Source organism: Symphalangus syndactylus, chromosome 1 (genome assembly GCF_028878055.3).
Source record: "Symphalangus syndactylus isolate Jambi chromosome 1, NHGRI_mSymSyn1-v2.1_pri, whole genome shotgun sequence".
Classification (NCBI taxonomy): domain Eukaryota; kingdom Metazoa; phylum Chordata; class Mammalia; order Primates; family Hylobatidae; genus Symphalangus; species Symphalangus syndactylus.
Genome location: NC_072423.2, coordinates 78414721 through 78524732, shown reverse-complemented (window position 1 = coordinate 78524732; position 110012 = coordinate 78414721). Strand labels below are relative to the sequence as shown.

Genomic DNA, 110012 nt, shown 5'->3' with positions numbered 1-110012 from the left:
TGGTCTCAAACTCCTGGCCTCAGGCCATCCTCCCCACTTGGCTTCTCAAAGTGCCGGGATTGTATAATCCACTGCACCTGGCCCCATCCTTATCCTGAACCTTTTATATTTCAACGTTTTACACTTTCTTGCTCATAAAACTGTTATATATTTATTATAGGATATTTGGAAAATATACATAGTCATAAAATTATTTTTTCAAAAGTACTTGTAATCTCACTCAGCACTGAAAAAAATAACATTCTTTAATAGTCTTAGATTGTATTATATTTTATTTTAATAGGTAATATTCTCACATGGTTCAAAAAGGTAAACACTGTGAAAAAGCACACACTGAGAAGCTCAGACAGTCTACACCATTCTGCCTGCTGTAGGCAGCCACCTTCATTAGTCTTGAATACTCTATCAACCATCCCCCCAGCCCCTGGCAATCCCTAATCACCATCTTCTGTCTCCATGGATTTGCCTGTTCAGCATATTTCATATGTATAAATGCAGTCTTATAATATGTGGTCTTTCATGTCTGACTTCTTTGTTTCCAAGGCTTATCCATGCTATAGCATGTATCAGGTCTTCATTTTATGGCTGAATAATAATCCATTGTAATAATACACCAAATTTCATTTATCCATTCAGTTGATATATATTTAGGCTCTTTCTGGTTTTTGGCTATCATGAATAATGCTGCTATGAACACAGCATATGTACCTATGTTATGAATACATGTACAGGTTTCTGTGTGGAGATATCCTTTCAATTATCTTGGGAAGATGCCCAGGAGTGGACATGCTGAGTCATATGACTATGTTTAACCTATGAAAATTGACAGTTTTCCAAAGCATTTTATAGTCCTACTAGCATGAGGGTTCCAATTTCTCCACACTCTTGACAATACTTGTTATCTTTATTATGTATACATCTATATTATTTTGTACTATCTATAGTATTTTTTATTACAGCCCTCCTAGAGTGTGAAGTGGAATCTAGTGGTTTTGATTTGTCTTTCATTGACAGCTAATGATGTTGAGCCTCTCTCTATGTGCTGGTTGGCCATTTGTATATCTTCTTTGAGGACATGTCTATTCAAGTCCTTTGCCCATTAAAAAAAATAGCTTCAATGAGATATCATTTATATACCATATAGTTCATCTATTTAAAATGTTGACATTAATGGTTTTAGGTCATTCAAAGAGGGGTGCAACCATCACCACAATCGATCTTAGGACATTTTGATCACCTTGGAAAGAAACCTGAAACCCTTAGCTAGCACCCTTCCCAATCCCTCCCCTTCCTCCATCAACCCTATATAGCCACTATCTGCTTCCATCTCTATAGATCTGCCTATTTGGACATTTTATGTAAATTGATTCATACACCATGTGGCCTTTTTGTGTAGCATACTATATTTAAGGTTCATTCACGTTTTCTTTTCTTTTCTTTTTGTTTTTTGTTTTTTTTTTGGAGACGGAGTCTTGCTCTGTCACCCATGCTGGAGTGCAGTGGCGCGATCTCAGCTCACTGCAAGCTCCGTCTCCCGGGTTCATGCCATTCTCCTGCCTCAGCCTCCTGAGTAGCTGGGACTACAGGCGCCCGCCACTGCACCCGGCTGATTTTTTGTATTTTTAGTAGAGATGGGGTTTCACTGTGGTCTCAATCTCCTGACCTCATGATCCGCCCGCCTCGGCCTCCCAAAGTGCTGGGATCACAGGCGTTTTTTTTTGAGACAGAGTCTCACTCCGTGGCCGAGGCTGGAGTGTAGTGGTGTGATCTTGGCTCACTTCAACCTCCGTCTCCCAGGTTCAAGTGATTCTTGTGCCTCAGCCTCCCAAGTAGCTTGGACTACAGATGTCCGCCACCATGCCTAGCCAATTTTTGTATTTTTAGTAGAGCTGGAGTTTTGCCATGTTGACCAGGCTGGTCTTGAACTCCTGGCCTCAAGCAATCCACCTGCCTTGGTCTCCTAAAATGCTGGGACTACAGGCATGAGCCACCGCACCTGACCTCTTTTCTTTTTTTAAATTGAATCTTTTTTTCTTTTTTATTGTGCTAAAAATTTACAATATAAATTTGTCATTTAAACCATCTAAATACACAATTTGGTTGGGTGCAGGGGCTCATACCTATAATCCCAGCTCTTTGAGAGAATGAGGTAGGAGGGTTGTTTGAGGCCAGGAGTTTGAGACCAGTGTAAGCAACATAATGACATCCTATTTCTGCAAAAAATTTTAAAAACTAGCCAGGTATAGTGGTGTGCACCTGTAGTCCCAGCTACTTTGGAGGATGAGGTGGGAGGATCGCTTCAGCCCAAAGGTTGAGGCTGCAGTGAGCTATGGTCACACTACTACATTCCAGTCTGGGTGACAGAGTAAGACCTTGTCTCTAAATAAATAAGTAAATAAATCAATATAATTTTTATATATGGTGTGAGAGGTAGGGCTCCAACTCATTCTTTTGCATCCAGTTCTCCCACAACCATTTGTTGAAAAGACTATTCTTTCTCTATTAGATGAACTTTGCATCCTCATCAAAAATCAGTTGACATGTATGAGTTTACTTCTGGATTCTTAATTATATTCCCTACGTCTATATGTCTGTCCTTATGCCAACACCTGCAGTTTTGATTGTATGAAGTTTTGTAAATGAGAAGTATGAATCCTACAACTGTATTCTTGTTCAAGGCTGTATTTGGGGCCCTTTGCAATTCCATATGAATTTGAAGATTGGCATTTTCATGTCTGCAAAAAGAAAAAGAAAGGAAGGAAGGAAGGAGAAAGAAAGGAAGAAAGAAAGAAAGAAGGAAAGGAAGAAAGAAAGAAAGAAGGAAAGGAAGAAAGAAAGAAGGAAAGGAAGAAAGAAAGAAAGAAGGAAAGGAAGAAAGAAAGAAAGAAGGAAAGAAAGAAGGAAGGAAGGAAGGAAGGAAGGAAGGAAGGAAAGAAAGAAAAAAAGAAAGAAAGAAAGAAAGAAAGAAAGAAAGAAAAAGAAAGAAAGAAAGAAAGGAAGGAAAGAAAGAAAGAAAGAAGCAGGCAGGCACTTACAGTTGTGACTGCATTGAATCTGTAGATGGCTTTGGGCAGTTGTGCTATCTTAACAATATTGTCTTCCAATCCACTAACATGGGATATCTTTTCATTTATTTAAGTCTTCTTAAATTTCCTTTTTTGAGATGAAATCTCACTCTTGCCCAGGCTAGAGTGTGCAGTGGCATGATCTCTGCTCACCGCAACCTCCACCTCCCAGGTTCAAGAGATTCTCCTGCTTCAGACTCCCAAGTAGCTGGGACTACGGGTGTGCACCACCACGCCCAACTAATTTTTTTTTTTAGAAGAAAATATATGCTTTTATTTTTCTGTGATGACAAACACAACTGAATATCAAATGCACAAAGTAAGAATTATACGGGGAAAAAAAATCAGATACGTTCATATATATATCACCTTTTCAAGGCTATTTCCATCCAGAATAACCTTGGTTTGCCAGGGCCAATAGAAAGAAGTCACAAAATCACCTTTAGTCAAATTCGTGTGTTTGCTTTCTTCTATAATTCCAATACCTCCACCATCAACAACTTGAGATAGCTGCCAAGGTGTTACGTGATCAGTGCCAGTGTCTTCATTCACTCTACAACGAAGGCTGTCACTTCACACTCGGAAGGTTGCACAGCAGCCAGGCAGAGGCCCTCCTCACTTCCCAGACGGGGTGGTGGCCGGGCAGAGGCGCTCCTCACTTCCCAGATGGGGTGGCCGGGCAGAGGCGCTCCTCACGTCCCAGACGGGGCGGCTGACGCCCAACTAATTTTTATATTTTTTTAGTAGACACGGGGTTTCACCATATTGGCCAGGCTGGTCTCGAACTCCTGACCTCGCGATCAGCTCGCCTCAGGCTCCCAAAGTGCTGGGATTACAGTCTGAGTCAGGAGAATGGCTTGAACCCAGGAGACAGAGGTTGCAGTGAGCTGAGATTGTGCCACTGCACTCCAGCCTGGGTGACAGAGCAGCAAGATTCTGTCCCCCCCCCCAAAAAAAAAGATAAATAAAATTGACAAAATTTATTTATTTATTTATTTATTTTTTGGGACAGAGTCTCGTTCTGTCGCCCAGGCTGGAGTGCAGTGGTGCGATCTCGGCTCACTGCAAGCTCCGCCTCCCGGGTTCACGCCATTCTCCTGCCTCAGCCTCCCAGGTAGCTGGGACTACAGGTGCCCGCCACCATGCCTGGCTAATTTTTTTGTATTTTTAGTAGATACAGGGTTTCACTGTGTTAGCCAGGATGGTCTCGATTTCCTGACCTCGTGATCTGCCCACCTTGGCCTCCCAAAGTACTGGGATTACAGGCATGAGCCAACATGCCTGGCCAAAGCTGACAAACCTTTAACTAGACTGACAAAGAAAACAGGGAGAAGTTGCAAATACCTAAAATGAGAAATAAAAGTGGGGTAATTACTATTGACCTTTTACAGAAAAAGGATTAGAGCTGGGCATGGTGGCAAATGCCTGTAGTCCCAGCTACTTGGGAGGCTGAGGCAGGAGGATCACTGGAACCTGGGAATTTAAGGCTTGTGTAAGCTATGGTCATATCACTGCACTCTAGCCTAGGCAATACAGCTAGACATGATCTCTTTTTTTAGACAGAGTCTCGCTCTGTCACCCAGGCTGGAGTGCAATGGCGAGATCTCGGCTCACTGCAACCTCCACCTCCCAGGTTCAAGAGATTCTCCTGCCTCAGCCTCCTGAGTAGCTCGGATTACAGGTGCGTGCCACCATGCCTGGCTAATTTTTGTATCTTTAGTAGAGACAGGGTTTCATCATGTTGGTCAGGCTGGTCTCAAACTCCTGACCTCGTGATCTGCCTTGCCTCGGCTTCCCAAAGTGCTGGCATTACAGATGTGAGCCACCAGGTCCGGCCTATTTATCTTTTTAAGAACCAACTCTTGTTTTTGTTAATTTTCTCGATTGCTTTTCCTCTTTTCTAATTTATCTCTGCTCTAATCTTTATTATTTTTTTCCTTCATCTAGCTTTGAGTTTAGTTCATTCTTTTTCTATTCCCTCAAGGTGTAAAGTTATTGATTTGAGATATTTCTTCTTTTTAAAATGTAGCTATTTACAGCTATAAATTTCTGTTTGAGAACTGCCTTCACTGCATCCATAAGTTTCAGCATATTGTGTTTTTATTCTCCTTTGTCTCACAGTATTCTTTAATTTTCCTTGTGATTTCTTCTTTCAGTCATTGGCTATTTGAGGGTGCGTTGTTTCATAGCCATGTATTTGTGAATTTTCCAGTTTTCCTTTTGTTATTGGTTTTTAACTTCATTCCAGTGTGGTCAGAGAAGATAGTTTGCATGATTTCAGTCTTTTTAAATCTCTTAAGACTTGTTTTGTGGCCTGTCATATGGTCTATCCTGGAGAATGTTTCCTGTGCACTTGAGAAGAATGTGTACTCTGTTGTTGTTGGGAGGAGCTCTGCATATATGTCTTATAGGTCTAGTTGGTTTACAGTTTTTTTTTTTTTTTTTTTTGAGACAGGGTTTCACTCCCTTTGCTCAGGCTGGAGTGCAGTTGCATGCTCTCTGCTCACTACAATCTCTTCCTCCTGGGCTCAGGCAATCCTTCTTCCTCAGCCTCTCAAGTAACTGGGACTACAGGCATGCACCACCATGCCTGGCTAATTTTTGTATTTTTAGTAGAGACAAGGTATCACCATGTTGGCCAGGCTGGTTTTGAACTCCTGAACTCAAGTGATCCACCTGCCTCAGCCTCTGAAAGTGCTGAGATTACAGGTGTGAGCTATAGTATTGTTTAGCTCGGTGTGGTGGCTCACACCTATAATCTCAGCACTTTGGGAGGCTGAGGCAGGAGGATTACTTGAGCCCAGGAGGTCAAGGTTGCAGTGAGCTGTGATTGTGCCACTGCATTCCAGCCTGGATGACAGAGCAAGATGCTGACTTAAAAACACAACATGGCCGGTTGCAGTGGCTCATGCCTGTAATCCCAGCACTTTGGGAGGCTGAGGCAGGTGGATCGCCTGAGGTCGGGAGTTCAAGACTAGCCTGACTAACATGGAGAAACCCCGTCTCTACTAAAAATACAAAATTAGCTGGGCATGGTGGCACATGCCTGTAATCCCAGCTACTCGGGAGGCTGAGGCAGGAGAATCACTTGAACCTGGGAGGTGGAGGTTGCGGTGAGCCGAGATCACGCCATTGCACTCCAGCCTGGGCAACAAGAGCAAAACCCCATCTCAAAAAAAAAAAAAAAAAAAAAAAAAAAAACCACAACACACACACACACACGCACACAGAATATTGTTCGAGTCCTCCATTTCCCAATTGATCTTCTGTGTAAATGTTATATCCATCATTAAAAGTAGTGTATTGAAGTTTTCAGCTATTATTGTAGAACCATCTATTTCTACCTTCAATTCTATCAATATTTGCTTCATATATTTTGGGGGCTCTGTTGGATGGTGTGCATATGTTTATAATTGTTATATCTTCTTGATGAATTGATCCTTTTGTCAGTACATTATGTCCTTCCTTGTCTCTTATAAGAGTTTTTATCTTTTTTTTTTTTTCTTGAGACTGAGTCTCTCTCTGTCACCCAGGCTGGAGTGCAGTGGCGCGATCTGGGTTCACTGCAACCTGTGCCTCCTGGGTTCAAGCAATTTCCTGCCTCAGCCTCATGAGTAGCTGGGATTACAGGTGTGTGCCATCATGCCCAATTAATTTTTGTATTTTTAGTAGAGACGAGGTTTCACCACGTTGGTCAAGCTGGTCTCGAACTCCTGACCTCAGGTGATCTGCCTGCCTTGGCCTCCCAAAGTGCTGAGATTACAGGCGTGAGCCACTGCACCCAGCCAAGAGTTTTTATCTTAATGTGTTTTTATTTGATATTAGTATAGCCATCTTATCTCTCTCTGTTTTTTTGAGGAGTCTCACTCTGTCACCCAGGCTGGAGTGCAGGTGCGATCTCTGCTCACTGCAAGCTCCGCCTCCCGGGTTCACACCATTCTCCTGCCTCAGCCTCCCAAGTAGCTGGGACTACAGGTATCCACCACCACACCCAGCTAGTTTTTTGTATTTTTTAGTAGAGACAGGGTTTCACCGTGTTAGCCAAGATGGTTTTGATCTCCTGACCTTGTGATCCGCTGGCCTCGGCCTCCCAGGGATTATAGGCATGAGACACTGTGCCCCACCTCTTATCTCTCTTTTAATTACTATTTGCATAGAATATCTTTTTCCATCCTTTATTTTTAAGCCATTTGTGTCTTTGGATATAAACTGGGTCTCCTGTAGACAGCATATAGCTGAATCATGTTTTTTTTTTTTTTTAATCATTCTGCCAGTCTCTACCTTTTGAATGGAGAGTTTAATCCACTTACACTTAAAGTAATTACTTATTTATTTATTTATTTATTTATTTTGAGACAGAGTTTCACTCTGTTGTCCAGGCTGGAGTGCAATGGTGTGATCTCAGTTCACTGCAACCTTCTCATCCTGGGCTCAAATGATCCTTCTGCCTTAGTCTCCCAAGTAGCTGGGACTATAGGCATGTGCCACCATGCCTGCCTTATTTTTGTATTTTTTGTAAAGATAGAGTTTTGCCATGTTGCCCAGCCTGGTCTTTAACTCCTGGACACAAGTGATCCACCTGCCTCAGCCTCCCAAAGTGCTGGGATTATAGGCAAGAGCCATTGGGCCCAGCCCTAAAGTAATTGGAGATAAGAAGGAAGGACTTCTAACATTTGCTACTTGTTTTTTGTATGTCTTTGTATTAGTCATGGTTTTCTGGAGAACAGAAGTAATATGATGCATATATATATTTATAAACACAAATATATGTTAAATATATAAATATACAGAATATGTACAAAAATATATGTTTATACTTATAAACATATATGTACAATTTATGTTTATATTTATAAACATTATATATGTAAAATATATAAAAATGTATATGCTTATATAAAATTATTTTATATATCTATATAAACATAATATACGTAAAATATATTTATAGCTATTTACATATAAAATTATACATAAACCTACATTTTCAATAAATATATAAAAAGAAATATATAAATATATTTACATCTCTATATATTGTATACAATGTATCTTTATATATAGGCTGGGTGCTGTGGCTCATACCTGTAATTCCAGTGCTTTGGAAGGCTAAAGCAGTAGGCTGCTTGAGACCAGGAGTTTGAGACCAGCCTGGGCAACACAGTGAGACCCTGACTCTACAAAAAATTTAAAAATTAGCTGAGTGTGGTGGCATGGACCTATAGTCTTAGCTACTTGGAAGGCTCAGGGAGGAGGAGAGACCCTGTCTCTAAAAAAAAGTATATATATGTATGTGTGTGTGTGTGTATATATATATATGTATATATATATATATATAAATTTTTTTTTTTTTTTAGAGATGGAGTTTCACTCTTGTCACTTAGGCTGGAGTGCAATGGTGCAATCTTGGCTCACTGCAACCTCCGGCTCCCAGGTTCAAGTGATTCTCCTGCCTCAGCCTCCCAAGTAGCTGGGATTACAGGCATGCGCCACCATGCCCGGCTAATTTTGTATTTTTAGTAGAGATGGGGTTTCTCCATGTTGGTCAGGCTGGTCTTGAACTCCTGACCTCAGGTGATCTGCCAGCTCGGCCCCCCGAAGTGCTAGGATTACAGGCATGCTTCTACTTTCTTATCCCTAAGTATGATCTTATCTGTGGGTTTTTTGGTAAAAATTATTTATCCAGTTGAGTAAGTTCCCCTCTATTCGTTAGTTTACAGAGAGTTTTATCATGCATGGGTGTTGGATTTTGTTAAATGCTTTTTTTTTGTTGCATCTATTGATATGATGTGATTTTTCTTCTTTAGCCTATTGATTTGATGGATTACATTCATTGATTTTCTGATGTGGAACAAGCCTTTCATATCTGGGATAAATCCCACTGGTTATGGTATATAGCTCTTTTTACACATTGTTTGATTTGATTTGCTAATATTTTGTTGAGAATTGTTGCAACTATATTCATGGAAGATACAGGCTTATAGTGTTTTGCTTTGTAGTTTGTTTTTCAGTAATGTCTTTGTCTGGTTTTAATATTAGGGTAATGGCCTCATAGAAAGAATTGAGAAGTATTTCCCCACGTTAATTTTCTGGAAGAACTTCTTTAGAATTGGTATTATTTCTTCCTTAAATTTTTGGTAGAATTTCTTAGTTAAGCCATCCAGGCCTGAAGTCTCCTTCATGGAAAGGTTTTGTTTTGTTTTTGTTTTTTTGAGATGGAGTTTTGCTCTTGTTGCCCAGGCTGAGTGCAATGGTGCTAACTCCGCTCACCGCAAACCTCTGCCTCCTGGGTTCAAACGATTCTCCTGCCTCAGCCTCCCAAGTAGCTGGGATTACAGGCATGTGCCACCACGGCCGGCTAATTTTGTATTTTTAGTAGAGACGGGTTTTCTCCATGTTGGTCAGGCTGGTCTTGAACTCCCAACCTCTGGTGATTGGCCTGCCTTGGCCTTCCAAAGCACTGGGATTAGAGGCGTGAGCCACCACGCCCAACCCATGGAAACGTTTTAACTACAAATTCAATTTATTTAATAGATGTAGGATTTTTTGTATTATCTTAAAAGTGAGCTTTGGTAACTTGTATTTCACAAGGAATTTGTATAGTTCATTGTTCAAATTCATTGGCATATATTCTATTTTCATTTTAATATATGTAGAATGTGAAGTCATGTCAACTTTCTCATTCTTGGTAATTTGTCTTTTTTTTTTTTTTTTTTTTTTGAGATAGAATCTCGCTCTGTCACCCAGGCTGGAGTGCAGTGACGCAATCTTGGCTCACTGCAACCTCTGCCTCCTGGGTTCAAGCAATTCTTCTGCTTCTGCCTCAGCCTCCTGAGTACCTGGGACTACAGGTGTGCGCCACCACACACAGCTAATTTTTGTATTTTTAGTAGAGACGGGGTTTCACCATATTGGCCAGGCTGGTATCGAAATACTGAACTCGTGATCCGCCCACCTCGGCCTCCCAAAGTGCTGGGATTACAGGTGTGAGCCACCTTGCCCGGCCTCTCTCTTTCTTTCTCTCTCTTTCCTTCCTTCCTTCTTTCTCTTTCTTTTTTGGCCTGCTTGCTTGTCTGTCTGTTCTTTCTTTCTTTCTTTCTTTCTTTCTTTCTTTCTTTCTTTCGTTCTTTCTTTCTCTCTCTCTCTCTCTTTTTTGTGGAGTTTCACTCTTTTTGCCCAGTCTGGAGTGCAATGGTGCGACCTGGGCTCACTGCAACCTCTGCCTCCCAGGTTCAAGGGAATCTCCTGCCTCAGTTTCCCAAGTAGCTGGGATTACAGGTGTGCACCACCATGCCCAGCTAATTTTGTATTTTTAGTAGAGATGGGGTTTCACCATGTTGGCCAGGCTGGTCTCAAACTCCTGACCTCAGGTGATCTGCCTGCCTTGGGCTCCCAAAGCGTTGGGATTATAGGCATGAGCCACCTTGCTGGGCCAATTTGTGTCATTTTCTTTTTTCCTGATTGGTCTGACTATTGATCTTCTCAAAGAGCACCCTTTGATTTCATTCATTTCTCTCTGTCGTTTTTAATTTTATTGATTTTTACTCTTATCTTCTTTCTCTTCTTTGGTTTTACTTCATTTTCTCTGTCTAGTTTTTTTCTTTTTTGAAGCCAAGGTCTTTCTGTTCTGCCCAGGCTTGTCTGGAACTCTTGGGCTCAAGTGATCCTCTCACCTCAGCCTATTTCTGATACTGATTTCTAATTTAATTTCATTGTGGTTAGAAAATATGTTTTATATGACTTGATTCCTCTTAATATTTTTATGGCCTACAGTATGGTTTATTTTGATAAGTGCTCTGTGAAAACTTGAAAATGTGTATTCTGTTGTTATGAGTAGTTTTCTATAAATGTCTATTTGATTTAGTTGGTTGATTGTGTTTAAGTCTTCTATATACTTACTATTTTCCTGTCTAATTGTTCTGTTAATTATCAAAAGAAGGATTTGAAATCTCCAAATATAATTGGAAGTTGTGGTTCTGTCAGTCTTTGCTCCATGTATTTTAAGCTTCTGTTAATGGGAACAAAGATGATTAGGGTTGTTATGTCCTATTGATGAGCTGACCCCTTTATAATAATAACAATAATAATAAAAAACCTCTTGGCCAGATGTGGGTGGCTCACATCTGTAATCCCAGCACTTTGGGAGGTTGAGTCAGGAGGATTGCTTAAAGCCAGGAGTTTGAGACTAGCCTGGGCAACAAAGTGAGACTTCAACTCTACACAAAATTAAAAAAGTCGAGTGTGGTGGCGAGCGTGTGTGGTCCCAGCTACTTGGGAGGCTGAGGCAGGAGGATCCCTTGAGCCCAGGAGTTGGAGGCTGCAGTGAGCTACGATTGCACCATGGCATTCCAGCCTAAGTGGCAGAGTGAGACCCTGTCTCTGGAAAAGAAACCCGATCCTCTTCATCCTTAGTGATATTCTTTTCCCTGAAATTAATTTTGTTTGGAATTTCCCTGCCCTAAAATCTATTTGTCTACTCAGTTTTCTTTTGTGTGAGCATGGTATGATGGTGTATCTGGTATATCTTTTTGTTATTGTTTTACTGCCACTGGGGTAATCACAGGACTCACCTGGTTTGTCTCCTGTCTCTCAAGGATTACTGTCCTTTGCCTGAGGTCCAGCGTCGCCAGCCTGGGCGACAGAGCGAGAGCCCGTCTCAGAAAAACCCCCAAATCCCCCACCCCAGTTCAAAGGCCTCTCCTTTTTTCCTCCGCTGTCACGGTACAGGAAACGATATGTAGTTTCTATACCTGGAAGACTCGACTTGCTCTCCCAGAACCAGTTCCCCGACAGGGTTCCTAGAGCGCAGGCCGCACAGCACAGCCCCAACACTCCCTGCTGCTTGTGAATCTTCGCATCGCCCTCCCAGGGGTCAGGAATGTGTGCTTTGGTGTCTCCAGAACCTAGCACCATCCCGGTGACTCAGCTGGCGCTCGGAGGGTCCTTCTGTCTGCTGCCGCTGGGGCGTTCGCTACTTCCCCCTTGCTCCTACTGGCTGGCCTAGCCGGCTGCCCAGGCCCGGGAGCCCAGGATTCCAGTCACGCGTCTCCTCTTAGTCCCTGCCTCCAGCCACGCCCCCCACATTCCTCCATCGGCCCCGCCTCCAGCTCCTGCTCGCCCTCCTGGTCCTTTCCTCGGCCCCACCTCCAGCCACGCCCCCCACGTGCGCCATCGGCCCCGCCCCCAGCTCTCGCTCGCCCTCCACAGTCCTCCCTCGGCCCTGTTGCCGCCTCCAGCTCCCCCTTGCCCTCCAAGGTCCTTCCTCGGCCCCGCCTCCTGCCGCGCCCCCAACGCTGCTCCGTCGGCCCCCGCCTCCGGTCCCGCCCCCATGCTCCTCCCATTTGGTCCTGTCTTCTGCACTGGCAGAGGTCGCGGCCGGCCTCGGAGAGGAGACGCCGACGTCAGTGCGCCGGGGCGGGGCTGGCGGCAGCAGACGCCGCGTTGAGAGCTTGGGCTCCTCCGTGAGCCGCGGGCGCGCTACGCTGCCTGGCGGCCTCACGCCGAGCCGAGCCCGCTTCCCGAGGCCGCCAGTCGTCGCCTGCCCGCGCCTGCGCAGCGTCCCGGGCCGAGAGGGCCACGGCGGCGGCCATGGCGCACCGCTGTTTTCGGCTGTGGGGCCGGGGCAGCTGCTGGCCCCGCGGCCTAAAGCAGCTCCTCGTGCCTGGCAGCATGGGCCCGGGCGAGCAGCCCTGCCTCCGGACGGTGAGTCCTACCTGGGCGCCCGGCGCCCTCCACCCTGCCTTGGGCCCACTTCCTGTTCGGGAGAGCGGACGTCAAGGTCACCGGCCCCCGCCCTCCCGCCGCACGCGGGCCTTCCCTGCCGAGGGCCTGGGCGCCCCGCGCTGTCTCTGTGCCGCCCCGGGAGCGCCGATTCGCGCTCAGCCCTGCCTGTGGGCTTCAAGTTTTGAAAACGCGCAGCTCCAGTAGAGGCGGGTCTTCGCGCTTCACTGGGGCGGCTGAGGCCTCGAAGGTCATGTTGGCTTGGTGGCCGTCCTTGTCCCCGCCTTCGTGTCCTGGGAGCACGGAACGAAGGCGTCTGTAATTTTGAGTCAGCAGCACGAGCACGATGTAGTCGCAAGGATGGGTTTTGGAGTCGGGCTGCCTAACCTCTCCGAGTCTCCGTGTTCCCGTCTGTTGAATGGGGCCATTGCAGGCATTACAGGACTGGCAGTATTAGCTGTTATTATTAAGAATGTCACCTTTTCAGAGCAGGGACTCTGTGTTCTTTGCATATCAGGGCCTGCTCTCAGCAGGAGGCTCTTTCTCTGTTGGTAGCCATCCCTCTAGATACGCGCACAGGACCTGATACGTGTTTCTGACATAATGATAGTGTGTTGACAGAACCATGGCCGTGATCTGTCTCAAGGAAAGGTTCACGTGTCGAATAGTCGCTCTCACTGTTTAGGTGACACGGTTCCTCAGCCTTGCACTGGTGTACGGGTGGTGGTTGAGGTCCCCGGGTCGGCCACGGGAACCTGGCTTGGCCTCCTGCTATCCCAGCGCCCTTGAGGTAGTCAGCTCAACGTCTCCACTGTAAGGGGAGATAGGCCAGTGCCGGGGCTCACGCCTGCGATCCCAGCACTTAGGGAGGCCGAGGCGGGAGAATCGCTTGAGTCCAGGAGTTGGAAACCAGCTTGGGTAGGGTAGCAGACCCTCCAATCTACATTTTTTTTTAATTTTTTTTTTTTTTTCAGAGATGGGATTTTGCTTCTTCGCCCAGGCCGGAGTGCAGCGGCGCAAACATAGCTCACTGCAGCCCCAAACTCAAGCGATCCTCCCGCCTCAGCCTCCGGAGTATCTGGGATTACAGCAGCGTGGTTGATTTTTTAAAAATTTCTGGAGAGGCCGGGCGCGGTGGCTCGCGCCTGTAATCCCAGCAGGCGGGCGGATCACGAGGTCAGGAAACCGAGATCATCCTGGCTAACATGATGAAACCCCGTCTGTACTAAAAATACAAAAAATTAGCCCGGCGTGGTGGCGGGCGCCTGTAGTCCCAGCTGCTTGGGAGGCTGAGGCAGGGGAATGGCGTGAACCTGGGCGGTGGAGCTGGCAGTGTGCCGAGAGCGGGCCACTGCACTCCAGCCTGGGCGACAGAGCGAGACTCCGTCTCAAAAAAAAAAAAAAAAATTTCTGGAAAGATGGAGTTCACCAACTTGCTCAGTTGCCCAGGCTGGCCTCAAACTCCAGGACCCAGGCGATCCTCCCACCTCCTCCTCTCAAAGTGTTGGGATTTTAGGCCTGAGCCACAGCTCCTGGCCTCTACAAATTTTTTTTTTTTTTCCTTATCTGGGCTCGGTGGCTCATTACTATAGTCCCAGCAACTTGGGGGGAACAAGGCAGGTCGCTTGGCACGGGAGGTTGAGGCTCCAGTGAGTTGTGATTGCACTGCTATACTCCAGCGTGGGTGACAGACCCTGTCTCTTAAAAAAAAAAAAGGGCGGGGGTGGGGAGGGGGAATAATAGTGCCTGCATTCATGACTTTTACTCTTTGAGGCTCCCTTGCCAGTCTTAGATCAGTTTCTTCGCTGTGGTCACGCCATGCTGCCCTGTGGTAGATCCTTTTTTGGTTTCCTGTATCCATTTCTCTGTTTCACCAAGCTCTGATCCCTTTTCTTTTCTTCTTCTTCTTTTTTTTTTTTTTTTTTTTTGAGGTAGGGTCTCGCTCTGTCGCCCAGACTGTAGTGCAGTGGTGTGATCTGGGGTCACTGCAACCTCCGCCTCCAGGGTTCAAGCGATTCTCCTGCCTCGGCCTCCCGAGTAGCTGGGATTACAGGCGCCCGCCACTACGCCTGGCTAAATTTTGTATTTTTAGTAGAGATGGTGTTTCATCATGTTGGCCAGGCTGTTCTCAAACTCCTGGCCTCAAGCAATCCATCTGGCCTCCCAAAGTGCTAGGATTACAGACGTGAGCCACCCTGCCCAGCCTGACCCCTTTTTTTTTGCTGCTCATGAATATTGGACTCAGACATACAGTTCCAGGTAGGGATCTGCGTTGTGAGCTTGCAATTTTATGTCAGAAGTGTTACCCAAAGGCCTTCCTTTTAAGTGACACTATTGTCCCTGTGAATATCACTCAGATGCTGATATATAAGGAAGTCCTCTGTGCTGACAGCTGTAGCTGATTGATTTGCGGGGGGTGGGGGGCGGAGTTCGCTGTCCTGATGCATATTCTTTGGTACTCTCTGAAGATTTGCCTGGTGACACCTGGGCATTACTGTGCTGTGAGGGAGTCTGATAGGACAGGTTTTCCTTAATGTTCCTGCTACCGTTAAAGATCAGAGACAGAAGTACTGCTTTCACGGTGAGATTCCTGGGGAAGAGATTCTGATGTGTTGAGAGATGAGTTCTCAGGTGTTATGCCCAGAGGAATAAGACTGATGATAAAGCAACTGAAAAGTGCCCGTGTTGTCAAACATAAAGGCTAATTCTCGCCGGGCGCGGTGGCTCACGCTTGTAATCCCAGCACTTTGGGAGGCCGAGGCGGGCGGATCACGAGGTCAGGAGATCGAGACCAAGGTGAAACCCTGTCTCTACTAAAAATACAAAAAATTAGCCGGGCGTGGTGGCGGACGCCTGTAGTCCCAGCTACTCGGAGAGGCTGAGGCAGGAGAATGGCGTGAACCCGGGAGGCGGAGCTTGCAGTGAGCGGAGATCGCACCACTGTACTCCAGCCTGGGTGAAAGAGCGAGACTCCGTCTCAAAAAAAAAAAAAAAAAAAAAAAAAAAGGCTAATTCTCCCAAATGCGGTGCTCTCAACTTAAATTTTGTGAATTAGTATCTCTTACATTATTCTTTGAATGATAGACACGCAGATCTTGGATTAGACATGCAGAGGAGAAGAAGTTTCATTGATGATTTCTTCATAGAACACAACCTCAGTGTTAAATTCAGTCACGGATTATTGCTAGGGATATTCCATGTCAACACAATTTGAAAATAGAGCCTAAAAAGGGCTTTTCAGTCAATATTTATGGAGGGCATACAGTGCCCAGTTCTGTAGTAAACTTTATGGTGATATAAAGACTTGCTTTATATGGTAATATGGTTTGAGTTTGGCCTCACCAAAACTCACGTTGAAATTTGTTCCCCATCATGGCGGTATTGGGAGGTGGGGCCCAGTGGGAGGTGTTTGGGCCATGGGGGTGGAGCCCTCATGAGTGTCTTGGTGCCATTCTAGAGGTAGTGAGTGAGTTCTGTGAGCTGTGGTGGGACTGGCTTAGTTTCAGAGACCTTAGGTTGTTATAACGTAGAAGTTCCTGCCTCATGGCATGTGGCTGCTTTGCCATTGACCTTCTCCCACCATGTTTTGATGTAGCACCTTCTCCTGCCATAATTTGACCTAGCATGTGACCCTCACCATAAGCCCAGCACCCTGTTTCTCATACTTCCCCTCTTGCAGAACTGTGAGCTAAATAAACCTTTCTTTGTAAATTACCCAGCTTCAGGCACTCTGTTACAGCGGAACAGAACGGACTAAGACTAAGACGTGGTGATATAAAGACCCCTTCATATTACCTCTGCACCACTCCTGTTCCCCGTCCTCAGAGCTTTTGTTTGGTCACGTTGTTATGCCATAGTGTAACTGATTTGTCCCATGATTTTCTTCCCTATGTTTCTGTGCTTCTTAGGGGTGGGAACTGGTTCTGATTCCCCTTTGGACACCCCACTGCTTGACAGCACCTGGCCTGGAGTTGTTGACTTGTCTAGCCTGAATAACATTTCATTTTAATCTACACCCTTAATGGATTTGGCATTGGAAAAAAACTCTTAAGTTGCATTCTTATCTGTTATCAGTGGTTATTTCATAGGCCAAGTGTTCCGGTGGTTGGGCAAGGTGTAACACAACATAAGCTCCAAAGTCTCCCAGGCCAGTATTGCACTCAGACAAAAACAATGTTGGTGTTCCTGTCCTGTTTTGCTGTGTAGAATTGTGTGTTTATTTGAAGTTAAATCATCTCATTCTGTTTTTTTATTGACATTTTAATTTACAAACCATTCTTCATCTTAAATGTACAGTTCATTGGTTTTTAACATATTCATAAAGTTATGCAACCATCATCACTGTCTCCAATTCCAGAACATTTTCAGCACTCCAGAAAGAAGCCCTGTGACCATTAGTAATCATTTCACATTTCTCTGTCATCATTCCCCTGACTCTAGGCAACTACTAGTGTATCTCTCTAGGGATTTGCCTATTCTAGACTTTCATATAAATGGAATCATAATATGTGACCTTTTGTGTCTGCCTTCTTTCACTTAGTATGATGTTTTCAGGGTTCATCCACGTGTCAGTACTTCATTCCTTTGTTTGAGTGACTGGTATTCTCTTGTATGGGTATACCACATTTTATTTATCTGTTCATCAGGTGGTGAACGTTTGGCTTGTTCCTACTTTTTGACTGTTATGAATAAGGCTTCTGTGAACATTTGTGTGCATATTTTTTGTGGACATGTGTTTTCAGCTTTCTTGGGTAGGGGTGGTGTTGCTGGGTCATATGGTACCATTTTGGAGATCTGTCAAACTGTTTTCCAAAGTGGCTACACCATTTTACATTCTCACCAGCACAGTGTATAGGGCTCCAGTTTTTCACATTCTCACCCACACTTGTCTGTCTTTTTGATTATAGTGGGTATGAGGTGGTTTTATTTGGTTTTGTAATTTTTATAACTTTTTATTTTTTTGACATGGAGTCTCACTCCATCACCCAGGCTGGAGTGCAGTGGCACGATCTCGTCTCACTGCAACCTCTGCCGCCTGGGTTCAAGCAATGCTCCTGCCTCAGCCTCCCGAGTAGCTAGGATTACAGGCACGTGCCACTGCGCCCGGCTAATTTTTGTATTTTTAGTAGAGACGGGGTTCCACCATCTTGGCCAGGCTGGTCTTGAACTCCTGACCTTGTGATGCACCCGCCTCGGCCTCCCAATGTACTGGGATTACAGGTGTGAGCCACTGCGCCTGGCCAGGGTTTGTCTTTTGAATGCTACAAATTAAACAAACATCATCAAAGTGAATGTGTTGTCACATAACTATAATTGGACTGCAATTCAACATTATGTCTGATTTTGAAATATTCTTGTTTTCTGGATAATAATGTGTGTCTCCTGGTTGTTTTGCTGAGATCAGTGGCTTAGTGCTAGGTAACCCTAGTCCTCACTAAGGGAGTCATTCTGTGTTACTTCATAACCACCTGTGGAAGAGAGAGACCTTTCATCTACTTTATGACCAGGAAATGAAGCTCTTTTAAATTTTTTATCTTGATATAACCATGGTTTTATTTTTATGTCATGTTGCAGCTTTACCGATTTGTTACAACTGAAGCAAGGGCCAGCAGAAATTCTCTTTTGACAGATGTAATTGCTGCTTATCAAAGATTCTGTTCTCGACCCCCAAAAGGTAAATGCTTAGGTGTGACTACAGTGTTCTACATTCTTAGGTTGGGTCTTTTGTCTCATTCTGTAACCCATTCCCCTGCCTCCAACTTATGTCTGATTACAGCGATGAAGATATGTCATCTTCAAATGTAATACATTTGTAGATAATGAAATTGATATGCAAAAAGGAGGCTTTTTCCTTTAACACTTCTGGGTTGTGAACTCTATTATTTAGACTTTGATGTACTTGTACACAAGAAATGTTATGCTTTTAGCTTGTGCTTTTTTTTTTTTTTTTTTTTTTTGGAGACTGAGTTTCGCTCTTGTCACCCAGGTTGGAGTGCACTGGTGCGATCTTGGCCCACTGCAACCTCCGCCTTCCAGATTCAAGCGATTCTCCTGCCTCAGCCTCCCAAGTAGCTGGGATTACAGGCACCCACCACCACACCCAGCTAATTTTTTGTATTTTTAGTAGAGACGGAGTTTCGCCATGTTGGGCAGGCTGGTCGAACTCCTGACCTCAGGTGGTCTGCCCACCTTGGCTTCCCAAAGTGCTGGGATTACAGGCATGAGCCATCGCACCTGGCCAGCTTGTGCTTTTCAATGATGCATCAGCTGCTTTGAAAACGAAATGAACACAAAACCTGATGAATTTTAGTTTGAAGATAACTATTTTTTTCCTTTTCTAACAGGATTTGAAAAATACTTTCCTAATGGAAAAAATGGAAAAAAAGGTAGTGAACCTAAAGAAGTTATGGGAGAGAAAAAAGGTACCTTTTGACAATATATTTGAATTTTGTGTTTTCCCCTCATGTATTATGGTGATAGTTTCCTCTGAACAAAGAAAAGGGTTATTAGGCTGGTCACAGTGTCTCACACCTGTAATCCCAGCCCTTTGGGAGGCCTAGGCGGGTGGATCACTTGAGCCCAGGAGGTTGAGACCAGCCTGGGCAATGTGGTGAAACTCCGTCCCTACTAAAAATACAAAAAATTAGTTAGACATGGTGGTGCACACCTGTAGTCCCAGCTACCTGGGAGACTGAGGTGGGAGAATCACCTGAGCCCGGCAGTGAGCTGTGATTGTGCCATTGCACTCCAGCCTGGGCGACAGAGAGACCCTGTCTCAAAAAAAAAAAAAAAAAAAGAAAGTTATAGCAAGTCAGTTGTGAAGCTGTAGGTTGCAAGTACATATAAAATTCTACAGACCTTATGTTACATTTCGCCTTAATTTTCTGTTGATATTTTCCTGTCATTTTGCAAATTGAAGTAATTTAAGGCTACCTTAGAGGTATTGTCTGGTCAAACTAAGCATATTTGATAGATATATGGCACATAATTTAAAACATTGAGAAAAATCTTAGAAATCTAATACATGCAATTTATTTGATACATATTGTGTTTAGGGCAGTGTTTTAAAAATTGCACCTCAGAGCATTACCTCACCCTAGGGATTCGGAGAGACTTAATTAGAGCTCGGTGGCTGGGGGACTGAGTGGGCCTGCTGTGCCCATTTTGACTGACTTGCTTGCTTTTTTTTTTTTTTTTTGAGACAAAGTCTTGCTCTGCCGCCCAGGCTGGAGTGCAGTGGTGCGATCTCGGCTCACTGCAAGCTCCGCCTCTCGGGTTCACACCATTCTCCTGCCTCAGCCTCCCCAGTAGCTGGGACTACAGGCGCCCGCCACCAGGCCCAGCTAATTTGTTTTTTGTATTTTTAGTAGAGATGGGGTTTCACTGTGTTAGCCAGGATGGTCTCAATCTCCTGACCTCGTGATCCGCCTGCCTCGGCCTCCCAAAGCGCTGGGATTACAGGTGTGAGCCACCACGCCCGGCCCATCCTTGCTTTTTAGGAAAATGTAAAGAAAACTGTAATTCAGTTCTCTTTTTTTTTGGCGGGTGGGGGGAAGGGGTCTCACTCTGTCGCCTAGGCTGCAGTGCAGTGGCACGATCTCACTGCAACCTCTGCCTCTTGGGTTCAAGTGATTCTCCTGCCTCAGCCTCCACAGAAGCTGGGATTACAGGCATGCGCCACCATGCCTAGCTAATTTTTAAGAGATGGGGTTTCACCATGTTGGCCAGGCTGGTCTTGAACTCCTGACCTCATGTGATCCACCCGCCTCAGCCTCCCAAAGTGCCAGGATTACAGGCGTGATCACTGCACCTGGCCTGAAGGAGTCCATGTTTTTAAATGTACTTGTCATCTAGTTGGAGAGACAAATATATGCCCAAAGAATGCAAAGGAGTAAGAGCCAGGGGACATGAGGAGGGAGAAGCGCTGGTGTGGGCTGGTGACAGCCCCGGGGCTCTAGATTGGAGCAGCACCTACAGTTCTCCCAGTGCATGCTAGGTGGTCTTTGAGTCTTGGTGTGGGGGCCGAGTAATGATAACCCATACAAGCTTTTGGGTTGCTTTTGTGTGGACATTCCTTTCTCCCTGAATGGTTTGGAGTGTTGCACAGCTTTAGTGGTGTGCTTACTGCATGTTTCCCAGTCCTGGGCCTCATTAGGGGGACTGAGGCTTGTGCACATCATACCTGTCTCAGACTCCACTCGAGACAGAGGTGCAGAAGCCCCTCGTATGCAGCACAGCGGGGTGAATGTGTCATGAAGCCACATGTTACGTAGCCACTGAGGATGCTGGGTGCCTGTAGCCTCCCATCCTGCTACACTAGAGGGGTTGCTTCATGGTCACTGAAGACATTAGAAGTGTATTCGGACTGGGTGCAGTGGCTCACCTGTAATCCCAGCACTTTGGGAGGCCGAAGTGGGTGCATCACCTGAGGTCAGGAGTTGAAGACCAGCCTGGCCAACATGGTGAAACCCCATCTCTATTAAAAATAGAAAAATTAGCCGGGCGTGGTGGCGTGATCCTGTAATCCCAGCTGCTCGGGAGGCTGAGGCACGAGAATCGCTTGAACCTGGGAGGCAGAGGTTGCAGTGAGCTGAGATCACGCCATTGTACTCCAGCCTGGGAGACGGAGTGAGACACTGTCTAAAACAACAACAACAACAACAAGGACTGAATTACAGTTTTCCTTACATACATTTCCCTACAAAGCAAAGATGCCAGCTGAATATCAACTGTGGGTGTGTTTTTTTAGCCATTTGTCAAAACCATGGGCTTTCCTGCAGAAGAAAGTGTTAACCATGTATACTTTGTGGGAGTGGGAAAGGGAGTACTTACTTTTGTTTTGTTTTGTTGTTGCTGTTGCTTTTGAGATAGGGTCTTCCTGTTGCCTAGGCTGGAGTGCAGTGATACAATCACAGCTCACTACAGGCTCAAGCTCTAGAACTCAAGCAATCCTCCTGCCTCAGCCTCCTGTGTAGCTGGGACCACAGGTGCACACTACGATGCCTGGCTAATTTTTATTTTATTTTTTATTTTTTATTTTTTTGAGATGGAGTTTCACGCTTGTTGCCCAGGCTGGAGTGCAATGGTGTGATCTTGGCTCACCACAACCTCCGCCTCCCAGGTTCAAGTGATTCTCCTGCCTCAGCCTCCCTAGTAGCTGGGATTACAGGCATGCGCCACCACACCCAGGTACTTTTGTATTTTTTAGTAGAGACAGGGTTTCTCCATGTTGATCAGGCTGGTCTCAAACTCCCGACCTCAGGTGATCTGCCCACCTCAGCCTCCCAAAATGCTGGGATTACAGGCGTGAGCCACCGCGCCCGGCCAGAGGCAGAGTCTTGCTTTGTTGCCCAGTCTGGTCTTGAACTCCTGGGCTCAAGGGATTCTCCTGCTTTGGCCCACCAAAATTCTGGTATTACAGGCATGAGCCACCGTGCGTGGCCAGAACACACTTTAAACTTTGAGTGGGGACTGAGGAATTTGCATCCCAACTCTGTGACTTATTCGCTGTCCCCTAACACTGCCACCCATTATCCAACAAGTTACTTAAGCTATACTTTCTCCCTCTGTAAAGGGTATAACAGTCCTACAATTTCTTGAGTTATTGGGTTATTGTGCATATTTCATGAGATGATGCAAGTATAGCCCTTGGGAGCCTCCCTGATTGGTAAGCTTTGTATTTGTATTCTTTCTCATAGTGCTTCACTTAGTAATTGATCAGTTGCCACAGTGTATTCTGCAACGAGTCTTTTATTAAACGGTATACATGAAGACATTGCTGAGAGAGCTAAAACCTTGCCGTGCTTCTATGTGTGCTCTTTGTTTATGAACAGAATCAAAGCCAGCTGCTACCACACGCTCTTCTGGAGGAGGAAGTGGTGGCGGTGGAAAACGAGGTGGCAAGAAAGATGATTCTCACTGGTGGTCCAGGTTCCAGAAGGTTTGATGCTATACATTGTGTGAATTTCGAGGTTATGATGGTGGCCCAGAGAAGGTTGGGAGGCATTAGTGTAGTGTTGGAGGGATTTGTGTCTCACAGAGCGTAGATCGTATTGTGGAATTTCATTCTTCACAGAAGCTGTCTCCCTCTCTGCCTAGGGTGACATTCCATGGGACGACAAGGATTTCAGGATGTTCTTCCTCTGGACTGCTCTGTTCTGGGGTGGAGTCATGTTTTACTTGCTGCTCAAGAGATCTGGGAGAGAAATCACTTGGAAGGACTTTGTCAATAACTATCTTTCAAAAGGAGTAGTAAGTATTTTATGGGATTGGTGGCTGTTGTGGTTCAAAGGTGAAATTCATCAGATTAGACCAAGGAAGTGACAGTCAGCAGGTTAACCTGGCTCGTCCATTGTAAAATTATTACTTTCACTCAGATTTTTCTAACGCTGAGAAGTACTGCAACCAGAAAACCCGTGTTTTCACCTGGTGTCCTCACATTTACCCCCAAATTCTTTTATTTCACTACCTCCCAGAGCTGGGTTTTGGAACCACTGCTTCTGACCATGGTCTTTGGCAGTCCTCTGCTTGTGCCCTTTTCTCACGTGCCCTCAGCTGCCCCTGCTCTGTGCTGTTGTGTGCCAGCCTCTGCCCTTGCTCTGTGCTGTCGTGTGCCAGCCTCTTTGGGCCCTCTGTAGGTCTTTACTACCTTTAGTCACCTGTGGGCGTGGCAGCTAATCAGCGTGTGTCATCAGAGCAGTTGGGGCTCTAAGGGAGGGCCAGGTGGGCGCGTGGTCCCTGCCATTTCTCTGTCTGCAGAGCAGCCTTTGTTACTGCCTGCTGGGCTTGCCCATGTGTGACTATATTCACCACAACCAGTGGGAAATAAGTAAGACCATATTTCAGCATATTTAAGATGCTGTTGATTGTAAGACACATGGTGTTTTATAAGTTGCTAAGACAAATCTAATAAGATGCTGATGAAATTATGACATGCCATCATTTGTAAGATGGATCTCCATTTCTGATGTTAAAATATGAAAAATGTGTGTCTTAGAATTGATGCAGTGGCCGGGTGCGGTGGGTCATGCCTGTAATCTCAGCACTTTGGGAGGCCGAGGCGGGTGGATCACGAGGTCAGGAGATCGAGACCATCCTGGCTAACATGGTGAAACCCCTGTCTCTACTAAAAAATAGAAAAAATTAGCCAGGCGTGGTGGCACGTGCCTGTAGTCTCAGCTACTCCGGAGGCTGAGGCAAGAGAATGGCGTGAACCTGGGAGGCGGAGCTTGCAGTGAGCCAAGATTGCGCCACTGCACTCCAGCCTGGGAAACAGAGTGAGACTTTGTCTCAAAAAAGAAAAAAGAATTGATGCAGTATAGTGATAGACACCAGAATTAGGCCTGCTGTGTAGCCTTGGGGAAACCCCTTAACCTCTTAATACTTGGGTTTTCATCCATGAAATGGATAAAGTAAGACGACATTAATACTTACTGAGGTAGTGCAAAGAATTTAAATTCGTTCTAAAGGTTGTACAGGAAGGTAAGGATGTAAGAAACGGCTACCTACTCTAATGAGCAGCTGCTGCTGTGCTAAGAGCTGAAGTTGACTGAGATTAACTTCAGTTTATGTTTCCCCTGGAAGTTGCAAACCTTCAGTGGACTCCAGAGTTCCAAAATGCTTACATCGGACAGATCCTGCCTGTACCATTGTCCTGTGCGTAGGGAGACGGGTTCCTGGTGCCTTCTTATGCCACCATCCTCCCAGAGTCCTTTTATCTAGTTGGATTTTTGAAACATGTTGATCTCATGAAAGTGAGGATCTTACATATGTAGTTCTCAGATGTAGTGGGGACTCCCACTCAGAAGCTGCTCAGAAGCAGTGATCATCACGTGTGGACCGGGCTGCAGCCGTCCTTCCGATTGGGATGGCAGGTCCTCGAGGTGGCTTCTCCACAGCTGCAGCTCCTCCTGACCCTCTGGCTCTTTGGCATTAGTCTGCTGTCTCCCCAGCAGGTGTCTGTGGGGTGGAGCAGTGCCAGTCATTCCTCTCTGACAGAGACTGCCTTTAAGAACAGTTGCTCCCTGATTCCAGCCCCTCTGGGATTGCTCTGGGACTCCTTTGCTTTTTGTTTGTCATTCTTGCCTTCGAGACTTGCTGACAAAGCAAGCAGTTAGAAATAAGCACATCCCAGAGTGCTCGTGCTCCTAAATCAGTTACAGTCCTTGGGATGTGGTGTTTAACAATGTTATTAAGAATCCTATGTAAGCTGGCTGTGGTGGCTCACAGCTGTAATCTGTGCACTTTGGGAGGCTGAGGTGGGAGGATCACTTGAATCTAGGAGTTCGAGACCAGCCTGGGGAATGTAGAGAGACCCTATCTCTACAAAGAAATGTAAAAAAATTGGCCACTTGTGGTGACTTGCACTCTTAGTCCCAGCTACTCAGGAAGCTGAGGTGGGAGGATATCTTGTGCCCAGGGAAGTTGAGGCTGCAGTGAGCTATGATTGCACCACTGCACTCCAGCCTGAGTGAAATCCTGTCTAAAAACAAATAAAAAAAGGATCCTATATAATTAGGTGATTCAATTTTAAAAAAAGCTTAAACTATTTTATATAGACTGACAAAAATTAAAAAGTCTCATACTACCAAATGTGGGTATGTCCTATAGAGCGATAGTCTATGTCCTATAGAACAATAATAATGTTTTGCTCATGGCAGTGTGAATTGGGGAACCATTTTGGAGAGCAATTTGGCAATATCTAGTAAAGTTGAAGGTACGTATACCCTGCAACACAGCCTTAGTGTGTCTATCTACAGGTGTGTTTCCTGGAGAAATTTTTTAAGATGTGCCCACAAAGGTAGATACAGGAATGTTCATAACAGCATTGCTTGTGAGAAGTGTGTAACAGCCTAGCTGTCTATTAACAGGAGGATGGATCAGTAACTTGGGTGTGGTCATAGCATGGCATACCCTGCAGCACGGAAGTGTCAGCTTGTGTAAACCTCACAAATGCAATATTGGAGGGAAAAAGAAAGTTGTAGAAGGATACTTATATATAAAACAAGACCATTTTTAAAGTTAAAAACAGGCAGAAGGGAATGTGCATATCGTGTAGGGTTACCTTCATGTGTAATGCAAGTGCAAGGATGTGGTTTGGGCAGTGCAGCCCCTAAATGAGAGCATAGCCCCCTTTGGGAGGGGCCGTGCCTGGGAGCTTCTGCAGAATTATAGGTGGGGACATGGGGGCATCTTTATCTGATTCTTTATTCTTTCCTTGTATGGCTGAAACATCATATGCATTTTAAATGAGCTTAAAGGAGTATCTCAAGTATTTTCTGTGAATTTATGTGTGAATTTATTTTTAAAATTCTAGGTAGACAGACTGGAAGTCGTCAACAAGCGTTTTGTTCGAGTGACCTTTACGCCAGGAAAAACTCCTGTTGATGGGGTAAATCATTTTATTAACTGATGTGAATTAGTTGTAAATTAACATTTTCAGATTTAAAGCTGAAAGGAAAACCTGCCTCATACCCTAGGAGTTATACTCACCGGATATATCAGAACTGGGCAGTGTGGCAGGGGTGATCTTACTAACACCAGTGGAAATGGGAATGTTGTGTATGGATTATTGATGTAGGGATTGGGTCAGTGTTTTGTTTTGTTTCTGATAATCATTTTGACTACATTTAGAAGACAGTGAGTGAAATCCCAGTTTTCAGTATTCCAGAATAGTCTTTGACTTTTCAAGACTGAGAAGTAGTTATTTGATTAGGAAAAAATTAAAATCTCAATTGCCTATGTTTTGAGACAGCTTTTATCAAATTAGTTTAAAAGCATCCCTACCATCTCCCAACCATTTTGTGATATTATATTATTTTAATTTCTATTTGATTTCCTATTTTAAAAATAACTTGTATTTCCTCTCCAACCAGTCTGGAGTATACTTCCAGAGACCACAGAGCAAGCTGAATGCACTGAGGGAATTCTGGAGGGGAGGGGAGAGAGGTGAAGCTGAGGCTCCCAGGACTTGCCAGGCTCCCTTAGGATAATTGAGTTTAACCATTTTCTAGCCATCCCGCCTGGACAGGGCAACATTTAAGGACAACTAGAAGTGATGATGACCATATCTCTCTGTTTAATAACATGTCAGCAAATAGCAGAGTGTCTGTAAAGTCTTAGGGCTCTGGTGTTGCCCTGTGTTTAGGAAGGTATTTTAATTGTCTTGATTTCCCATTCCCTCTACCTAATGATGCAATGCCTATTAATAACCGTGCTTTATCCTCAGACTTTAGTGCTGGGAATTAAGTTGGCACTTTCTCATGAGGCCGGTAGGCAACGTGTGTTCCAGCACTGTGGGAAGCGCACACACACCCATCCCTCTGCTTCTGGGAGGGAAGCCTAGGGAGAAAGTAGGGATGCGTGTGAGATGTTTCTGCAAGGACGTCCTCTCACACATTGTCTATACGTAGCAAAAAATGAGAAACAACCCAGCGGCCCATGCCAGGCACTGGGTTAACGGGGAATCCTTGTTCCCTGTCTGAGCAGTTGTCCTTGGGGGCAGTGCCATCCCTAGGGGCGATTTTGACATTGGCGGGAAGTTGTTTTCCAGTGTTGGCATGCACAAGCATTTATGTGTTGAAATTCATACCATTGTATATAAAGTGCTTTTTTTGTATTTCTCTTTTATATTACAGTTAAGGTTTATATTGATTTCTTTTCAAAATTGTATTTCAAGATTGTAAAAGTGGTGTTATACAGTCTTGAGGGACAGGCCTGAAATGCTGATGTTGTTTGTGTCTGAATGTTGGGGTTATGGATGTCTTTGCTTTATGTATGTGCATATCCTGAGTTTTTACAGAGAATGTATATTACCTGCTTACTAAAGACTTCTTGTTTTGAGCTTTCAGAAACAGATTTTAAGTGTCCTGCTGTGAATGGAGCAGCAGTATTAATCACTGTGCAGTGCTGCACACACACAGCCTTTAGCCTTACATCAGTTCTACTCTTGACTAGTAGATGGCTTACCTTCTCTATGACAGTAGAGAAGGGCTCAATGCTTAAATGAGATAGAGTCAGTCAGTGGTGGTTTTCAAATTTTAGTGTGCATAAGAATTATCTAGATAGCTATTAAAACTTGAGTCCTGGGACCCCACCCCCGCAGAGGTTCTTATCTAGATTGTGTTCTGGGAATCTGCATTTCTAACATGCTCCTGGGTTCAAACTGCTTCTGTGATGGGAGCCAGGTGTTTGGCCCATTGCCCAGTTGATAGCAGGGGCTGAGTTAGGGAATGTTCCATTCTCTGTGGTTAATCTATTCTGAGCAGGTTTTGGGACTTTGTAACCATGTGAATTTTGTATCTTTGTCAGTGAATAATTTACCAAATACTGTTATGTTGTTGTATAATATAAAACTTACTCTTCATCTTTTATTTTTAGGTACTTGGAGAGAAATATCAAAGTAATGTTCCTCACTCAGTAACACTGGTGGGAAGGATATGCGATGACTTGTTGCTCTCTTAGGAGGTTTTGTTTTTTTGTTTTTTGAAACGGAGTCTGACTTTGTCGCCCAGGCTGCAGTGCAGTGGCACGATCTTGGCTCACTGCAACTTCAGCCTCCCAGGTTCAAGAAGTTCTCTGCCTCAGCCTCCCAAGTAGCTGGGATTACAGGTGCCTGTCACCATGCCTGGCTAATTTTTTTTGTATTTTTAGTAGAGACAGGGTTTCACCATCTTGACCAGGCTCGTCTTGAACTCCTGACCTTGTGATCCACCTGCCTTAGCCTCCCAAAGTGTTGGAATTACAGGCGTGAGCCACTGCACCCGGCCTTGTTTTTTGTTTTGAAATGGAGTCTCGCTCTGTCGCCTAGGCTGGAATGCAGTGGCACAATCTTGGCTCACTGCGACCTGTGCCTCCTGAGTTCATGCCTCCCAAGTAGCTGGGCCTATAGGCGGGTGCCACCATGCCTAGCTAATTTTTGTAGTTTTAGTAGAGACAGTTTGAGACCATGGTGGCCAGGCTGGTCTCGAACTCCTCACTTCAGGTGATCTGCCACCTGGGCTTCCCAAAGTGCTGGGATTACTGGCCACTGTGCCCTGCCTAATGAGTTTTATATCATAGACTTACTGTTTTGATTTTAAAAATACTTTTTTAAGAAAAGATGATTGCAGGTTAAAGGAGAAACAAAGTTTTTTTTGTACTATAAAATGGAGCTAATACATGCACAGTGCTTGAAATGGGGTCTTCTAGCTAGTAAACTCCATAAATGTGAGCTGTTAAAATCAGTGTCCTCATGGTTGTGTAAAGGCAATGTGACATTGTGGTTAGGACACTGGTTCAGGAGCCAGACTGTCTGGGTTCAGATCCCAGCCTCTTATTTCATGTGTGACCATGAGCAAGTTTTCTCACCTGTAGAATGGGAACAGGAGTCAGGGCTCATTCAGTCAGTAGACACGAGTACAATAGGAAATAATTATGTGCTGGTTGGTAGAATAGCCTTGACCTGGCCCCTGAGGTGTCCCTGTGCTGGGCCCTGTGGGTCTCTGCAGCTCTAGGGGATAAAGAGGGATTGCCTGGCACAGCAAGGCACATCTGTTCCAGTTGCACAGTGGGGATGTGGTGTTCAGATTTTGAACATCGCCCCCAGTGATGGCACCTGCTTCTTAGGATGGTCCTCAGGATTGAATGAACTAATGCATCTAAAGGGCCCAGAACAATGCCTGGCACTTAATACATGCCTAGTAAACTTTAGCTCTTATCACTGTTTCACAGTAGTTTTAAATTTGGGAATAGGGAGCTAAAATACCTAGGAAATGGAGGAAGAGGGAAACAATGCATATATATTTTAAAAAGGATTATGTTTTCAAATAGGCTTTTCATTCTGTTTTTTGAGTTTATAATTTTAGAGCCACTGAGATATTGCTGCTAAAGAAATGCTTATTTGCCAAGAATTGCCAGGTGTTCTCAATGAGTGACATTTAATCACCACATTATTGAAGCCAGTCTTTTATTATTGTTTTTTCTTTAATTTATAAATTTTCAGTATTTCTGAAAAATTCTTGAAAAGTTGAACCCTTTAGTGAATTGAACCTTTTAGTTTCACTACATTCTTAGGATATTTTTTGTTTTGTTTTTATAGCAATACGTTTGGTTTAATATTGGCAGTGTGGACACCTTTGAACGGAATCTGGAAACTTTACAGCAGGAATTGGGCATAGAAGGAGAAAATCGGGTGCCTGTTGTCTACATTGCTGAAAGTGATGGGTAATCTCAAAGATAATATTTTGGAGACTGTTTACTGTGCTGCCTGTGGTTCACTGTGTTCTGTCCCTGGGTGCAGGGCTACACATTATATTTTCAAACAGGCCTTTCTCAGTTTGGCCAGATTTTTAAAAAACTATTAGTAATTCACTAGTTTTTGCATGACTCGTTCATTTTCTTTTTTTTTTTTTTTTTTTTGAGGTGGGGTTTCGCTCTGTTGCCCAGGCTGGAGTGCAGTGGTGTGATCTTGACTCACTGCAACCTTTGCCCCCACCCCAGTTCACACGATTCTCTTGCCTCAGCCTCCCCGAGTAGCTGGGATTATTGGCTTCCGCCACCATGCCCAGCTAATTTTTGTATTTCTAGTAGAGGCAGGGAGTCACCATGTTGGCCAGGCTGGTCTCGAACTCCTGACTTCAGGTAATCCACCTGCCTCAGCCTCCTAAAGTGCTGGGATTACAGTTGTGAGCCACCACGCCTGGCTTTTTATCTTTATTTTTATTTTTATTTTTGATTCATTCCTTTTCTATACATTTATACTTATCTTGATTAAGCAGTGGTTTAGGGTATTAACATTCAATGCATTGACCTTTGGTAGGATTTTAGCATAAAGAACCCCTTTGTATCAAAGAGTGCCATTCGCTTTGAACTATCATTTATGTTTACATTTCACAGAGTTTTCCAGGATTTTTGGGTATTTCTTCTCTCATCAGAACTTCTTCTTTGGGGGGTTGTCTTTAATAAGACCATGTTAGTAACCCCACTTAAAGTCTGGGCAGATGCTCCATTTATTTCAAAGAGTTGGTTGCCATGGAGCTTATTTGGGAATTCTGTTGCCTTTGAAGAACACTTGCAAGTTACCCTCCTTTGTATTAAGTGCAGAAGGTATACTTTGGTGTAGCTATATATATTTATATTGATATCTTGCACCACATGCGAAAGCTGGAGGTGAGCAGCCAGTCCTAACCCGTGTTGCACTGTGTGTCCCCAGCTCTTTTCTGCTGAGCATGCTGCCTACGGTGCTCATCATCGCCTTCTTGCTCTACACCATCAGAAGAGGGCCTGCTGGCATTGGCCGGACAGGCCGAGGGATGGGCGGACTCTTCAGTGTCGGAGAAACCACTGCCAAGGTCTTAAAGGATGAAATTGATGTGAAGTTCAAAGATGTGGCTGGCTGTGAGGAGGCCAAGCTAGAGATCATGGAATTTGTGAATTTCTTGAAAAACCCAAAGCAGTATCAAGACCTAGGAGCAAAAATCCCAAAGGTAAAATGAACTTTTAGAAGATTAACTTTTCGAAGTGTTTCTTGATCTCTGAAGTTATAATTCTATGAAGTTTGATTACTTATTATAGATAGCTGTTTTGCTGTCCTTCCTCTTTTTCAGCTTACTAGGCTAGCCTCTGCCCAACTCGAGGATCTTTTTGGGTCAGTTGTTCTGTGTGAATGTGTCTTGTATAGTGTATGTATTCCTGAAAATATCTGTGTTACCCCTCTTGGAAGACTTTCTTGATTCGTCTTCCCTCTCCCTCTAATCTGATTTAGATGCCCTATCTCTCAGCAACTGTAGGCCCGCTATAGCTCACTGACAATGTCACCCTCTGCTGTCACCCAGTGTCCCTTCGAGGGATGTATGTGGACAGGACACCTGTGCTGGTGCTGAGGTTCACTGCACAGGATCCAGTGGAGAGGACACAGCACTCACCATCACCTCCCCCTTTCCAGCAAATACGCTCTTGCCTGCTGTGCTAGTGGTGGGCTGTACCCTACAGGGCTTGGCGCCCCTACGGCTAGGCGTGGAACAGTAACTTCATATTTGTTAAATGGATCAGCTATTAAGTAAATGAATAAAAAGGTATAATTCTTTTAAAAGTCAATTAATAAATTTTACTTTAAAGGAATCCTTTGAAAGATAATCATTATTTCCTTGATTTTTATATCTTGCTTCTGTGGATAAAAAGTCATATTTTATTAATTTATAACTTACTGTTACTTAGTACCCATTTGCATCACACCTAGCTGTCTCTACAACTTAATATAATAGTTGTGTAGGGCCAGGCGCAGTGGCTCACGCCTGTAATCCCAGCACTTTGGGAGGCCGAGGTGGGTGGATCACCTGAGGTCAGGAGTTCGAGACCAGCCTGGCCAACATGGTGAATCCCTGTCTCTACTAAAAATACAAAAAATCAGCTGGGCATGGTGGTGTGCGCCTGTAATCTCAGCTGCTCAAGAGGCTGAGGCAGGAGAATCGCTTCAACCTGGGAGGTGGAGGTTGCAGGGAGCCGAGATCGTGCCACTGCACTCCAGCCTGGACAAGAGTGAAACGCTATCTCAAAAAAAAAAAAAAGTGTATTGTTTGAGCAAACACGTCTTTCTTTGTAGTGAAGTTCATCATTGGTCGTTAGATTTCTACTTCATTTGTGAAACTTTTAAAGAAGAAAATAAGCAAAATTTTAAAAATACCTTAAGGTTTTATTACAGAGCCTAGAAAAAATGTCATTTGACCATATTATCTACCTCCTCACAGTATTTGGATATGGTAGTGTGGTAGTATGTCTATTTATAAAATAAGAGAGGATACTGTTTGTGGGTAGTCAGTGGAAATAAAAACAAATTCACAGTTAGGTTTTAAGTTGCATGTCCAACCATGCTAAAAATGTACTGATTTGTACATGAAAGTAGAAGTCAGAAGTTGGGTTTATTAATTATTTGAGCTCAAAAACCAATTTTACTTGTAAAGAGTAAAAGAATTACATAAATCAGGAGTGTGGTGTTTGTGTCTTCTTGAATTATTTAAGTAAATCTTAGCAGATTTATTAGTATATTCCTAGCCTAAGTCACCCTTTACATACTGTTAGACTAAAGGTCTAAAAATCAGCCCTAGGAAAAAAAGGAAATATTTTAAATTTCACATTCTTAACAAATTTTTTGAAACAAAATTATTTTTCGTAATCTTTTTATTCTTACTAATATAAAATTGTTCTACCATAGCCCAGATGTTTAAGTAATATTTAATATATATCAATAAGATTTAGAGACAGAGTTATATCTTGGAATTATTTGCAGATACACAATTTACTTTTCTGAAATTCTCATTAAATGTCATTTCTTTTTTCATATCTGAAGGGTGCCATTCTCACTGGTCCTCCAGGCACTGGGAAGACGCTGCTAGCTAAGGCCACAGCCGGAGAAGCCAATGTCCCCTTCATCACCGTTAGTGGATCCGAGTTTTTGGAGATGTTCGTTGGTGTGGGCCCTGCTAGAGTGAGTCTCATTCTGTTCGGATGGTACAGCTTCCTTACACCCACCACTTCCCCACAGATGGGGGCACTTGCTAGAGATGGCCCTTCCCCCTAGAGTGCTAGAGTGACCTCTCACCAGTCCCTGGCCTGAGCTCTCCTCCAGGCCTAAGCCTTCAGCAAGGCCTGTGACTTCCATCCCACCTTCCCTCGCACCAGCTAGGACTGCAGTCTGCTACCTATATTAGACCAATTTCAAGAATTGACGGCTGGGCGCGGTGGCTCACGCCTGTAATCCCCGCACTTTGGGAGGATGAAGTGGGTGGAACGCTTGAAGTCAGGAGGTCGAGACCAGCCTAGCCAACATGGCGAAACCCTGTCTCTACTAAAAATAGAAAAATTAGCCAGGCGTGGTTGCGCATGCCTGTAATCCCAGCTATTTCGGAGGCTGAGGCAGGAGAATCTCTTGAACCCAGGCAGGCGGCAGAAGTTGCAGTGAACCAAGATCACACCACTGCATTCCAGCCTGGGCGACAGAGTGAGACGCTGTCTCAAAAAAAAAAAAAAAAAAAAAAAAAAAGAATTTGCATTTGCTTTATTTGTGGATTTTTTTTTTTTTTTTTTGGTGACAACATTTATTGAGATATAATTGACATACCAAACAATTGATCCCTGTAAAGTATATGATTCAGTAGCTTTTAGTAATTCACAGATTTGTGCAACCATCACCACAATCAGTTTTACAACATTTCCATTACATCAAGAAGAAATCCTGGCCGGGCGTGGTGGCTCACACTTGTAATCCCAGCACTTTGGGAGGCCGAGGCGGGCGGATCACAAGGTCAGGAGATCGAGACCATCCTGGCTAACATGGTGAAACCCCGTCTCTACTAAAAATACAAAACCAAAATTAGCCGTGCGTGATGGCGGGCGCCTGTAGTCCCAGCTACTTGGGAGGCTGAGGCAGGAGAATGGCATGAACCTGGGAGGCGGAGGTTGCAGTGAGCTGAGATCACACCATCCAGCCTGGGCGACAGAGTGAGATTCGTCTCAAAAAAAAAAAAAAAACAACAAAAAAAACGTATATCGGGAGTCCTAAGCAAACTACCCAAAGGAGGTTCCTAGTACAGGCATTCTGTGTAAATGAAATTATACAATATGTGGTTTTTTTATGCCTGATTTCTTTCACTTAACATAATGTTTTCGAATGGTAACTCTATGTTTAACATTTTAAGGAACCACCAGACTGTTTTCCAAACTACTTGCCCGTTTTCCATCCCCACCAGCAGTGTGTAAGGGGTTCTGATGTTTCCCTGCCCTTACCAACACTGGTTATTGTCTGATTTTTGATGATAACCACCTTAGTGGGTGTGGCGTAGTATCTCGTGGTTTTCATTTGCATTTCCATGATGAGGAGTGATGTTGAACATCTTGTATGTGCTTATTGGCCATTTGTATATTTGTATATCTTCCTTGGAGAGTTGTCTATTCAGATCCTTTGCTCATTTTTTAATTGGGTTTTATTATTTTTTTTGAGATGGAGTCTTGCTCTGTCGCCCAGGCTGGAGTGCAGTGGCGTAACCTCTGCCTCCCGGGTTCAAGTGATTCTGCCTCAGCCTCCCTAGTAGCTGGGATTACAGGCGCCCACCACCATGCCCAGCTAATTTTTGTGTTTTTAGTAGAAATGGGGTTTCACTGTGTTGGCCAGGCTGGTGTTGAACTCCTGACTTCAGGTGATGCACCCCCCTCGGCCTCCTAAAGTGCTGGGATTACAGGTGTGTGCCACCTTGTCCGGCCTCACCTTCACATCTGTTTCACACTTTGCTGTTGCTGTGCAGATAAGTCATAGAAAAATAGGGAATGAGGGGGAGTTGGGTGTTAATGATGATGGGCCATGAGATACAATGTGGATGGGGGGAGATTGAAGACAGGAGAGGAGCTGTGGGTGGTGGTGGGGAAGGGTGGGCCTGGTGGGTTCGAGAGCTAAGAAGTGGTAAAGAGTTGGCGTGAGATACCTGAGTGTGTCTGTGGGGCCAGATGATAGGAGGGGGTGCTCAGAGAGTAGATGACTTGAAGATGGTGGTTTTTTTTTTTTTGAGATGGAATCTCGCTCTGTCGCCCAGGCTGGAGTGCAGTGGCGCAATCTCGGCTCACTGCAAGCTCCGCCTCCCGGGTTCACGCCATTCTCCTGCCTCAGCCTCTCCGAGTAGCTGGGAGTACAGGTGCCTGCCACCACGCCTGGCTAATTTTTTTTGTATTTTTAGTAGAGACGGGGTTTCACCGTGGTCTCAATCTCCTGACCTCGTGATCCGCCCGCCTCGGCCTCCCAAAGTGCTGGGATTACAAGCGTGAGCCACTGCGCCCGGCCGAAGATGGTGGTTTAAAAGGCAACCTTGGCAGTGCTGGTCTTCTCAGAGTGAAGTAAAAGGTGAATGAAGGGGTGGTCAGGGAACTGAGAGACCGAGAGCCACATGGATGGAAATCACTGAGGACATCGTGCCTAGTGGCAGTCAGGCCGGGGGAGACCCACGGCACAGTGGGGTGGAGTGCCTGCCACGAGGCCTGAGACTCAGCAAGCAGGGGCTTTTCCAGCAGTTATTTTGGCAGCAGCAGTGGGGTGTGAGATGGACCCCAGCTCCAGCTAGCCTGTAGGGGAAGATGCAGACTCCTGCTTCAGGCTTGCTGGAATGGCTGAGTTCCTGTTCATGCCGGGACAGGATGGATGTACTTTGAAGGTGTGGGTCTGTAGGTCACAGATCTGGAGTTCAGAGGGGAGGCTGGAGAAGGATACCAGTTATTTTAGGGGATGTGTTCAGAGCAGTGTGGGAATGAACATCCAGAAATCCAGGCAGGAAGACCTGGACTTCTGGCCAGTGAAGTGGGGGTGGGGGGTGGGAGTGGGCCGGTGGAGAGTTGTCTCTGACGCTCCTTGAAGGGGCAGGTGACTGACGGTGAGGCGCTGAGTGGCTCTTCCTCCTCCTCTTGACTACAGGTTTGTCTGAGGGTATGTGCTATCAGGATGGTCTGTGGTGGGGTGGGTGGCAGACGAAGGCTGTCACCCCCTCCCCCCCTTTGGGGATGAGCTGATGGGCTTGGATGGTCTTTGGCTTCACTGTGTGTGTGTGATTGCATAGACCCCTTAGTAGCCTCAGCGTGTTATTAAACTGTGTTAGGCGTGAAATGTGAACTCTAGAGAAGTCTGAACTTTGAACTGAATGTAAAGTTTACAGCTCTGCAGTGTTGTCTTTGTGTAGATATATATGTAATGTTAATTTGTTGATGTTACAAAAATAGCAGATATTATCAGTGTTTATTACATATGCAGTAATTTATGGGATCTGAGAAAGATTTGCTCACCTTAAGTCGGTTACCCAGATTACTCCTCATTTGCTGCTTCTTTGCTACTTGTAACTCTTTAAAAAAATGTACTTTACAGTGTGTATCACAAAAAGATTGTCTGCACATGGGACAGGAAGCTGAAGATTTATTTCATTTCTTTTTTTTTTTTTTTTTGAGGCAGAGTTTCGCTCTTGTTGCCCAGGCTGGAGTGCAATGGCTCAATCTCAGCTCATTGCAACCTCTGCCTCCCAGGTTCAAGTGATTCTCCTGCCTCAGCCTCCTGAGTAGCTGGGATCACAGGCATGCACCACCATGCCTGCCTAATTTTGTATTTTTAGTAGAGACGGGGTTTCTCCATGTTGGTCAGGCTGGTCTCGAACTCCTCACCTCAGGTGATCCACCCGCCTCAGCCTCCCAAAGTGCTGGGATTACAGGCATGAGCCACTGTGCCCGGCTGATATATTTCATTTCTTATTCAGAGAATACATAATATTCTCTGGTCAGATGACTCTTTCTGTTTTCGCCAAGGTCCGAGACTTATTTGCCCTTGCTCGGAAGAATGCCCCTTGCATCCTCTTCATTGATGAAATTGATGCGGTGGGAAGGAAGAGAGGAAGAGGCAACTTTGGAGGGCAGAGTGAGCAGGAGAACACACTCAACCAGCTGCTGGTGGAGATGGACGGTGAGTGGTCAAGGCTTTTGTATCTTTAACTGCACTTTTTTTTTTTTTTTTTTTTGAGATGGAGTCTGACTCTGTCGTCCAGGCTGGAGTGCAGTGGTGTGATTTCGGCTCACTGCATCCTCTGACCCCTGGGTTCAAGCGTTCCTCCTGCCTCAGCCTCCTGAGTTTAAGCTGCACTTTCTTATGCCTTTCATGTCCCCAAAATGAGAGTGCTTATTCCAATATTGAGTACCACAAACAAAAAAAAGCATTCCCTAAAACAAACAGCTCTTTTAAAAGGCCCTTTTATACTAATAAAAATAATAGCAAAATATTTTTTCCTGGCAGCTTGCATAACTTAATATTGGGTTAACATGCCGTTTGTGTCTGGTGTTTGAATAAGAGAAGAATTGGTGAAATGAGTCACAAAAGGATTACCATCTCATTCTCTAAATCATCACCATCTCTGAAGCATAAGGAAAATCTAAGCCTAACCAAATGTGAATTTAGCAAATTTTGAATACTTTTTTACTAAGAGAGTAGCAGTCTTTCCATGCTAGCCAGCTTTTCTTTCATTTAGGAAAGCCACTTCTCAGGATGCCATGTGTTCTTCCTGCTGGAAGATAAAAATGTGGATGCTTGGTTGTTTGTGCAGAAAGGGGAAGCACAGTGCCAGTACTGAACTGGCTTCAGTGATGAAGCCAGGCATAGGGGCAGAATAAGGAGGTGGAGATCCTCCGTCCCGCGATGGTCAGCCCATGTCGCGTTCACATTGGAGCACCACATATGAGGGAAATTCACCCAGGAGCTCCTGCCGTGCCAGGGTCCTGAGGGTGAAGGGCCTGGGACCATGGTATTTACATTGAGAAATGGGCAGTAACACTGAGCTGCTTGAGTGTGGAGAAGAGGTGGGAGGTAGAGGTCGATCTCTGCCTTCAGATAGGCAGTTGGTTGTCCTGTGGCCCAGGGTGTCAGACACATCCTTTGCCAATTTAATCTGATTCTAAGACATTTTTAAAATTGACATTGTCTTCTAAAATTTCTAGTTAAATAAATTTAAATATTTGGTCATTTGTCTTTAGGAAATTTACTCATAAAACTTTAATATATGATTGTTTTCAAGGACAAGCTGAATAGTAAGAAAAATAATTCAAGTTTGTAACTTAAAAAACACTGGATAGGCCAGGGGCGGTAGTTCACGCCTATAATCCCAGCACTTCGGGAGGCCCTGGTGGGTGGATTACCTGAGGTCAGGTGTTCGAGACCAGCCTGACCAACATGGAGAAACGCTGTCTCTACTAAAAATACAAAAATTAGCTAGGTGTGGTGGGGCATGCCTGTAATCCCAGCTACTTGGGAGGCTGAGGCAGGAGAATTGCTTGAACCCGGGAGGCAGAGGTTGCAGTGAGCTGAGATCACGCCATTGCACTCCAGCCTGGACAACAGGAGTGAAACTCCGTCTCAAAAAAAAAAAAAAAAACACTGGATAATGAATAGAAAATGTGTTTACTGTAGCTATGAATTTGCAGTGCTCATATGTTCCTGATGGTGCACTGTTGCTCTCTGCCTCTTGTCATTTAATAGCGTTTGCATTTTTGTTACCTTTCAGGTTTTAATACAACAACAAATGTCGTCATTTTGGCTGGCACCAATCGACCAGATATCCTGGACCCTGCGCTGCTTAGGCCGGGGCGTTTCGACAGGCAGATCTTTATTGGTGAGATGATGTTTGCTGGGGCAGGTCCAGTGCTCATGAGTATAGGTGTGACTGTTTCAATATGATTTTCTTTTCCTTAAAAATGATTTCTAAAGGACCACCAGACATAAAAGGAAGAGCTTCTATTTTCAAAGTTCATCTCCGACCACTAAAACTGGACAGTACCCTGGAGAAGGATAAATTGGCAAGAAAACTGGCATCTTTAACTCCAGGGTTTTCAGGTGAGTGGAAAATAACGAGGACCCTATTTAGAAGTATATTAAAATCAGTAACAGTTACCAGGTACCGGTTTACTTTCTTACCTTTTCACTTCTTTACTGTGGGCTTCCTAAGTTTATATTCTCATTTTTATTTTTTTTGAGACAGGGTCTCGCTTAATTGCACAGGATGGACTGAGTGGTGTAATCATAGCTCACTATAGCCTCAACCTTCTGGGCTCGAGTGATCTTCCTGCCTCAGCCTCGTTTGTAGCTGGGACTACAGGCATGTACTACCATGCCCAGCTAATTTTTTGATTTTGTGGAAACAGGGTCTTACTTATCATGTTGCACAGGCTGGCCCGAAACTCCTGGCTGTAAGTGATCCTCCTGCCTCAGCCTCCCAAAGTGCTGGGATTATAGGCATGAGCCACTGTGCCCGACTATTTTTACTTTGTTATTATGGAAAATTTCAAACATACACAGATTTTGAGGAAATGGTGTAATGAACCCATCTGTACCTATCACCTAGTTTCAGGAACAATTACTAATTCACATCTAACCTTACTTTTATCTATATCCTCCTCTCTTTCTGCTTCCTATGGAGTATTTTGTGACAAGTTCCTGACAATGTGTCATTTTTTTCTATAAATATTGTAGGAATGATTCCTAAGTGTTTTTTTAAAAGCTCTATTGAAATAAAGTTAACTAAAAATCACCTGTATAAAGTATACAATTAATGGTTTCTAGTATATTTACAGGGTTGTACAACCATTACTATAATTTTAAAACATTTTGGGCTGGGCGCGGTGGCTCATACCTGTAATACCAGCACTTTGGGAGTCCGAGGCAGGTGGATCGCCTGAGGTCAGGAGTTCGAGACCAGCCTGGCCAACATGGCAAAACCCTGTTTCTACTAAAAATACAAAAATTAGCTGGGCATGGTGGTACATGCCTGTAATCCCAGCTACTCGGGAGGCTGAGGCAGGAGAATGGCTTGAACCCAGGAGGCGAGGTTGCAGTGAGCCTAAATCATCCCACTGCACTCCAGCCCGGATGACAGAGCGAGATTCTGTCTCAAGACAATCAAACTTTCTGTCTCTCTAGGTTTTTTTATTCTGTACATTTTATATAAAAATGTGGTTTTGGCCAGGTGCGGTGGCTCACACCTGTAATCCCAGCACTTTGGGATGCCAAGGCAGGTGGATCACCTGACGTCAGGAGTTGAAGACCAGCCTGGCCAATGAGGTGAAACCCCGTCTCTACTAAAAATACAAAAATTAGCTGGGTGTGATGGTGGGGAACTGTAATCCCAGCTACTCGGGAGGCTGAAGCAGGAGACTCGCTTGAACCTGGGAGGCCGAGGTTGCAGTGAGCTAAGATCACGCCATTGCACTCCAGCCTGGGTGACAAGAGTGAAACTCCATCTCAAAAAAATAAAAATAAAATAAAAACATGTGGTCTTTTGTGCCTGGCTTATGTTCACTTAACATAATGAACAGGATTGATCCAAATTGTGGCGGGCATCAGAACTTCATTCCTTTTCGTGGCCAAGTAAATGTGCCATTGTTTGGCTATTCCACATGTTGTTGATCCACCCATCAGTTGATGGCCATTTGGGCTGTTTCCACTTTTTGGCTATTATGAATAATGCTGCCATGAACATTGGTGTACAGATTTTTTGTGGTGTTTCTCTTGGTATATACCTAGGAGTGGAATTGCTGTGTCATATGGTAACTCTGACCTTTTGAGGACCTGCCAGGTTGTTTTAATTACCTGTGCCATTTTACATTCCCACCAGTAACGTGTGAGGGTCCCAGTTTCTCCACATCCTTGCCAGCACTCGTCACTGTCTTTATTATAGCCATCCTAGCTGGTGTGATTTGGCATCTCACTGTTGTTTTGATTTGCATTTCTCTAATGACTAGTGATGTTGAGCATCTTTTCATGTGCTTATTCCAGTAATTTTTTAATGTAAAATATGATCCTTTCCCATTCCCTATTTCTCTCCTTCTGAATGCAAAATAAAATAAAAAAAGAACAGTTTGAGAAGTATGTAAAGACTATATACAATAGTGTGGTCAGAAGATGTTCCAGGGGTCCTAACTTTTTACTTGTCTTTGGACTTTGAAATTTATAATGTTTTAATATTTGTTTATTTAACACAGATGGTATGCTGTAGCTTATTTGTGCTACCATATACTTAACTGAAATGTTAAAGAGATGGATCTAAAAAGCATTTGACAAGCTTTTAGCTACATTTAAATTTAGTTGTTTCACTGAATGTACTAGGTGATTATAAAAATTAGGTTTCTCATCATACATCAGTACTTCACCTAATATCTATGCAAGCCATTTTCCCAACACAGGTAATAGAACTAAGTTATTTAAATGAGCATTTTTAGATGCTGTCTTAGTTTGCTGTTATGTGAGCCATATTGTCTATTACGGTAAATAGTTGCCTGTAATTATCTATTGACTACTAATACTTTCATCTTAGTTCAGAGGGCCAGAATTATACCAGGCTTACATTAAACGCTAGAATAGCTTAGGGTTATCGTGAGTCAAAACAGAACTATATTTACACAAAACCTTTATTCATTGTGCTGCTGATTTAAAAATTAACTATGGATTTGGCTGTCCATATCATGTGACTGATCAGTTTGGGCGTGTTTCGGTGGGTAAGCTGTTCTGTGTTCATTTTTTAGGTGCTGATGTTGCTAATGTCTGTAATGAAGCTGCGTTGATTGCTGCAAGGCATCTGTCAGATTCCATAAATCAGAAACACTTTGAACAGGCAATTGAGCGAGTGATTGGTGGTAAGAAAACTGAACATAACTCAAGTGGAAAGGCTGATAAAATGAATTTGAGGCCAGGGATTTCTCTGTTTGGGCAAGAACTAGAAGCAAAGAAAGTGCATCCACTCAGCCCTGGGGCTCACCATACTTGTGCTCTCTTGATGTCATGGCCCCTCCCATGCCTCCCCTCCCTCTCCTCCTCCTTCCCCCCACCGTCCCCTGCCACCTGCCCTCTGCATGGAGGTCTATGGTGCTGGGTTAGTTTGAGGTGGAAGCTCACGAATGCTTTGCTTGCACAGGCAGCCAGCAGTGAGGTGTCTACCCATGAATTATACCAATCAAGTTTGTTAAAAAGCTCACAACCTTCCTGTTTACAAAAGTTTCATCACATGAGTTAGAGGTGCTCTGTGCTAGATACAGGTGATGGGTGTAAAATATCTGTAACAGCTGGGCACGGTGGTTCACGCCTGTAATCCCAGCAATTTAGGAGGCCGAGGCGGGCAGATCACAAGGTCAGGAGTTTGAGACCAGCCTGGCTAACATAGTGAAACCCCATCTCTACTAAAAATACAAAGATTAGCCAGGCGTGGTGGTGCGTACTTGAAGTCTCAGCTACTTGGGAGGCTGAGGCAGGAGAATCACTTGAACCCGGGAGGCAGAGGTTGTGGTGAGCCGAGGTCGCGCCACTGCACTCCAGCCTGGGCAACAGAGTGAGAGTCTGTCTCAAAAAAAAAAAATAATAATAATAATAAATAAAATAAAATAAAATAGCTGTAACAGGCATAGAGCTGGAAGTGCTTCCTCAGTCAGCATAGGGGGAGCGCACACAGCGCGTTTTCTTAGCATCCCATAGGGCTTCTGATTTAATCCCCAAAGGCAAGTAGCAATTCAAGTACTTGGGCATTCAAAGGAGGGGGAAGCCCTGCGCCAGGCAGAGTTCCACAGAATAGGAGGGGTGTGCCCCAGGCTCAGGATGAAACTGGGGTGTGGCGTGGAAGTGGCCTGGCAGATGGACTTGAGGCAGTCTACCCTGTGTTGAGGGAGAGTAAACTGGTCAGTTTTGGAAAGTCTTGAATGTTAAAAAGGCTTTTAAAATTTTGTCCTATGGCCAGTGTTGAATTAAGGTGGGTTTTTTGTTTTGTTTTGTTTTTTGTTTTTTGTTTTTTGAGACAGAGTCTCATTCTGTCACCCAGGCTGGGGTGCAGTGGCACAATCTCAGCCCACTGCAACCTCTGCCTCCAGGGTTCAAATAAACAGCCTTCTGAGTAGCTGCTATTTACAGGTGCCTGCCACCACGCCCGGCTAATTTTTGTATTTTTAGTAGAGATGGGGTTTCACTATGTTGGCCAGGCTGGTCTTGAACTCCTTTTTTTTTTTGAGACAGAGTCTTGTCCTGTCCCCTAGGCTGGAGTGCAGTGGCTTGATCTTGGCTCACTGCAACCTCCACCTTCCAAGTTCAAGCAATTCTTCTGCCTCAGCCTCCCAAACAGCTGGGATTACAGGTGCGTGCCACCACGCCTGGCTAATTTTTGTATTTTTAGTAGAGATGGGGTTTCACCATGTTGGCCAGGCTGGTCTCGAACTCCTGACCTCAGGTGATCTGCCTGCCTCCGCCTCCCAAAGTGCTGGGATTAAGGCGTGAGCCACTGAGTAACATAATGATCAGTGGTATTTTAGGAGAATGAATCTGGCTTTGAAGAGGAGGGAAGCATCTGGAGGCAGAGAACCTTGCAGTCATCACTGTGAGCACCGTTAGCCCACAGCTTAGCAGGGGGGAGCACCAGTGACAGTCGTAAAAAAAATGAGGACAGACTGAGAGACCGCAGGAGCATAGGGCGCTTGCAGAGGGAGCTGGCTCGTAGAGAATGAGCTGTCCTGCATGTGAGCCGGGGCAGGGTATGTGTGTGCGACTTGGGAACGGGCAGTTGTGGTCCCAGGGTGTGCCAGGTGGAGTGAGGTGGGCGGTTGGGGACACTTGGAGCCATCTTCCTGGGAGAGAGGGAGTTGCAGAGGAAATGTTACCCAGTGCCCACATTTGGTAAGAGGAGAGAAAGGTAAGTCAGCAAGGTCACCAGTGCTCATGGTGTACCACAAGCACTGAAGGTGAATCAGCAGACAAGTGCTGATAACGGGGACCTGTAGGCTGGAGGAGACAGGAGATGAGGCGCCGGCCGTAGGGCGAGGCACAGGGGTGTGGAGGAGGAAGAGGAACTTTGGATTTGGCAGTGAGCGTGTTAGGGTGACTTTTGACAGTTCATCTGCGTAGAGGGTACAAAACCAGACGAGTGGGGCTTCCAGTGAAGACATAGAGGCTGGTAGAGCAATGTGGTTTGCTGGGGATAGGTGCCCAGTAAACAATGAATTGTTGAATGAATGAATGAATCATCAGACCTCTTCTTTTATAAATTTGTTACTGAAAAGATAAACCTCAGATGATAAGAGTTGTGAATGGGGCCGGGTGCGGTGGCGTAAGCCCGTAATCCCAGCACTTTGGGAGGCCGAGGCGGGTGGATCACGAGGTCAGGAGATCGAGACCATCCTGGCTAACACGGTGAAACCCCGTCTCTACTAAAAATACAAAAAATTAGCCGGGCGTGGTGGCGGGCGCCTGTAGTCCCAGCTACTCGGGAGGCTGAGGCAGGAGAATGGCGTGAACCCGGGAGGCGGAGCTTGCAGTGAGCCGAGATCACGCCACTGCACTCCAGCCTGGGGGACAGAGCAAGACTCCGTCTCAAAAAAAAAAAAAAAAAAAAAAAAAGAGTTGTGAATGGATGAAGCAAAATGTAATAATTCACTGTAGAGACAGGTGAAAACTGTGTATTTATGCCTTTTTTTAGGTTAAGGAGAAGTGATCAGAGAGGGCGGGGCAGAGCGGGCAGCCACCCAGCCGCAGGTTTTGCTCTGAGGCAGCTACTGGCCCGGCAGGCAGTGTTGTGTAGTGAGATAGGCACTGAGAAAATGAATGACTCCTGAGGTGAACTGTGGGGAAAGGCTTCTTTGCTTTTACAGATAAGCCAGAAGTGTTCACCGGCAGACAGACTTAACTCCTGTTTTGTAACTTCCTGCCCTGTGGCATATGCTTGTCTTGGGTTGTGTCATTGGGAACACAGCTTTTGTTTTTGTCTTCCAGTCTCCTTAACATCAGCTGAGAAATTCTCAGGTGGATTACCATGAACACGGCAAAACTACTTTTGCCACTGTGTGATGATTTGTTTTAGTACAGATAGCGCAGTTAGTTTTTACAGCACAGAGGTACGGAGTGAGGGGCAGAGCCCACCTTGATCCAGGCCAGAGAAGAATCACGCTCAGACTGGAGTCTGGTCAGCACTGTGGTGGATGCGGGCTGCAGCACGGGTCTTGTGGGCCCTGTGTCGTTGGTGTTTGCCCTCTGGGTCTGCTCTGCCACTTCTGTGGCTCGCTCTGAGCCATAGGGCTGGCTGGTTAGGTGAGGGTGCGCCAGCATCAGCCTGGCTGGCTCCACACAGGTAGCTCCGGGTCTTGAACTGGCTCCCTGCTTTCTCAGACTCTCTTCTGCCTTCCAGCAGAACAGACAACAGGTAGTGTCTTATGGCAGGCATCTTCGTGTGCCCAGTATTTGATAATTCTGAATACCTAGACTATGCAATGAGGACCTTTCCAGAGTTTTGGTTTCTGTAATTTTGCGTGTTTTAAAATGACCTTAATGCTGAATTTTATTTTGCATTTCTATTTGTTTCCCAAAACACAGGGTGTGTGGCTTAAAAGTGAGAGAGTTAGGGTGAAAGCAGGCCTGGGGATGGGGGAGTGAGTGCATTTTTGCTGTAGTTGTATTTTGAACTTGACCTTTTGCTTTTATTCTGACCTTGATTGGGGATTCTATTTAATTTTTTTAAAAAAATTTTAATTTAATTTTTTTTTTTTTTGAGATGGATTCTCACTCTGTAGCCCAGGCTGGAGTGCAGTGGCATGATCTCAGTTCACTGCAACCTCCGCCTCCTGGGTTCAAGTGATTCTCCTGCCCCAGCCTCCCTAGTAGCTGGGAGTACAGGCGCTTACCACGACGCCTGGCTAATTTTGTATTTTTAGTAGAGACGGGGTTTCACCATGTTGGCCAGGCTGGTCTCGAACTCCCACCTCAAGTGATCGGCCCACCTCGGCCTCCCAAAGTGCTGGGATTACAGGCATGAGCCACTGTGCCTGGCCTTGATTAGGAATTTTTGGATTGTGATAGGCAGCTCAGTCTCCAAACCCCATTTTAGGTAAGGCAATGTATAGCACTGTATAACTGTCTTTTAATGTCAGTGTCACTAGAACAATGGCTTGGGTTTTTTTGTTGTTATTTTGTTAGGCTTAGAGAAGAAAACGCAGGTTCTGCAGCCTGAGGAGAAGAAGACTGTGGCATACCACGAAGCAGGCCATGCGGTTGCCGGCTGGTATCTGGAGCATGCAGACCCACTTTTAAAGGTGAAGCAGGGTAGCTGCACTAGGCAGCCAGTGCATGCGTGAGCAGATGCTCGCTGCAGTCACTCAAGAATTAAGCTACACTCCCGCAAAGGAGAAAGAAACAAGGCTTTAGCCAAAACTTCTGGTAACTTCTGGTAACCATAGTTGCACAAACCATCCCATAGATAAATATAAAATTTGGATGGAAAATTATTTAAAGGGACCACAGAGTGTCCAAAAGCAGGCGAGAGCTGGAGGAGAGTTTGCTCCTATAAAGCAGCAGCTGCAGTGGGTTTGAACTGGGAGCCTGTGGCTTTCTTGCCAAAGGGTTTTTCATAATCTCCACACTACAGTGGTATGAGACATAGTCTTTATTATCCTGAGGTGGTAGAGGAGACAGTCCAGGACTTGAAGAATACTGGAAATTTAACAGGAAAATCCCAGAAGCAAGAAAACTACCAAGGGGTGAGGCCCGAATCTGAGTAGGAACTGCCCAAATCCCAGGCCGACCACTAAACTACACATGCACAGTGGCGATCCCAGAGAACCTGGCAAAAGAGTAAGCAGAGACCAAAGAGAAATCTACCCCTGAAAGACAGGGGGAACCACGTGAGATTTTTAAGTTTTCTGCTTTTCAACTGAGGCATTTCCTGAACTGCTGCAGCACAGATGACAGAAAGCAGCTGCCTCCCTGCCTTGAGATGGGTATCAGGGCTGCTGGGACTTGAGGCAGGCCAGGGGTGTGGGGATCCCCTGAAGCAAGGGAACCATAGAGAAGACAACATTAGAGTGTCCATAAAACATCCTAAGGAACCCACAGAGAAGCCACTAGAACTAATAAGTGAAGTTAGCAAGGTTGAAGAATTCAAGGTCAGTATACAAAGACCAATTGTATTTCTGTGTATTAGCAATAAACATTGGAAAATGAAATTTTAAAAATTCAATTTCATTAGCAATTTCAGTGGCATCTAAAAACTTAAATATGGAAGAATAAATTTAAGAAAATATTTGTAGGACATGCACATTGATAACAAGACCTAAATAAAAATAGAGGTAGACTTTGCTCATGGAGTGTTACGCCAGTTCTCCCCAAACTAATTGATAATTTCAGTGCAATCTCTGGTAATTATAGCAGATTTTTTTTTTTTGTAGAAATTGAGAAGCTGAATCTAAAACCAATATGGAAATACAAATGAGTAAGCGTAGCCAAAACAGTGTAAGTTACGCACCCCAGTATTAAGACTGTGCAGCTACAGCGATGAGAGTGTAGTGCTGGTAAGAGGATTGGCACGCAGGCCAGTGGGGTGGAATGGAGCCTGGAAAGGGAACCACAAACTTTTGGTTCACAGAGGTACCAGGATAATTCAAGAGGGAGGAACTGTCTTATCTACAGGTGGTTCTGGCAACAGAGTATTCGCAGGAAAAATGGTGAACAGTAACCCTTGCATCATATGCAAAAAATTATTTGAAATAGGTCATAAAAACTAAAACCATCAAACTTCTAGGAGGAAATACAGGTAAAAATCTTTGTGTCCTTGATGATGCAAAAATTTCTTGGGACACAAAAAGCATGAGCCACAAAAGAAAAAGTTGATAAGTGGGATCTCATCAAAATTTCAGACTCTCTTTCTTTGAAAGACAGTTAAGAAAATAAAAAGGCAAGCCACATCCTCCGAAAATACTTGCAGTACATATATAGGACAAGGGACTTATATCTAGAACCTATAAAGAACTCTTAGAACTCAATAATAAGAAAACAACCCAGTAAAACAATGGGTGAAAGATTTAAACATGCATTTCCCAGAAGGTATACGAGTGGGCATTAAGCACACACAGGGTATCATTATTTATCAGGGACATGCAAATTCACCCATAATGAGCTACCTGAACATACTTGCTAGAATGGTTAAAATGAAAAAGAGACAGTCTTTATTGTTGATAAGGATACGGAGCAGTTGAAACGCTCACACGTTGTTGATAGGAATGTAAAATGGGGCCGGGTGCAGTGGCTCACGCTTGTAATCCCAGCACTTTGGGAGGCCGAGGCGGGCAGATCACTTGAGGTTAGTTTGAGACGAGCCTGGCTAACATGGTGAAACCTGTCTCTACTAAAAATAGAAAAATTAGCCAGACATGGTGGTGAACGCCTATAGTCCCAGCTACTCGGGAGACTGAGGCAGGAGAATCACTGGAGACGGGGAGGATCACTTGAACCCAAGAGGCGGAGGCTGCAGTGAGCAGCAATCGCGCCACTGCACTCCAGCCTGGGGGACAGAATGAGCCTCTGCCAAAAACAAAAAAAGGGAATGTAAAATGGTACCATTGTTTTGGAAAACAGTTTGGCAGTTTCTTATAAAGGTAGACGAACACTTCCATGTGACCAAACAATTCAACTTTTATTTCCCCAAGAGAAACAAAAACGTATGTCCATGCAAAGACTGTTACTACTTTATGTGTAACATCAATAAACTGAAAATAACCCTGACTTCCATCAAGAATGAAATGGATATTTGGTATGTTTGTAGCAGTGGAGTGCCACACAGCAGTAAAAATGAATGATTATTAATACACACAGCTGTATCTGTGGATCTCAAAAACGGAAAGAGACCAAACAATGAAGTATGTGCCATACAATTTCATTTATTTGCGATTCTAGAAGCTAAACTAATCCGTAGGGACAGAAGGCATGTCTGTGGTTGCCTGGGGTTGGGTGTGGAGGGAAAGACTCTCTACCAATGGGTACAAGGGAACTTTCTGGGCATGATGAGAATATTCTGTATCTTCATTGTGGCTTGACATTATGTTTGTCAAAACTCATTGAACTCTGCACTTCAGATGGGTGCATTTTACCATATATGTCATCTCTCAATAAACTGAATTTTTTTAAAATTAAAGGAATTTACTTAATTGCAAAAGAGGACTGGAAAGGAAAGGCTGCCGAGCATCTTGGCCTGCTGTACCCCTCTTCCTTCAAAGGAGGGTGTGGCCACGTCCGACAGCAGAGTTGAATGAAGCCTGCACGCTTGCATAGCATCAGAACTGTCAGAATGTCAAGATGGAATACTTTCAATTGGGTTTTACAAAACAAGAAATTTGCTGGGTGTGGTGGCGCATGCCTGTAATCCTAGCACTTTGGGAGGCCAAGGTGGGGGAATTGCTTGTAGTCAGGAGTTTAAGACCATCCTGAGCAGCAAAGTGAGACCCTGTTTTTACTTTAAAAAAAAAAAAAAAAAAAAGGCAGGAGGATCACGAGCTCAGGCGTTCGAGACCAGCCTGACCAACATGGTGAAACCCCTTCTCTACTAAAAATAAAAAATTAGCCAGGCCTGGTGGTGGACACCTATAATCCGAGCTACTCAGGAGGCTGAGGCAGGAGAATCACTTGAACCCGGGAGGTGGAGGTTGCAGTGAGTTGAGATCGCGTCACTGCACTCCAGCCTGGGTGACAGAGCGAGACTCCATCTCAATCTCAAGAAAAAAACACTCCAAGGTGAACTTATCCTGAGAGAAAATACTCCTCCTGAGCAGTCACTGCTAGATCACATCCCACCAGGGCTGATGGACTGTGCAGCTGTTGTGCTTTAGTCAATGAGTTTATCTGTTTATACACAGATGTTTTGATCAAGTCTTCATCTGTAGTAGGATCTTCAACACTGTTTTCTACTCACCAGGTATCCATCATCCCACGTGGCAAAGGACTAGGTTATGCTCAGTATTTACCAAAAGAACAATACCTCTATACCAAAGAGCAGCTCTTGGATAGGATGTGTATGACTTTAGGTGGTCGAGTCTCTGAAGAAATCTTCTTTGGAAGAATTACAACTGGTGCTCAAGATGACTTGAGAAAAGTAACTCAGAGTGCATACGCCCAAGTGAGTATATGAAAGAGTGCATTTCCTCCTCATGTGTTCATATTTGCACGAGAAATTGACATTCCATGAATGGCTCTGAAACAATATAGTTGTTGCTTCACTGTTTTAGGCAAGGATTATCTCTTAAAAGAAGTAAAGCAATTAAAACTTACGAAGAGAAACTTTATTTTTTTGAGACACAGTCTCCCTCTGTTGCCCAGGCTGGAGTGGAGTGCAGTGGCTCTATCTTGGCTCACTGCAACCTCTGCCTCCCGGGTTCAAGCGATTCTCCTGCCTCAGCCTCCTGAGTAGCTGGGATTACAGTCGTGTGCCACCACATGTGGCTAATTTTTTTTTTTTTTTTGGAGACTGAGTCTCGTGCTCTTGCCCAGGCTGGAGTGCAGTGGCACGATCTTGGCTCACTGCAAGCTCCACCTCCCGGGTTCACACCATTCTCCTGCCTCAGCCTCCCGCGGAGCTGGGATTACAGGCACCCGCCACCACGCCCGGCTGGTTTTTTTGTATTTTTAGTAGAGACAGGGTTTCACCGTGTTAGCCAGGTTGGTCTTGATCTCCTGACCTCGTGATCTGCCAGCCTCCCAAAGTGCTGGGATTACAGGCATGAGCCACTGCGCCCAGCTTTTTTTTTTTTTTGATACGGAGTTTTGCTCTTGTTGCCCAGGCTGGAGTGCAATGGTGCAATCTCGGCTCACCACAACCTCCGCCTCCTGGGTTCAAGCAATTCTCCTGCCTCAGCTTCTTGAATAGCTGGGATTACATTCATGTGCCACCACGCCTGGCTAGTTTTGTATTTTTAGTAGAGACAGGGTTTCTCCATGTTAGGCTGGTCTTGAACTCCCAGCCTCAGGTGATCCGCCTGCCTCGGCCTCTCAAAGCGCTGGGATTACAGGCATGAGCCACTGTGCTTGGCTGAGAAACCTATTTTTTTTTTTTTTTTTTTTGAGACGGAGTCTCGGTCGCCCAGGCTGGAGTGCAGTGGCGCCATCTGGGCGCACTGCAAGCTCCGCCTCCCAGGTTCACGCCATTCTCCTGCCCCAGCCTCCCAAGTAGTGGCCGCCACCACGCCTGGCTAATTTTTTGTATCTTTAGTAGAGGCGGGCATTTCACTGTGTTAGCCAGGATGGTCTCATCTCCTGACCTTGTGATCTGCCCGCCTTGGCCTCCCAAAGTGCTGGGATTACAGGCATGAGCCACCGTGCCCGGCCCCAAGAAACCTTTTTTTAGTACAGTATTTAAAGTTTATTTCAGGCTGGGTGTGGTGGCTTTGATATGTATTTTTTTTCTAGCACCTCATTGAAGCTTTTCTAGTTCTGATTTAAGTAGATCTTTCATATCATATGTCATTTCCCTGACTTTTTTTAGCCTGTTTTGAAATAAGAAGATATGGATTTCCTCTGTAATATTGACATGTCTTTTCATCCCACTTATCTCTGGAGACACTATTCAGCTTGTTTTTTTCTTACAATAACTTTATAAGGGATTTTTCTATTGCCTGTTTTTACCTGAAATTTGTTTTGCTGCTCTCTTAGGTGGGAGGAGGTCCAGGAGCTTTTCTGACTGTGTTCATGAAATGTTAGGAATGTGGTTTCCTACCTTCCAAGCATCCCTGGCTGTTTTTGATCCCCACTCTTATCTGGGCCTTCTCTTTTTTCCAGTCAGTTTGGGTCTTACTTGCAGAAGCCTCCTTTGTGGTGCTGGTTAGTTTTGGGGGCTTATGGGTCCAGACTGGATCAGCATCTTCAGACTCCCCTGGGCCGCATGGAGTCAGTGAATGGGGAAATGCAGTTGCCCTTCTGGTCTCACGTGTTCTCAGCGTGAGTGGCATGCCATCCTTCCTGGGAAGAACCTGTTGGCAGCTGGGGATTCTTGTTTCTTCAGGTCTATCAGATGCTTCTTGCTTCTTCTCTACCTTCTCTTGTACAGATAGTAATATCAGGCCAGGCACGGTGGCTCGTACCTGCAATCCTAGCACTTTGGGAAGGTGAGGTGGGAGGATAATTTGAGCCCAGGAGGTCAGCGCTGCAGTGAGCTATGATCATGCACTGCATTCCAGCCTGGGTGACAGAACAAGACCCTGTCTCAAAACAAAAACAAAAAGAAACCGAGTAGTGGCTGGGCTCACACCTGTAATCCCAGCACTTTAGGAGGCTGAAGCGGGCAGATCACCTGAGGTCAGGAGTTCAAGACCAGCCTGGCCAACGTGACAAAAACCCGTCTCTACTAAAAATACAAAAATTAGCCAGGAGTGGTGGCAGGTGCCTATAATCCCAGCTGCTTGGGAGGCTGAGGCACGAGGATCGCTTGAACTCGGGATGTGGAGGTTGCAGTGAGCCAAGATGATGCCACTGCACTATAGCCTGGGCAACAGACCAAGACTCTGTCTAAAAAAAAAAAAAAGAGAGAAGCCAGGTAGTAATATCATACAGTTGGGATTTGCGTCCTAACTTTGTTGTAGGTGTTATGCCTGGGCTTCTGGCTCTGTGTTTCTAGTTGTGAGTTTAAATCACTGTGCTGCTGCTGTTGCTGCTGGCTACACAGAGCACCCTTGTGCACTTTAGCCGGCTCCGGGCTGCTGTGTAGATTTTGTCTGGTTAAAGAGCAATCATATGTAACCACCACTAATTATGTATTTTTCAGATTGTTCAGTTTGGCATGAATGAAAAGGTTGGGCAAATCTCCTTTGACCTCCCACGTCAGGGGGACATGGTATTGGAGAAACCTTACAGTGAAGCCACTGCAAGATTGATAGATGATGAAGTACGAATACTTATTAATGATGCTTATAAAAGAACAGTAGCTCTTCTCACAGAAAAGAAAGCTGACGTGGAGAAGGTAGGTGCCAGTTGTGGGAATAATTCTTTAGAGTTTTGCAAAAAAAAGATTGAAGTGATAGATGGACTGTTTTAGTTGGTGTGTAGACTGCAGAATTCCCTCTCTCTGGCTCACCCATGGCTCCATTCGTTCTGATGTTTCGTTGTCTGCTCTGTCTTCATGGGGGGGTTGCAATGTGGTGAGCAGAAGTTGACAACTGTCCCGGCTCCTGTGGCTCTTAGGAATATGACTGAATGATTAATGAAGTCTGTCAGTAAGCACAAAGTAAACAAATCAGGACTCTCCCTCACTAGATAGTTCATAGTACTCCTGATGAGAAGCATGATTGCCTGGTTTACCATTGTGTTTCATCTCTAAAATGAATAGGTAGTGAAAGATGAAAGGGCAAGTAAAAGAAGCAGCTGAACTGTTAAGTAGGAAATTGGTACGTCAAAGTTACCTTGCTTGTGGCTTGCTCATGAACTTCCACAAGAAAGCATTGTGTTTGTCTTTGTTGTACCTCATTTGATAGCACCTACAAAAGGAAGGGACCCTTTCTGAACTCAGTGGATTTCTTGCATTTGGTAACTTCTTAATTTTCCAGAGTCCATGTGAAAAAAATTAGAATTAAAAAAATCTTTGAATATTCTATACTGTAATGAGAAAAACACAAATGTAAAAGCCTTTTATAAGGGATTGACACAAATGCCTAATAGATTTATTTTGCCTGCTGCCCAGGTACAGCCAGTTTCTCAAGACAGGGGAATTGCAGTAGAGAAGGAGCTTAATTCATGCAGAGCTGGCTGAATGGCAGCCTGGAGTTTTATTATTACTCAAATCAGTCTCCTTGGAGACCAGGGTTTTTCAAGGATAGTTTGACAGGTAAGGGCCAGGGAGTGGGGAATGCTAGCTGGTTGGTTGGGGCAGAGGTGAAATCATAGGGCATGGAAGCTATCCTCCTGTGCTGAGTCAGTTTCTGAGTGGGGCCACAGGACCAGTTGGTAAGTCCAGGTGGAGCCATTGGTTGTCAGAAATGCAAAAAGCTGAAAAGCTATCTCAAAAGGCCAAGCCTAAGTTTTACAGTAGAGATGTTATCTGTAGGAGTAGTTGGGGAAGTTGCAAATCTGACCTCCAGAATAATGGCTGGTAATTATTTAACCATGCCTACATCTTAGTAGAATTCAGGCTCCTCTTATCCTCCTAACTAGGTGGCCTTTCTTTAGTTTTACAAGGGCAGTTTAGTTTTGGGGAAGTGCTATTATCATTTAAACTATAAATTCCTCCCGAAGTTAGCTTGGCCCGCACCCAGGAACGAGCGAGGACAGTGTGTGAGGCTAGAAGCAAGATGGAGTCAGCCATGCCAAATTTCTCTTGCTGTTATAATTTTGCAAAGGCAGCTTCACTAAGATTATGCTGTTCAATCAGCAAGTCTTCAAGAAGCCGACTATAACCCCTATGTTAGACGATTCAGAAGAATCCATGCTGTCAGTGCACAAAAGTGTGCAGTGAAATGAGTGAGCGCCAGCATCCCCAAAACACTGGAAAGCATGCAGCAGGGCTCTGCAGAAGGAAAGGCCAGCATGGGCAGAGTGGTCCAGGAAGGCTCTGCAGGAGATAGGGCCGAGGTACCCAGAAGGATGAGCAGGTCATAGAGCTGAAGGAAGGGGAAGGAAGATTGTGCGGCGTGGAGCCCGGGGGCAGCCCTGGGCCTGCTGCAGTTGCAGGTGGTGGACCCTGTAGACCCAAGAGTGGCTGAGACAGATCTCTGTCAGCTTAGAGGTTTGTTTTGTCAAGGTTGAGGATGTACCCAGGGAAAAAGAAACACCAGTTACAGGGGATCTGTGGTCCCTGCTTTTTCCAGAGAGAGCTTCGAGGGCTTGAATATTTAAAGGGGAAAGAGTGGCAGGAAGGGAAGGAGGAAGGGGAAAAAGGGGAGGGTAGGTGGTGAGATGAGTGGTCTCACTCTTGATTTTTGCCCACTGAATCCACATGTGACATGTGAAAGGAGGGGTAGAGGGATGTCAGTTACGCATGCATCTCTTGTTCAGTAAATCCTCATTTTACATGCAATAAGGTAAACACAGAGTAGAAGAAGGAGTCAAATACACATTTGTCTCAGGTTGGCAGAGGGATGATTTCTGGTCTGGTCTTTGTCCATTCCTGTGAGATAAGCTGTTAACTTACATTGTCAGGGTGAGATCCAGCAGAACTTTGTTTCAGGGTAAAGGTTTTAGGGCCCACAAGGAATTTCCTTGTGAGCAATGAGTGAGGGAGGCCACCTGGGGAGATAAATGGATTCTGTCTTTGCAGCCATCTCTTTAGGAACAATAGGAAGGCAGCTCTTGTGCAACTCAGTTTCCAAGCTTAACTTTTCCCCTTGGCATAATGAGTTTAGGGTCCCGAGATTTTATTTTCCTTTCATAAGTCCCAGGCCCTCCAGAGCTAGGTAGAAAGTTGAGGCACACAGCTTTAGAAGTAGAAGTGATCTTAAAAATGATCTAACCCAGCCTCCTTATTTTATAGTAGTTCTTAAAGGAGTCCTTAAAGAATCTTGAGCAGAAATGATGAAAAGATCATTTCAGGAGAGTGTGGCGGCAGCATGCCAGCTGGATTGGAACGGGTACACAGACCAGACCATCTTGGAAGCAGTGGGGGCATCTCAACACTCCTCAGGTGGTGCCTGCAGGGGTGGCCATGAAAATAAAAAGGCAAAGGCAGAGCTGGAAAACCAAGACTTCATAGAGAACAAAAGAGAAGAAAGCCCAAGAATGACTCCAAGGCATCCCTAGGCAGGGGGAGGAAAGGGAGTGATAAAGGGTTTGGTCTCAACACCCAAGAGGATTTGAGCAAGGCGCATTTGCAATCAGAATATGAACAGAGGTCAGGGCTGCCAGATAGCCAGGTGTTGAGCTGTGAAAGACAGGAACGCAGAAGAGCCCAGTCCAGATGAGCCCTCTGTGAGGCACTGAGGAGGTCTGCAGTGATGTGAGAATCTCCCCAGTTCTCCCACCCATCCAGTCTCAAAGTGTCTGTACTCACACGACTCACGCTGCACAACTAAGGTCTGTTTATTGAAAGGAGAATTGGGTTAGCATGGTAAGGCTCTTGAAACACTGGACAGCTTTGAAGTACTTTATGGTCCATCAGAGAAAATGAGCCACGTGCAGAATACTGCAGAACCAGCCAGGAGATAGGGAGGCTATGGAGAACAGAGGGGGCTAGGGCCTGTGCTCCTGAAACCATTGCCTTCCAGACTCTGCGAGGGCAGGGAGTGTGCACCTGAGGGCTTGCCAGCATTCACCCAACACCTGTGTACCAGGCACTACCTGAGGGTTCCTTTCTGAAAACCCTGTGACCTCATGAGGTGGCCAACATTAGTGACCTCTTATATCAGTTTCAGGTGAAGAGGCTGTTACAGAGAGGTCAGGTAGCTTTGCTTAGGGTCATACAGTGGGTAAGCGGCACAGCCAGGGTCTGACCCAGGTATCCTGCCTGCAGAGCCCTGGTCGTTCCCCTCTCCCTGAGCCTGTGTGGCCCTGTAAGGCAGCTGCGGAGGGCTGCCGAGCACTTGGTGGCCGCTGTGAATCGAGAACTGTTAAATGTCAAGTGCATGCTGGTTACTGAAGATTCAGCATGAAGAAAGGAATGTAAAAAAACCTTGATCATGTTTTGTATCGTCACGTGTTGAAATAATATTTTGGCCAAGCACTGTGGTACATGTCTATAATCCCAGCACTTTGGGAGGCTGGGATTATAGTGGGTGGATCACTTGAGCCCAGGAATTCGAGACTAGCCTGGGCAACATGGTGAAACCCCATTTCTACTAAAAATATAAAAAATTAGCCCAGCATGGTGGTGTGCATCTGTAGTCCCAGCTACTTGGAGGCTGAGGTGGGAGGATCACCTGAGCCCAGGAAGTTGAGGCTAGAGGCTACAGTGAGCTGTGATCACGTCACTGCATTCCAGCCTGGGTGACGAGTGAGACACTGTGTCAGGGGAAAAATACATATATATATATATATATTTTTTTTTTTTTATATATTTAATATATAATCTATAATATACATTTATATAATATATTCTATATAATATATAATCTACATAGATTATATATTTATATAATTATATATTATATTTTATATAATATATCATATTTATATTATATATTATATATATTTTATATATAGTATATATTATATATAATATATATTTTTTATATATTGGATTAAATTATTGAAATGTAAGTGATCACCCACAACTATGGTGTGTGTGTGTGTGTGTGTGTGTGTGTGTGTGTATATAAGCAAATTGAGAATTAAAAATGGTCTAAGAATGAATCCTAAAGCTTTTTTCCCTTACGTATATGCAGACAATATATTTTTAAAATCAGAGCATTATAGTATTCTGGTTTTCTAAACAATGCTAATCTTTTAGAGATATAGACTATATATATATATATGGATAAAATGATATGACATCTGGGATTTTCTTAATCTAGAGAGTTGAAACAAGAATGTTTCTAAATTGATCACTGTTGATAGTGGTTACATGGGGATTATCCATTCTTTCCACTTTTGTACCTATTTGAAGCATTTTATAATAAAATTTTTAAGAACTGAAAAGACAAGAAAACTTTCATAATTTTATATCTTTAAAAATATAACATGTATTGCAAACTACAAATAGATTAAATTTCAAAGTAAGGAGTTGTCTCAAGAAATAAGTCTGGCCAGGTGCAGTGGCTTATGCCTGTAATCCCAGCACTTTGAGAGGCTGAGGCAGTGGGATCACCTGAGGTAGGAGTTTGAGACTAGCCTGGCCAACATGGTGAAACCCCATCTCTACTTAAAATACAAAAAGTTAGCTGGGCGTGATGGTGGACGCCTGTAATCCCAGCTACTGGGGAGGCTGAGGCAGGAGAATTGCTTGAACCTGGGAGGCAGAGGTTGCAGTGAGCCAACATCGCGCCATTGCACTCCAGCCTGGGCGACAGAGCGAGATTCTGTCTCAAAAAAAAAAAAAAAAAAAAAAAAAGTCATTTTATGAGATCAACTTATAATTTAAACTGCTTAATTTTCTTTACACTAGGTATATGATCTAACATAAACACTGTTCCCTCTTCTCATGATACCGTCACACCTCCATGTGTGTAATCCGGTAGGGGTCCCTTTTTCTGTAGTCTGTTAAAACGTGTAGTGTTAAATTTATGGTCCAGCTGTAACAAATGAATAGAACTTCTAAGTAAACTACTGTCACATTAACCTTCCTGCCTTCATTTTGTATCTCTGCCCTTGTTTTATATTTATATATATTTTTTATATATATAAATTATTTATTTATATGTTTTTTTTTATATATATATATATAAATTATTTATTTATTTATTTATTTTTAGACAGACTCTCCCTCTGTTGCCAAGGCTGGAGTGCAGTGCCTCCATCTTGGCTCACTGCAACCTCCGCCTCCTGGGTTCAAGCAATTCTCCTGCCTCAGCCTCCCGAGTAGCTGGGATTACAGGCAGGTGCCACCACGCCAGGCTAATTTTTGTATTTTTAGTAGAGACAGGGTTTCACCACGTTGGGCAGGCTGGTCTGGAACTCCTGACCTCAGGTGATCCGCCGCCCCAAAGTGCTGGGATTACAGGCGTGAGCCACTGCGCGTGGCCATATATTTTTTATGTACCGTTTAAAAGAAACTTTAGACTAAATTTAACAAATAAGTTTATTTGAGCAAAGAACAGTTTGGGAATCGGGCAGCCCTCAGAATTAGAAGTTCAGAGCTCTGCTCCGGCAGCATGAGCAGCAAGCTTTTGTAGGCTGAGCCTAGAGGCAAAGTAAAGAAACTGCAGTCACGTGTTGCTTAATGATGGGGATACGGTCTGAGGAGTTTGCTGTTAGTTGATTTTGTCGTACACCTGCTGCACACCTAGGCTGTGTGGTGTGGCCTATTGCTCCTAGGCTGCAAACCTGCTCGCATGTGACTGTACTGAATGCTTCAGGCCATTGTAACACAATGGTATCTAAACACATCTAAACATAGAAAAGGTACAGTAAAAATAAGGTATTATAATCTTACGGGACCACCATCTACATGTGGCCCATCGTTGACTGAAACGTCGTTAGCGGTGCATGACTGCTCTTAGCAGTGCATGACTGCTTGATTGGCTGCTGCTGGGCATTTGCCTTATTTGTGTGGTCCAATGCATGGTCCCAAGTTCTGCCACCAGTTGGCTGGTTGGCTGTTTATGATTGGTAGAAGCTTAATTTGAAGTTAGTTACAAAGAATGCGTCTAGGTTAAGTTCCAGTTTGTGTATGAATGGGTTCTGGGTACAGAAAAAGCCCTAAGCTAATGGCTCCTGCCTAGTCTGTTTTTTTTTTTTGAGACCGAGTCTTGCTCTGTTGCCCAGGCTGCTGGAGTGCAATGGTGCGATCTCGGCTCACTGCAACCTCTGCCTTCTGGGTTCAAGCCATTCTCCTGCCTCGGCCTCCTGAGTAGCTGGGCTTACAGGCACCCACCACTGCGCCTGGCTAATTTTTGTATTTTTAGTAGAGACGGGGTTTCGCCATTTTGGCCAGGCTGGTGTCGAACTTCGGACCTCAGGTGATCCGCCCGCCTCATTCTCCCAAAGTGCTGGGATTACAGGTGTTACCCACTGCACCCGGCTGCCTATTCTGCTTTAATGCACATAAAAAGATACATTCCTATCACCTCAGAAAAGCAAACGTAAGATGCTGTGCACACTGAACATCTTGTTTTTTTTAATTGAAGTGTGTATCTCCGACATGTATATAGAACATACACAGCCTCCTGCTATTTTTTTTTTTTTTTTTTTTTTGAGAAGGAGTCTCACTGTGTCACCCAGGCTGGAGTGCAGTGGCACAATCTTGGCTCACTGCAACCTCTGCCTCCCGGGTTCAAGTGATCCTCCTGCCTCAGCCTTCCAAGTAGCTGGGACTACAGGCGCACACCACCATGCCCAGCTATTTTTTTGTATTTTTAGTAGAGACAGGGTTTCACCATGTTGGCCAGGATGGTCTTGACCTTGTGATCCACCCGCCTCGGCCTCCCAAAGTGCTAGGATTACAGGCGTGAGCTCCCGCGCCCGACCAGCTTCCTCCTTATTATAGATGGTCAGCATTTATTGTGCAGATGTATGGAAATATGTCTAGTATGGAAATGTGTCCCTTACAGATGGACATTGGTTGCTTTGATATTTTGCACATCTTACTCTAAAACTGTGTAACCTTATGTATGAGACATCTTTTTCATTGGTCTTAAATCCTTTTTTGGAATGGAGTCACCTGTAAATAAAAAATTAATATTTCTGAATAGACTTTGCTGAGTAACTGTATTTAATGAAAATTGTTCATATTTCAGGTTGCTCTTCTGTTGTTAGAAAAAGAAGTATTAGATAAGAATGATATGGTTGAACTTTTGGGCCCCAGACCATTTGCGGAAAAATCTACCTATGAAGAATTTGTGGAAGGCACTGGCAGCTTGGATGAGGACACCTCACTTCCAGAAGGCCTTAAGGACTGGAACAAGGAGCGGGAAAAGGAGAAAGAGGAGCCCCCGGGTGAGAAAGTTGCCAACTAGAGGCCCAGAGGGAGGCCATCTCAGTCTGTCCACTGTGGTTTCAGCTGGTGCATTATTTCAGCTGTGGCTTTCAGAAGAATGGGAACGCTGTGCTGATTTTAGCCAGTCACTGGCCCAGCTGAAATGATGGGGAAAGGAGTCCTTAGTCCTTTCAGCCTCGGAGGTCACAGTGGGTGGCAGGTGACTTTCCGGAGGCCTTGAGGGAAATGCACACTGTCCCACAGCCTCATTGGGCTCCCAGATGTGCTGGAAAGGTTGAGCCCAGAGTGGCCGAGGCTGGACCCTGTGGCACCAAGTGGGGTCGGCTGACCGTGTGGCAGGGATCGTTGCACTGGACTCTTGGCGTGTGGGAAGGGATGCTTTCTCTTTGTCGCCCACTCTTCATTCCTGTTTCTCCTCAGTTCCCCTGTGCAGATGGGCTGTGAAATTAAATTGGAGTCCTGATAAGAACATTTTAATTTGACTTAATATTTTAAAGATTGAATCCAGATCACTTGTTGCTGTCTTAATGGAATGGTTTTCTACAGGAGCTGTAACATACTTAAAAATATGAATGTATTATGTAAATATGGCTTCTTTACATAAAAAATAAAATGTCAACACTGTACTTTTTTTTCTGAACACACAAAGGGTCCCTATTTATGCTCTGGATATTTTTAGAAAACATAATGGCAAGAAATTAAATTTTCTTGCTTTTTAGAGGAGAATCCTTCAAAATCTCAGCCTTGCTGGTTCTCATCAGCTCTCACAGGAGGTTGGAACCTTCTAGAGTTACATGTCCTGTAAAGATGCACTGAGCTCTGGATATAAAGTACATGGGTCCTGAGGGGTTAGTCATGGCCTGAATCCATGATAACCACCCCAGTGCAGGTCCTCAAGAGGCCAGTCATGGCCAGATGTTGGCCACACCTCCTGGGTCTAGAAGTTAACGTGTAACCATAGCGGGCCTGGCAGGCTGACCTGAGCCGTCACCTGGATTTTAGAGAAGGAACAGTGGAACTAAGCTGGAGTCCCCTGGGCCCTGGCTCTCTGGGGACATCTCAGGAGTGGTCTGACTGCTAAGCTGCTCCTATTGTCTATTAGAAGGGAGTTACTGGTTATGTGCTTCCAGAAAAGTGAGTCTGTAGTGTTGCAAACCTATATCAAAATTCCTTAAAAAAGATGGCATGAGGAAGATTTGCTAAGTCTTATATCAATTGCTGTTATTTGGACATGGGGGAGACACTGGCATTTTTAACTATTTACATTTTTAGCAGTCTGTTTTAGCATTATTCCAGCTTGCCTTGTGTGGTGTTGATGTTGTCGGAACAGTGGCTTTAGAATTAACACAATCTAGTGGCATCCCTGCCATGGCCCCAGGCCACGCATGCTCCACCCATGGCTACTTCCCAGCAGCCTGAGATACCCACCTGTCCCCTGGCAGGCCGTGGAAGCAGCTGTTGACTCCAAGCTCAGCATGCCAGAAGAACAGGCGCCCCCTGCTTGACCTTTGCACTTGCAGGCATTGCCACACTGGCCACTTCCTTTCCTCATAGGGTGTTTTTGGGAGGTGCCCAATGAAGCATTGTTTCCAGGCTGAGGCTCACACAGCTGTGAGGGTGCTGGGTGTGCTTTTTACCATACAGGCAGTAGACGATTAGGAGACGCTCTCTACTCCTTACCCAACCACTGCAAGGCGTGGAGCCGGCGTGGGCTGCCCTCTCACAGGCCTTGGCTGTGAGGCCTCCCGGGGGACAAGAGTGGGGCCCACTGTGAGTCAGGCTTGATACAGTGAGAGTGACAAAGCCAGACAGCACCTATGACACCCATGTTTCTGGTGAGGTGAGCCACCTTAAGCTCTGGGCCCTGGACGGCTGCCAGTGTGGCCTAGAGCCGCTGCTCAACCTGTGCAAGTGGCCCTCTGTGCTAGGAGGAGCCATGGCTACCTGTGCCACCGTCATGTGGGGCCTGCTCACGCATGGATCTTTCCTCTCCATGGTCACATGGAACATGTTTTCAGGACAGATGTGGGTGGTGAGCTGGTAAGATTTATTTTTACTGTGGTCTCAGAATAGTTCAGATTTCTGCAAAAAGATCTGTGATCACCTCAAGCCATGCTGCTGTGTTTAGTGATGAACTTTCCATCTGCCCAAGGCTGGGGCTTAACACGAAATAAATACAGCTAGTCAATGTAAGGCCTGGGATCACAGACCAAGGGTGGTGTTATGGTTGTACTGTGGGGAACCCTAACCCTCAGTGGTCCTGAATGACAAAGCTTTGTCTGTCTCTCATTCCCTGTCCAACACAGGTCAGAGTGGGCTCTGCCCAGGATGGTTACTCAGGAACCTGGACAGGTGGACAGGAGGGATTGGGGGCGGGGGGGCTGCCCACGTGGGAGGCAGAGCAGGAGGGCTGGCACCGGCACATGACGCTTCCACTCGGGGGTGACACGCTATGCTCATTCTTATGGCTAGAGCAAGTCCCACGTTCACAGCTTCAAGAGGGCAGGAAGAAGTAAAGCAAAAATATTGTGAACAGTGAGGTCTGTACCAGGCACTAGCGGGGCTACCGTGCATGCCTCGTGGAGCTTATCTTTGGAAACTCCAAAGGTGTGGCCAGTGGTAGAAGCCATCAAGTGTGATGGGTCACAACAGAAAAGGGCCCATCCTTTCCACGCAGGGCTGGCTGTTGGCACCCCAGCTCCCACCCAGCACCCCTGGCTTTGTCTGGAGGCCAAAAGGCCTTTCCTGTGGCTCCTTTGGCTACAAGGTTGGGGAACCCTAGCCCAGGACCTGACTTGGGAAAATGCAAGATTCTGTGGGAGTCTAAAAGGTGGCTGCGGATGGAAGAGGGGCTTTTGTTTGTACTGCATTGCCTTCCAGCTAGCAACAGTTTTGGCTGCTCCCCTTAAAGCCTCCATTTAAAGAAGAGCCCTTTCCTCTTGTTTTTGTGAACTGAAGTGGGGAGGAGTTCACCCCAGGGAGAGACCAGTGACCCAAGTAGCCACTGTAACCGTACAAAGTAACTTATGTCATTTATGCACATGGCTAGAGAGATGAAGACACACGTTTAGTATTTTATTATGAATCAATTATTTCAAAGTCCCATACTGCATATTCATATAAGGCAACATGGCACAACTTCAGGCTTCATCACAAAGGATGAAAAAGACTGTTTCTAACTCCCTGCTAATTCGCCGACATGCTTGAACACTTAATGGAAGGTGAAGTTTATTTTGTGGCCCCTCAGTTCTCTTTCAAGTCCTCTAGTAGAAAGTCTCCATGGTGTGATCTTCTGACTGGGTAGAACCCGCAATTCTCTGCTGTTTTAGTCTTTGTTCCAGATGACTAATTACATGACTTGGCTGCATTTGTGAGGGGCCGACACCAACACAATTAGACCAGTGCACCATTCAGGGCCATGGGGTAGGAGGCACCAGGGTTCAAGAAGGAATTTGCGTGTTGTAGGATCTGAGCTGGGGCGGCTCTATTCCGGCTATCCATCGATCTCCTCTTCCTCATCCTCAAAAGCTTCCTCCCCGTCATTCGCGGTGGCATCCTGGTACTGCTGGTACTCGGATACCAGGTCGTTCATATTGCTCTCGGCCTCGGTGAACTCCATCTCATCCATGCCCTCACCCGTGAACCAGTGCAGGAAGGCCTTGCGCCGGAACATGGCTGAGAACTGCTCGGAGATGCGCTTGAACAGCTCCTGGATGGCCGTGCTGTTGCCGATGAAGGTGGAGGCCATCTTCAGGCCGCGGGGCGGGATGTCGCACACGGCCACCTTCACGTTGTTGGGGATCCACTCCACGAAGTAGCTGCTGTTCTTACTCTGGATGGCCAGCATCTGCTCGTCCACCTCCTTCATGGACATGGGCCCGCGGAACACGGTGGCCACGGTCAGGTAGCGGCCATGGCGCGGGTCGCAGGCGGCCATCATGTTCCTGGCATCGAACATCTGCTGGGTGAGCTCGGGCACGGTCAGGGCCCGGTACTGCTGGCTGCCGCGGCTGGTGAGCGGCGCGAAGCCAGGCATGAAGAAGTGCAGGCGCGGGAAGGGCACCATGTTCACCGCCAGCTTGCGCAGGTCAGCATTGAGCTGGCCCGGGAAGCGCAGCGAGGTGGTGACCCCACTCATGGTGGCGGACACCAGGTGGTTGAGGTCCCCGTAGGTGGGCGTTGTCAGCTTCAAGGTGCGGAAGCAGATGTCGTAGAGCGCCTCGTTGTCGATGCAGTAGGTCTCGTCTGTATTCTCCACCAGCTGGTGCACCGACAGCGTGGCATTGTAGGGCTCCACCACCGTGTCCGACACCTTGGGCGAGGGCATGACGCTGAAGGTGTTCATGATGCGGTCCGGGAACTCCTCACGGATCTTGCTGATGAGCAGCGTGCCCATGCCCGAGCCCGTGCCGCCGCCCAGCGAGTGCGTGAGCTGGAAGCCCTGCAGGCAGTCGCAGTGCTCGCACTCCTTCCGCACCACGTCCAGCACTGCGTCCACCAGCTCTGCGCCCTCCGTGTAGTGCCCCTTCGCCCAGTTGTTCCCTGCGCCCGTCTGGCCTGCAACAAAGAGAGTCCCGTGCCGTTTAAACAGGAAAGGGCTGCGCCATCACCATGCTTGGTCACCGACAAGGAGGGTGTGAAGTGATTCCATGATGTGCTGTTAGCCAAAGGGAGGAGGGGCCGGGGAAACAGGCACCCACCAACAGTGCAGCTGAGCAGATGCACTGGTAACGTTTTTAGGCAAGTCAAAGTAGCTACTGGTCAATTTTAAAGATGTATATACATTCTGACCTGGTTGTTCCATGTTAAATAGATAATTCTTGCACATGGTAGAATTCAAAGGGAACAAAAGGTATACATTAAAAAAATAAGTTACCGGTCGGGCGCCGTGGCTCATGCCTGTAATCCCAGCACTTTGGAAGGCCGAGGCGGGTGCATCATTTGAAGTCTGGAGTTAGAGACCAGCCTGGGCAACATGGGGAAACCCCATCTCTACTGAAAATACAAAAATTAGTCGGGCGTGGTGGTGGGGAGCCTGTAGTCCCAGCTACTTGGGAGGCTGAGGCAGGAGAATTGCTTGAAACTGGGACCTGGGAGGTGGAGGTTCTAGTGAGCTGAGATGGTGCCACTGCACTCCAGCTTGGGCGTCAGAGTGGGACTACATCTCAAAAAAAAAAAAAAAAAAAAGTTCTCTCCTTTGGGCTTTCGGAATCTTGTACTATGTATAAGTATTTTCTTTTCTTTTCTTTTTTTTTTTTTTTTTGGAGACAGAGTCTCACACTGTCGCCCAGGCTGGAGTGCAGTGGCGCGATCTCGGCTCATTGCAAGCTCCGCCTCATGGGTTCACGCTATTCTCCTGCCTCAGCCTCCTGTGTAGCTGGGACTACAGGCGCCCGCCACCACGCCTGGCTAATGTTTTTGTATTTTTAGTAGAGACGGGGTTTCACCTTGTTAGCCAGGATGGTCTCGAACTCCTGACCTTGTGATCTGCCCGCCTCGGCTTCCCAAAGTGCTGGGATTACAGGTGTGAGCCACCGTGCCCGGCCTAAGTATTTTGTTTTTAAAACTGACACTTTTTCATGTTAATGGAGCCCCTCATTCATCATCCAGAATTACTGTTGCAAAATGTTTGCAGAACCAATTATTTATTCTGCCCCTATAATTAAATACTAAGCACAGGAAGTAATTCCTGCCCTCAAATTGTTTCCAGGCCAGTTGAGAAAAGGAGCTTAATATGTCTGAAAGGTTTCTGTATTTTATGCAGAGTTCAAGTAACAAGAGACCTAGTCTGTTTTCTGCATAATGGTGCTTTTTTTTTGAGACGGAGTCTTGCTCTGTCGCCCAGGCTGGAGGTGCAGTGGTGCGATCTCCACTCACTGCAAGCTCCGCCTCCCGGGCTCACGCCATTCTCCTGCCTCAGCCTCCCCAGTAGCTGTGACTACAGGCGCCCGCCACCACGCCTGGCTAATTTTTTGTATTTTTTAGTAGAGACAGGGTTTCACCATGTTAGCCAGGATGGTCTCGATCTCCTGACCTCATGATCCACCCATCTCGGCCTCCCAAAGTGCTGGGATTACAGGCGTGAGCCACCAGGCCAGCCGCATAATGGTGCATTTTTGCCAGACAGGCTTATGTATACCTTACTTTACCTAAAAAAATTTGAATCTGAAAGATTCGCTCTTAAATTTAAAATCCTATTTTTCATTTTATCTCATTTTAAAATGGATTATTTCACTAGCAGAAGCATTTTTTTTCCCAGCTGTAAAAAATTACACAGGTTTGTATGTCCATATGAACAGATGCACATAGGAGTGGGAGGAACTAATTTTTGTTTTTAGTTTTCTGGGCACTACGAGTTTCATATAATGCAATAGCTTTCATACATTGCTGTGAACATTTGTATTTATTTATTTAGAGACAAGGTCTCGCTCTGTCACCCAGGGTGGCATACACTGGCACCACCCTAGCTGACTGCAGCCTTGAACTCCTGGGCTTAAGTGATTCTCCCACTTCAACCCCTTGAGTAGCAGGAACTACAGACACATGCCACTACACTTGGCTAATGAACATTTGAAAAAACTAGATACTAGATACCTCTCATTCATTTTAAAGTTAACATCTATTATTTTTCATAAATCAAATAGTTGCATATGATATAATTTTAATTTCTGGAAACAATATAGTCACTTTAAAAAACTCTTCTGTTAAATGTATTGATAGAATATATTTAAAAATCAGAAATAATTCCAATCAGTTGAAGTTGATTCTTTTTAATTTACCTGTAATTACAAAGTGTTAATGTTATCTATCTATCTATCTATCTATCTATCTATCTATTTTTTCCTATTAGTTCATTTATCCAAGGGTGAACATTAAATACTGCCAGAAAGGGCCAAGGCTTGGGATCAATTCTACTCCTCTTAATTTTTACATATATGAGAAATCTTGTCCACAGATATATGTAAATGGGAATGAATTATGTTCTACAATGTCATTCAGTTCTTTGATTGTCTTCAGAGTTACATCCCAAAAATCAAATAGTGGGCTATTATCAAAAAGTATTTTCAAGCCTGGGCAACATGGCAAAACCCCATCTCTACTAAAAATACAAAAATTAGCTGGGTCTGGTAGTGCATGCCTGTAGTCCCAACTACTTGGGAGGCTGAGGTGGGAGGATCACTTAAGCACAGAAGATGGAGGTTGCAGTGAGCCAAGATTGTGCTACTGCACTCCAGCCTGGGTGACAGAGCAAGACCCTATCTCAAAAAAAAAAAAGTATTTTCAATCATCTGTCACTTAACAACTCAATTTTGTTTGTTTATTTATTTTGAGGTGGGGTCTCACTCTGTCGCCCAGGCTAAAGTGCAGTGGCACGGTATCGTCTCACTGCGACCTCCGCCTCCCAGGTTCAAGCAATTCTGCTTCAGCCTCCCGAGAAGCTGGGATTACAGGTGCTACAACCACGCCCAGCTAATTTGTTGTATTTTTTAGTAGAGAGAGGGTTTCACCACGTTGGCCAGGCTGGTCTTGAACTCCTGACCTCAAGTGATACGCCCACCTCGGCCTCCCAAAGTGCTGGGATTACAGGCGTGAGCCACCACAACTGGCCAACAACTCAACGTTGAAGAAAGCAGAATTGGAAACGACCTAACTTGCAGGTCATGCCATTTTACATCAGTCATTCTTTTCCTGTTTCTGAATGTAAACCAAAAAGGCTTAACCAAGACTTACTAAATACACTCTCACTCTTTCACTTTAAGGCAATTTATTTCAGTATATAGAAATTACTTGAAATAGTAATTTCTAATATGACTTTGTCAATTTAATTTTTAATAAAATGTTTTAAATATTTATTTTCATGAAATTTTGGGCTGCAGATTTAACTAATTCAAGTCATAAAAACTTGCATTGCATTATACAGACCTCTTCCAACTTGACTTTTGTCTACACACGGCTGGTGGCAACAATTCACAACCACTGCCCAAAGACCAGCTTCTCTGCTCTCACGTGGGCAGGTCCATCCCTGATGCTGCACACACCCTGGGGGCACTGAGCTATGAAGCAGTGAAACCACCAAGGCTGCCTCTGAGAGCTGCCAAGTGCTATATTGGGTAAGCAAGCTGCCTTTCACTTGTCGATCTTTAATTAGTGGACAAGGGGCTCCTATGCAATTTGGGACACGGGCCTGCTCACAATGAGGCCTACTGATGGCACCCCTGGATTCTGCAGTACATAGCAAGTAGAGCCTTACACAGTGGCCCTACTCTTGGGGGAGGGGGGATGAAGCATTTATCAGTGCTAAACACTGTAGGTGTTGAGTGCAAGAAAAAAATTCTGTGATTCTTCATTAAGTGTATTGAACTTAATGTTAAAATGTACTGGACTGTTAATAACTCATATCACATATAAAGGATACCCTCCTTAAATATCTAAAGAAGTCCTCAAATCAGAAAGAAAAACAACAGCCATTAGGAAAACAGGCAAAGGCTATAAACATACAGCTCACAGGAAAGGAAATTCCAATAGCTTAGGTACTGGAAATAATGCTAAACCCTTCTCATAAGGGAAACACAAATTAAAACAAGAGATTCTATTTTCCGCTATGAAACTGACAGAGATCCAAACACCTGAGTTGCACTGGTGAGGGTCTGGGGAAGGCCACTTCCCACGGGAGCTGCTGAGATAGCAAGGGCAGTGGCCTCTAGAACAGCTGAGCTACAGCTATCAAAATTATCCCCCTAGACACAGCAATTGCACTTCTGTAAGTTTTTCTAGATAGACCCATACATGTGCAAAATGACATATATACAAATGTTTACTGAGGAACAGTTTATAATAATAAAAAGGGGAACTACTCAAATACCTATTAACTGAAGACTAGTTAAATCCATGGTGGTATCTCTGCAGAGGATACGATCAGCTATCAACAAGAATGAGGCAGCCATAGTTGTGAAATGGAAAGATCTTCAAAATAAGTTGCTGGGGAGCCAGGGAGGGACACTAAGGTACTGAACAGTGTATACAGTTGGCTCCATTGTATATGTGTGAATATATGTGTCTGCCTGAACATACTTGAAAGGACATTCAAGAATCTTAACACTAGTTTGGGGTAGGAAGGAGATCAACTTTTCACTATATACCCTTTTGTTCCTTTTAAGTCCTAAACCATGAAAATGTCTTACCTAGCTAGCTAGCAAAATGAAAAAAAAAAAAATTACTTTATTAAAACATTTACAATGCAATTAAGAAAGCACAGGTTGTCTTTGAAGGATGGGGTCCTAAGGGAGTTCAGTTCTAGCTTTATGACATTTTAACTAAAACATGTATTTTATGATAATCAAGTGAAGATTAAAGTATAAAAAAGGAATTTATTATTATTATTATTTTAGAAATGGGGTCTTCCACTGCTACCCAGGCTGGAGTGCAGTGGTGCAATCATAGCCACTGCAGCCTCCAACTCCTGGGCTCAAGGGATCCTCCTGCCTCAGCCTCCTGAGTAGCTGGGACAATTAAAAAAACATTTTGTTGGCCAGGCACGGTGGCTCACGCTTGTAATCTCAGCACTTTGGGAGGCCGAGGCGGGTAGATCACAAGGTCAGGAGATTGAGACCATCCTGGCTAACATGGTGAAACCCCGTCTCTACTAAAAATACAAAAAAAATTAGCCTGGCGTGGTGGTGGACGCCTGTAGTCCCAGCTACTCCAGAGGCTGAGGCAGGAGAATGGCGTGAACCCGGGAGGCGGAGCTTGCAGTGAGCCGAGATCGCAACACTGCACTCCACCCTGGGCAACAGAGCGAGACTCCGTCTCAAAAAAAAAAAAAAAAATTTGTAGAGAGGGTCTCCTTATGTTGTCCATGTTGGTCTTAAACTTTTGAACTCAAGTGATCATCCTGTCTTGGCCTCCCAAAGTGCTGGGATTGCAGGTGTGAACCCCTGAGCCCAGCTCTTCTTTAATGAAAAATTTTAAAATGTCATCAGTAAGTGGGAAATTACTAAATGACGACATATACAATGGTGGGCACTGTGACTGTCATGGAGGGTGTCTGAGATACATTAATGAATTTCTCAAAAGGCTGCAAAATGGTGTGTGTAGCAGGATCCCATTTTCCCCAAACAAAATCAGCTCTGTGTGCTCGCCTAAGTGCACATGGACACAGAAAAATGTCAGTAGGGCCGGGCGTGGTGGCTCACGCCTGTAATCCCAGTACTTTTGGGAGGCCGAGACAGGTGGGTCACCTGAGGCCAGGAGTTCGAGACCAGCTTGGCCAATATAGGGAAACCCCATCTCTACTAAAAATACAAAAAATTAGCTGGGTGTGGTGGCGGGCGCCTGTAATCCCAGCTACTCCAGAGGCTGAGGCAGGAGAATTGCTTGAACCCGGGAGGTGGAGGTTGCAGTGAGCCGAGATTGTGCCACTGCACTCCAGCCTGGGCAACAAGAGCAAAACTCCATCTCAAAAAAAAAAAAAAGAAAAAAAAAAAAAAAGGAAAAATGTCAGCAGGACACAGCCCAACTGTCTACACACTCAGTTATCCCCCTAGGGAATAAAACCTCAGGGGCCACCAGTAGAAAGGATGAGGGCTTTCCCTTTCTGCACTGTATACACAATCTATGTGTACTGTTTGAAAAAACCATGTACAAGCAGTTTGTTTTAACTTTGACATGAAAACATTAAACACTTTTTTTTTTAAGGCCAGCTATGGTAGCTCACGCCTGTAATCCTAGCACAGGAGGGTGAAGTGGGAGGATTGCTTGAGCCCAGGAGTTTGAGGCTACAGTGAGCTATGATCACACCACTGCACTCCAGCCTGGGTGACAGGGCGAGACCCCATCTCAAACAAACAAACAAAACCACATATTTAAATATTGAACACTGAAGTTTCCAGAGAGCAGAACTGGCCAGCTGAAACTGACCACAGTGGGTCCTTGCACTTGTCTGCAGAATCAGCCTCCCTAGATCTCCGTCTCAGTCCCACTGAGAAGTCAGCTCAGCCTTTCTCTCCTATTGTCTTTGCCCCATTTGGCAGTGCAAAGCCCAGTGCCACTGGCATGGCAGGCCCTGTGGCTCTGCAGAGGGGCCAGGCTAGGCAGATGCCTGCTGTGTGCTTGCAGCACACCCCATGGGCCTGGCCACTTTAGTACTCTCAGGTGGCCATTTCCTTGTGTTTTTCACAAGCCGTAGACAGCATCTAGTATGTGACTGTTCTCTTACGAACAGGGGATTCTCTTCTTCCTGCCCAGCTGTGTTGCACAGTGAAACCTAGCTGACTGCCTTCTCTTAGTAGGCGAGAAAATGGTCACTGTCCTTCCTAAGCCCCCACCAACTTCTCTCCACCCCTTCCCACCCAACCTAGCAGGCAGCACCTGGCAAGACTACAACATAGGCATTGGGACAAACAAGCTCGGGGCTGGTCCACACTCGGTGCTAGAACTGTCACATTTTACATAGGAAATACCCAGGGCAACCTGGGACCTATTTCATTAAAATAGCAGAAACCAACAACTGAAAATAGGTGGCTTTTGGCAAACATAGAACCCCAATCAGTCAGACCTGAGCTAGCTGTAAGTGGACGGAGATGCTGAACTTGACTCCCTCTGCAGCTCACACCATTTACCCAGCTTCCTCAATATTTATAGCATGAATAGCCATGAAGTTTTCTGTGCTCTTGATGTAAGTAGGAAGCTGGTGACTTCTGAAAAATATTTTGCCACTGTCTCATAGCAACAGATGTTCCAGTTAAATATTTGGGAGTCGTGAACTGAACATCTTCTGTACTGATACGGTGTGATGTTAGTCAGTGACTCCAGACTGCAGGAGGCTGCCAACTCTAAGCTTTGGCAGTGGGGCTACAACAGGTCCCCAGGGTTTTCTCTGAGTCCCCTCTCTGGTTTCCAGCTCACACTGGGTGATGGAGTAAGTGTCAAAGGTCTGTGCACTCCTGCCCCCTCTTCTAGCCCTGAATCTGGAAGAAAAAGTTAGAAATACAGAAAGAGGCTGGAAGAACGTTTACCTTTCTGGTGCTTCATTCTTTTCCCACAAAACTTTCCAACAATAGAGTATGTATGACTGCTATGCAACCAGCAATTCATTACAGAAAAGTTTTTCTTTTCTTTTTTTTGAGACAGGGTCTTGCTCTGTCGCCCAGGCTGGAGTGCAGCGGCGCAAACACCGCTCACTGCAGCCTCAGCCTCAACCTTCTTAGCTCAAGTGATCCTCCCACCTCAGCCTCCTGAATAGCTGGGACCCCAGGTGCACACCACCATGCCAAGCTAATTAAAAAAAAACTTTTTGTACAGAGGGTCTCACTATGTTGCCCAGGCTGACCTTCAACTCCTGGGCTCCAGTGATCTACTTGCCTCAGCCTCCCAAAGTGTTGGGATTACAGGCATTAGCCACTGCCCAACCGGGAAGTTTTTTGTCTTTTTTTTTTTTGACAGGATCCTGCTCCATCACCCAGGCTGCGGTGCAATGGCTTAATCTCGGCTCACTGCAACCTCCGCCTCTCAGGTTCCAGTGATTCTCCTGCCTCAGCCTCCCGAGTAGCTGGGAATACAGGCGCTCACCACACCTGGCTAATTTTTGTATTTTCAGTAGAGACAGGGTTTCACCATGTTGGCCAGGCTGGTCTCGAACTCCTGACCTCAGATGATCTGCCCGTCTGTGCCTCCCAAAGTGCTGGAATTACAGGTAACTTTCACTTTTAAAGGTATACACTACTAACGTAAGTGAGTGTTTCCTAAATCATTTCAAACTCTATTTGGAAATGGAATGACACTGGTTTATTGTAATTTACCAACTCTAACTGAAACAATATGGTATAAAGCCAGTGAGGATGGATCATCTCCAGTTCACAGACAATTCTACCTCTTTTACTGGAGAATGACTTAAAAACTATTTAGCTAAACAATATAGAATGTTTATACATTCTGGATACTTCTCCATTCTCCATAATATGTTATTTTAACAAATAAGCATATTCATTTAAAAAAGTCACAATTCTTAACTCAAAATGGTGTCAACTTGCTAAAATTCCTATTAAAGACATATCATGTCAGTACAACCTGTTGAAAACTTAAAACATTCTGAATCAAAAATAGGGTTGCATGTCAGACGAAGCAAAGATGCAAGAAGCAATTTCGGGGACAGTTTTTATGTGCCAAGGGTCATTTCTAACATTTTTGAAGGCTTACAGGGACAATTAGATAACTAAATGGGCACCATAGGTCTGTCTTCATTTGTCTTAATCTTCGTGTTCCCATTTGTCAACAGCTAGAAAGACCTTACACTCTCCCAATGTTCAATTCAAATAAACCAAAGAAAACTCACAATTGCTAAAGTGGCAGCTATGAGAAACTAGCTTCTCACCACTTCAATAGTTTGTAGTGCACTCATTTCATAAAGATCAGTTCATGGCTTTGACTCTCTCTTGAGACCTGGCCAGGTCCTGGCTGCACTGCGTTGACTGCTGGTGGGCGAGGCCTCCTCGGGGCGCCCATCCAGACTGGGTTGGGTCCCTCAGTTGCTGCCAGGCCTAGGGCAGACTGGGCCGGGGCCAGACAGCCATGACCTGCTGAAAACCTTCTCCATGAAAGCTGCCTTTTCCGTGACCACACCTTTGAGACAACTGACATCTTTCTTTTGACAGAGTTAAGGCATGCAAAAGCATATGAAAAATAATATGAATCTCTACACACCTACTACCCATTTAAGAAATAAAACCAGCCACTGGTACATGAAGCCCTGTGTAACAAGTGTGAATATGAACATACTCAACTATGTAGAATTATATACTTTTTTTCTATTTTATCTCAAAAAGCAGTAATGGGTGTGGCATGAGTTTCGGCTAACCACCCTTCCCCTGGGGAACTGAGTTGCATTTTAATGTCCTGCCTTCTGGCTCCTCTGTGTGAGTCCTGGCGTGATATGTGTGCAGGTTTCTCTGTTTTACACTGACAATTTACGTCAGCGTAGAAGAGAAGGGCTAAATTCAGAGCTGTTCTTACATTTCCTATGAAGTAGTTCTTAAAGCCCTGAGTCTGTCATAAAATAAGCATTCAGTTGCTACGTTTCTTTGAAAAGTTTAATTTCAGGCAAAAGTGCAGCAAAAACTATGCTCTCAGACACTGCTGGTGGCATTAATCCAATTGGAAGTGTGTAAAAAGGGCTTAAATCTCTTCACTCTTTGACCCAGTAATTTTGCTTTTTGAGAATCTATTCTGAAATCAAAGTCAGAAACAGACAAATTTAAGTGAATCAAGATGTTCAATATTCCTTTTAAGAGCAAAAAGTTGGAAAGAAACAGCTTCCTAATTATTGGCCATTATAAAGTTGCATAAAGAATTACACATTATGGAGCTATTAAAAATTATGGATTTTAGAAACTAAATGTGAAATATGGTTTATAATATAATGTTCAATGGAAAAAGATATAAATGATACCATTACAATAATGAAAGTCAGCAAAAAGAAAGAAACAAAGGTGAAAAAAATACCTCAGTGCTGATAATAATTACACTAAGATGATGAGCATACAGAATTTTTTTTAACTCTAGTTTTAAACTTTTAAGAATGTGGTTATATTAGTTTTTGCTGAAAAAAAGCAAAGTTTAAAAAGCAAAGCAAAGTACAAATTAAAAATAAATACAAATCACTCAGGATGGTGGGGAGAGCTCCCTTTTAAATATATTAAAAGGATATATTCCCTTTTATGAGACAATGTCAGCTGTGTCACCTGCTGTGCTTCCTTTTTTGGATTTAGTTGCCAGAAACCCAGAGCTAAAATTACTTCTCAGCCACAGCTGAGCTCACAGTTGACTCTGTGTTGTAAACTGCTACATTTATGCCTGTCTTTTACTGTTGTTTCATATCCTTCTTTGAAGAAGGTATATATTTTACATAAGTAAAACTTTAAGATCTTCTTTTTCTATAAAAATTTACAGATGTGCTTGTAACTGTTTCCCTATCTCAGGAAGGACTCCTGCGAGGGAGGCAGGCAGTGAGGGAGGTGGGTTTTCACTGCATGGCCTTTCCAGCTGCGCACCATGTGCACACACTGCCTATCAAAGAAGAGGTGTGATTTCTAAAAGGTGTATTAGTTGGAAATAACATGAATTGTGTCTGGTAAAGCTGACTGAGACTACGGTAGACTCAGCCAACTGTAATTCAGACTCAAGAAATCTTAGCTGTCTGCTCGCTCAGATTCTCACCAAAAATCCACTGAACCTCAAGGAGAAGACTGGGCAGAATTCTACAAGAAGGTGGGGAGATAGGGCCATTTCTTCTCGCAGATTCTTACAGGGGTCTGTGGCCCCAAGATGCTTGGGGGGTCCTTCATTTCAGATAGTAAAGTGAAGACACCCAGAGAAGGGAACTGATGCTGTCAACGGGCACAGAGCTAGGGTCAGCTGCTCAGTTTCCCTCTCCCGGTGCGGTGCTCTTTCTTCCTGGCTACATTAACTCTGTGACCTGGGAATGTGGTCCAGAAAGAAGCTGTGGCTGCTGAGTCTATATCTACTTAGTAAGTGAGTTATTCAATGCTGATCTGTATAAAGTAGGGTAGTCCTTTTTCCTTTCTCACAATACAGAATATTAATGTTATCCAAGTCAGGTCTTTATTACAGTACTCAGAGAGCAGTCCCTCCGAATTGACACGGATGACACCGGGCAAGGGGAGCTCTCAGACACCCCACCGTGGGCATGCAAATGCATTCAGCTTTTCTGGAGGCCAATCTGCAATCTCTATGTGTGAGCATTTCTGCAGAACAGATTCCTTGAACTGGAACTCTTGGATGGAAATTATTGATTTGCTCAATCTACTAAGTAGTTCTCTGAACAGCTGTTATTTTCCCAAACACCTTCACCAACACTAGGTCTTAGCAGCTTCTAAAATACTGGCCAATCTGGTGGGAGAATAATATTTTGTTTTAATTCCCTCTTGCCTCTAGTTAGTAGTAAATTTTGTCCCCAGGTATTTATAGCTTTTATTACAATTGTGAATAGGATGTGTTCCCCAGTGATTATTGCTTTTAATGTGATTCATCTGTTCCAGTTTGCCTGGTACCCTGGCAGTTTTAGCACTCAAAATCTAGTGTCCTGGGAAACACCTCCTCCTAGTTCCAGGCAAATCAGAAAGATTGGTAACCTGATAGCAAAACTATTAATTTCTAAATATTTTATCTTGTGTCTGGCTCCCTTACTGAAGTCTTGTAAGTGCTAGTCATTTTTCAGCTGATAGCCTATCTGGAAACTCCAAGAGAATCATTTCATCAACAAATAACGCTTTTGTCTTTTCCTTTATATGATTTGCATCTTTTCTTTCTCTGGTTTTTGTGCACTGGCTAAAGCGTTCAGAACATGGAATAATTGTAGAGACAATGGACATCTGTTTCTTATACCTAATTCTGCTGGGAATGCTTCTAATGTTTCACCAGGGAGTATAATGTTGCTATGGGTTTCTGGTAGATAATCTGTAAATAAAGGAAGTTTCTTTCTACTTCCAGCTTACATAGAAGTTTTTTTGTCTTCCACAAATCAGGAACACATGCAAAACTTTATCTTTTTTTTTTTTTTTTTTTTTTTTTTGAGATAGAGTTTCACTCTTGTTGCCCAGGCTGGAGTGCAATGGCACGATCTTGGTTCACCACAACCTCCGCCTCCCGGGTTCAAGTGATTATCCTGCCTCCCGAGTAGCTGGGATTATAGGCATGTGCCACCACACTGGGCTAATTTTGTATTTTTAGTAGAGATGGGGTTTCTCCATGTTGGTCAGGCTGGTCTCAAACTCCCGACCTCAGGGGATCCGCCTGCCTCGGCCTCCCAAAGTGCTGGGATTACAGGCGTTAGCCACTGCTCCTGGCCTCCAAAACTTTAATCTTTTTTAAAAAATTGTTTCCTGCTGGGAGTCAGAAAAAAAAACCCACTTTTCTGGGGCATCTATTAAGATGTTGTCTTTAATCTATTAGTAGACTTCTTAATGTTGAACCATCCTTGCGTTCCTGGGATGTTGCTAGTATTTCTCAAACACTTATTTTGTACTAGACATTCTAAGTGTTTATTTAATCCTTACATCTCACTAAGAGGTAGACAGTCCCACTTGTGATGAGGAAATTAAGTCACAAGTAAGTTAAATAAGTCTAAGGCCACATAGTGAGTGGAAGGGCCAAAATTTAAACCCAGGGAGTATGGCAGCACAGCCAGACTCCTAACCATTACACTATCTGCCTCTCAGTCTTACCTGGTCACAGTGTGCTATTAATATATTGTTTAAAAAACACAACTGCATTTGATATTCTAAGTATTTTACTTTGGATTTTTGCATCTATATTTTTAAGTAAGTTTGATATACAGCTTTCACTTGTATGTTCTAGTAGAAGCTACCTAGCCTCATAGGAAATGTTGGGAAGTTTTCCATCATTTTCTCTCTGGAATGGTTTGGATAATGGGATTGTCTGTTACCCTCAATAAAATTATCTCTTCCTGGTGCCTTTTGAGAAAGGGGTTGGAATGTAGATTTTTCGTGATGTATTTGATTCGTACACCATAGTGCTTTTAAGCCAGAATCAGTCTTCAAATTCTTCACATTTTCTTGGAAGACACTGCCTTTCACAGGTATTGGAAATATGTTGGATTAAGTGAGGAATTTTTTTTTTTTTTAGCAATAATGTAAATAGATATGTGGTCTCTAACATTAAAATAGGTGGGAAACTTCCAAATCTGCCACCTATCCTGTAGGTTCTACTTGATAACACTAATGGTACCACTTCATTTAATTTTATATAATTTTCTTTAGAAGTCTGCAGAAAGATAGGTTTTACCATCATTTTTTAGGTGGAAGAAGCAAGAAAAAAAGGATTTACCTAATTCTGATAAAACCAATACAGGAACCAAAAACAAATGGCAAAATAACTTTATAATGATGGGGAGAAAGAAGCTAATGTCTAAAATTGTTTCTTGGTTTTTGTTTTTTTGTTTTTTTTGCTATTTTTGAGATGGAGTCTTGCTCTGTCACCCAGGTTGGAGTGCAGTAGTGCAATCTCAGCTCACTGCAACCTCTACCTCCCAGGTTCCAGCGATTCTCCTACCTCAGCCTGCCGAGTAGCTGGGACTACAGGCATGTGCCACCATGCCCGGCTAATTTTTTGTATTTTTAGTAGAGACAAGGTTTCACCGTGTCAGCCAGGATGGTCTCGATCTCCTGACCTCGTGATCCACCCGTCTTGGCCTCCCAAAGTGGTGGGATTACAGGCATGAGCCACCGCGCCTGGCCTGGTTTTTGTTTTTTAATCAAGAACTACCAGTAGAAGAATTTCATTTAGAGATATAGAGGTTCCTTCCCACCAAAAAAGTCAAGATTTTAAAAAAACTGTTCCTTGTGATGAACCCAGCTAGGGATGGGAAGGGTGGGGCTGGGAACCACTGATTTCCATTCACACTTTTTCTATAACACGTGATGCTTTAAATCTGGCATATAAACTATTTGATTTTAAAAAAGAAGAAGAAGAAGAAGAAAGTGAGAAAGATGGAACCTACCGAAGATGAAGTTGTCAGGCCGGAAAAGCTGCCCAAAAGGCCCGGACCGCACGCTGTCCATGGTGCCTGGCTCTAAGTCCACCAGGGCGGCCCTGGGCACATACTTCTGAGCTGGAGGAGAAAAGAACCACCCACAAGAGTTACTTTCCGGTTTCTAAAGTAATTGACTTCCCCCTTTCAAGTCCCACCACTTCTAGCTGCCTGGAATGGGTCAACCAGGGTCTTTTCAGAAAGGGTACAGGAACTTTCTTAGAATCACAGAATTGGCTGGGCACACTGGCTCATCCCTGTAATCTCAGCACATTGGGAGGCCAAGGTGGGCAGATCGCTTGAGCCCAGGAGTTCAAGACCAGCCTGGGCAACAGAGCAAAACCCTGTTTCTAAAAACAAACAAAAAACCAAAAAAATTAGCTAAGTGTGGTGGTGTGCACCTCTAGTCCTAGCTACTCTGGAAGCTGAGGTGGCAGGATCATCTGAACCCAGGAGGTCAAGACTGCAGTGAGCCATGGTTATGCCACATGGTTATGGTACAGTGGCATTTTTTTTGAGACGGAGTCTCACTCTGTTGCCCAGGCTGGAATGCAGTGGTGTGATCTCGGCTCACTGCAAGCTCCGCCTCCCGGGTTCACGCCATTCTCCTGCCTCAGCCTCCCAAGTAGCTGGGACCACAGGTGCCCGCCACCACGCCTGGCTAATTGTTTTTGTATTTTCAGTAGAGACGGGGTTTCACCGTGTTAGCCAGGATGGTCTCGATCTCCTGACCTTGTGATTTGCCCACCTCGGCCTCCCAAAGTGCTGGGATTACAGGGGTGAGCCACCGTGCCCGGCCAAGACCCTGTCTCTTAAAAAAAAAGAAAGAAAAAAAATCCCAGAACCTTAACACTGGAATGAAGAACGAGTCCAGGCATGACCTGGCAGAGGAGGTTCCAGGAAGAGGCAGGATGAGAAATCAGGTCCCCTGACTTCCTGCCTACTGTATTTTCCAGCTCACTCTGACACCTCTTTCCTGTTAGGAAGTTTTACAACTTTAGCTCCATGGAAATAAACTATGTATTACAGCAAATTGCCAGGTTTCGATGAAATTCTCTGCTTTGTGACACCTCCCCCATGCATACACATACATGTGCCCATGTGCAGTCTGAGAACCTTGTTACTGGGAGCACTCCACTGGCTCTGTTTCCCCAGAGTCACTCTCATTTTGAGTCAGAGTGTTCTTGTGTGGAATTTTCATGCCAGTTGGGCTAGAACTTGTTCCCAGTGAGGACACGGTTAATATGATTCCAAATAGGACCTGCTCTTCAACTCCTGTCCTGCAGTGCACACGCCCAGATCGAAAATGGATGTACCCAAGCTGGGCGACGGATTAACATGAAGTGCAGTGTATACTGGAACTGTCCTTAGTGTCCTCTAGAAATTTCATCTTCCATGCCTTGATGTTCCCAGCCTTTTGTCATTGCTGCGTAAATTAATAAAACCCCACTAGCTGCTCAGAACTGCCTGCAGTTTCAACTTCCAGGGAGGTTAAAGTCTTTTTAGAGGTCTGCAAGGGACCAGAAAAGTCACTTAAGATAACGTTTCTCAAATTTTTAGCCAAGAATTCCCAATAAGAGATACGTTTTAAACTGGGTAGGGGTGGGGTGGGGGGGGGGGAGCTTTGTTTTTCCCAAGGATCCTTGAGAAACGCTCTAATTTATTCTAACAGGGTCTCGCTCTATCACCCAGGCTGGATGCGCAGTGGCGTGATCACAGCTCACTGCAGCCTCGACCTCCTGGGCTCAAGCCCTCAGTTAACTGGTACTACAGGGGCACCCGGCTAATTTTAAAATTGTTGTAGAGATCGGGGCGGGAGGGGGGCGGGGGGGTGGTCTCCTATGCTGCCCAAGCTGGTCCTGAACTCCTGGGCCCAAATGATCCTCCAGTCTCGGCCTCCCAAAGCGCTGGGATTAGAGGCTTGAGCCACCGCACCCGGCTAGACAGAGAAGGCTGAACAGGAACCGCTACGCTGATTTCACAACGCTAACGGGTGGTCCCGTTCAAGCGCTCAGACCCTCAGGATAGGCGGAATCCAGCTGTTTGAATAAACCGACGGCGGATTTCCCGCCCCGGAGGAGCGAAGGGAGTGGCCGGGCATGCTGCTACACCCCGAGATAACTTTTCCCGAAGCAAACTCGCCGCGCGCAGAGGCGGCGCCCGAGCGTCCACGCGGGTCCCGGCCGGGCAGGGCGCGGCGGCCTTGCTACTCACACGATGACTCATTGTAGTAGACGTTGATTCTCTCCAGCTGCAGCGCCGAGTCTCCCACGTAGCCTCCGGCCGGGTCGATGCCGTGCTCATCGCTGATCACTTCCCAAAACTTGGACAGGGCAAGGCGGGGAGACAGACGCTCAGAACCCAGAGCCCGGGACGCCGCCACCCGCGCCCACCCCAGGCGCCCCGGCTGCCGAATTCCAGGCGCGCCTGAGCCGCCGGCAGCCGCTCCCAGTTGGGATGGGGGTGGGGAGCGAGGAGTAGAGGGTCCCCGGCCGGCCACGCCCTGGGCGCTCCCTCCCTGCGGCCCGCGCGGGTCCCCACCGGGCTCCGAGGACCCACGGGCGCACAGCGGGTGCGCGCCCCGGCGGGGTTCGCGCCAGGAGACCCGGGGACCTCCAGCAGCCCACCCGCGGGGAAGCCCCGCACCGCGCCAGGCCCACCTTGGTGCCAATCTGGTTCCCGCACTGGCCCGCCTGGATGTGCACGATCTCCCTCATGGCGGGCGCGGCTATGCGCTGGGCACTGGCTCTGCGGACGACGGCTGCAACTGCGGGCCGGCTGCGTGCGTCCCGGGGCCGACCCTCCGCGCCCCCGCCCTCGCCCCGCCGCTCGCCAATGGCTGCGGGCCCCGCCCCCGCCGCCCCCGCTCGACGCCGCGGCCCGGCCTGCAGAGCCGAGGGAGGACGCGCGGGCGCCAGTCGGGGGACTTTTGCCGGGAGCCGGGCGGAAAAGGACGGGCCCGGAGGTGGCGGGGAGGAGACGGGAAGGAGCGCGGCGCCCGCCCCCACCACCGTTTTGCTGCCCCTTGTGGTGCCCCGCCCGAGGGAGACGTGAGTCGGTCCTGGGCGTCGGGGCAGCGGAGCCGACGTGGCCCGCGGGGTCCCAGCGCCGCGCCCAGGAGCCCTGCAGCCGCCCGCGCCGAGTCCAGTCCAGCCGGGAGACGGCCCTGGGGCGCGGCAGTGGAGCTTTTCAGGGTCTCTGCCCCCTACCCCCCACCCCCTGTCGCACTCCAGGCACACGTTCTTAGGGCCTCTTCGTCCTGCTGTTTCCGTCTCCGGAGATACAGAGGCCATTCCTCTCCGACGACTCCCACCCCTTTGGAACGGGGTTTAGCTAAAGTGACTACAGGGCTGGATCCGAAAATGAACACCCCCTGCGCCGGGTCTATGCAGCCTACCCCTCGCGCGTTAGCGAAGAAATGCGCTTCGGCCTGGGAGGGCGCGCGAGAGTCCGTGTTCCTGGCCAGTTTTGTGTGGTGGAAAGGAATGACCGCTGATGCCTAGCCGGGTGACTTGGATTTTAATTCTAGCTGTTTTCAGTTAGCTCTGCGCTTCAGCGGACTCGTCTGTTAACGGAAAAGGTTATCTTAGGGGACCATCGAGAGCCTTTCAGCCTCCAAAATGCGGGATGCTCTGGCCTCTGCAGTCAGAATGGGCATGCATCAGGGCTTTTGCGGGAGTTTCCTCACGTGAACGCTGCAGGCTGGGACCACCGGGGTAGCCTCTGCGTCCCCTCCCAGGTCCGTGGAAACGCCGCACATGGGGAAGCGAAGATGTTCTGTAATTTGCACTGGTACTTTCTTTTTAGATAGATGAAAACTGGGAAATTCCTAATTGTGTGTATGCGTGTTTGTATGTTTGGAAGGGAGTGGAGAACTTTTAAAAGCTTTTCTTCTGGAATTTTGCAAATGTTTCCAAATTGAGGAAGTTTTTTTAACCCTTGGGTCCCCGCCTCCCCCCTGCTCTCTCCACCCCAGTGCTGCTCCTCGGCCTTCTTGTGGGTCCCCACACCTCTTTACACAGCCACACGCTCAGGGAGCAGATGAGGAGGCCACAGCCCAGCCCCTGCGCTCCCATTTCGAACTATGAGCCTGAGATTACTCAGCCACCTTCTCCTGAGTCCTCAACACCGTTATTTAGGCTGTTTCCATTGCTTAATTATTGACTCCAACGAGTGCTACCTTAACCCATCTGGCCGGCCCGAAGTCTAGTGTGGGGAGCCCGAGAGCGGAGGGCCTGTGCCATCCCTGGAAGAACCTTCCTCCAGCTTTAGTCTTTCTAAGAAATCCAGCCATCAAGTGGTTTAAAAGAAAGTGTCTACTTTAGAAGCTTTGGTCGTTTGCTGAAATCGCCACCCTTTCAGTACTAGCCCTTGGGCTGGAATTTAAGTCCAGGGGTCTGATCGAGCCAGAAAGTAGGTGTCAGCGTGGCTTCAGGAAGTCCGCTGTCACTTGGATTTGACAAGGGACAAGCCGACCTGCTGGTTTCTGGGCTCCTGCTCGCTCTGTGCTCTGCGCTGTCTGCAGGGATTGTTGCCCGCAGAGTGCGCTTTGTCTGGAGAAACTCGGTGCTCGAAGAGTGAGGAGACCGGGAGGAAACCTTCCCCCTGCAAAGCTTATCTCCCTTCCCTCCCATCAGAGGCGGGGCCCCGCAAGACACAAGGGATTCCCCGCAGAATGAACCAAGGCCTCCCCAGGACATGGGGACAGTTCTGCTGTGCAAAGACTGAATTCACGTGTCTTTCCTGAAATGGCTCCCAGTCTCTCTGCAGCCTTGGCCTCTCTTTGAATCCCAGTCCTGACTTCCCTGGTGTCTGTTGGCCATCCCCTTCTGGGAGCCGGCAGGTGAAGCCTTGACCTGTCAGCCCGGCCTGGGGCTTTCCAGGCTCTGGGCCCCCTACCCTCCCGATCTGTGGTCCTCACTCCTCCTGGGCTAGGCTGTTTGTGACGCGGTGTGTCCAAATGCACACAAGCTGCAAACCAAACTTAAAAAAGCGTAGAGGACACATTCTCTTCTCCTACCTTAAACAATACACCATGGTATCTGGAAAGCCAGGTTCCAGTTTAGAATTCTCAGGCTAGGCTGGGCACAGTGGTTCACGCCTGCAATCCCAAAACTTCCCAAAGCTGACATGGGAGGATTGCTTGAGCCCAGGACCTCAAGACCAGCCTGGGCATTATAGCGAGACCCCTGTCTCTACAAAAAGTTAAAAAATTAGCCAGGCATGGTGGTACATGCCTGTACCCAGCTACTGCAGAGTCTGAGGTGGGAGGATTGATTGCTTGAACCTGGGAGGCGGAGGTTGCAGTGAGCTGTGATCATGTCACTGCACTCCAGCCAGGGTGACAGTGAGACCCTGTCTCAATAAAAAAAAGAAAAAAAGAAATCAGTAGACTTCTTGGGCTCCTCATTGATTTGCATCAGGGCATGGAAGTGGGCGGGGGTGGTCTCAGCCTGCAGTCCTCACTTTCAACACCCGCCTTTCTCCCCACCTCCAATTCTGTCCCACACTGAGATGGGTCTCCTGTACATGCCTGTGGACACTTCAGTCCTCACCGGCTCACAGCCATCCCAGGCCACCCTGCGGGAAGAAGGGGCCCTAGGAGTAGGTTTGGGGAGGTCTGGGCAGGGAGTCCTGAGGTCTGGGGGCTGACGTGCCATCTAGGAGCTGTGGGCACATCCCAGTGGCCCTGTAGGGAGGGGGCAGGCAAGGACAAGGCCCCTCACCTGGGTCAAAGGCAGTGATGGCGTTCATGACTTGGTGCTCTGGGCGAGCCACGTTACCCGTGCACTCCTGTCTGCTCACTTTCCTCTTCCTCTTGCCTGTCTCTTCTGTGCCTTTGATCACAGTCTTGCTTCTCAGAACGCCTACTTCTGTTTCATGCATGTGTAGGGAGGATTCCAGGCTCACTGCCCAGATTTGAATGCTGGTGTTTACACACACCTGGACCGTGGGAGATGGCTGATGAGTGTTTCTTCCTCTCCCGCCCTTTTCTGGGCTGCACCAAGGAAGAAGACAGGAGGGTCTCGTCCTCTCCAAATGCTGAGAAGTCCCTGGGGAAGAAGACCCGGAGGAGCCGATCGGGGGCTCTTGAACTAGGCTGGTAATGGCCGTGAGTGGTGTTATTTTCAACTAAACCCCCAAATCTGGAAAAATGAATGACATCAGACCCTGGTGTTTTTATGTGACGTTCCTCTTTGTGGATAAAGGATGGAGTTTCTCCAGAAAGAAGTGGACATTTCACCTTGCAACTGTGCAGGGAGAGGCAGAGGCCGCCACAAGAAGTGGAGAGTGGGAGGGTGCCATGGGGAGGCTGGGAAGGCTGGGGTGCCCTGGTGTTGACTCTCTGGGCCCTGGGAGTTGCCTCGTGGATTTCAAGGACTGGAACACACTTGCTGCTCCCCACTGCCTCGCTGGGGAAGGGAACCTGTGGCTCCCAGCGGCAAGCCAGGTGAGCAGGCGTCAGTTCTGAGTTAGGCTGAGAATAAGCTCTCCTGCTATCTGGTGCCTTCGGTGAAGCGTTGTCAGAATTTACTTTCTGCAGATTCTCCTGGAAAGGGCAGCCATGGTCCTCCTGATCTGGCGAGTGGGCACTGGGGCCAGTATCGATGGGTGGATGAATGTAACCATGATCCATGGTGTTCTTAGGTCAGTCGGTCTGAGCGGTCTTGGTTACAAATAGGGGAGTCAAAGTTTATAAAGGCGGCCTGGGGACCCGCTAAACACTAGACTGTGTTTGCACAGTCAAGTTAAATGTATTCTCTTGGGTTCTAATTCTTTTGAAAAATAATATTTTGTGCTTGCTTTGGCAGCAGTATACTAGAATTGGAATGATACAGAGAAGATTAACGTGGCCCTGCACAAAGATGACATGCAAATTCATGAAGCGTTTCATATTTATTTATTTATTTATTTATTTTGAGACACAGTTTCACTCTGTCGTCCAGGCTGGAGTGCAGTGGTGCAATCTTGGCTCATTGAAACCTCCGCCTCCTGGGTTCAAGTGACTCTCTTGCCTCAGCCTCCCAAATAGCTGGAATTACAGGGGCACATCACCACACCCAGCTAATTTTTGTATTATTAGTAGAGTCAGGGTTTCACCATGTTGGCCAGGCTGGTCTTGAACTCCTGACCTTAGGTAATCCGCCTGCCTCAGCCTCCCAAAGTGCTGGGATTACAGGTGTGAGCCACGGTACCTGGCCTAAAAAAAAATTATTATTATTATTATTTATTTTTGAGATGGAGCCTTGCTCTGTCACCCAGGCTGGAGTGCAGTGGTGCGATCTCAGCTCACTGCAAGCTCCGCCTCCTGGGTTCACACCATTCTCCTGCCTCAGCCTCCCGAGTAGCTGGGACTACAGGCGCCAGCCACCACGCCTGGCTAATTTTTTGTATTTTTAGTGGAGACGGGGTTTCACCGTGTTAGCCAGGATGGTCTTGATCTCCTGACCTCGTGATCTGCCCACCTCAGCCTCCCAAAGTGCTGGGATTACAGGCGTGAGCCGCCGCACCTGGCCAAAAATTTTTTTTTAAAGAAAAATAATATTTCACATAGAGTATTAAAAAAATAGTATTTGATCAACCAGAGAACCATGCTCACAGGCCAAATGGCTATGAGAGGAGCCTGTTCCAGAGAGTCCCAGGGAGTGTCTGGGACAGGGACAACCCAGCATAGTACAAGGGGCTCTGGGAAGCTGCAAAGTGCGGGGCTGTCAGGTCAGGCTGCTGGGGTGGGCTTGACTCTAGAGTCATGTGCTTTATGATGGGCCAGTAGTTCATATGACTGGCCTCGGTGCACCTTGAGACCCTCATCTGTAACGAGGGATCCCAGAGCACCCAACACTGAGGGTGGTGTGTGAATCAGGCAAGACAGCCCTCGCTAGAGGCTGGGTGTGGACGGCAGGCCCTCCCTACATCTGCAAGGCCCAGGGTAAGTGTGCGGATGGGGGCCCACAGGGCACATGACTGTGTTTAAAGTTATGGAATATTACTAATAATATGTTTTATTTTCATGCTTTGACAAACATGTACTTTTATGTCACTCTAGTAGGCCAGGTTTGAATTGAGAACTTCCTGATGGGTTATTCAGAATTCTCTGCTGATTTGGACCACATTGGAGAGCTGGCCCCAGACCTCAACCTGATCCTCTTATCTTTAGCAACTCCTGTTTGCACCATGGGGCCCTGTTTGAACACAGTGAACATCTGGCTCTATACATCCAAGCGGTTATCCTCCCTGAGCTGGCGAGGGCACACATGCTGGTGGTAAGGCCTGCTGCAGGGAGGCCGGTGGGGCCCACATCCCTGGGTGCAGGCCCAGGGCTCAGAGAGTTCCAGGGTGGGCGCCCAGAGGCAGGCCTACAACACAGAGGCAAATCTCCTTGGCCTTGCATGCGGCTCACTCTGTGGGGGACTCATGCTGGGGGAGCCCGACCCAGGGACCCCCTGGCTTGAATCAAAGGCTGACAGTGCTTCCAAGTGAGGTGGGGTGGGGATGATGTGGTGGGGGGTTCACTCCCCGGAAATCTTGCCGTGCACCCCTGTTTAAGAATCACTAATTTATCAGTTCTCTTTCATGCAGTACACATATATTAAGTGTCAACTGCATACCATGCATTGTTCTTGGCTCTAGGGACACAAAGAGGTAGACCCTGCCCCAAATAGCTGTCCTAGAGTGCCACAGATAGGGTGACAGCAGTGGGCACAGGCCTGGTGGGCATAGAGTTCCAGCTAACTTCCAAGGAGGGACAGGGCCTCTCCAAGAGAGGAGATGCAACCTATTCCACTTTTGGCAAAGCCCAGCAGGGGCGAGCTGGCTCCTAAAGTGGGAAGGAGAGTGGCTCAAATGCTAACAGGCTCCATGAGCAATGTGCGTGTGCTGGTCCCACTATTCAGAGGGCCTGGAAGCCCCAGACAAGGGAACCCAACCCTCGGCAGCTCTTTTCCCAGGGCCTCCACTGGGCTTTGGTGAGAGGGCCAGGCGTGCAGATGCGGCTGCTGTGCTCCCCCATCTGAGCTCCCCTGCAGGGCCAGGCCACTCCCCATAGTGCCAGGCAGAGTGTGATGGCCTGGAGGGTGCCCCTAGGGCACTGAGAAAGCCTCAGGCCCAGGCTCAGGGGGCCTGACCAGGAGCAGGACTGGACCAGGAGAACCTGGCATCTCCCCAGCCTCCACCAGGAGTTAAACACTGAATGCCAAGCCAGAGCGTGGAGGGAGGCCTCCTCTGGGGCCAGCCAAGCAGGGGCAGGAGAGCTGAGGATGGAGCAGGAGTGGGGAGAACCCCTTGCCCCACAGACACCCACACAATGCAGTACTGTGCTGCGATAAGGGGGAACAGAGCACTGACGCGTGCTAGACAGGATGAGCCTGGACAGCAGAGTGCTGAGTGAAGGATGCCAGGTGCAGGGGGCCGCATGCTATATGAGCCCATTTCTATGAAAGGAGCAGGACAGAAAGCAGAGAGAAAGTAGAGGAGGGGCTGTCAGGGCCTGGGTAGGGTCGGGAGAGTGGCAGGTGCAGGCAAGGGTAGTGAGGTTTCTTTTTGGGTGATGAAAATGTTCTAAAATTGATTGTGGTGATGAGTGCACAAATCTGTGTCTACATTAAAAACCATTGAACACTTTAAATGGGTCAATTGTATGGTAGGTGATCTCAGTAAAGCTCTTGAAGAAAACCACGTGACAGCCCAGAGTCAACATAAATAAAGCCCAGGGTCACAGCGGCCACTGCTGGAGGGGATTTTGCCCCTGAGGGTAACTACCACTACCATAAGATCCAAGCCCAGCTCACCACTGGCCAGATGAACTCCAACTCTCACACTGACATGATGTCCATACAAGACAAGAGGCATGCCCATTTCCAGGCATCAATATCATTCATCCCAATCTCTTCCATTTTTCCCTACAAAAGTCATAGGAAAAGGCAAGAGAAAACCCAACCTGTTGTTAGGAGACAGAGCAATCGGCAGAACCAACCTCAGGCATGGCAGCGATGTTGGAACTATCCAATAGGACTTTAAAACAACTATGGCAAACATGTTGACGATCTAGTGGAAAAGTGGACACCATACGTGAACAGATGGGGAATTGCAGCCAAGATAGAAAGTATGAAATGCATGGAAGAGATTTTAGGAAGTGGATGATGGCACCATGTGGAAGATGGGAGGACACAGAGGTGTTAGGACAGTACAGTTGGCTCTCGGTATTCCTGCGGGATTGGTTTCAGGATCTCCTTTGGATGCCAAAATCCAAGGATGCTCAAGTCCCTTATATAAAAGGGCTTAGCATTTGCTTCTGACCTGCTGTATACTTTAAATCATCTCTAGATTACTTATACCCAACACAATGTAAATACTATGTAAATAGTTATGCTGTATAGTTTAGGGAATAATGATGAAAAACAAAGCCCCTATGTGTTCAGTAGAGATGTCATTTTTTTTCTGGGTATTTCTGATCCATGGTCAGTTGAATCCAGCGATGTAGAACCCGCAGATACAGAGGGCCAGCTGTGCTGCAAGAGTGGATAATGACAGGGAAGGCCATGGCAGAGCTTTCTCATTCAAGGAGGGTCTTGGTAACGACTTTGAGTTGCAGTCATGATGATTATAACTGTTAGTAGAGAAGAAGTTGAGAAGTGAGGCACAAATGACAGAAATATATTTTAACATCTATTAAAATCCTTCTAATGAAAGCTCTCTCAGTCTAGCATCTCTCCAGTCTGTCTGGATGGGACATACCTGAGGCACACAGAACCTTCCAGCACAGGGCTGAGCATGGGGCTCTGGGCAGGGCCAGCCTCATCTGTGGGCACAGGGATGCTTGCCAGCCCCTGGGTACCTCTGGATGGGTTCCTGGCTCTAAATGATCTTCCTGTCCCTGAGAACCATGGCATCTTGACCTCTATCATTAATAACAGATTTCTCTGGGCTAACAGCACTGTTGGAGAAGGATATCCTTCTCTCTGATAACATGTGCCAGGTGACAGCTTGCTCTGACAATGAGGGAAAAGGTTTCTCCAACTCAATGGGGCTGGGTTTGGAAGACCCAGGAAAGCTGGCCTGTATGGGGGGACTTGGAAGATTTGGGGAAAAGAGGAGAAGAGAGAATCTAAAGCAAAAGGCGGGCTCTTCTAAGAAAATCAGCCTAAATTGGTGGCTTTCACTTTTTTTTTACTTGACCTATAATTTCAAATATATTAGTGATTCATTACACATGTACACATCACACACACAGGAATACAAGCCTCACAAAATAAATTTACTCTTAGTATGTGCTATGTACTCTGATATTTTCTTTTCTAGCCTATCCCAGTTTTTAAATGCTGTTACAATTTCCCAAACTGATTTCCAACAGCTTTATTCAAGGGTCATTTACATACCAAAAACCTCATCCATTTCTAGTATATAAGAATTCAAAAAGTTCATGGAAAAATGGAATTAAAAGATAAAAAGAAAATATAAGCTTTATTTCTCAATATAAATGGCATCAAGTTCAAGACATTTTTGTCAATGATGATGTGCCACTTAGTCCATCTGTAAAGAGCTCAGGCTCCTGAGAATTTAACGATGCCAATGCAGTGTTTTTTACATTGTTAACTGAAGAAAAATGGATGCCCCTTACAAATTTTTCTAAGATTAGGAAACAAAAAGGAGTCAGAAGGAGCCCAATCAGGACTATAATGTGGATGCCTCATGATTTCCTATTGAAACCCTCACAAAATTGCCCTTCTTTGATGAGAAGAATGGGCAGAGATATAGTAGTAATGCAGGACTCTCTAGTGAAGCTTGCTGGGCATTTTTCTGCTAACAGTGTGGCTAATTTTTCTTTCTTCCTTTCTCTTTCCTTCCTATCCTTCCCTTTCTTTCCTTCTTTCCTTTCTTCCTTCCTTCCTTCCTTCCTTCCTTCCTTCCTTCCTTCCTTCCTTCCTTCCTCTCTCCCTCCCTCGCTCCCTCTCTCTTTCTCTCTTTCTTTCTTCTTTTTTGAGGGGAAGTTTTGCTCTTGTTGCCCACGCTGGACTGCAATGGCGCAATCTTGGTTCACTGCAACCTCTGCCTCCTGGGTTCAAGCAATTCTCCTGCCTCAGCCACCTGAGTAGCTGGAATTACAAGTGCCCGCCACCATGTCCAGCTACTTTTTTTTTTTTTTTTTTTTTGCATTTTTAGTAGAGATGGGGTTTCACCATGTTGGCCAGGCTGGTCTCGAACTCCTGAGCTCAAGTGATCCACCTGCCTTGGCCTCCCAAAGTGCTGGGATTACAGGTGTGAGCCACCACACCCAGCCCAGTTTGGCTAATTTTTCAAAACACTCCCATAATAAGCAGATGTTATTCTTTGGTCCTCCATAAAGTCAACAAACAAGTTGCCTTGAGCATCCCAGAGACCTGTTGTCCTGACCTTTACTCTTGACTGGTCCACTCGTGTTTGGCTGGACCACTCCCGTCTTTTGGTAGCCATTGCTTTGGTTGTGCTTTTTCTTCAGGATTGTACTGGTAAAGCCACATTTCCTTTGTTACAGTTCCTTAAAGAAATATTTCAGGATCTTGATTTCATTTGTTCAAAATTTCCATCAGAAGCTTTGCTTTTGTCTGCAGCTGATCTGGACACACTCGTTTCCACTGAGTAGAAAGTTTGCTCAATTCTAATTTTTCAGTCAGAATTGTGTAAGCTGGACCAATTGAGATGTCTATGGCATAGGCTATTGTTTCTGCTATTAATCATTGGGCCTCTTCAATTATGGCATGAGAAAGATGAATTTTTTCCTCAAAAATGGATGTGGATGGCCAGGCACAGTGGCTCACACCAGTAGCCCCAGCACTTTGGGAAGCTGAGGCGGGCAGATCATGAGGTCAGGAGTTGGAGACCAGCCTGGCCAACATGGTGAAATCCCGTCTCTACTAAAAATACAAAAATTATCTGGGTATGGTGGAATGCACATGTAATTCCAGCTACTCAGGAGGCTGAGGCAGGAGAATTGCTTGAACCCAGGAGGTGGAGGTTGCAGTGAGCAGAGATTGCACCACTGCACTCCAGCCTGGGTGACAGAGTGAAACTCCATCTCAAAAAAAAAAAAAAAAAAAAAAAAAGAGTGGATGATCTGCCACTACAGGCTTCATTTTCAGCATCATCTTGTCCCTTCTTAAAAAAAGTTATTCATTTGGTTTTCTATTTGTTTTTTGAAATAGGGTCTTGCTCTGTCATTTAGGCTGGTATGCAGTGGTGTGATCACAGCTCACTGCGGCCTCAAACTGCTGGGCCCAGAGATCCTCCTATCATCTTCTGAGCAGCTGAGCTATAGATGCACGTGACCATGGCTGGATAATTTTTTAATTTTTTAATTTTTTGTAGAGATGGAGTCTCACTATGTTGCCCAGGCTGGTCTCAAACTCCTGTCCTCAAGTGATCCTCCCATCTTGGCCTCCCAAAATGCTGGGATTATAGGCGTGAGCCACTGCACCCAGCTAAGTTATCCATTCATAAATTGCTGATTTCTTTGGGGCATTGTCCCCATAACATTTATTTATTTATTTATTTATTTATTTATTTATTTATTTATTTATTTTTTGAAGTAGAGTCCTGCTTTGTCACCCAGGCTGGAGTGCAGTGGTGCAATCTCAACTCACTGCAACCTCCGCCTCCTGGGTTCAAGTGATTCTCATGCCTCAGCCTCCTGAGTAGCTGTGATTACAGGTGTGTGCCACCACACCGGGCTAATTTTTGTATTTTTAGTAGAGACAGGTTTCACGATGTTGGCCAGCTGATCTTGAACTCCTGGCCTCAAGTGATCTGCCCACCTTGGCCTTTCAAAGTGCTGGGATTACAGGTGTGACTACCGCTCCCGGCCCCCATAACCTTTTCATAAAGCGTCAGTGATTTCACCATTCTTTCACTCAAACTTCGCTGTAAGTTCGGTATTTGTTCTTGTTTCACTTTTAGCAAAATTCATGTTGATCTGATAGAAGCTCTTGTCAAACTGATATCTTCCTGAGTGCCTCAAACTCAATTTTATTCAGACATAAGTTCATGTGAGTTTATTTTGGCACAAAAACATTTTGAAATCCATGCATAGTTTTTTCATAATATACATTTTCCATGAGCCTTTTGAAGGCAGTTTGCCTCTGACATTGATTTAGGACCAACTGACAGGTGACCAACAGTTTGAAGAATTTGGAAAAGTGTGACTGGACTCTGAGTGTGGATTTTGAGAGAGAGGAATGGAGGGTGTGCTCCAGCTGGAGGGCCCACCCTGTGCTAGCCCTGGTCACTTCCCAGCCTTCCAGGTCCCTGGGAACCACTCTCCCCAGCTACCCTGGGCACTCCCAGCCAGGGCAGGAAGCATCTGTGTAGGAAGTCCGGCCACTGCCTTCTGGGTTATGATCTGGGGCAATAGTGCCTTGTATGGCAGGGACCACCCAGGACAATGTCCTTAGAGGCCTGCAGGCTCATTAGATTTTCAGTTATTCCCATTTTAAAAACGAGTTAAGTCCTTCCAGACTCAGAATTTCAAAGGACAGCAATCGCCTCTGGTTTTACTTTAAGAAGCAGGAGCCTCAATTTCACAAAGACCTGAGGTGGCCTCTCTGGGAGGCCCAGCCCAGTGTGAGCTGCAGGGTGGCTTCAGAGGACTTGCCTCCAAGGGCCTCCTTCCTGTGATGATGAGTCAGGAGGTGGTTGGGGCCCATAGAGCGGGTTTGGGGCACGAATCCTTCCACATCAGTGGTCACACGCAGGCAGCTCTCAACCAGAGCTTCGAGATCAGTGGCCTGGCCCCAGCATGAACACTGTGGCCTCTGGGCCACTTTTTGCGCTAGGAAATGTTGATTGATCCCTTTTGTTGTTTTTGTTTTTCTAAATCTCCAACAGGTATTTTGAGGACTACTGTGGATAACTGATGTTACTAATAACAATAATAGTGTTGGTAATAATTGATGTTATTATTACTATTTTTTGAGATGGAATTTCGCTCTTGTTGCCCAGGCTGGAGTGCAATGGCATGATCTCGGCTCACCACAACCTCTGCCTCCCGGTTTCAAGCAATTCTCCTGCCTCAGCCTCCCGAGTGGCTGGGATTAACAGGCATGTGCCACCACGCCTGGCTAATTTTGTATTGTTAGTAGAGACGGTTTCTTCATGTTGCTCAGGCTGGTCTCAAACTCCCAACCTCAGGTGATCTGCCTGAGGCCTCCCAAAGTGCTGGGATTACAGGCGTGAGCCACTGTGCCCGGCCATTTGATATTATTTTTTAAATTTGACGATGACATTGAGATTATATAGGAGCTCCACACTGTAGTGCTATGATCATGCAACTCACTTTTAAATGCTTCACAACAAGGTGTGTGTGCATGTGCACACTGACAGAAAGAAAGCGCATGTGGAGAAAAATTCATTATAGGTGAATCTAGGAGAACAGTACAGATGTTTGTTTTATTATTGTATTCTTTTTTCAACTTTCCTATATGTTTGAGAACTTTCAAAATAAAATATTAGGGGCGGGGAATGAAGAGTGAATGATTCAGCCCAATGAGTGGGGGACAGAGACATCCTGGTACCAAGTCTCCAAGTTCTGCAGATAAGAAGCTGCCACCAAGAGGGTAGTACTCGCTGGGTGCGGTGGCTCACACCTGTAATCCCAGCACTTTGGGAGGCCGAGGCGGGCGGATCTCAAGGTCAGGAGATCGAGACCATCCTGGCTAACACGGTGAAACCCCGTCTCTACTAAAAAGTACAAAAAATTAGCCGGGCGTGGTGATGGGCGCCTGTAGTCCCAGCTACTCAGGAGGCTGAGGCAGGAGAATGGCCTGAACCTGGGAGGTGGAGCTTGCAGTGAGCCAAGATCACGCCACTGCACTCCAGCCTGGGTGACAGAGTGAGGCTCCGTCTCAAAAAAAAAAAGAGGGCAATGCTGGGCTTTTTCTTTTCTCCGTGGACAGAGAAGGGACAGACGAGCACACGGTGCCAGGCAGTGGAGAGACACGGTGGCTGGAAGGGAGGACAGTGTCCGGGAAGGGCTTCCATAGGCGGGACATTCTCAATCACGGGCTGTCTCTTTGCTCTGTTACCACCGAAATGTGAAGGGGAGGGGAGACCTGAATCTCTACACTTCTAGGGCTCTGCTGGTCAGTTAGGGGCACAGCCCCTTCGGGCTAATTCCACCCCACCTGCATGACCAAGCCTCTCTCGTGCTGGGTAGAGAGGCAGTGGACCGCTGCCTACGGGGGGTGACATCAAGTCCATCGAGGTCTCTGGGAGGACGTGTGCTGAAATGCACCCGGGGTTCCGTGTTTGGGTGCATTTGGACAGTGGCAGTGGTCTGGGGGTGGGGCATACCTCTGCACCTCCCCCTCGGGCTGGTTTTGTGTAGGGTTGGAAACAAAATAAAGAACCTGTTTATGTTCTTTTCCTAGACAAGAGAGCAAGAGTCTAGACAGGTTCGGGATGTCTGATTAGAAAATATTTCTGTTTTTGTGGAACTGCTAAATCCCAAGAGCGATAGAGGAAGTCCTGTGTGAAGAGTTTTGATCCAAGTAGAAGATGAATTGTAAAGCTCACAGTGCCTCTTTCCCTGTATCCTGGAAATTCTCGGTTTAGACAAAATCAGTTTCTTCCTTGGCCAGTGAGTAGGACCGGACGATCTTTAAATTCCCTCCAGCTCTCTCATCCTGCGACTAATCAATACCAGTGCTTCTTAAATTAAATAAAACCAGTTGCCTGTAATCCCAGCACTTTGGGAGGCCGAGGTGAGTGGTCACTTGAAGTCAGGAGTTTGAGACCAGCCTGGCCAACATGGTGAAACCCTGTCTCTACTAAAAATCCAAAAAAAAAAAAAAAAAAAAAAAAATTAGCCAGATGTTATGGTGGGTGCCTGTAATCTCAGCTACTCAGGAGGCTGGGTCAGCAGAATTACTTAGACCCGGGAGGCGGAGGTTTCAGTGAGCCAAGATTGTGCCACTGCACTCCAGCCTGGGTGACAGAGCTAGACTCCGTCTCAAAAACAACCCAAAAAACAAAAACCAGTTGATACAACTCCCTCTACAAGGCTACAGCCTGCTTGCTGCATTTTGTCTATTTTATCTATTTCTCTATTAACTATAGTTGATTTGCCAATTCTATTTTAAAAGATCTTGATATCAAGGAATTTATTTGACTTCCTCTTTTACAAAACATTTATTTATTTATTTTTAATGGACAAAAATTGTGTACGTTTATTGTGTACAACATGTTTGGAAAGAGGTATACATTGTGGAAGGGCTCCATCGAGCTATCTTTTTTTGAGACGGAGTCTCACTCTGTTGCCCAGGCTAGAGTGTAGCAGGGCGATCTCAACTTGCTGCAAGCTCTGCCTCCCGGGTCCATGCCATTCTCCTGCCTCAGCCTCCTGAGTAGCTGGGACTACAGGTGCCTGTCACCACGCCTGGCTAATTTTTTGTAATTTTAGTAGAGATGGGGTTTCACCGTGTTAGCCAGGATGGTCTCGATCTCCTGACCTTATGATCCGCCTGCCTTGGGCTCCCAAAGTGCTGGGGTTACAGGCATGAGCCATCACGCCCGGCCTTGCATCGAGCTATTAATGTATGCATTACCTCACATACTTATTTTTTTGTGATGAGAACACTCAAACTCTATTCTCTTAGCAATTTTCAGGAACACGATACATTGTTACTAAGCACAGTCACCATGTTATAATAGCTCTCACCGACTTATTCCTCCTATTACTGAAATTATGTTTCCTTTGACCAACATCTTGCCACCCCATTTCATCTCTTCTAAGATGGTAGTGAGCATCTATCCATGAAGTACACGATGAAGAATAAATATTTGTGTAGACAGTTGAGTGCAGCAAGTCCAGTTTGTAACACATGTGATCTGACAACTGTCTCATGCTAAGGGGCTGGTTGTCTTGTTGTACAGCAGTTCAGCATACGGGGGGCATATCCCACACACAGCTGTGATGGAGTGCTTTTCCCTGCGGATCGTGACCCTCTGTCTTCAGTGCGTTTTAGTAGGATGGGCTCTGAGTGAGGTGACAGAACCCTTGGGTTAGTCCCTGACGAACCTCTAACTAGCTGTGTGAACTCTGAGCCTCAGCGTCTTCCTCTGCAACACCGGGGGGTTGAATCAAGCCACATGTGAGGATCCCAAACTCCTGGGCTGCCCCAGAGCCCCCTTGTCACATGCCCCAACATGATCGTGGACCTTCAACCTCCACCCACCCCAGCCTGGCCCCTGGTCTTGAACACACGCTTGCAGGGGCTGGGGGCTGAAGCAGGAGCCGAGAGGAGGGGAGAGAAGCTCCAGGATGGGCAGAGGAAGCCAGGTGAGAACCAACTCTGGAATCTCCCAACCCGAGACTTAGGGTAGGGGCAGGGAAAGTAAGGAAAGGCGCCCTCACCCTGGGATTTTTGAAAGCAGCAGAAGCAGGACAACTCTCTTACTTGGGGCTCACATGTTTGAAAATACTCTTGGGGCTTACATGTTTGAAAATACTCTTTTATTACCTTTCCATTAAAAAGTAATACATGAGGTTGGGGTTGGTGGCTCACGCCTGTAGTTCCAGCACTTTGGGAGGCTGAGGTAGGCAGATCACCTGAGGTCAGGAGTTCAAGACCAGCCTGGTCAACATGGTGAAATCCCATCTCTACTAAAAATACAAAAATTAGCCAGGCGTGGTGGTGGGTGCCTGTCTTCCCATCCTCTTGGGCAGCTGAGGCACGAGAATTGTTTGAACCTGGGAGGAGGAGGTTTCAGTGAGCTGAGATTGTGCCACTGCACTCCAGCCTGGGCGTCAGAGACTCTGTCTCAGGAAAAAAAAAAAAAGAAGGAAAAAAGTAATAGATGATAATAGATGAGTCTTGTAAGATGAAAAAATTTTGGAGATCTGTTGCACAACTATGTGAATATGTTTAATGCTACTGACCTGTACATGTAAAAATGGGTAAGATGGTCAATTTTATGAGATATATACATATAGATATATGTGAGATTTTATATATAATATAATAATATAATATATTATTATATTTTATATAGAATATAATAATATATTATATTATTATATTTTATTTTATATATAATAATTATTATTTTTTGAGATGGAGTTTTGCTTTTGTTGCCCAGGCTGGAGTGCAATGGCGTGATCTTGGCTAACCACAACCTCTGCCTCCTGGGATCAAGCGATTCTCCTGCCTCAGCCTCCCGAGTAGTTGGGATTACAGGCATGCACCACCATGCCAGGCTAATTTTTTCTGTATATTTAGTAGAGACAGAGTTTCTCCATGTTGGTCAGGTTGGTCTCAAACTCCCGACCTCAGGTGATCTGCCCGCCTCGGCCTCCCAAAGTGCTGAGATTACAGGCGTGAGCCACTGTGCCGGCATGTGATTTTTTTTTTTTTTTTTTTTTTTTTTTGAGGTGGAGTCTCGCTCTGTCACCCAGGCTGGTGTGCAATGGCACCATCTCAGCTCACTGCAACCTCCACCTCCCAAGTTTAAGCGATCCTCCTGCCTCAGCCTCCTGAGTAGCTGGGATTACAGGCGCGCACCACCATGCCCAGCTAATTTTTGTATTTTTAATAGAGACGGTTTCACCATGTTGGTCAGGCTGGTCTCAAACTCCTGACCTTGTGATCCACCCGCCTCGGCCTCCCAAAGTGCTGGGATTACAGGTGCAGGTGGAGCCACCGCGCCCGGCCTGATAGGTTTTTTTAACCAGAATTTTTTTTTTTTTTTTTTTGAGACGGAGTCTCACTCTGTCACCCAGGCTGGAGTGCAGGAGCGCGATCTGGGCTCACTGCAACCTCCACCTCCCGGGTTCAAGCCATTCTCCTGCCTCAGCCTCCTGAGTAGCTGGGATTATAGGTGCATGCCACCATGCGTGGTCTCGAACTCCTGACCTGGTGATCCGCCCACCTCAGTGTCCCAAAGTGCTGGGATTACAGATGTGAGCCACCACGCCCAGCCCTTAACCATAATTTTTTTTTTTTTTTTAGAGACAGAGTATTGCTCTGTCGCCCAGTATGGAGTACAGTGGTGCAATTTTGTAAAGGGGGAAGGGGAGTAATAGACAAGCTTCACAAACATTGGAGAACACTGAAGAGTAACCAAAGATAACACAGATACAGCTCTATGCTCTGCAGGCCGGGTTGCTCACACTCTTCCTCCAGGGACTGTCTTGATGGTTTCATTTGCGGTATTCTCCGTCCCCTTCAATGTGACTCTGTAGTGTCTAGCCCTTGTGGGTGTCAGAGCACAGAACCCTCCTGCTAATAGAGGGGTGGCTGGGATGAGCGTGTCCCACAGCCCTGTGGCTTAACTTGGGCTCTGCCACACGGGAACCTGGGGGATGTAACTGTAACCGTATGGGGCTGTCGGGTAGCTGTGTGCTGTGTGTAAGTCTCATCCCGTTGCTGTCCCGCACACAGCAGGCATGTCACATGTTTGGCGGCGTGCACACCGCATTCCTGCACCAATAGTCCTGAAGCTGTAGGAGACAGTTCTGAAACCGTTTTGTTAAGGGCCACTGTGCTATTAAAAGTAAAGGTCACATTAAGTAAAATATTGATAAAAGTGATTATTTGATTTGGAAGGTTGTTGTTTTGTGTGGGATTTTTGGGATAGAGAAAGATAAACTCAATCACCTTTTATTTACAATCAAACAAGTATTTACTAAGTTTATGTAACAAACAAAATAAATGTTCCATTCTGTGTTAGTGAGAAGAAAAGAGAGGGCAGGACGCAGAGAAAAGGGAAGAGGCCCAGAGAAGACAGGCCACTGTGTTCACAGGGCGCAGAGGTTGTGGGGGGATCGGGTGGGCACCTTCCTGTGGGTAGCACCCTGCTCATCTTTCCCCGTGGCTCCGCCCTGTGCCCTGTGCCCTCTGCACTGGCCGACCTGCTTACAGGGAGGGCCTGGGAGTTCAAGGGCCTTCTCGACCAGAAGCTTCAGGTCAGGGTCACAAGGGTGTGGCGCTGTTTGGTTCTGTTAAACACAATTTTGGTGTTTAATGACGATTTCTTGATTTATTCACTCTTTTCTTCCATAAATATTGAGCACTTGCCATGTCCCAGACACTGTGCTAGGTGCTAATTGTAATCCTTATGAATATTTAGTAACATCTGAAACAGACAAAAATAATTATAATAATTGTTGTAACTTATATAATCATATGATACTTTATATATATATATGTTGTTTTTTTTTTTTGAGACAGAGTCTCAATCTTGTCACCCAGGCTGGAGTGCAGTGGTACAATCTTGGCTCACTGCAACCTCCGCCTACCAGGTTCAGGTGATTCTCCTGCCTCAGCCTCCCGAGTAGCTGGGATTACAGGCACTAGCCACCACACCCGGCTAATTTTTATATTTTTAGTAGAGACAGGGTTTTGTCATGTTGGTCAGGCTGGTCTTGAACTCCTGACCTCAGATGATCCACCTGCCTTGGCCTCCCAAAGTGCTGGGATTACAGGTGTGAGCCACAGCGCCTGGCCTATTTTTCTTTTGTATATTTAATTTTTAAATATAATAAAAGGCAAGTTCTCACTATGTTGCCCAGGCTGGTCTCAAACTCCTGGGCTCAAGTGATCTTTTTTTTTTTTTTTTTTTATTATACTTTAGGGTTTTAGGGTACATGTGCACAATGTGCAGGTTTGTTACATATGTATCCATGTGCCATGTTGATTTCCTGCACCCATTAATTCGTCATTTAGCATTAGGTGTATCTCCTAATGCTGTCCCTCCCCCCTCCCCCCACCCCACAACAATCCCCGGAGTGTGATGTTCCCCTTCCTGTGTCCATGAGTTCTCATTGTTCAATTCCCACCTATGAGTGAGAACATGCGGTGTTTGGTTTTTTGTCCTTGCGATAGTTTACTGAGAATGATGTTTTCCAGTTTCATCCATGTCCCTACAAAGGACACGAACTCATCATTTTTTATGGCTGCATAGTATTCCATGATGTATATGTGCCACATTTTCTTAATCCAGTCTATCGTTGTTGGACATTTGGGTTGGTTCCAACTCTTTGCTATTGTGAATAGTGCCGCAATAAACATACGTGTGCATGTGTCTTTATAGATCTTTTCACCTCGGCCAAAGTGCTGGGATTACAGCTGGGAGTCACGGCATCCAGCCAATATTATTATAATAATTTATAAAATTGTTCCAGGAACAAATAGTGACTGCCATCATTCTTACTATTACATGGATTGGCACATTTTCTTCCTGTCCATACTGAGGATGGAAGTGCTGAGAATGAATGCGGGAAGCTGCTGGTGAGGGCAAGAGGGCAGGGTGTGGAAGGTGCCTAGGAAGGAACGGCAGCCTGCCTTCCGCCAGGGCTGGGAGGCTCAACAGCCAACAGTGAGGGCACCCGTGCTCCAGTCTGCAGGGCAGAGGGGCCCTGATGCAACCCTGCAGGGGGCAGGGGGCAGACTTTGTGCAACACAGCTGAACTGGCACAGGTTCTGGGAAACAGGATTTCCCAGGGGCACCCTGGTGACTTCTGCCTTCTCTTGCCTCGTGGGCCAGTGGTTTCCGGGACCATGCTTGTGGTGAGTCCAGAAAGTGTGTGCGTGCAGGCCAGGATACAGCTTTGTGTGACACAGATTTTATAAGTCAGAACTTGCATCTGTTGATTAGTTATCTTCCTCTTTGCTTTGTGATGGCATTCATGGAAAAGCTATAATTTCAGTGGACCCCACTCAGAACCTTGACCTTTGGCTCTAGTCACAGAACTTTGTTCCCCTGGGCTTCAGACCCTGCCTAGGTCCTCGAGACGAGCCCTCCCAGGAGCTGGAGTCTCTCCCTGCAGCCCCCACTTCTTGTTTCCTGCTCTCCCCATAGGTGCTACCTCCATCCTTGGTCCCAGGCTTCCACCTCTGTCCTCTGCTTGGACCCTGCTCTTGTGCCTATCCACCTCTGGGACTTCTGCCCTTCACCTCTGAAAAAACCCTTGCCTGGCAGGGCGTGGTGGCTCACGCCTGTAATCCCAGCACTTTGGGAGGCCGAGATGGATGGATCACGAGGTCAGGAAATCGAGACCATCCTGGCTAACATGGTGAAACCCCGTCTCTACTAAAAATGCAAAAAATTAGCCGGACATGGCGGCAGGTGCCTGTAGTCCCAGCTACTCGGGAGGCTGAGGCAGGAGAATGGTGTGAACCTGGGAGGTGGAGCTTGCAGTGAACCGAGATCGCACCACTGCACTCCAGCCTGGGCGACAGAGCAAGACTCCGTCTCAAAAAACAAAAACAAAAACAAAAACAAAAACAAAAACAAAACCCTCTCCCACTTCCCTCCCCTCCTTCCGGCTCCTTCCCCATCTCTGGATCTTTTGGATCTTCTCATCTTTCTTCCTGCCTTTCCTGCCACCAGCTGAACTGTTGCATAATGAACAGCTGCCAGCAAAGATACCTAAAGCTGTGCTGCACTTTTTCAGTTAAAAGCACAAGTGGAATGTTCATTCTTTTTTTAAGCTATTTTTACCCCTGTGGATTGGATTAAATCAACTTAATCTGCACTGTCTGCACCTCCAGGCTAGGATGAACCGATGTGCTCTTTTTCAGGTACCAGATTCCAGGTGGGCAGGATATCACCACAGCAGCTCTGTGAGAGCTGGGCGACCGCCTCCTGTCTGTACCCACCACAGCCTCTGCACTCACCAAGCTCTGTCCCAGCAGAGAATCCCGCCTTTCACATTCAGAAGTCCCACCTCCGGCACTAGAATGTACATTCCTGAAGGTTAAAGAGGACACCTCCTGCGTGTTGTGCGTAAGACTCAGCGTGTTACTTCCTATGCCAATGCCCTTAGCGAACAATTGTGAATGGAGAGACTAGGACGGCAGAAAGCTTGCCTTGCAGGACTTTCCGTTTCTGAGAGGAGGACCCAGAATATTACGATAGGAATAAGGAAAAATTGAATAATGCCTGTCTTAGCAAAGTGGCTCTCTCTAGGCCTTTCTCAGAGTTTAACATATTATAAATTAGGATGGCATTAAAAAATAGAGTCAGAACGGTTTGCACCTGATTATGATCGGCCAGGTGTTTGCCTGGATTCCATTACTAGTCAGTCCCCGCCGGTCTAGTTAGGAACCAAACTTTGTGGCGAGTCCTAGGCTTGGTCTTGAGTGCTCCTTGGAAGGAAGCGTGGTGGGGGGCAGGGAGATGGGTGGCTGGGTCCCCCAGGCCTTTCTCTTGGACAAGGCTGCAGCTCGTCCTCTCTCAGGCTCCAGGGCGGGGCGGGCACCTTCTCTAGCTAACAGCCTTGCTGGGAAAGTTACTGTGATCATGTAGGTAAAAACGCCTTGTCAACCGCAAACTTCCAGACAAAAAGTCCCGTGAAATTCTTATCGTCTGTTCTGGACAGTGGCGCGAGGGCTATTTGGAGAGTTGAACTCAGTGTAAGCGCAGCACGCCCCGCCCCAGCTGTCTCAGCTGCACCCAGGAATCCTGCGGTGGCCACTCCCCACTCCAGCTGGCCCCATGATGCAGAAAACATTTTTCCCCACCCATCCCAGCAACGCTCACCCTTCCTTACTAAGTCACATTTGTGCCTGACTCCCAAGAATATTCTTCACGCCCACGCATGGAATCAAGGGAGAAACCAGCAGATCCGCGCTGTGTCCCTTCCCTGGCCCGAGCACCTCTCGCGACCGCAGTCCTGTCCAGGGCGGACATCGTTCACGTTCTTACAGATGAGGGAGCCGAGTCTGGGAGAGGCCAAGAGACGTGCCCGGGCGCACATTTGGCCCCTAGCTGCTTACAGTAGAAGCGGGGCCCCGGAGCTCCGCGGGGGATCTGCTTGGCAGGGCGCCCCGGCCTGCAGCTGCAGCGGACTCGGTCAGAACCTGATTCAATGGGAGGAACCACGTTGTCCAAAGCTCATTCCTTGGAGGGGAGTTCTGCCCAGGGAGACAGGGGGTCACCAAGCTTTCCTTGTCTGATGAGATTTTTCTCCCTGGGCGCCCCCCGCCATCCTCGCCTCCTCACCTGGCTTCTGCTGGGAGGAGCGGCTGGGTCGGCAGCTCGGGCTGGCCACTGCCTTTACCTGAGCGCCTGCGCCTGGGTCAGCCTGGCAGGCAGCAGCAGGCCAAGGAATGCCCCTGCAGGGAGGTGCGGCCGGACAGCTGACGCCCGCCCTGCCTGTGCCGGCTGTTCCGAGGACGCCAGAATGTGGAGTGGGGACACCGAGAGGGAGGACGCCTCTGCACCATCACTTGGGGCAGCGTGGGGAGCTCGCGTCCTTCTCCACCTCCAGGGCAGGCGGAGGTCTGGGCGCAGGGCGGGCGGAAGCACAGTGCATAGCCTGACGCTGCTCATTCGGGCTGAGCTGGTGCAGCTCACCGGGCTGCCAGCACCGACGCTGCATGAGCGCTCTGCCGCCACCTACATCCAAAGAAAGCCTCGACGGCTTGCCATAGGGAAGCCCCTCGGGTCTTGAGCTCACCTTGAGGAAGCCCTGAGCAGTTAGGAGGCCGTTCCCTCCGGAAACCCTGGCAGCCCTGGTCGCCCAGGTGACGGTCTCCAGAGCTGTGGTTAACGGAAGGGCTTGGCCAGGATCATGCCTGTCATTCAGCGCTTTGGGAGGCCGAGGTAGGAGGATTGCTTGAGGCCAGGAGTTCAAGACCAGCCTCGGCATCATAGTGAGATCCCCATGTAATCCCAGCACTTCAGGAGGCCGAGATGGGTGGATCACCTGAAGTCAGGAGTTTGAGATCAGCCTGGCCAACATGGCGAAACCCCATCTCTACTAAAAATACAAAAATTAACCAGGTCTGGTGGCAGGCGCCTGTAATCCCAGCTACTTGGGAGGCTGAAGCATGAGAATCGCTTGAACCCAGGAGGCAGAGTTTGCAGTGAGCCGAGATCATGCCTCTGTACTCCATATCAGTGCACTCCAGCCTGGGGGATGGAGTGAGACTCTGTCTCAAAAAAAAAAAAAAAAAAAAAAAAAAATCAATCAAGAAAAACCCTTTTCATTACAGAACGTTAAAAACATACCCAAATCAGAGACTAGAATAATGAAAGCCCATGTATCCATCACCCAACTTCATCTGAAACAGATCTTAACAACTGTGCCTGTTTCTTAAAGAAACAAAAGGGTGTGTTAGTATCTGAGTTATAGTAAATGTTTTCATTCACTCTTTTCAGGAAAAAATGGGCAAATAAATGGGTCAAATATTTTGAAGATACTATATTGAACTACTTTTAGCCCTTTCTTTCTCCTTAGTGTGAAAATTAAAGGGTGTACTTCCCAAGCATCTGTGCTTGCTGTATGCCCAGCCCTATCCAGGCTCCAAGCTCTTTATTTTTATTTTTATTTAGAGATGGGGGCTTTGCTATGTTGCCTAGGCTGGCCTCCATCTCCTGGGCTCAAGTGATCCTCCCACTTCAGCTTTCCTAGTAGCTGAGACTACAAGTGCATGCCACCATGTCCGGCCCCATTTAAAAATTAGAGTGAATATGCAAAGCTTGAAATAGACAATTTGGCAGGCGCAGTGGCTCACACCTGTAATCCCAGCACTTTGGGAGGCTGAGGCAGATGGATCACCTGAGGTCAGAAGTTCGAGACCAGCCTGGCCAACATAGTGAAACCTCATCTCTACTAAAAATACAAAAAAAATAGCCAGGTGTGGTGGTGCATGCCTATAGTCCCAGCTACTTGGGAGGCTGAGGCAGGAAAATTGCTTGAACCTGGGAGGTGGAGGTTGCAGTGAGCCAAGATTGTGTGTTTGCACTCAGCCTGGGTGATGGAGCGAGACTCTGTCAAAAAAAAAAAAAAAAAAAAAAAAGAAAGAAAGAAAGAAAAAAAAAGAAAAAGAAAAGAAAAGGAAAGAAAAGGAAAGAAAAGAAAATAGCCAATTTGTCTTTTCAGCTTTGGCTCCACAGCCTGCCTGTTGAGGCCCAGCTAGTCTTACTCTAGCTCCCAGCTTGCCAGACACATCAGTTAATTCTTCATGCCACTTAAGAGATATCTGGGAGCAAATACAAAGTTTATGGAGTAAAAAATCTAATGCGATTCCAGGTTTACACATTTTATTGCATTATACAACACTTTTCTTTTTAATTTATTTTTTTTGAGAGTCAAGGGTCTCTCTATGTTGCCCAGGCTGGTCTTGAACTCCTGACCTCAAGTGATCCTCTCATCTCAGCCTCCTGAGTAGACTTCAGGCTCTCCAGTAGTAATTGAATAAGATGATAACCCCCATAACCCAGGCACTCCAGAGGCCTAGCTGACCCAGCAGGCCCGAGGAGGCACCTGTGGATATGGTTTCTCCCAGTCCCAGAGGGGAGGAGGACCAGGTGGGTTTGTCTTCTTCTCTACACCCCCAGGATCTTAGAGGTGGCTTTCAGAGAGATCCCAAGGCTGGTCATAAGAGGACCATCAGGGTTGCCCCAAGGCCAGCCCTGCCTCCCTGGGGGACCCCCCAGATGGCACCCATGCTAACATCCCCTGTTCAACAACGGCACCCGGGCTGCCTCCCTGAGTCCCCTGGAGTGGCCACTTTGAAGGGGGCTCCCTCCCTTTGTCGCGGTCTTGTTGAAAGATTGTATTGTCATTTAACATTTCTGCTTCACACTGACAGAGACTGCAGGGAAATAAAATAAGCTAATGAAAGAAATACACCCTGCAGGATTGGGGCAGGTTCAGGGCAGAGCATTGGAGAGCCCAGTTTGTGGAACTGAGAGGTCTCTACATGTTGGCCTGTGGAGGAAGTGGGGTGGGGCCCTTTTGGGGAGATGCTGGATCAAGCACAAAAGGCACTGCCCTGCGGTAGGGAAGCTGGACAGGAGGGATTTAAAAATAATAATAATAACTCAAGAGGACAGAACTATAACCTGTGGGTAGAAGTTTTAGGGACCCAGATATTTGGCTAAAACCTCCCCAAAGTTAGCTGGGCCTGGTGGACCTGTAGTCCCAGCTACTTGGGAGGCTGAGGTGAGAGAACCTGTTGAGCCTGGGAGGTCAAGAATGCAGTGAGCTCTGATCATGCCACTGCACTCCAACCTGGGCAACAAAACAAGACTTTACCTTAAAAAAATAAAACACACCCTAAGACAGACAAAACTGCACAAGTTGAATGAGCTCCTGTTGCAGGGGCTGCCATATCTAAGTGTTCAAGCCAAGGATGGTGAACAGCACGGGGGTCTTGGGGAGAGGCATTGCTGTGCACATTCATAACATCTGAGACTCAGCTCCCAACCCTGGCACATTTTATCCTTTGACGAGAGAGATGATTTTTTCCTAAAGTAAAATATCATTTGGAGTAAATCCTGGTGAATTAGGTAAAGGAATAAGTCAAAGCATTACTGTTAATTCTTCTGTCAGGTATAGGAGTGAGTCGAAACTTTTAGGTTTTTATTTTGTTTGTGCAGCGAGTGAGCGGAGAATTTACCAAGACAGTTGTAGGTAAAGAAAGGCAGATTTATTAGAGAAAGTAGGAAAATGTGTTGCAAGGTTGCAGCGGGCAGAATCAGCAGAAGAGGAGGCGCCTGCCAGGAGACCAAGGCTGGCTGGGGAGTTTATAGAATGGAACTTCAGCTGATTGATAACTAACTTCCATTTTTCTATCAGCCTAGGTGTTTGATAAATGAAGGTGTGTGTTGAGAAGCGGGAAGCTTGTGAGCTCTGTACGTTATCTGCTCAGGAGGGCCACATGCCCTGGACCATAAAGAAAAACAGACCCACAGCGTGTCTGCTTCCTCTCTTTGTTTATCTGTCCTGGACCATGGAGGAAGGCAGACCCATCGCTCATCTGCTTTATCTCTTTGTTTTCACCTGGTCCCGCCAACCTGACTCCTTTTTCCTAATTAGGACTCTGCAGATTGCATGATGGTTTTCTTTTTCCTTTTTCTTTCTTCTTCTTCTTCTTTTTTTTTTTTTTTTTTTTTTTTAAAAAAAAAAAAGAGATAGACTCTTACTCTGTCACCCAGGCACCCAGGTAAGTCATAACTTACCGCAGCCTCAACCTCCTGGGCTCAAGTGATCCTCCTGCCTCAGCCTCCCAAAGTACTGGGATTACAGGTGTGAGTCACTGTGCCCAGCCTTTGTAAGTTTGAGGTCTAACCACATACCAATGAGGCAGGTGTTGGTGTATGGCTTGAAAGTGATCCTGCCTTAGTTGTCTTCCTGCATGTCATTCCCATGAGCTGTGTGTACAGATGTGTGACTGTGCGGGCTGGGAAGTCTGAAATCTGCAGGGAGGCTGCAGGCTGGAGCCCCGGAAGAGCTGATGTCGCAGCGCCACCCGCAGGGCTGTCTGCGGGCAGAATTCTTTCTCTAAGGGGCTATCAGTTTTTTTCTCTTAAGGCCTTCAGTGGACTGGATGAGGCAACTCTCTAATGGGCAACCTGGAGGGCATGTGCTTTACGTAAAGTCCACGGCTTTAAATGTTAGTCTCATCTTCAAAAATACCTTTCACAGCAACATCGGGATTGGTGTTTCACCAGAAACTGGGTACCGTGGCCTGGCCAAGTGGACACGTAAAGTCACCATCACAAGCAGTAACATCACAATGGCTGGGTGCATGGGGGGCTGTGGAAAAAACACTGCTTTTTCTCTCTCCTCTCACCCTCAATACAGAGTATTTCACCTCAGGTCACCGAAATGTGTGGGGATTTCTCTCCACAGACAACCCATTCTCCAGCAGACACCAGCTGGGTGTCCTCTCATTCAATTCAACTCTGACACAGTCCTCTTGGAGATAGCATCGAACACCATGGGCTGAGGGCTCAGTCCTCAAGGCTGCCCTCACTTTTCATGCCCATTGCAAGCCCCAAGCTGTGACAAATCTTAGTTCCCCTGATCCCTGGCTTGGGGGTGGTTAATTTGCTAGGGTAGCTCACAGAACTCAGGGAAACCCTTTCTGTATGTTTACCCTTTTATTATGAAGGATATTACAAAGGACACAGACAAAGACACTCACGGGGAAGGCATGTGGGGCAGGGCGTGGAGCTTCCATGGCCTCCCTGGACACCACGATCTCAGAGCCTCTACATGTTCACTCTCTGGAAGCTCCCTGAGCCCTGTAGCTTGGGGATTTTTCTGGAGGCTTCATTACGTAGGCACAATTGATTACCTCATTGGCCACTGGTGATTGATTCAAACTTCAGCTCCTCTCCCTTCCCCAGAAGTTGGGGGATGTGGCTGAAAGTCCTGACCCTTTAATCACAGGGCTGGTTCCCTGGCAACCAGCCCCTATCCTGAGGCCATGCAGGAGCCCACCAAGCATCTCCTAAAATGATATTCCTGGCCAGACGCGGGGGCTCATGCCTGTCATCCCAGCCCTTCGGGAGGCCAAAGCAAGTGGATTGCTTGAGCCCAGGAATTTGAGATCAGCCTGGACAACATAAGGAGACCTCATCTCTACGAAAAATAAAGATGATTAGTCAGGCGTGGTGGTGTGCAGCTGTAGTCCCAGCTACCCAGGAGACTGAGGTGGGAGGATCGCTTGAGCCCAGGAAGCTGCAGTAAGCTGTGATCACACCACTACACTCCAACCTGGGTGACAAAGCAAGATGCTGTCTTGAAAAAAAAAAAAGATGCCCCCATAACCCAGGAAATTCCAAAGGATTTAGGAACTCTCTGTCAGCCATTCCAATCACTCAGGAGATAACAGATTTTAGGAGATCTGTGTCAGGAACGGGGGCAGAGGCCAAATATGTATTTTTTATTATATCACAATATCACAGGGGTCCTGGTGCCCTGGCCTGGCCTTGGAGTAGCAGGGAGAACCTGGCTCCCAGCAGCGGTGGCCTGAAGACTTCTCGCAGGTGGGCTGGGGGAGTTGCCGCAGTGACCTTCACAGACTGGCCTCCAACAGTCATAGCCAGTGGGCATCTCAGGGGAGG

At 46.2% G+C, this 110012-nt stretch overlaps 2 protein-coding genes and 1 non-coding gene across 13 annotated transcripts; 2 read left to right on the top strand and 1 right to left on the bottom strand.

The window, feature by feature from the left end:
* Window positions 1-12270: 12270 nt before the first annotated feature.
* Window positions 12271-61264, top strand: AFG3L2 (AFG3 like matrix AAA peptidase subunit 2). Of its 2 annotated transcripts, none has more exons than XM_055238908.2 (17): window positions 12271-12767; window positions 18360-18459; window positions 19130-19207; window positions 22619-22725; window positions 22884-23036; window positions 26101-26175; window positions 29863-29987; window positions 30976-31249; window positions 33109-33246; window positions 37089-37242; window positions 38831-38938; window positions 39034-39159; window positions 41844-41954; window positions 46261-46376; window positions 50027-50227; window positions 52865-53059; window positions 60417-61264. In XM_055238908.2, the coding sequence occupies exons 1-17, from the start codon at window positions 12654-12656 to the stop codon at window positions 60633-60635; spliced, it is 2394 nt and encodes a 797-aa protein (XP_055094883.1). In that variant the 5' UTR covers window positions 12271-12653; the 3' UTR covers window positions 60636-61264. The 2 variants fall into 2 exon arrangements, with proteins under 2 accessions (XP_055094883.1, XP_055094893.1); XM_055238918.2 differs by lacking the exon at window positions 12271-12767 and adding an exon at window positions 14901-15044.
* TUBB6 (tubulin beta 6 class V) lies at window positions 60371-82021 on the bottom strand. Of its 10 annotated transcripts, none has more exons than XM_055238999.2 (5): window positions 81839-81997; window positions 81393-81501; window positions 79149-79259; window positions 65051-65173; window positions 63671-64804 (listed from the first exon to the last, which is right to left on the bottom strand). In XM_055238999.2, exons 1-5 carry the CDS (start codon window positions 81893-81895, stop codon window positions 64110-64112), a joined length of 1095 nt encoding a protein of 364 aa, XP_055094974.1. In that variant the 5' UTR covers window positions 81896-81997; the 3' UTR covers window positions 63671-64109. The 10 variants fall into 10 exon arrangements, with proteins under 10 accessions (XP_055094989.1, XP_055094974.1, XP_055094927.1 ...); XM_055238952.2 differs by having other exon boundaries at window positions 63671-65075; window positions 65148-65173; XM_055239014.2 differs by lacking the exons at window positions 63671-64804; window positions 65051-65173 and adding an exon at window positions 60371-61054.
* A 3954-nt stretch (window positions 82022-85975) lies between these two features.
* On the top strand, window positions 85976-86079 carry LOC129461244 (U6 spliceosomal RNA). Its single transcript, XR_008650436.1, has one exon. It is a non-coding gene; the product is annotated as a U6 spliceosomal RNA (small nuclear RNA).
* The last annotated feature ends 23933 nt before the right edge of the window (window positions 86080-110012 follow it).

What these genes read in the sequence shown, in the direction of transcription:
- AFG3L2 (XM_055238908.2), top strand. Translation starts at nt 12,654, where the DNA reads ATGGCGCACCGCTGTTTTCGGCTGTGGGGCCGGGGCAGCTGCTGGCCC. An exon ending in ATGCAGACCCACTTTTAAAG is followed by an intron (nt 46,377 to 50,026) that starts GTGAAGCAGGGT and finishes TCTACTCACCAG; the next exon opens with GTATCCATCATCCCACGTGG. An exon ending in CTCAGAGTGCATACGCCCAA is followed by an intron (nt 50,228 to 52,864) that starts GTGAGTATATGA and finishes TGTATTTTTCAG; the next exon opens with ATTGTTCAGTTTGGCATGAA.
- TUBB6 (XM_055238933.2), bottom strand. Translation starts at nt 81,895, where the DNA reads ATGAGGGAGATCGTGCACATCCAGGCGGGCCAGTGCGGGAACCAGATT. An exon ending in GGAACCAGATTGGCACCAAG is followed by an intron (nt 81,502 to 81,838) that starts GTGGGCCTGGCG and finishes GCCCTGTCCAAG; the next exon opens with TTTTGGGAAGTGATCAGCGA. An exon ending in GCCTGACAACTTCATCTTCG is followed by an intron (nt 65,174 to 79,148) that starts GTAGGTTCCATC and finishes TCTTTGTTGCAG; the next exon opens with GCCAGACGGGCGCAGGGAAC.